Raw genomic sequence first — 144179 nt, 5'->3', positions numbered from 1 at the left:
TTTTACTTTTGTAAAGTGTTTGATTAATTAATAAAGTTGTTTAAAAAATATTAAAATAGACTATACCTTTTGGAACACTGAATGTTTTGGACTCCATAAGGTACCCCATTTCTTACTGCATTAATTGCGCTAATCAAGGCATTTCTATTCCACTGTTTTCTTTTTTCTTATTTTCAGTCATCTGCAAAAAACGACTTAAAAATTGTTAAACAATTAAAAGCGCTCCAAATACGAGATATCTCATATTAATATCCTCGTTATATCTTATAATAGGAATTTTATGGAAAAATTAAATTTCTCAAAACTCCACACAACTCATGCATTTTATTTATTTAAGACAATGAACCAACTTTCATGTGACAAATCGAATAAGCGAAACCTGTTAAATTTCTTATCTTTTTAACAAAAAAATCACGTCAATAGGAACACTAATAAAAGTTTGGTATTCCACAAATGCATAAAACCATATACACGTTCTGTGTCTAACATCGACTAAAATCAATTCAACTAATTTCGTAAATCACTTTCTTATGAATTAATATTGAGGGCTGTCGCTAAGTAGCGAGTTAAGTTGAGAGAAAATAGGGTGTCTCATAATAGACGTTCATATTTTGTTCGAAGTGTTATAACTGGAAAAAGTCTTATTAGAAAAGGAAACTGGAAAACTGGTGGCTACATACATTAAAGACATGTCAGTTGATCTGTATGAACAATTAATTGCTTTGAAAACTTGCTTCAAATGTGATATTCGGAAAATTCAGAAAATTCACTAGCATTGAGGTGATAATGACGGCATGCTTTCTATTTCTCACTTTTCCGGTTATAATTTAAACAACCGAAAAAACTTTTTCTTAATTCACACTTATAAAAATTATCTAAGGACGTCTATAGGACAAAAACGGCTTTCAGATTTCCCTTTATCTATAGAGGCCAAACATCACGTACAACTGAAATACCTACTCTCTTGATATGGATTATTTAATTAATAAATTTGTCGAAAAAAGGCGAGAAGAGTGATTAGTTGATTTCAATTATATTGCTAAATAGTGCCTAGGAGCATTTATTGTAATGAGTAATACCTAATAAATATTTTTATATTATCTAATAGCAGTGTTTATGTTTCTTTGTGAAAAATTAACCCTCTATATGAGCTTCTCTGCAGTTAGGTGACCCTCTCCTAACAAATTTTGATACAGGATTCATCTAGCCCCTAGATGCATCCTTAATTTTTTTTTGTGCGCTCAATAAATTCGTGTCAACAGTATATTGCTGCTCTAAGTATCTTCTACAAAAAGAATAATTTTTCTTCTCCAAAACAAACGAACTCTTCTACCAAAACATAATCTGATGATCCTTTTCATTACAATTTTAGATTTAGATCATTTAATTTCGCTGTGATATCCATATTTTTGCAACCACTTTCCATTCAGAGTGATTAATGCGTTTTCAATCAGGAAAATATTTATTTCATTAAGTACAAACCAAAACGTTTTTTTAAATTGGTGATGGTTTAGTGTTTTTGACATGATGCCTTTGACAATTTTGAATAAGAGCATCTGGACTGGGTAAGATGAAAGGAGATTTCTAATTAGAATTTTTCTTCGAAATCATTGTTATACCAAAATATATCCGCTGCAACAGTTTAAGGAAATGAATAAACAAAAAATTTTTATCGCGTTTATTTCTGTTTTCAAAGTGAATCTATCAAAACCAAAAACGTAATAGATTTGATTGTTACGATTGTGTCACGGGGGAGGAGGCGAAAAAAAGCGATTACAAGTCGGTGAGAGATTTTTTTAATATCAATATAATCAATAATAATTCACATTCAAAGAGCCGCATGTGACTCGTGAGCCGACCACTGATCTAGAGCAAGTTACGCTCCAGCTTGTATTCTTTAAATTTTTGCAGTTGTATAAAAAATATAGTGTGCAGCATGTGTTGCAAGAAATACTATTCTCATAAATTTGCCGATAAAAATTTGGGATAAGTGGTGTTGGTTCCTAGACCACTATATATACATAATATTTCTTCATTGTTTTGGAATAAATTATTTCAATTTTATGTGATTAAGTTATTTTTAGCTCTGCTAATATTCATTTAACCAACATCAACAATTATTGAATAATTATTTTTACGTGTTAAATTACAAAAATACATCAATTTTCATCACGATTGTGTTACAAATTTGTTGCTATATTCGCAGAAATTTTAATCCAATTATGATTTAGAAGATCGACTTGTCCTTGTTTTATAATGAATTTCGAAAACAACGCATATTATTTGTAATTGATATATTTACTTATGATAACATAAAATGCGTCTATTAGAATCAAAAATACTCGAGATTGATTATTTAAATTTGAATCATTTCAATTACAATACAATAGAGGGTTACTATGTACCTATATTTTTAGATGCCACTGAACTAGTTGGACCTGACAACACTGCATCCTTAAGTAGTGAGGTCAGGTGCTACTACCACAGAGTAATTAGTGTTTCGTAAGGAACTAGGTATGAAAGTGGATGGATATCCTTTTTCAGGTAGCTGTGTCCAGGCACAGCCTTTTATATTTTATGGATTAAAATCCTTCGCATGAAAGAATTTTGCTTATCGAAGCAAATTTGATTGTGCGGAGATTACCCATTTTTCGAAATAGCAGAACTTCTCAGAACGGCTTAATATTTTGATAGAGGTACCTTAAGATAAAACGAAGAGAAAAACAGGAAACTGAGAGAAACATGAATCAAAATGAAAGAATACAGTCTCTGTTGGAAACCATTCAAAGGATGGAGATAACTATGTCAAAAAAAAAAACAACGAAGAAAGACGACCGTCTTAAGGATGGGGAAAAGAAGCGAGAGCCCTAAAAATCAAATAATCGATGCCAGAGAAAAAAACCTCTGAAGAAGGTGACAGCGCGAATAAACAAATACAAGAAGAACTAAAAAAAATAACATCGATCAAAAAGCTGCTGTGGAAAGGAAAATCGATGCCCATTGCAAAATGGGAATTCATACAGTAAAAATAACAACAGCAAAAAAAGAGGATTCGAACAAAATGAAGATGGTCCTGGGCGAGTATAAAGAGATTTAGTGCTATACATATCTACTCAACGAAGAGAAAAAAAGGCAGCTAGTCATCAAAAGACTGGCTGTTAACACTCCCGTGTGGGACGTCGAAATCGAGCTGAGGGAAAATAGACTGAAACTCTAGAAAGTAACCGACGAGCCTTACACCGACAACATCAGAAAATTCATTGTAGAGCCCGCAGAAAAGCAGTTCTTCAAAAAACTAAGATACCTATGCTACACAAAGGTAAGTGTGGTAGAACAAAAGAAATACGACAGACCTGTACAATGCTACAGGTGCCAAGGATTTCACTATGAACAAAGCATGTGCCACAAGGAACTGCGCTCCGTGATATGCGCGGGGGCCCACAGAGCGACGGACTGCACCCTCAGCAGAGCAGAGAAGCAAAAATTCCAGAACTGCAGAGGAGAGCACTCGGCTAACTACCCGAAAAAAACGAAGAAGACAGAAACAAATAAACCAGCCGTGTAATAACACAACCAGGAGGCAGCTGCGCACTAGCTGCTAAGAAAACGCCAGGGAACGCCCTGACTACTGAGTATGCTGCGGGATATGCAGACACTCATTGCTTAGGTTAAGTTAGGTTATCTAGTGTAAAATTTATAAAAAATAAAAAAAAACAAAAACAAAAAAAGGTCCTAGGTTTACCGAGACAACCCACAAGAGGACACCTTTCAACACGGTAACTTCGCACTTCACAAGCAAGTGCGAAGGACTACTAGGATTAGATTTTTTCTTGCCAAATATGGTTGGAAAAGGTTTATCTCGAGACAGTGAGAACACACACACACATTAAGACGTCCAGACAACCAGGAAGACTACGGTGTATAGCCAACAGGCTAACTCTTAACAAAAAGATAAGACCTCCCAGAATCTCCCATTGTACTCAGGGGAGAGGAAGAAGTCTACGCGATCGTGTCTTGTTTTGTGAATTAAGGTAACCCGTATTTGTGATCACATATAAACGTAATACAAATTTGGACCGTTATTTTAAATTTGAAACAGGGCGCCAAAAGTGCTAGGCGCTAGCCTGTACTTTGGTACGTTCCAGGAACAAGTTGCACTTATACGAATATAGTAGTAGTTCGAAATGAACAAAAATGTTTATGCGTTTATTCCAGTAGAGTGTAACAACTTCACCATGCGTAATAAAATAAAATAAAAAGTTTTACATTCCAGCAAAAAATTGAAGTTGTCAGTAGTAGTTCAAATTGAGCATAAATGTTTTGTATGAAGGTTTGTTCCAGCAGACTGTCTGTAACAACTCCACCATGCGCGATATAAAAATTGCAATCTAACAGCATCAACTTCAAAATTTTAATGGTTATAAGCAAAGAACAACATTCCAGCAGGGCAGAGCAACATTATACACGTCCAATTGATCTCTGCTATAGTTCGAGAAATTTTTTCTGACAAATTCATCTTCATGTGAGGTGACATAAGTTGATCTGTGGGGTTATGTCAAATCCAAAGTTTACACTAATAAACCGGCTTCCCTGGCACAGTTAAAAGAAAATATCCGTCATGAAATGTCAGTCATCATTTTAATTTTGGATTAAATGAATTCTCAAGCCATGTATTTTATTATGTGACAAACATTTTTCTTACTCTTTACTTCTCTTAAAGTTGTTTTTTCAAATTTGAACTTTCTTTTGAGATACATTGTAAAATGATAGTGATTTTCTATGAGTGTTTCTTAAATAGAAATGTAATACTAAAATAGTGGTTAGATGACTGATATGAGTTATATCCACATTTGCTAGTGAAATAAAAACGACAAATTAATAGAAATATTTTATTACATACCACTAAACTTCAAAATAGTAGAAAGAAAGGACACATTTAATACTCTCCTAGGTATCACCAAAACTTTATCATCACTTTACCTTTTTAATTAAGACCAATGCTCTTTTGACAAACTTTACAAAAATAACGGTTTGCTCAATATTTTACGTTTCATTCTATTTCCTTGCTGATTAACTATTTGAGCAGTCTTTGAAAATAATCGTTCAGATGGAACAAAAGTTCCGACGATAGTTAAATATTTGAAGGCAATCTTATAAAGCTTAGGAAATTGAATTTTTAGATCTCGCCAAATCTCTAAAGCATTCTCATTGAGCCTTCCTACTACTGGACTACGCAAGTAGATTGATAATTCATCAGAAATTGCTTCATTTGATTGTGATGATTCCTAATTTTTGCTTACTAGCTGGGTCGATCGATCTGTCAGGACAGTTTAGGTAATTAAGCTGATCATTCACAGATGTCACTATGTTAATGAATCAAATTTAAAATCTAACTCATCCAGTAGTGTTAAAATTATGGAGTGTAGTTAAAATGATTTAGTTCTATAATAGATTAGACAAAAAAATGGCATATTTTCGATATTTCTATAAATATATCGCTATATCGAATACAATAAATATTTGACAAAACATCGAATCAATCCGATGTATCGTACCGAAAACATCGATTAAATTCATAATATCGATGTTGAGTGAATATCCCTAAACTCTATACGTAGACTATTGGTATTATGAGAAATCGATTTATCATATCTAATTTATGCGGAAACATTTACTTCCGGAGATACCGGAATTTGTCATTATCTCAGGAAGGCTAACAGATTTCGAACCATGGATAACTTTATTAGATAGATCTCATCAAGATCTATCTGTGTGTGAAAAGTCATGATGATTGACGCACGCGCAGAAGAGTTTCTGTAAAAAAGTATGCAAATGCATTATTTTCACTAAAAATAAATAGATTATATAAAAATTAGTAATTTTTGGTTAGGTTAGGTTAAGTGTTTTTAAAGACTGCAATAATGGTGATAATGGTCTATTTTTCGTTCAAATTTACGACATTCTCGTCGCCATGTATATTCTACCATTCTGTCCAGCCAATCTTCTGAAGGTACATACCTATCGCAGAAGAATACTCTCAGAGGTCTCCAGATGGCCTTAATTCTTTCGGTATGAACCCCGCTATCAGAAACAAATCTTTCTTTGTGATTAACCCACTCCTAAGTATAATCTTCATTGCTGAGGCATCGTTAAGATATCCAGCCATCTGTATATCTTCTTAGAGCGACGTGGTTTTTGATAAAAATGATCCATTTGTATACTTTTTTCACAGAAACTCTTCAATCATCATGACATTTCACACACAGATAGATCTTGATGAGTTCTATCGAACAAAGTTATCCATGGTTCGATATCTTAGCCTTCCTGAGATAATGGCCACTTCCGGTATCCTCCTAATATCAATATTCTATGTATAGAGTTCCATGATGATCGTCGTGGGGTGGCTGAGGTGACTCTTACCTACAATCTTTTGAACTTATTAGTTTCTTGGGGTTAAATGAAATTCCACTTATGTCTTTTATTCAATGAAGCTGCTATAGTTCCAAGTAATCAATATAACGTATAAAAACAAATGATTTTGTTCTCTTCCCTACTTCTGTCAAAGGTAGCGTTCCAGCAGCAATTGCTGCGTACGATGTGCTCTGATTATGGCTATAAATACTTCAGTGTGCTTCAATTGTATGTTTAATCCTACAAAAATGGTGTGAAGAAGTATGTTAAATGCAAAATTGCAGTAGTGACTGAGAACATAAGTCAAGTTATATAATTTGACAATGATTAATGAAAATTGTGATGAATACGTAATAAAGAAAGAAATTAATATTCTATTCTATCATCTGCAAAGCCATTAAAAATTAATCTTGACGATTCGAATTCTGAAGTGTATTGCCTGAGCAAAGCAAGTTCAAGACAAAAAAAAATTATTTTAATTGGCGAAATAATGTTTGAAAAGCTTCAATGATAAATTTTCTTAGAATTCCAATATAAAAATTCCATTATAACATTATTGTCTATCATAATACTTAATTATTTTACCAATGGAACGCCGCTAAAGACAATCAGTTTCTCCACCGAGCTTTTGGCTTCTTCACGTAACATTAAAACGATCTAATTTGGTTGTGATGAATATGAGATATGAGAGTTATGTTTGTCTTGAATATATTATGAAAAGATGATAATATATTGTGTACAGTACAAAAAATATTGAAATAAGTAAAAATGCATCCTGTATAGTTCTAATTTACTTTAGCAGAAGGGTGGAATTAATGAAAAAACTTATTCAAGATGTAAATTGGAATATCAACAAGTTGCGTCACTTTATGAACACACTGCATAAGTTACCTAAGTATCGAGACATAACATTTTGTAATTTGAGTTTTCTCGTAATTGCAAAGGAATAAAAATTTATTGCCAGGTATAACTGTACATACCTTATAAAATAGGGTTTCGCAATGTAGTCCAGTGAGTACAGCCCAATTAGAGCCAAAACTCACGAAAATTAGTTATGTCGCTGATTTTCTGGATTTAGGTAGTTCTGAGTGTGCTCTATCTATACAGTAAAAGTTGACATCAAAATTTTGGCCGCTATGCCATATATTTTTGTTTAAATTTTCAAAATTTCTAAATCGAAAAAAGTAAAGGGATCAAAAATTTATTTCAAAAAATTTCCTACAAAAAAAGTTTCGTGTGATTTTTTCCTAATCTCAAAATTACTTTTACAAAAAGCGAATTTAGTGTTACTGGATTTTTTCAACAGTGTATTTTTTGAGGATTACTTAAAAAAGAATTGAAATTTAGAGATTTATTTATGAAAACAAATGCCGAGCAGGAAATTACCTTCGAAGAAGCTTAAATATGATTTTTCCTAACCTCCAAACAACTCTAAAATGCCAGAAATCCTCTTTTAAAATCTTGATTGTTGTAAGTACTCTAAACTTAAGTGTGGAACATCCTTAAAAACGCTATTATTGTGAGAGCTTTATTTAAACATTTATCAAAAATATTAAAAATGTAATATAAGAAATCAATTGCAATCTAGTCGATTTCATCATCACTCTCGAGCATTTCTTCCAAGAGGAATTCCGTGCTCGACAAGGTGTGTTTACTGACTTCTCCTGCAGGACTGGTCTCTCTGTAAAAAAATTCTTCTTCCCCCAAGTCAGCAGGAATCAGATTCGTGCATGAATTGTGTAAACACGATCCGCACAGGCTTCTACAAAACAGTGCAAGTAAACAACTTACTACAATCTTTTTGGCAGTTACAAAAAATCATTTTTTAGATCTCTGAGGTTGCTGGTGGTTGCTTCATTCGGTGACAAAATGTATCGAAAACCCCATCCCCACTTTACTGGATCTAAGCTGGTATTGGAGAGCCATTCTTGAACCTGGAAATACACTCTTAAGCAATGTAATTTGGCTGCATCTGAGGTTAGAGGAAGAGACCTTAGATTGACCACATTTTTCTTAACAACAGCTTCTAAAAAACGCTTCAGTAGCTTCTCTGAGATTAGATTAACTTTTAATTTTTGTTCAAACTACTTAGAGACACCTTTCTTTCCTTTCTTGAAGCGTGTAAGAAGAGTAATTTTTTTTACAAAATGGGTAAATATCGAAGCTTTTTTACGAAAAATTTATGTTGCGTTCTTTTTGTTGTTTGAGAAAATAAATTTAATTATAATCAATTTAGTTGGCTAATCAAGATCACGGTTTAACATTGTATATTCCATCGTCAAATTATAAATATGTGGCAGCTCCTTGTTCTCCAGCATGCCTGTCCACTTAACTAAGCTGCTATCCTAACCACATTTTATAGTAAAGCCTTGTTTCACGACTTGAGACTCTGGGCTACACTTGCTATGAATATTTACATCAGACTCGTCGAGAAAGTTTCCTTCATTCGCATTTTTATCGAAGAAAATAGCTATCAAAACAATAAAAAAAATTCAATATTTCACTAATTAAAGAGTATTTACAATACTTTATGTACTAATTTTTTACCTTGAAACACTCCCATTAGGTTCCTTTTCTGCCATTTTCCTATTTTTTTCATAATTTTCATTCAACAATTAACATTAAGACTTTACACGTACACTAATAAGATGTTTTTTGCCGTCTGTCTGTTTTGCTCCGACGGCGCCCTCTCCCAGTAGGAAGAGGTTTCTTTTTTGTAATGGATATCTATATAGAGGGTGACTATGTTCATCCGATTCTTTATTACGTAAGCTTTCGTTTACCCCAGTATGATCCGTTAAAACCAAACCCTCGAAAAACGCAAAAAGATTTAAGAAAAAAATGTCGTTTTGGAGCTCTTAGGGATTTTTAAAATTTTTTAAGGGAAAACGAAGATTTTACGAACTTATTTGGAGAGGAAGTTGAAGCTCGACAACTGTTACAAAATGTATGCTTTAGTTTTCTCATTATTTTGCGAAAATGACTTGAATTCAACAACTTATAAAAAAGTAACCAAACTTGTCAACTATGAAAAATTCTAACATTAATAAAAGTAGTTTTTTCCTATCACAGAGTGAGTGAGTGGTCTCATTTTAAAGGTAATCGTCTAATTGACGACCTCAAGCAAGGGTTCGTTGCTGGGTGTAGCAGAGTCACAGACACATGTGTTTTAAGTTCACCCAGGCAACCAACAAATAACAATCCGGTTCGTGTTGTTTTCCAAGAAAATTTTACAAGTCTGAATTTTTTTGCAGATGCAGTTCAAAAGAAGAGACTCTAACGAGTAAAATTCACTTTCTTTCGTCCCGAAATGTTGAGTTTTCGAGGAGATACGGCAGTTTCTTCTTTAGTCAAGGACTCAAAGTGGCGCTAAACCTTTTTAGTAAGATGCGACCCCTAAGTTTGAGTGCATTTTACAAAGAAATAACAGCTCTTAGAGAAAAATCACAATGTAGAAAATTTCTTAAACTACATTTTTAATCCCTTCACTTTTTCCGAAATTTGGCATAGATTTCGAGCTATTTGCAAAATTCGGAATTTTGAAAATTTAAACAAAAATATATCGCTTAGCGGCCAAAATTTTGATGTTAACTTTCACTGTATCGATAAAGCACCCTGAGAACTACCTAAGTCCAGAAAATCAGCGACATAACTAATTTTCGTGGGTCAGGAGCTGTGATCAATGGACTATGTCTAAAGAACACAAATCCAAAACACAATGAAAACTGTTTACGGTTGATTGTGTCCATAATTTTTGATAATTAAAAATTAGTTAAGTTATTTTGCTCGGAACGAGACGGAACGTACGGGAGGTCCAGTGGCGGCGACCCTAGAAAACATTAAATTAGTGGAATAAATTGTGACCGACTCCTCAAAACAAAAGAAATTATAAAACAGACCGGCATTTCCTTCCAAAACAAGTGTTCTAAGAATCGTACATGAGCATTGAAGTATGACAAAAATTAGTGTGAGATAGAGCGTCAAATTTTCAACGCAGTGACTTTTAGAGCTTTACTGCGAGGACTAAAAAAGTACAATTCGATCAATTATAACGAGCAATAAAACTGTGGTCTCTTACTATGGTCCGACATCCAATAAGATTCCAAAGAGAAACATTGGAAAGGGGAGCCCGTGCCAAAATGGCAAAGATCTCAAAAACCACCAAAAAACTGACAGCCAAAATATTTTTAGACTCTGAGGGTATCCGTTTGATCGTATTGAACGAATCAATTATAACCGTTACGTCAAAAAATTATGGAAAACAGTCGCGGAAAAATCAGCTGATTTTACCGCATCCTTCATGCCTATGCTCCATGTCACACTGTTCCGCTTTTTAAGGCTATTGTACATTAATGAGACTTCACCATATAGCCCTAATCTAGCCCCGACCGACTATTTTTTGTTCGCCAAACTGAAAACCGAGCTGAAGAATGGAGCATTTTGATTCTAAACATGCATTATGAGGTATAGAAGCTTTAGCTGGATGTTCTGAAAAGTGTGTGAAAATATATTGAAAAGTAATACTGTTACCGGTTCAACTTCCGAAAAACGCCAATGAAATTTTACAGGTAACGTCAATATTTTTGAAACTCCCGCGACCTCGCCAGGTAGAAAATCGCTGTCATTTCGTGCGCAGGTAAGTAGGAGTAGAAATATCCAACCATCAAAAGCACTTTGTTGATCCTGAAACAGGGGCCTAAATCCAAAATATTGAATCCATCTTTGTGAATTTTTCTGGAGACGACGAGTCCGGCAAAAAAACGTAGATCCATTCGATGCAATCATTGTGGTTATAAAATTTTTATATCCTGGAAAGAATGATCGCCCTCCAATAGAAGAGGATGAGGAAAGTGACTAAATTTTTATGGAATAAAATTGCTTTTCATTTATTTCTATTGTTTTTATTGCTCTTTCGGGATCGGGAAATACGTCGATGCTATCGATTCGATCAGGTTAGGTTAGGTTAGGTCTGGTGCGTTAACTATCGTATTTCTATTTTCCTTTCATTTTTCGTGGCACGAATAGGCCTTTTTTGACCGAATTTTTAATTCACGTATTCCGCGCATGCGCACCATATATATATATATATATATATATATATATATATATTATTGTTGTATGTTAAAAACGATATTGGAAGTATAATGGACAAATCCAAAATAATGAAGCAACAATTTGTAAATATCTCACTCAATAAAGATCTATATCTATAAACCACAAAGTGGTAAAGCTAAAATAAGATAAAACTATATAAAGGGGTAGATATAGTTACCTTGTGATCCTTATTGCTTTCAGAGAGGTAGGTAATGTTGTTTACCCGCTAAGTGAATGGACTATAATCGACAAATATTATTATTCATATTACTATTTCATAGTAATTCTGAAATATAAACAAAATTTTAGAATTCTATTTAATATTTCCATATCATAAAAATTTCGATTTCAAGGTTTTTACGATTTGTAGTCGAACACGTGCAAACATCTTGAGTTCAAAATAAACATGGAAAAATGAAATCAGACTAGTCGACGCCGATTTTCAAGGGTTATGGTGTAGTTTCAATATTATACTGATCGATAGTCTGTCCAGACATTATATCGCATCAAAATGTGGCACAAATAAATAATCAACGTTGAATATGCATCATTATTCACTGATGTTTTACTGATAAAATTATACTTTTGAATGAATGATTTTGACTTCAGGTCCATTTTAATAAATTGTTTATGAAAAATAGTTTTCACGTTTTTTTGACTGTCAAAATAGAACATTCTTCAGCCATAAGCTTCTTTAACAATAAGTCGTATACGAGGTTTGTCAAAAAATGTGATTTTGGCTCTAGAGTAAAGTAAAGATGTTTAGAAATAAAAATAGCTTTCAAATATTCAACATTGTTTATTTACATTGAAAAAATATTTTTTTCTATATTTTCTCTGCGATTACGTTGGAGATTTAAGTATGCACATTAATGCATTGCATTTATTAATTATAAATTTGATTGAACAATTCTAAATAAACTTTTAAAAACAATTATCTCTTAATTTTTATCGTTTGTATGCATAATTTACTTTGTTGCAATAAATACTAATGAATAATCACTATTTTCAATTTACAAATGCCTCCACATATCCTCCATTTCTGTTTATACATGTAACAGTTGTATTACAAAATTCTTTTAAGACATTGCTAACCATATGGGGAGTTATATTACGAACCGCTTCTGCAATTATTCTCTTGAAATGGCTTTTGAAGGTGAACTTTTTGCTTTAAGTAACCCCACAAGAAAAAATCGAGTGGGGTAAAATCTGGAGAACGCGGAGGCCAAGGAATTTCCGAAAAACGATGAAAAACCCTTCCAATGAAAATATCTTCAATGTATCGACGTAAATCTAATCTACTGTAACATATCTGCTGACATTCAAGTAAGGGAAGGTTGTCAAGAAAATCATTTATTTTATTGTTTAAAAAGCACAAATAACGATCAGAATTCAAGGTTTCTCGGATAAAAAAAGGTCCAATTATTTGATTTATATACATTCCGCACCACACGTTAGTTTTGAACGAATATTGGTCCCGAGTTTTTAACGTAAAATGTGGATTTGTATCCACCAACGACAGTTTTGGCTAGAAACTGTCCCATTTGATGAGAATGTTGCTTCATCCGTAAAAATAATACACCTTGACATAAATGGGTTATCTACTAAGATTCCCTGTATGTCAAACAGAATACAAATCGTCTATCATTATCTCCTAGTCATAAAGTATGAGGTTTGTAAAGGTGATATTCGTATTTATTTAGAATCTTTGAAACTATACTTTTTTTATATCCATTGGCAATGAAAATGCCCTTTCTCGCAAAGGATATTTAGGATGTTCAGTTGCAGAGAGCATTACTTGCAACGCAACTTCATTATTCGCTACCATGTTTTTGCTTTTTTTGCTAAATTTATTATGTACATCTCCATAAGTCTTAAATTTATTAAATATTTTTCTGACAGTTTCATTATGAATATTTTTATCTGGATGTCGGAAATTAAAAATGTCTGCTGCTTCTCGATATGATTTATACTTATCACCCACTATTAGCACAATCTCAATTTTCTCTTCCAGTCTTAATGTTGGTGGCATATCTAACTTTTCATAAACAAATACGTCTGTCAAACAAAAAATTGTACAATACGGATTTCTAAAAACTATGAAAAACACTGTTAGACTGCCCAAAAAAGTGTTTATACCGTGGCACTTTTTGAAATACGTTTTTTCGAATATTCAATATTTAGACAGTTCGCAAAGCCTACTTTAACTATCAGTTTTAAAAAATGCCAGTGCATCCTAGATTAATTATGCATTATTGTGCAAACTTAAATTTCCAACTTAATCGCAGAGAAAGTGTAGAAAAAAATATTTTTTTAATGTAAATAAACAATTTTGAATATTTGAAAGCTATTTTTAATTCTAAACATCTTTTCTTTATAACCATTTCCGATATTGTCAAAAAGAAAGGTACTTTTCTCTAGAACAAAAATTTTTTGACAAACCTCGTATACGACTTCAATTTCTTATTTCTTAGACCTTTTGATATATTAATGCACCTAAATATTCTTGATTTTAGGTCTCTTCTGTTTTAAAATTAGTTTTTTTTGATAGTTTTTAAAAGGAAAATAAATTTTGACGTTTCAACATTTCTTTAAGTCTTTATCAAAATATGATATTGACACTGACAATTTGCTTATTTATAATGATCTATAGATCACCTTCATCATGAATATTAAAATGAGGATAAAATCCCACATCTCAAATATATAGCAGTAATCAATTAAATTCCTCAGAATTTACAAAATAGAGCTAATTTTATTTAAATTATTTAGATCTTTTTTATCATTTATAGCTTTTTCGTTCTTATGAATGTGAACCATTTCTAAAAATTCCATTTTTTGTGTATTAGATTCCGTTTAAAGAATTTTTGAATCTTTGTAATTAAATTTATGTTTTTTTGATATCTCATGGTTCGTTAATGCAGTTCTATTTTTTTATCGTATTAATGACCTCTTAGTCTATTTTCTAAATACTGAGATATTTGACCGATGTAGACAGCGTCACAATTAATACAAGGCACTTAATATATAATATCACTTCTTTTGTTTTTTGGTGTTTTAGATTTTAATTGACTTATACTTATATTATATTTATTGAAATAATTCGATAATTGTTGGGAAAGACCTGGTACATATGGTAGGGAAAAAGGTTTTATTTATTTTTATATAAAAAGTTTCGTTTCTGTTTTGTTTTTAAATTGATTGTAGTATCTGTTTATGAGATAGGAAATTGTAGGAGACTTAGTTTATATACCGTATGTTTTTGAGGAAACCGGCCATAGGATTTCCCATGTTACCATTTAAACTCCATGTTAACTTCGGGTCGCCTACCTGGGCAGCCAGACCCTTCTCGCTCCGGGAGGGCGGTCGACCACCTTTTCAGGTCTTTTCAGTCTTTCTAGCTGAATTTTATTGTTGATATATTGAATAACAATTTTTTTTGTTCATAATTTTTCATCTTCCTAATGCTATTTTATTAAAAGCTATGAAATTACATTTATTTTCGTATTTGTATGAAAAAATCCGAACAATTTTAACAAATGACAGGTCTGATTAATAGCTTAAAACTGTTTGACGTTATATACTTGACTCAATTTTCATTTTGTTAATTTTTTATGTTTCTTTTGCTTTATCTAGTTTCTTATTTTATAACAACAATTTATTTTAATATTCGACCAGAGAGATAAATGGTATTTTTTATTTTAAGGGATTGTAAATGAACAAATTTACTAATAGTATTTTATTACAAAATTTTTATTAAACGAAGAACATCAAAATAAATAGTACTTTTCAAATCAAAGCTTTTCGATAACAATTTTAAACATAATTTTTGGTTAAGAGGACCAGAAGGTGTTTCACATTTTAAATAAAAAAAAAATTAGGACGCTAGGTGCCTGAGAACGATTTTTAAACTACAAAAAAGAAAACAGTTTCAAGCTACAAATCAGACCTGTCATTTGTTAAACCGAAGGTTTTACGAACTTATCGAACTCAGTTACAAAATGTATGCTTTAGTTTTTTCAATATTTTACGAAAATGGCTGGTATTCAATTTATAAAAAAGTAACTAAACTTGTCAACTATGAAAAAATCTGAAATTACTGAAAGTACAGATCGACCAACATAGCTTTGCCTCTGAGTATAAATAAAAGTTGAGGATTAAAACATATCCGATTATGAGCAAGTATTTGGGAAAAATGGATAACCTTTAAATTGATGATTATTTAATGATTAAATGATTATTTAACAATTTTTAAGAATTTCTTGAGTACTACTGCCTATAGATTATAATACCGATTCCGGATAGATTACAATCTTCATCTTCCTGTTCTGAATCAGTGTCGCTATCCTCATCATTTGAATCACTAACCAGATTATCTACGATAATGTCCATTTCTTCGCTCTTTTGCGAGATTTCCACTGCTCTGAAGAAAATTCTATGAAAAAATCGTCGCAATGTCGCATAGTCTTTGAGTTCGGCCCTAACTGATTTGATGTGATTCAAATCCGGATGATATTGTGGTAGTCGCACAAGGTTATGATTTGCTGCTAGAAAAAGCTGATCTATTTCATACCGCTTATGTTTTGGCTTATAGTTCTTTATGACGGCATATAATTCAGATTTCAGCATAGTTTTATTAAATGAAATATTCCTCTCTGATAACCATGATTGCATCTCGGCTTTTTTGGTCAATGTCGTTGGCATTTTGTCGATTTGTTTATTATGATAAAGTGCATTATCGATAACCACAACGCTCTTTGGCGGCAAATTCGGAATCAACTGTTCTGGCACCCAGGGATTTTCGGGACTAATATATTTTTTATATAAGTCACAAAAATGTGCGTGAAACGAAACGCACTTTGGGACTTATTCGAATTGATAAATCGCTGACCGTCGAAACTTGTGTTCATACTTTAAAAAAGCGGCTTTTGGAGTTTCATATCTCATTAGATACAGATATTGTGACAATAGTGACTGATGGTCCAAACGTAATGCTGAAGGTTGGAAAACTTGTTAATACAGAACACCAAGTTTGTTTTGCACATGGTATTCATTTAGCCGTTTGTGATTTATTGTATAAAAAGACAACTGTAAATGAGACTACCAGTGATGATATTGATGACTCAGAGGATGATAATGAAGGCATAGACTCCGGATTAGCCATTGAAACTGGAAATGGTCGGGATTTGACTTATGATGATCGGAATATTAATTAATTAGTAAAGAAAGTTCGTAAAGTGGTTCTTATTATTAAAAGAGTATCCTTGAAAAATGATACAATACTTCAAAAATATGTTAAAAAAGAACATGGAAGAGAGCTTAATTTATTACTCGACTGTAAAACGCGTTGGAACAGTCTCTTTACAATGCTGGAGCGATTTGATCTTTTAAAAACTAGCGTAAAAAAGGCACTTATTGATCTTAATAATCCTGTACCATTCGAAGAGTCAAATTTTCAAGTCATCAGTGAGATAATCAAGTTTAAATTATCTGTAGAAGCACTTTGTCGTTTCGATGCCAATTTGTGCACGGCGGATGCGACACTAAGTTTCTTTTTCAAGAATTGAGTGACAATGACTCAATTTTGGCTTCTAAATTGAAGACACATTTATTGAACCGCTTGAAAGATCGTCGACGAAGTGAGTTAAGTGGAGTATTTAACTATCTACAAAATCCTCATACCGAGAAGATTGAGTTGGAGACTGATTGTGATGTAAAGGAGTTATTTTCATGTCCAAGCAAGACGACTATAAAAAAAACAGATTATTTTGTCAACTGGAAAAATTGAAAATATTGATAAATGAAAAAAATGACATGAACATTGAACCCACGCAGACAACTAGTAAAACTGATTTAACATTAAAAGAAAAGCTTCAGAACGAAATAGAAAACAGTATGAAAACTATAAATGATGAAGCATGTAAAGAAACTGATCTTTCTAAGATCATTAAGGAAGAACTGAATCTTTATGAGGCTAGTTCCACACGAGGTTATAATTTGGAGAAGGCTTATAAAAATTTATTGACGATTCCTTCAACTTCCATCGAGCCTGAGCGCGCGTTTTCCGCTGCTTCATACATGTGCAACAAATTAAGAAGTATACTTTCGAATGAGACATTGGATGCGTTGTTATTTATTACATTTCATTTTCGTGGCTAAAATAAGTAAATTATAGTTTCTGGTCTATTTGATTTAAAATATGAATCCTATTAACATTGATCTCTTTTGAAAAATTTTAAGAAGTTGATTTTTTTAAGTTTATAGTAAAATAAAATAAACAAACTAAGCAATAATTTATTAAACTATGAACCTAAAACTAAGCCCTGATGTAGTTTAAAGGAATACCTCGGACGCCATAATACTCTTGCTCGTTAATCAGAATTTCATGATCAACACAATCGAAGACTTTAGCAAAATCACAAAAAACCGAATCCGTATGAAATTCATCATTAAATAAGGTATAAAATTTATTAAGAATAGTTAACAAAGCGTCATTAGTACATTTATTAGGTAGGAAACCAAATTATTGAGCTTTTAAGATTTTACGTTCAAGAAAGAAAAGGCAATAGACGATTTTTCATTAGTCTTTCAAATATATTCCATATTCGATCTTAGATATTCGTTGATTAGAAAAATGAAATGTTAATTATCACTTCTGGAATATTTGAAAATAACTTGGTTGATAACCTATCGATGCCGCAGAAAGTCTTCTTTGAATGTTGAGTATGGTTTGTTCTAACTCAAATCTACCTACTGATCTAAGGAAGAGACTGACTTATTTTTTAAGGAGAAACGAGGAAAGAAAGAGCGTCACGGGATATTTTAGAGCTAATATTCCTAGTGAAATTCACGAAATAATTGTCAAGTTCGCCTGGATCGAGGTCAATAGTGTTTGATGAACGCGTTTTGTTTTTCAAATCACTGATAACAGAAGTTTCTTTCAAGGAATTTTAAGGTCTAGATATGCGATTGTTCTAATATTTTTCATAGTTTTCCGATACAATACTTTATAGTTATTGATATAATTGATTATGTGATTGATAAACAAGTTCTCATGAACAGCAAATTATTATTAGCATTATTACAAATAATAATAAAATGAAAAAATATCAATACATTGATGAAATAAATTTACAATAAGTGGCTCAATGCTAGTCAGAAGTTAGAGTTTGGAAACTACAAGTGCGAGAGTTCTTGGTGCACGACATACGACGCCAATAAACGACGTATTGTAGAGCCCGTGTTTGAGCTCCAAACAAATCAATTTTCAATAAATTAGAAATAATCTTCCATTTGACTAACGGCTTCAATTTAAGCAAATTCCGAAAACATTCAAATTGAAAATAATTTAATTAAAAAAATATTATGATGGGTAGACAGCCGCATGCTATAACTTAATGTGTTGGAAATTATAGTGTGACAAGTACACAACTCTACGTCATCTAACGGCTCCGGTCATAATTAAATTCAGTGGAAACTATAAAAGATAGTGAGTGGCTACATCTATTATTGGGTAACTATTGTTAAAGATGTTTCTGAAAGAAGTTAACTGTAATAGAAGTTTCTACAATGCTCTAGAATTATTGAGTGAACTCACAGTAGAGCAGTCAGTTTAATATTGAATATATGTAACGGACAATATTAGTTATTCGAGACTTTACACGAGAGAATTTTCGAAATTCAATCATATCTTTTTGCAAGAAAGACCAATTCTTAAGGCATTCTTACCACCTTACATTGGCTTATATAAAGTTATTAACAGAGTCAAAAAGATGAATACTTAACAGTTCGAGAGACTGATGATTTTTAATTTATATTTTAATAAGATTTTGAGCAAAAAGGTATTGATATTAATGAAGTCGTTAGTATTAATATTAAATAAGAAATCCCCCATTATTTGTTATTTTTCCAAATATTCAAAAAAATTGTACATTGTACCAATCCAAGAGAAAACTTAAAAATTTCAAATATAGATATATTGTTATCAATATGTGGTGAGAGAAATTTCTATGCCACCATGAAACAAGGAAAAGTAGAAAAGAGCATGAACTTATAGGCGCGTGTAACTGGAGCCTTCAATGCAGTAAGGGGTATCTTGAAGACAGATCCGTACTTATATTAAGTAAACAAATAAAATCTTAATAATCATTTAATACATAGGGTGTTTCTAAATTCATGCGACAAAATTCAGGAAGTGATTACTTGTATGAAATTAAGATGAATATTTCCTATAACGAAATTTCCTCAACACACCCCTTTCCGAGATATTACCCTTAAAAGGTGGTAACTAAAATTGACTTTTTACTTTTTCTAAAGAATTTCTTAAAAGCTAGCAGCTGGAAATTCTGAAATTTTCGTGCACTCCCAAAGAAATAATCGTAGGTATTTTTTCAATATTGCTGTTACATTATAAGGGGGTGGAATTGGCAACCCTTATTTCATTTATTATTATTATTTAATCAAAACTTTTTCTTAGGTTATATAAAATCAAAGTATATTTTGAAATATTTGTTTTATGTGAAAATATTTTCTATTCTTAAATTTTTTTCTCAAAACTAATAGACGCAAAGAAAAAAATAAACACCATAATTTATATATTTTTTTATGAGTATAATGTGATACGATTCATAATAAAAGCTGGAAATAACCGACTTTAGACAAAATACGTGAAAGTAGCCTACATGTCATGGATTGCCGAACACATTGGAAGATTTGATTTTATGGTGTCACACGCTATTCGAATAAGATTCTTCAAATCAGTAATATAGCTATGGGTGTCGTGTAGACTAATGATTTGAGGTAACCTCATAAACAGAAATCACAAGGATGTAACTCTGATTGAGGAGCCTCATGCTAGGGCTCTCCTTGACAAATCCAACGGTTGGGATTTGTTGCATCTAAATGTTGCCTAGCAGTCCAACTGAAGTTTACCAGAGCATCATCGTGCATGATCCTCTCCTCAGTTTGATACTGTGTGCGATATCTTCAAGTCGTTCATGGAGATAATTGTCGAGGGAATTGGTGTAAGAAAATTCAATTTATTGACAGAGGCAGAAAATGAAACCTCATTAAGTTATTCCCTTCAATACCAATTCATACGTTCATTGAAAAAACATTTTGAAAATGGCGCTCTATCATTTTATGGGGATTTTCGTCTATCTATAAGTGATTATTGTGTAAATAATTAGTTATAAAATATGGTGTAATTTTTTTTTACTTTGCAGCCATTGATTTTGGGTGAAAAATTTAAGGAGAAAATATATTTTTAAATAAAACTAGGCATAATTTTATATCATAAGACTTCAAAAAGTTTTGATATGAAATAAAATAAGGGTTGCTAATTACATCCCCGTATAATGTATAAGATTGAGAAAATACCCTTGATTAGTCCTTTGAGAGTGCACGAAAATTTCAGAATTTCAAGAAATTTTTTAGAAAAAGTAAAAAGTCAATTTTAGTTACCACATTTTAAGGGTGATATCTCGGAAAGGGGTGTGTTGGGGAAATTTCGTTATGAGAAAATATTCATCTTAATTTCATACAAGTAATCACCAATTTTGTCGCATGAATTTAGGAACACCCTGTATATTTTATCGATAGATCGGAACACGTTTTATATTTAATGCATTTAATGAATAAACTTGTTAAATTTAATTGTCCCTTAAAAAATATTTTATTATAAATATCTCTACAAAATTGGAAATTCGAACATTTTAGGGATAAACCAAATCACCCTTATCCCTTAATCAATATTAATTTCTTGGATCGCGGATGAACTAGAAGTTTTAGCCAAAACAAAACCCTTCTAAGTGACTAGAAGGAGAAACAACTATCAAACCACCCGGGTTTGATATCAGTTGCTATGACAACCCAAGCGTGTAATTGTTGTTAAAACGTCAAAGTTGTTGAAAACGTCTTGGAAGTGACCGAATAAGAACAATCTTCTTTTAAATTAAACCACATTAAACCGAATCCGATACAATAATATTAATGGATTCATCTGACGAATAACTTCCCGAAGCCGTTTTGAAGGCTGCAAATGAAGCTAATTCCGAGCTGTTACCTGCCAAATCCAGACTAAAGTATGAGAAGCAATACGACCATGTTGTTATATGGTGTAAGGAGAAAGGGGCCAAAACTTATAAGGAAGAGGTATTTCTGGCGTATTTTTCAGACCTAAGTAATGTTTTGAAATCTAATACATTATGGTCCCGCTATTCGATGGTAAAAAGTTTCTCTGTACTACAAATGTACTACAAACCGTTGCCGTTACCGTCATCGTCATCTTTATGCGACCTGCAACCGATGCCATCCTCACCGACGTCATCTACCTTCCAGTTGAAAGCAAATAACTCCACTGGGCCGGCAATTCTTACTAGTCTACAGAATACAACAAATTGTGTTTTCAATATTAATATTTGTAATAATTAATAGTTTTTAGTTAAAATTTTGTATATTATTATGTTTGTTGGATTAAAATAATTTTTGAAAAATGGGTTGGTATACTTTTATGTATATACGGTCGTAGAAAAAATAATGTTCCTAACTCATGCGTAAAGTGTCTTTCCCGCACTTGACAACTGCAGTCGCGTGCGGGAAAGTATCACTTTCCCCACTTGTTAGGAAAATAACTATTTTCTTTTTAGGAGGAGCCCTATCAACTTTTTCTGTAACTTCAATTTAGAATTATCATATGTTTTTCACTATGCGATTAAGAATCTAATTGACTTCTGATAACTCGTACTGGATTTTTAACTTTGGGTCTTATGCACATTTCAGAATTTCTTTTGGATTTTCCGGTCCCCACTTATACTTCAGAATTTATCATTTATTTTTGGTAATTAACTACAACGTTCTTTTTTCCCGCTATTTATAGTTCTTTTAAACAACTGACACTTTTTTTAGTTATGTTCTTTTACGATGTCTGTTTTTTGTAATGCACTGAGAGTACACTCTCGTAATTTTTTCTTTTCTTTTATATAAGACTACAAAATTGATAACGTAAGATACAACATTAATTTATGGGTTTTCTATGATTATGTTATTTTAATAATAAAATAAAAGTTTTTCATTCTATTAATTTTGCTGAAAAAGTGTTTCAATTATATAAAGAATTCTTCTGTTTTTAGTATGCTACTGTTATATTTCATTACAATAAACATTCATAATTTTCATAGTATATGCGCAAGATATTCACCTATATTTTCTATATTGAAAACATTCTTACCTATGAAATATTACATAAGAAGAAGCTATATTTATTATTGTACTATTACTAAAGCATACTAAATTGAAAACTAAACGTTAAATATTATTTTACAAGATGCGATCAATTAGCACTTTTCCGAAACTCAAATTTTATTGAGATGAATCGTTTCTAGGATTTTCTTCAAAACCAGCTACAAATATTATTCGCAATTTCAAATACTATTGTTCCATTAATATAGCACTTCAAAATTTTTGACCACCTCCCGTACATCAAGATTAACAAAAAATTTATTGATAATTTCATGGGTTTTTTTGTACATTAGTGAAGTAAGCTACATTACAATTGCTTATTGAGCTACTCGTTAAAAAAATAACTTATCAATTATAATTCTCAGAAGCTGCAATAGTAAAATAAATGCGTCATTATTGATTATGATCAATTATTTTACGCCTATATATCATGATCAACAAAATGTATTCGCAAATGACGTATTTTTTATTTTTGCATTAAATTTACAACTTCCTGCAAAAAATAACTCAACTAAGTAAATTACAAGTCTAATTGTGTCTCCTCCAAGAACTTTGCCCTTTTCAAAACAAAGGACAGAGACCTCTAGAAAAATATATGATAAAACAGCTATAGTAGTATAGTAATTCCTAAATTATCCGCTATGTCAGCTGCTATACGGAACATATTCCTATGAAACTTTTCGGGATTGTGTTATAAACTGGCTCACTCTTCTTGAACAGCTGATTCTATCGACGACGTAGGGGAGTCGAGTCGATACCACAGAAATTTTCACGTTATTTTAGTTTCGTTAGCAATCATTCGTTTGTTTGTCGTAGTCGTGTGTGGATGTTATGTGTGTAATAGAATAATTTTTTTGAACTGAATTAAAAGTTGGTGAGCTAGTAGGGTAAGTAATTTACTCATTACAATAGTAAGAATATTATAATTTAATGTAACATCTACGACCATTTTGTTATCGAGTTGTGTTTATAATTCGGATGCGATTTGCTGCTATTTTATGGAGAAACGTTTAATAGGTTAAGTATTGATAATAAGATTTCATTGATAATTCTGGAATAACTTATAATTTGATAAAAAAACCATTGAACAAAAACTGTTCATTTATATATTTGTATAAATTTTATTAATTTTCTAACTTAGTATTTCTAGTTCTAAGTATAAAAAAAATTCTACCGAAAAATCATATAGATACGATTTATTTATAAGCAAAAAGGTGAGCATTGAAAAATTATTGGTATTTAATTTGATATTAAATCATTATTCTGGTTTCTCCATTTATTGAACTTGAAAAATTATATTTCAATTTTATTTTGTATGAGCTCTATCACAAAGCCAAATCAGATCGAAAATTATCCATAGAATAAAAGTTTTCATGCCGTGCGAAATTAAATAATGAAGAGGGATTAAAATTATATTTAGGTTGAAAATTCACAAATTTCATTAGTGAATGGAATGTAATAAAAACATGTAAATAAATTGAAACCAGTGAATGTAAAAACACAAAATTTTTACAAAGTGATTTTTGTGTTGGAGAAGTTGCCGGTCAAATAGTTTTTGAAAAATAGGAGTACCAATATATGAATGTTGTTTAAATGATGTTTGAAAATTTTTTGCCTAAAATAATGTTGAAAGGAAAATTTTAATTTTTTTTCAATTTTTTGTATATATTCAAAAAATTTGTATTTTAATATGAATATCATTTGAGGCGTAGAAAATAAAACTACCACAAAGTTAGTTAAAATATTTTAAAAAGGTTAAAAGGTATGCAAAAAAAATGTGGGGGATACAATTTTCTACCAAATCTTTTAGACTCACTTTTCGCCTATTTGCGATAAATATTGAAATATTTAGTTGGAACCATTAAAATTTATTTCATATTTGTGTTTTCAAAAATTTAAAACAAAATGAAAAGTTTGAATTTTTAATCTTTATATTGAATTGATGCAAAAAATTCGGGAATGAGTAGATGACGAGTTATAGGACTTTAAAGTTACTTATATCTAAGTATATTTTCTAAATTATGCATTAGAACATTATGCATTTTTTAATGGATGATTACGTATGTAATATATGTAGAGTGTTATTAATAAATAATTCTACACTACTATCTGAGGGCCAGGGGCGGTTCATGCCCAATTTGACAATTTGTAATCTTCATAGGGACATCCTGTTCAATCTAAAGGTAGCAAAAATGAATTTTTCAATCGATTTTTCAACAAAAAGGTTGTTTAACTCTATGATGCCAAGGAAACCGTTCGCTATAAAGAGAAATTCTGAAGAAGATTATCATAAATTGTAAATATTCATTGAAAATACTTACAGGAGGTATTAGAACACAATGAAATATTTCTAATTGAACTGCATACTGTCGAATATCGGAGAAACATAAGTAGAAAATCGAAATCAAGAAAAATTTACTTGGTTAGCCGAAAAATGTTATTAAGATGATTTTTACATCATTTAGGAAGCATGAATCACGTGCATCGGCAAATGTTTAGAGGAATGTCACATAACATGGGTGGGAAATCATTTTGGAGAAATTCTAAGTATCGTTGGCCATTCAGGTTATTATTAAAAAATATGGACCTACTGAATTATTAGCCACTATTCCTGCCCATAGATTAACACAAAATCGATGTTGATTTATTCATTACTTTTCCAAGAAATGTTTGATTGTGTTTTAATAAGTATTTTCAATAAATAATTACAATTTATGATAATTTTCTTCAAAATGTCCCTTTATGGCGAACGATTTCTCGAATCATCAATTTTATCGAGTTAAACAAAGAGTACTTTTTTGATAAAAAATTGATTGAAAACTTCATTTTTACTATCTTTAGATTGTACAGGTTGTCCCTGTAAAAGTTACGGATTGGTAACCATTGGGCATACGCCGCCCCTGGCCTTCAGATAGTAGTATAGAATTATTTATTCCGTCAAACACACTAGATGGACATATGCCAGCATCCATTTAAAATTCATAATGTTTGAATGTATAATTTAAAAAATAAACTTGAATATAAGTTCTTTTTTTGCAACTTTGAATGCAAATAACTCAGAAACGAGGGGTCGCGTGAGAAAGTAAATTATTTAATACAACGAAAGTACTGAAAATAGAAAAAAATAGTGAGGTCTACAATGCTTCACAGCTACGAGACGTGAACAGTCGAATGGAACTTCCTTTTCTCATAGATGCTATTGAACAGAGTAACTATCAAGCCAATATTTCCCTTTGCATAATGAGCTTTAGAGCACCGGTCGGAAATTCGTCAGGGCCGGATACTTTCCTATTTTTTGCTATAAAGAATGCTTTATCACCTCGAATTTAAAAATGGTTAGTCCCTTTACCTCATGCACATATATCGCATCAGCTCTATGATTTTCAAAGACGTCCTCTATATATCTGGTCCACGGGTTTTTCAGTTCTTGTTCCTCCAAAAGTACTTGGTTACAATCTTTTGTAAGTGACATAGTCATTCTCTCCACTTATTTCTTTTAAATTTCTGTACATATCTAAGGAATAATATATGGAACAGAGGTCTTATATTTCCGTCCATTCTGTTTCCATTCATCTATGCTTAGCTTCTTTGATATTCCCATCCTATAACTTTTTCTTATTATTGTCAGGTATGTTCTTCGACTCTGAATCACATGGTGTTTGAATCTGGTTTTTGGAAGATTCAGTACCGAATAAGGTTTGCAAGTTTGGTATCTAATTTAACAGAGAGCCCTAATGATAAATTATTGCTTTATATAATACAGTTCTTCTATTCTTAATAATTTCTTTATTTGAATTCATCTGAATTTACATAATCTAATCTAAATATCTGGCAGTGACAGACAAAATAATCGAAAAAATATTTCAAGATATAATGTATATTCTAATAATATGTATTATACAATAATTTGGAATATTATCATCCACTTGAGAAGGGAAATATTTCATTGACGTATTTTGGCTGACAAAACTGTCTACAAAATCAGACAAATGATTGGCGTGATCATATTCTTAAGTATTAGATAACTAACAAGTGGCGTAAAAGTTATCAGCCTATCAAAAGATGCTATAATTTTTGCAAATTGGGGTAAATGTCAGTTTTGATTTTTATGAAATATACAAATACCAAACATACGTCAATAAGATATGAATCGCTATCCTCCTGCATAACACGAAATAATTGCGATTTTCTTACGTAAGAATTCCGGTCTCTATACACCAACTGAGCGTTTAGCTACTCTCCTAGATTAGTTTGTGACAACACGATATGCTATTGGGTCTGCGTGGTTCTGGAGCAGTAGTTCTGGTGAGAATATTGCGGATTCGGCTGAAGAAGATGCAGAGGATTCTGTTGATCGTACCTTCGCTCTTTAATTTAGATCAAGGGGTAGTTGACTTTATATCGTGAGACAAAAGGTCCATGTTTCTGTGGTACCGAAAATTTCGGAAAACGACCACAATGAAAGATAAACGCTGAAAGAGCACGCTCAAAAACATTGTTTTAACGCAATTGGGCGAATTGTGATTAGAGAATAAGTGGTTCCAAAAATATGGAGCAGCTGTTCATACTGCATGATCTGTAAAAGAAATTCTGAAGACTGAATTTCCGGGTAGTTTAATATCTGGTCAGAAATATCGCTTTATCAAACCGTTATAGATTTCTTTTTGTCTAATCGTGTAAAATACCGAATCTCAGTCTTTTGAAGACCTAAAAGAAAATAATTGTCGAAAATGCGGGAAATTATTGGCGGAAATTTTTGTAAGACAGCTTCATAAATTAGACCCTTATTGTCATCAATTCTGAAAGCAGCCAGTATCATTTTTCTACTTACTAAAAAATTAGGTGTATCATATAAGGAAAACAGAAAAAAAAAACTAAAGTTTTTCATTTATTGAAAAAAATCTAAGCAATTTTATACTTCGTTTATTTTCATTTTGTCTATGAGAGCTGGATGTCCGTTGGTCACACGAAAGCAGAAATCTTCTCTTTGTCCCATTCGTACTATTTTGGTAGTGATAGTGGCCGCATACTAACTGCTAATAAACTTTAATGTACAACTTGTATAATTTCACTACACAACTTACTTTGAGATGTGCAAAGACAGGGAGCACGCACACACACTTCGAGGAGAAATTTTACCAAATATGGTCTCAAATCATTTTTTGTAGAAGATAAAGTTCATGTTGTCATACAAATCACTTGATTTACACCTTGAGTTGAAAGTAAGTCAAGAATTTGGTATGAGTCCATTTACCTATTCTGCATGAACTCTGACTAGACCTCCACAGCTTTTATTACCTCCTCGTTGGACAAAAATTTACGACCTTTTAAACTTTTTTTCAGTTGAGGAAATAGATGATAGTCGGTCGGAGCCAAATATGGTGAATAAGGAGAGTGCTCTGTTAATTCAAACCCCAAATCACGAATTTTTTGCATGGCAACATGAGATTTGTGTGCAGGGGCGTTGTCCTGCAAAAACAAAACACCTTTGGATAGATTTTTGCGTTCTTTCCTGTAAAGTGGTCAGTAATGTCGAATAGTAATCTCCAGTTATTGTTCTACCCTTATCCAAAAAATCAATCATGATTACTACATGGCAATCCCATAAAACTAAAGCAAGAACTTTTCCAGCAGATTTTTGGACACGAAACTTCTTAGGTATTGGAGCACAGACCGAACGCGATGCTTCTACCCTTGCACGTTTTTGGTCAACATTCAAACACTTGAGGATCCATTTTGCAGCAATTTTTCTCATGTCCAAATTGACGTGAACTATGTCATGAACGCATTCGTATGAAATATTCAGTGCTTCAGATATCCGTTTTAGCTCAATTCGACGGTCTGATACAGAAACTGGCCTTCCCGATCGGTCATCATCTTCAATGGAAAATTTACCTCTTATGAAGCTTGCAGTCCAATTTTTAAGGGTCGCATATGAAGGACATTGATCACCAAGTGTATTAAGCATATCTTCGTAAATCTGCTTACCTCTCAACCTTCTTAAATACAGATACTTGATGATGGCTCGATACTCCAATTTTTCGATTTTCACAATTTCGGTGGACATCTTTTTTCTTTTAATTTATTGCGTAGCTCTGGTTTACTTTTTTGACGTCAAACTTTACACTGACGCTTCTAATAAGTTGTTGTTCGTTGCTATGGTAACGCAATATTTTGTTTGTGCTTGGAACTGGTCTAGGCTAACTAGATATCAATACATCCTCGTATAGTAGTAATTCGAAATGAACATAAAAGTCTACGCGACCGTGTCTTGTTTTGTGAATTAAGGTAACCCGTATTTGTGATCACATATAAACGTAATACAAATTTGGAACGTTATTTTAAATTTGAAACAGGGCGCCAAAAGTGCTAGGTGCTAGCCTGTACTTTGGTACGTTCCAGGAATAAGTTGCTCTTATACGAATATAGTAGTAGTTCGAAAATGAACAAAAATGTTTATGGGTTTATTCCAGTAGACTATAAAAACTTCGCCATGCGTAATATGAAAATTTCGCTCTAACATCATCAAGTTCAAGTAATAAATAAAAAGTTTTACGTTCCAGCAACAAATTGAACTTGACAATAGTAGTTCAAACTGAGTATAAATGTTTTGTATGAAGGTTTGTTCCAGTAGACTGTCTATAACAACTCCACCACGTACGATATGAAAATTGCAATCTAACAGCATCAAATTCAAGTGATGAACAAATAGTTTTAGGTTCCAACAATAAATTGAACGTGTTCCCTAGTAGTTCGAAATGAGCATAAATGTTTTGTATAAAGGTTTGTTCCCCAGAAGACTGTCTGTAACAACTGCACCATGTGCGAAATGAAAATTGCTTTCTAACAGCATTAAGTTTAAGTGATGAACAAAATGTTGATGTCAGCGAGAGGAATTATAGGCACTTACTTTTTTTAAGATGAAAGGAGTGAATTCAAATGCGAGCAGATGTAAAGACTTCTTAGTGCCTCAACTTCAAAACTTTAATGGTTATAACCAAAGAACATCGTTCCAGCAGGGCAGACCAACTTTACACATATCCAATTCATCTCTGCTACAGTTCGAGAAATTTTTTCTGAAAAATTCATCTCCAGGTGAGGTGACATAAGTTGATCTGTGGGGTTATGTCAAATTCAAAGTTTACACTTTGGTTTATGCATGGAACTGATCTAGGCTAACTAGATATCAATACATCCTCGTATATACATATGAGGGGCTCTACAGCTTCCTTTGCCGCATCCCGCATATCGTACGCCATACTTTTCTATCTATCCATTCGTTTTCCTGGATAGCTGTCTTTCATATTCCATTCAATTCCTACCTTCCAGGTCCTTGAGGGTCTTTCTCCATTCATCCTCATATCCGTACCAGACCAGTTGCTTAGTCTGTATTCTCTTTGAAGTCGTGTATACCCGACCTGTTCCTCGTTGTATATCTTCATTTCGTATACACTCTGTTTCGGATATCCTGCACGATCTCAAGTAGTCGATTTCCTGTCTATTCCTTAGTTGGCAGCACTCGCATAAATTCGTTAAAATGGGCTCCACTATGACTTTGTATATTGTCATTTTTGTGCTTAGGTCTAACCCTATTTATATGCAGTTTGTAGTCTCCTTGGGTGCTTCCTATCGGTAGATATTCTGTTTTTGACATGTTCATATTATAACCTTATTTTGATTATTCGTCGTCCAATTTTTCCTGCATATAATCTGCTTCGTCCTCGTCGCCAGCTATAATAACTTCGTCGTCTGCGAAAAATATAGTTGTTAAGTACTTTTCCTTTATTTCAATTCCCATTCTCGCAATTTTATTTCTCCAACTTCTCAGAGGTTCCCGAATGTATATTTTAAAATAATGTTGGTGATAAACTGCGCCTTTGTCTCAAACCTTTCGAATGCGAAAATGGTTTCGATATGGTATTTACTAGCTTGACTACACCTTTTGACTTACTATATATGTTCTGAATAGCTCGAACATAAACATCGCTGAAGCTAGATTTCGTGAAGCCTTTCAGCGGCACCATGTCGTAGGCCTCTTCGAGATCGATAAATACAAGGTGAATGGCCAAATTCCTGGCTTTACGTTTTTCTAGCATTCGCTGTAGAACGAATGTATTATCTATAGATGAGCGTTCCGTACGAAATCCGTTCTTTACTTCTATTTCAATTTTTTTTATTCAATTCTATTTTTCAAAACATTCCCGTACAATCTAACCATTGTGCTAGTTATACTAATGCCACGATAATTACCACACTTTTCTCATCTCCTTTCTTGTATATTAGGGTTGATGAGATGAAATAAAGATTCAATTTATTAAAATAACACTTTTTAATAAAAATATTTGAATAAAATTATACAAGTTGAAAAATAGTTATTAAAATATAAAACAAACACTTTAGTTTGTAACAAATTTTTAAAATTTAAGTAGACTATAACTGTTAGATATTAGATATTATAACATATAGTTACAACTAAATAGTAATCGGACTGGATAGCTAGCTCTGTAGGTCTAATGCAAGATTTGAGAAGAGGCACGCGAATTTTAAAATTTTAAAACCCAGGACGCTGCTTAAAAACTATTCAGGACGTCCCAGGACATTACAAAAACTAGGACATGTCCTGGGAAAATAGGATGGTTGGCAACCCTAAAATATTAATGTAAAATACGCCATATTTTAATCTTGGAATTTCGTTCCCGACAAAGTAGAAGGCTGCAAGATACGGTCCAATGTCCATTACTATTAACGACAGTTCTTCTAAATTTTTGAATTAACTGTGTCTCAATTCACTTTCTAGATATTGCACCGAGTAATCTTACGATGATGATTTAGAGGAAAACACTAAACAGGCATTTTCTTTCCTATTGATGAACCAGCGTAAACAATGATAAAACGTTTATTTAAACTCCTGCTTTACGTATGCTTTTAGCATTATTGTGCTGCCAAGAATTTAATTTGTTTCCTCTGGCATATATCCATGTTTCATCGACAAATATATATAAAGGAAACATGTTCTTTTGCTAGCAATATTTGTTCAATCTATTAATGCTCCGCTGTTAACTAAAATATTAAAAATTGTAAAGTACATAACAAATTATTTACTCAGCATAAAACACAGCAACTGATTTTACGATCCGAAACCTAACCTAACCTAACCTAACCTAACCTGTGCCACTTTTTGGCCGAATTTACCAATGAATTTAAAACGACCTTTATGAAACCGTAGGCCAGGTAATGAATTAAGCCTCTATAGTCATACATTATAATATATCATAATATTTACCAGAATGCATACAGTTTATTCGATATTATATAATGTAGTAATTGGATTTGCAAACCCAAAGAAGATATTGTGTACTTAACCTACTGAACAAATTGCAAAATGACTTGAATAAACCAGTTATTGCAAATTCGTATGTTAAACAGGAAATCGACATAGATTTATGACCTACAAATCTAACCGACTTCTTTCTAAGCGAACGCGTATTTGTTAGCATGCGTGGTTAAAGGCGCGCTGGTGGCGATGTACTATTACAAGATGTACACACACCAACACGTTCAGTTTTATTACATAGGTTTGGAATAAAGTAGATAATTGATTAACTATTAATACTTGACTTAGAGCAAGATAACATATAGTAGTTCTATTCTTATTTGAATGAGCAAAAAATACTGTAATAGTAGGAATTAACAAAGGATTGTGCCACAATCAGCGGCTTCCATTCCTTTAATAGAGTAGACCATAATGTATGATGTATGTGAAAAATTTTTCTAAATTTAATTTGCAAATTTCAAAAATATGTTTTTTTGCCCACAATTCGCTTTGGTCATATAGACTTAGAATGATTTGAATGTTATTTTGGATCACTATATAGATTTAGATATATTCGCATGCATATTTTTACTCTCATAATTATTGCTTGAAAGTCATTATACAGTGTGTCTAGTTAAGTTGGAACCATACGGAAAACTTTTTTATTAGTGGTTTTATGAAAAAACTTATACTTGATGAAAAGTTCTGCATAATCCAAAAGTTAAAATGCAAGCATCAGATATCAATTTTTGAAAGCAGTATACGAGGTTTGGCAAAAAATTTTAATTTTGTGCAAGAGTGAAGTATCTTTATTTTTTACAATTCAGAAAAATGTTATACTTTTTTCATAAAACCACTAAAAAAAAGTTTTCCATATGGTTCCAACTTAAGTAGACACACTGTATAAATTAATATCAAATATTAAAGAAAAACCATCAACTTATTACTTTGAAAAGCGAGAAGCGAGAAATGGAATCGTCAATATAATATTATTGACGTTACGGATGGAAAAGATAGTGAAAGTGAAGCTTTGCTATGCGGTAAGGGGTATAAGTGCCCCCCTCTTATCGAAGACAGATTCGTATCATAAAAATATAAAATTGTAACAATCGTAATAGATTTATTGGAAATTAAAATAATATCGACCATTTTATACATTTATTTCATTTTTATCAAAAGATCAAAACATGTTTTATTAGGGTGTTTAGTGTTTAACTGAATCAGTACCCGGTTGGCTCGCTCTCCTAATATTTGTTTTTAAATGCTGCATTAAATTATGAAATATTTAATCTGGCGTTTGCCGGAGTTTACTCAAAAAAAATATGTGTTTTAATTCTACATATGTAGTTGCTTCCCAACCTTCAGAATACAGCTTTCGTTTCAAATTTCGCCAAAAACCGTTCGATTGGCCTCAATTCAGGCACATTTGGAATATTCCCTTCTCAATAAACGGATTATTCAACAAATCTCCGAAAAAGTTCTTTGCATAATAAGTAGGTGCCATATTTGGCTAAAACACAAAATTGCGTGGACATATGTTTTTTTCCATTTAATTCAATGGTTTGCGTACACACTCAGTTACCATACGTCATCTCACGTGGGTAGTTGCTAAAATGTTTGAGCCTTTTGCGCACAGTACCTTTCGCGATTTTAATTGAATCGAGACTGGCGAGAGTGACGAATGTATCGAACCAGAGCTGGAAATCGGAAAGATTTCGGAAGCGTGTAGGACATGTGTGCTCACCCCTTTCGATCCCGCACCGATCCGCTCTTTGGAGCAAAATCGGACCGGAGTCGGATTGGAGTGGTGTATGACAAGTGTTTTTCGACCATAATACCTGTCTCAATACGCGACAGATATAGTAAATTATTGGTTATTCCCATTATTAAAAAGTGACTGACGGTAATTGATTTCTTCAAATCTTGATTTTGTTGATAAAATTCAATATTTTTCGTCGTTTTAGATTTTCCATAGTTGAAACTTAAATTATAACAGAGACGTGATGTTTATATTTGGAGTAATTGACACCTTCCAAATTATGAGAAACAATTAATAACATTCTCAGTCAACGCCTACTTCACTTGCTAAGCTCTCTAAAAATGTATGGATTTTCTCTTTCCACACGCATATCATAATTGATTTTGAATTTCTAACATTGTTTTGTATTGCGATAAAATGGAATCTAATATCTATACATTTTTCAGAAATAGTTCTTATTAGATCGGATATCTGATTTGTCTTAGGAAAGTTACTTAATTAACGAATTCGCAAACTAGAAAAAATATTAAGACCTACAAAATTTCTCAGTCTTTTTGGTTATTTTTTCCATTTTTAGTGATATTTTAATAACACTTTCATGGGGATGAATGAAATTATTCTCACCTTTAATCCATATAAGAAAATAGGTTAGAATCATTTCATTAGAAAACTCTTTATCAGTACACTGATGATAATTTAAAAGTTTTAAAATGCAAACTATCAAAATTGGGCAGTTCAAATCAACAACAATAATTTGAATTATTTTTAATGGTATTGGTACTTCTATTTATTCGTTGGTTGGTGGATCGACCTTAGGTGTACCTAGTAAAAAAACAATACAGCAGAAAACGATCGGGCGCCAACTAGTGATTGTAATACCAGCCATAAAATTTTAACTCCTGATAGTGGTTGTCATGAAGATTAGACAACTCGTAAAATTATACACCTCGGGATTTTAATTATGAAATGAAAGAGAAAAATAATTATTAGTTATAAGTTATTAGTTAAATCATTAACAAATATTCTCCTTGCTCATTTTTTAGAAAATCTGTATTATTTATAAAAATGTGAATTTAGGTTTGGTAACCTAACCAGATCCGGAAAAGGGCGATTGGAGCGATTGGGTACAATCGGGCCACGCGTTACCGTCAATATGAACAAATTAAACGAACGAAATTTAGGCTTCAGAAAAAAACATTTCAAGTAAGAAGGGGATTAAGATTTTTACATAAAAAATCGGAATAAAATTCACTACTTTTTTCATGCGAATGAGTATTATATTTTTTTGAAACTCGTCTCGGTATATAATTTTATGTGTCGAAACTTCGGGCTACTTTTCAGTAAGGTTAGAGAAAGTATAAAATATTTATCGAGATTTCAATTTACATACTCGACAACTATATTCAGACGTCCAGAAAATGTGACGTATTTAACGATAAGTACACGGTACAGAAATAGAAACGACTCAAGTCGAACTTCAAAATTTGGACAATAATACAACGATATTTGCGTTCGACCTCATGAAAACCTCATCACCCACACCAAATCTAGCTACGGTTATTTACTAGAAATAACAATTTCACAATCAAGTCAGCTATACGTGCCATGAAGGATTAGTATCTCGTAGGCCATTCGGAATTGTTACATTTAAAAAAAAAGTTATCATGTACAGCGATCGATATGAAGGATAAAATAGAAATATTGAAATTGCTGCTAGCTCAGAATCAATAAGACGAAGCTTGAAGTGAGATTTGGAAAGGACACATTGCACAAGATGATGTATTTAAAATTAAATATAGAGAAAAACAAAACAAAGGAAGTAGTCTTTACCTCTCTCGATCTACAATAAGCTTTTGACAGCTTGGGGTATCCCGGAACAGAGAAGTGTACCCAAGAGAAACCAGCCAAAGTCTATTTGCGAACATTCTTTAGGACAAACAACTTTGATTATCAAAACTTCATAATAAAAGATGGACCAAGACAACGATAAATAAATGGAAGAATCTCTAGTGCCCGTATCATGCTTTTCCAAGGTCATTAGGGACACACAGAGCGAAATACAATGATTGTATGATCACTTGAAGAGATTAAACGGAATAACATCTAAAGACAGAAAGTAGAAACTAAGCAGTAAGCGAATCGTTGAGTATTGATTTTACAGATGAAATGATAGAAGTTAAAATCGTTTGGACTCGTGGCTAGAATGATAAACAAGAGACCAGTTGAAGCTTTATGAGAAGCATGAACAAATAACAACAGAAGGAGGGTAGATCTAAGAAAATCTAGAATTAAGATGTAGCAGAAATATTCGTAAGAAGAATATGACTGAAAATAATTTCAAAACCATGCATAAGTTGGTAAAAACAGACAACAAGAAGGTAACGAAAAACGTAGGAAAACAAGTTAAAATTTAAGTGTATATGGTTGTCTAAATCCCCCCCTTATAAAATATAAAATATTTAATGAATATGTGAAAAAATCGATGACTCTATGTCCATTTATGTCGGTAAATGTGGATAAAATGAAATCTCCAGAACTTTGAATTGAAAGACTATCTACAGAAAAACAAATGAAAGATTCACAGTTTCTGTATGCTGCAGAAGTTCATTTATTTTATATTAGTGTAACTAGTGGGTCGACAGTTATGTTAAGCGTATTTTAGATGAGGAAGTCTTGGACGAAGTACCTGCATATGTTTATAGTTACCAGCTCAAACTACAAGGGAATTTTTGCATATATAATGATGATACTATTTACAAACATTTTTAAAAATTTACTGAAATACTGTGCTTCACCTTATTAACTAGTTTTTCAACAGTGGTGTTGTGCTAATTTTTCCGGCCGCTGTGTCGAATTAAAAGTCATATTATTAATGAGACTTACAGCGAATTGATTTCTGTTAATAATAGTAATTTTTTTTTAACTGTGTTCCTAATGTTCCTAATTTCATCACTTGAACAGCCTTTGATGCTTCTATGAGTTTTTTTCCTTTTTTAACGTCTTTTAGTGATTCCTAATAGCGAATAGTTCGACGGATTAGTTTGTCCGCATATGTTATCGTTACACTTCTGTTCTGTAACGCTTCAGACAAGATGGAAAGTTCATACAAAACGTCATACATCAATGCCAAGTTACTTATAAACTGTTTCGACATGATATATTTTTTAGACCAATATATACACTCTGATCAGTTTTTGAACGAGTTTCATCAGTTGCGGCTTGGTGAAAATGTTCAGCAAGAGATTTTAAATTTTGCCAAACTGCATTAACAGTTCTGAATGATTTTTTACTTAATGTTGTAGATTCATCAATGAAAATCGAAATATTTCCATTTGTTTTAATAATTTCTGAACAAATTCTTAATATCATATTTTTGGATATGTGATTAATTATATTTGTGCAGGTATATCTGGACCAAAACTATTTAATTCTTGCAATTGCAATAAATTATAATAATCCGAATATGGTCGGTCGTGTATGGCTAAATAATAAGCAGTTCTAAATACTAAAGACGTGCTCTTAATAGACGCCTTATTTAAATTATCTATTACATTTTCTATTGGCTGATGCTGTACAGCAATTATAGAAAAATGCAACTACTACATACATATATGTAGCGCGCACCTAATTTTGTAGCGAGAGGTTCTTAGAAATATGCGAAATTGACACAAACACTTTTTAATCGACACTTTGACTTAGGTAGCGTAGGTAGCGTGCATAGAATATTTTGCTAACAGTAGTACTTATTAATCTTATTATTACATTGTATGTAATAAAGGTTTTAATGCATACAATAGTTTTGTGTGGCACTTATTCACTAACTAAAACTTTCTATAAATGCGCTGTCGCAAAGGTGGTTTGACACTGATTAAAAAAATGGTTTTAAATACTCAAATTCTTACACTAAGGGTGGGAATTGTAAAAACTGCAAAGATGGCAATTTCCCAGCAATGCATATTTTAGATGAAAATCGGTACGTTTGTCGGCATTTTTCTCAACATCACTGTAATAAACCAATAAAGTTTAAAACATCTACCAATACTGGAAACCAACATCTGGAAATTCTAGTTCACAACAAATGTATAATAAAAATTCTTAGCATTAACCGCATGCCCATTTGGGTATGGCATTAAAATTTATGTATGAAATCTTTACTTTTTTAAAATTTTTTATTTTTTTCTTCTAATGTTCATTATAAATGATTTAATTCCGGTTGAACCGGTTCAAAAACCGGTTCACGTGTTTGTTTCGGTTCGGTTCGAATTCCGGTTCAGCAGAAAAAAAAACGTTCCGGACTCTAGTTCACGTTTCGGAAAAACAAGCCGGTTCGTTCCGGTTTTTGTTCCGGTTCGGGTTCGGTTCAAACCCTTGTTTATAATAATACATATAAAAATTCGTCGAAAATTAAAAAAAAAATCGGCAATTCTTTTTAATTTTTTCTTCAATAGGTCAGCCAATTCTCGTTATCAGAAATCATCTTTAGTTCCGGAACGCGTTCCGGAGCGTTTCGGTTCGACAACACCACTGTGTTTCAATGTTGTATATGGTCAAACGGCCAGATTCTATTTAATCTTCTCGTATCTGGAAGGTTGATGAACAGTTCTGTTATTAGTGCGTCATTTTCTACTTATGGATCAGTCACGTTAAGAATTACATTTATAACATACGGGATATTCAGGGCAGTGTTGAGAGTGTTGTGTATGTTTGGTATTACTTCTATTGAAATTGTTTTCATTGCTATAGTGTGTACGTGGAAGATCTTGGTTTGGATGCGAGCCCTCTAGCGACATGATAAGTATCTTTAATTTACGAGTAAATGTAAAGAAGATTGATAAGTGACAGTAACAAACTGTCAGTTCTCACAGTGTAATTCTCATAAAAAATATGACTGATGTCAGCATAGGAGTTATCATTACATTCATACGATGATAATTGTTTGGTATCTTGCTTGGAAAAATGAACGGGAGAGTTTCCATGACCATACTTGTTTAAGCTGGATCACTTGAATTTTCCCAGGTTTTGGAACCGTTATAATTTGGGCAACCTTCCATTGGAGAAGAAAATGACTTAGTTTAAGGGCTGCGCAGGAGATGAAATTTATGAATTTGAATCCCTTCTTAGGCATTTATTATAATATTCTTCCCGTTATAGGTTCGCGATTGGCAATTTCTTTGGGTTTGTCTTCTGTAGCCTCACTCGTTTGATTTCAACGCATGAAAGTTTTTTTATAGGTTTATCTAAGTGAGCCTCGAGAAAATCTTTTATCTCAGGGTGTATTTGGAGTCCTTTATTTGCGTGAAATTGAAACATTTCGAATAGATATTTTTCAAGTATAGAATAGATATAAGATACAGGAAAGGGATAGAAAAATCTTTGGTTGAAATATATCCATTAAGAAAACATGAAAAAAGGCAATGAGAGAAATAAAAACCGGATCCAAATACGACACCCAAAAAGAATTGAAAGAAGAAACATATGGTTGAGAAACATTCGAAAAGCAGATTTATCACTATGTTTTTCAAGCACCACCAGGCATAGAACGGCAGCTTGTTGTAAGATATGAGATCACTTGTATTGAGTCCATCCTGCACCGTCTCGAAGATCAGCTTTTTATTATAGTAGACAAAGCTTTTTAACTGTTGCCAGAACAAAAAATACTCACTTCCAATAATCGACAAATACAGATGCAACAATGGTTACGTGTTAAAAGGGATTTGATACCATATGATAGTGCAATGAAATTGAAGAAAAGTTAATGGTGTTTCCTATGGAATCCATCGTTATGTTGAAAATATAGTTTGTACGTAAAGATAAGAAAAATTTTAGAACAGGTATTAAAACATTAGCTTAGTTTGTTTATTTGGGCTACATTAAATGTTTATTGAAAATGTTGCGTAAAGTGAAATAACATTTTTGTAGAATTTACTCATTCTATTTGTACGTTTATATCCGTATCAGCTTTAAGTAACTAGGACTATTATTCCACTGAGCTCATTTATTTGACATAAAAAAGTATAAAAGCAAAAATACATCTATTTATCTCTCTTATTAAGACATGATAAGTATGTAGCCGGTGCACAAAATTTTTTATTGCGGAAAAACATAAATTGTAAATCATATATTATGTTTGGAATGGTCTGGTATTCTACAATTATATTTATCACAATCGTTGTTAAAAATAACGACTCATTCTTATCAATAACTGATAGTATTAATAGGAAGTTTTACTTCCACTCACATAGGACTGACAAACTTCGCAAAGCATACGACTCGACCAACATTAATCAAACAAAGTAAATATAAATAAAGAAGGTGTTAAGGGACTAAAAGCTTTGACTCTTGAAATCAAATGAAACATTTACACTGTAGTTACACTCCGCGCAATGAAATGTTTCATTCATTGAAGCACTTTGAAGTACAAATGTTTTTTAATTACCTTCCAGCTTAGAAAGTGAAGTGACAGTATCCAACACCCTCGCACTGAATCAAAGAGTAAGCGAACAATGACGACTCCAAATATTTCTAAAATCGGATGGAGCCTTTCCTCACGCTCATCGCGCTACAACTCAACATCGTCTATTCAGGATGTAAATTTGTATGCAACCCAAAGAATATAGTGTGTCCTCTGTTCTTAGTTGTGGTGCTGGGCAATGTTCAATGTTTATAGCTGATCTATTAGTCCAACTTCTTTTAGAAAGTTCAGGATTTGGTAATTGAACACTATGAAATGTATACTGGCCTGCATAATCCCAGGGTCATTGTGGCCAATAATTCCAAAATCTCTTTTGATAAGAATTGAATCAATATTGCTGTTTATGGTGGTTTTGGTCGATTTAATCTGTAACAACCGAGTGTTGATAAGAATTTTAATTACAGAAAAAAGAATCGATTTTCAATAAGTTTGATACGTTTTTTATATTAAGAATCGTCAAGCTTCTCAAAATAGCCATTAACTGCCTACATCACCTCTTTGCCAAACTCACCGTCGATAGTTTTTCCTTTTTCAAGATACTTAATGAAAATTATCGAACGCGCATCCCAAAAAACCGACGCCATGACCTTATCTGCCTCTGCCTTTTCGGTACATTGTTTTGATCGCTCTTTTGTTTCGGGTGTGAAGTGATGGACCTACGTTTCATCCATGGCTATGAACTGCGCGAAAATTCGGCTTTGTTGCTGTAAAACATTGCCAACACTCGATGGAAACATCTTCACGACGTCGTTTTTTTCCATTGTGAGCAAAAGTAGCACTCATCTTGCGCACAGCTTTCTCATGTCCAACTTTTTAGTTAATATGCGGTGTACCGCACTTTTTGAAATGCCTATGTCCGCTAGCTCGAGTACTTTCAGTCGACGATCATCCAGTACCACTTTGTTGATTTTCACATTTGTGGAGTCGTCACCACCTTTGGTCGATCACTGCGATCTTCGCAGGTCCTATGGCCTCGTTTAAACTCTGCTACCTAATATTATACTGTTGATCATGAAGGAGCAATCTCCCCTAGAGTAGAATCTAGTTCAGTTTTTATATTGTTTGGGCTAAGGTCTTTCAAATAAAAGTATTGTAGCACATAACGATGATCAATTTTTTTCATGTTCACAAATTCACTGAAAATGTTCACTATTATTACAGATATGTACTTTCTAATATAGTGGTATTTTATAAACAACTACCCATATTTCTAGGTCAAGCCAAGTAGTTCTGGACTTATCCTTGTATAATAATTGGTCGAAATAAAAGTTTCTTCCTAAGAAACTTTTCTACTTCTTCTAATGTGTCTCCGAAAAAAACCTGCAGTCTGCAACAATAATTTATTTTAGAACATTATCAAGATTATCAGGTTGAGTCCTGTCAATATTGAATATAAGATATCGTCCATAGAAAAAAATTCAAAAGTGTAAGGTCTGGTGACCATTGTTTTGACAATTGTTCTCCTATCTATCTACAACGATATTCCGTCTTATAGAACAGGGCTAAAGCATTTGAAAACGGTAAAAAATGAAAAAAATAGTAATAGGATGTACCACGCCCCGTGGAAAACGAAGAGAATATAAAAAATAGGAAGAATAATTGAGTAATCGGTAATTGGAAAGGGGAGAATTTTTAGGGCTAAAAAAAGGGTTTAACTATATTGACGGTAAAACTACAAGTCCTATGGAAAAAAGTGCATTTTTGCCTCTTCTGAGAAAACTTACATTTTCACACTATCAGAAGGTAGAGATTTTAACAAACAAAAAACCTACCTCCTTTTTTTAGTCTATATTTTCACAGAGAATTTTTAATTGAAAATTAGGGTATCGATATCATGTCAATAAAGGCAAAAAATAAATATATCAATTCAAACAAATTACAGTGTGTTTGGGATATAAAAAGGTAAGTTCTCACCAAATTTCGTGAAAAATTTAAGATAAAAACTTTTAGTTCTATCACGCTTTAACCCCTCAAAAACTCACTTCTCGTTCACGTTGAGTTTATTAATCTTACTACTTTTTTTTTGTTTTAAAAATGATTGGCCCCGGTCTATTATTGTTCTGGAAGAACACCATCCTATTGAAATATAATTGCCAAATTACTGTATTCAACTCCAAAATTTCGAAATTTATTGCATATACATATTAGGCCAAGCGCCGGGTACAGTTTTTTGCAAAGAGAACGGTTTTTTTGGAATATGTTCATGGGTGCCCCCTGAATGTAAATCCAAGTGGGCGTCATGGGGGAGCGCCTGCGTCAGCCTCCACCTTAAAATTCACGTTTTATCGAATATCTCGCGAACCGCGCATCGTATGTCAAAAATAGTGGAGATCATTTTTATAGATAAAAATTTTTGTCATCTTTTTTATTTGCGTTAAAAGAGGCATTTTTTGTATAACGCATATATTTTTAATTATAGCGCTCCAAACTTCCAAACTTCCAAATATTTAATTTATCACGAACGGTTAACTATATATTTAGCAAAAACCATATAAAGTTTTTGTCGTGCGATGCGCGGCTCGTAAGATATTCGATAAAACCTGTTTTTCAAGATGGCGGCTCCACCCCCCATGACCTACTTGGATTTACCTACACCCCTAAACATATTCCAAAAAAATTCGTTGTCTAGAACTTTTTTTGCTCTGGCACTTGGCCTAAGTATATCGTTATTGTTGCTTCTACGTTTTTCACTATTCATATGAAGATTCCTTGTATAGTGTATAAGATATTAAATATATCTCCGTATTTGCTTTTATTACATTTTAAATAAAAATCCTAATAATTTTGACAGTTTTACATCTTGATTTAGATGTCTACAATCAAATTTTTTATTAACACATTAAAAAATCTGAGATTGCTGCTTCGATAAAAATAAAAAGAACGTAAAGCAGACTTGAGAACTTCGTTGTATCTTAAATTGAGATATATGAAACGTAATTGCTTCGAAGATCCAATTCAGTTGAATATTAAAAATTTCCGTTCAAGGGTTAGATGACAATAATAAACTTCCTTTATACCGCCAATTAGAATATAATCACAAATGGTTTCTTAATAGGGGACCTGTCTCTGTTAGATATAACTATCTTGTTAGTTTGAAAATCATTTTATTCACAACTATGTATGCAATCCTGTCATTACTCACGTCATTGAAGGTTAGAAAGTGTCATATTACACATCTCAACTTCCCGCACTCATTCCCCGCCCTCTAAAATATTGATAAATATTATAATACCTATTTGAACAAAAAACAATAAAAACCAACAATGAACTAAAATACAACAAACTTCTTATTGAAATTAATGGTTAAATTTGAATTATTATAAGCGTTTATATAAATATAGTTCCAGTACTAGCGCTGGCGTCTCCAACAGTTAGTTATCTCTTTAGTCGACAAATTACTTCGCTGTTGAATGAATGAGGTTTGTGAACTATTTGCAACAGCTTCAGAAGACATGGCACATTGGGACAAAATATTGGCAGTTGGTGTTATTTTCCATTGAGCTATCCACATAACCTTCTGCCACGGTACTAGGGTACCATCATCTGCCTTTTTAATTGTAGTATATTTGCACCGCTGTTGGCAAGTAACTTGGCGGCCGTTCTTCTTAGAGCGTCGCCTGTGAAGCTTTTCGAGTCCTCTAAATTAAAAAAGTAGCAATTTTTTTAAGAAACAAAACTATCGTATTGTGCCCAATTTGTTGAGATTTCTTAATATTCATCCTCTAAGCTGAACCAAAAATCTGGATCAGTAATGGAAAATGATTTACTTGTACGTGTTTTGGAATCTGGAATTTCAACCGAAATTTTTTCTCCAAAAAAAGCAACATCCAACATTTTCATTTTCACTCATTCGTCCGTCCGACAAGCTTCAAATACGCCTATTATTAACGCAACCTAAAACAGTAAGAAAAATATTATACCATAATAACTATGCACTTGTATAGGCTCTAACACTTTTTTTAATACTTATTTAACCCGGCGTTACATACGTAGGGTTTAGTAAACCCCCGTTGCGAAAAACTCTATGAAAATGAAACCAAATGTAAAGCTATGCGCGTGTCCGCCTCTCAAAAATAAAAAAAACAAACCGAGAAGGGCCGTTTTTCCTTACAAGCTTCACTTCGTTTTCTTTTGGCCAAAATCTCCCTTTAGAAATAGTTAGGCAAACACAACCCAACGAAACCACCACAACCCCAGCCCTGCAGGGGAGCTATTCCTATATCAGGGCCTACTTAAACAAACCACCTCCCTCACAAAAATCCTCCTTATCGTACCAAACGAATCTCTCTCTCTCTCTCTCTCTCTCCCTCTCTCTCTTTCTCTCTCTCTCTCTCTCTCTCCAGGTATCAAAACACTGAATAAAAGCAAAAGCTGTTGAAATGCTTTGGGGTGTATTAAATCCCACCTATGTATTAGTGTAACTGATGTTGTAAAGTTATTACTTTTTTATATATTTTGAATTCTACGCAGCAAAGTGAAATATTTATCATACAATAAGTTCAAAGAAGTTAGTTACGTTAAATAATATTAATAGGTTAATGAAATTTTTGTAAGATCAAACGCCTAACAATGACCTGGACAAAGAAACATTAAAGGATGAAACTCGAAGTGATTTGGAAAATACAAATGTAAGCCTCCTCCAAAAAAAAAAAACAAAAATATGTATGTTGGAAAAGTTGGAACCAAGTGTAATAAACAACTTGAAAGTGGACGTGTTCGAACAAGACCACAAAACATTATTGAGATATTATATTATATTATGAGAGGATCGAAGACATAGAGCGCTAATATGAATATGAATATGAAAATTGAAGAGAAATGTAGTAGATGTCATCAATGTACAATGTTTCAAGAAATTCACGTAGATGGCCACTTACAGTTTTATGTTTTTACTGAGTACAACTGCTATTAATGCTCTTGTGATATACAGAGAAAACAAGATAACACATTTTTGAGAAGGATTTTTTTAAAATTATTAACTGATTCAAGGACAGATTAATGTAAGGTAAAATGTAAGGTAAAATAACCTGACGATACTTCGAACTATTCGTCAGAAAATTAAAAATTTCGACAAAAATAGCGTTGAAGTTCCATCGTCCAAGACTTCAAACGTTATAGGAAGGTGCCCAAATGCCCAAGAAGTCGAGATCGCAAAACCAAATACTCCTGTGAACACTGCCATTCATTATTATGTATGGAGCATGCAGTGCTGACGTGTGAAAATTGGGTCAATTCAGACAAAGAGTAATGCTAATGGAGTTTCACAGATCCCACGCATGTACTGGTGTAAGAATTTTCCACCTATGTAACGCTGGGTTAAAGATCATAAAATATATTAGCTTTATCGGTAGAAATTCCTTTGAAGCTTGGCTTAAAAAATCCTCTAAACTTTTTCTGAAAAATACGTTCGGTGTCTTAGGCCTGATGCCCACATTTTGTCGTTTTAGGAAGGCCAACAGTTTCCAATGTTTCGAAGTATCAGTTTTTTTTCTTCAATTTGTAGCATCGCTCGAATCTTACTGTACATTGTTCGCAAAATGGGCGGCTTCGTTTGTCTGGTTTGTGCTCCAAAATATGCTAAGAATACATTTTCTTCGCCTTTTTTTCTTCGCACCACTTCCTATATAATTCAATAGCTTACTTTTTCCTGCCACCAGCCCGTGTGCTACTGCGTTAGCAGCCTGTCGTAGTTCTGGAGTGGTAAAATCCATCAATTTTTCTCAATTTTTTATTCGCGACTATATCTAACACAAACTTTTACCCGCGGCTTCGCTCGCATCAAATCCATTGAATAAGTATCAGAAATCATTATAATAGAAATATATCAATATGATTATTTTATTCCATGGTTAGTATTATCGATTTTTAAATATTACTATATACAATGAAGTTTATATCGCTCTTCTAGCTACCCGCCGCTGAGCATGTCTTTCTAAACGACGTTGGGTCTGAAGAGGTGTTTCAGCAGATTTCAAATCACTTTGTCGCCTTGCTTGCTGTTGTCTTCTCGGCTCTGCATGAACCGAAGATTCTTGACTTCGTGCAACTTTTGCTGCACAAGTCCGTGACGAATTTTTAGATAATGTAGATTTACGCTTCCGAAGCAATTTTTAGATATACGCTTCAGTAACAGTTAAAAATAACAATGGTACTTAACCTCAAAAAATCCAAACAGCTGAAACTATAGTCAATTAAATTGGATGGATTAAATAGATATTGCTTGACCGTCGGTAATATCATACGTCGATAATATAGTATTTAGGGTTTGAACTATATTACTGTATGTTAGATGGCGCTGAAGTAGTAAAATGTGGATATTTATTGACATAATTTTTTTTATTTTTGTAAAAAATATTCCTTTTTAATAAAAAGTATACTATGTTACTTCTAGAACCTCCCAGAATATGTGTAAAAAGTTTTATGATGATTCGTCAAGTATTTTTTGCGTGAAAGCGTAACATACATATTGGTGACAGTTTTCCACCACAGTAACAATATAGGTACCTGCTATTTTCAGAACAAAACAAAGATTTATCAATTTTTAACGAAATATGATTGTTGTAAATAAAACAGTATACAAACCTCATTCCTATCTCGAGATCATAGCTAACCTGGACCCTTCGCGTCTTGGTTAACTATAGGTTCGTTCCAATCCATCAAATAACCATTCTCAGTATGGTGACGATTCTGTGCAATAGAGATTACGTGTTCCAACCGGGCGGTTATCGTTATACGATTGATTCTTATTTGTGTTCCAACCGACTTAGGTATCGTTTGTGAACCGTTTTAGGGACGGTCTTTTCGATACTTGGTTGATAGCAAGTACTGTTACAAGCTGCATAGCCGGAGGTTGCGCAGAAAATATCATTCAAACGCTTCCAACAGCCGTTTCAAGAACGGTCCAGACAAGCAGGTTGGAATAAATCTTATATCTAATCTCTCGACAGTAATGAAATTCTTCCTACCTCGGTGTGTAATATGGAACATAATTTTGGGAAATAGGGCTACTAAACGTTCAAAGTACTATTTAAGTTAGTGAAAATTTGTTTTATTTCGTATAGTGTAGTGTAGATATTTTTTATGATATTGAAGACGTGTGGTACCTTCCATTAAACTGAGCTTACTACCATACTCACCGCGGCCCAGCTTGTGGTTAAAAACAACAACTAAATTAGTTTACATATTTACACAGATAACGCAGCGGTGCTAAACATGACCACTGAATCAAAACTGATTCTGTATTGCTACAAGGCATATAATGAACTAGAGAAAAATCGGTAGAGCTGCTCTAGATCTATGGACTTGAAAAAGACTGGAAAAAGACTTGAAATTTACGACGATCTAGCTAAACGTGGAGCAACTCAACATCTTCCAGACTTGAACCTGGGTTGAGAGTCTGTTACTACTAGGTAAGAAACATTTTAAGTTGAGAGAAAGAAAATAAATAAAGGCATACTCCAGTCATTTGGAAGCCAAAATTTTATAGGTGAGACAAAAACCTCAGATTGGGCGGCGGAAATTCTGTAGCTAAAAAGACGGAAGGCAAAGACTTTCATTGACTTAATTACAGTCGGCTATCACTGATATCACCGGTAAAATCGCTGACTTGGACAGCCATTTATGTGAAATGACGGAGGGAACTACGATACATATCCTCTGTATTTGTTTGTCAATGCAATAAAATCAAAAATTTTTGGATTCGACCTAATGAAAGAGCTTTGCTATAAAGCCGTCGAAGCCCAGACACTCTTTAAATTTTGGAGAGGCTCCAGGTGCTAAGGTGACTGCAAACAGACTGCCTGGAAATTTGGAACTGTCAAGCTTTCCCATTCTTAGTATTAGCATTATGGTTACTTACAAACAATGTCGAAGACTGGCTGAGAAATGGTTTATATTTGCAAAGCTTTTGAAATTTAATAAATGATTCAAGCATCTATTGCAAAATACTGTTAGAAATATCGAGGTACGAAGAGTAACAAACTACCTTTAGAGAAGATATCAAACTGCTATCTGTTCGAGAAAACCCTAATATCTCTACCAGGCAAATATCAAATGATATTAATTAGACAGTCGTTAGTAACATTGTTCTTGTTCTTGAAGCGCACAAATCGTCATCAGGAATTACTTCATGACTGTCTTATCGACCAACTAGACACCAACACAATTCTACTAAAAAACAGTCTGTTTTCCGATGAACCTACTTTTATTTTTTAAGGATATTCCGAGGAGTGATTCGCACTCAATTTAATGAAATCGTGTCTTAATATAAAAACATAATAAATATAATTAAAAAATTTGGAATTCGCTAAGCTAACAAAAAAGTCTCTGTTAACTATAGTATTAGAGTTTAAAAAAAGCCAAAGGTAAACAGTTTAAACAAATAAACAGTTTAAACAAAATTAATTACTAAATAAAGAAAAATAAATGTTTGACAAACAAAAATGTATGCTAAAAATAAAAACTAAGTTTTTCAAAGATTATATATAATGTTCCTTTTATTTGTTATGCGTAATTAGTAAATACCGTAATTATTTTTTGTAAACAAACCATGGCTTTAATGTCTGTCAGAATAGGCTCGAAATGTATGCAATTTTTAGCAATGAATTTTTTAAAATTTAATGCCGCAAGGTAGGAAAAAATTTAAATTTAGAAAATACTTCTAAATGCTGAAAGATTCCATGGAAAATTATTTTTCTCGAACGTCCTTAAAAGGTGAGGAAAAATTGTCAATATTAGGTGGATGAGAACACATAATAAACGCCCTGAAATAGTGAATTTTCGGTATGGAAATCAAGTTATAGGTTCAATATTTTCTGAGGCTTCTATTTTTGACAAGATGTAGCGCCTCCCCATTCCTTAAGACTTGTTCGCAAGTATCTCGATTTTGTAATTCTAGTTAGACGAATAAGTAAGAAGGGAACCTGTTAATATTTGGATATTAGACCATTTTTGTACTACTTGAAATTAGCATGTACTAATTTGTATGGACCGTAGAATAAATGAAATTTCTTAAATTATTGACGTGGTTTATTTTTATGTTCCGAATAAACTCGAAAAAGAGTCAACTGATATTCATGAAAGTAGGCATATATATGTAATTTGGTCCAACTTAAATGATATGATAGTTATTATTTACATTAATGGTCTCAATAACTGATAATAAACGTTGATTGTTGTTATTGATCGTAGTTTCCATAAGTCTAGAACAGATGGTAACTATCTCATAGATGGCGCCACACTTTCATGTGATATATTTCCCTAGGCTACACACACTACATGTCTTATTTTGCCTATACCACTTAACGTCGCTTCTTTTAAATCATTCTTCATTTTGTCTTCGTTGCGTACATTACTTCGAATATTTTTTTTTACTTCTAACTTACAGTTATTCAGAGAACAGCGAAATTCATTCACATTAAAAATTCATTTACTATTTTTAGTAAAATGCAACCCAATAAATCCAACCTTAATGCCCGTAGCAAGAAGACTCGATGTGCACGTGCTGAAAGAGCTCATGAATTAGTCGAACAGAGAGCAGAAAGAAATGCAGCTCAAAGAATTCGCACAGCTGAAATTGGTGCACAAGAATCACGAGAACAGCGTGATAATCGTCGACAAGAAAATGCATTGATAACCAGGGGGGCACGTTAACAACACATAGATTCACATAGAGAATAAAACCGAGAAAATCATCGAACCAATCGCGCAGTAACACGTGGATCATTTGTTCGTCTTGCATTTAATTATGAACCAGACATCAATCACTCGGCTGATTCCAAAGTTAATGTTGTCACCACTCCACACTCCACCTGAACTTTTGAAATCCCTTCTTTCGGGCATTTCAAATGAATCAAAATTATTTTTGCGAAAATTCAATTCTTGCTTTCAAATGACGTCGTTTGGAGCATCCAAAGTTTGTGATTTGTCATCTGATGGTCGTAATTTTGAGACAAACAAAATTCAAGGCCAGGTATATTATAAAATTGGATCATTCATGCCAATGCCAAATTAATATCCAAAATTTTTTCAGATCTATTTTATGGGCATTTGTATTGTCATTAGAATTATTTCAGATCAAATCTATAGAATTTAAAATTGGAGACTTCTTTATTTAATTTACAATTATGTCAGGCCGGTTTAACAAGAATATACCAAACGGACAATGGAACTAGTGTTACATGATGCTCAAAGATTGTCGATTAACTGCGAATGGCGACCTAATATAGCTGGTTTTATACCATTTACACCTTCTACTTCCTACTGTGGAAGGCTCTTATTGGCTGGTGACGAACGCGTTTAAGATTACCCAAAACAAAAAACCGAGAGAAATGGAAAGAATTTTTAAAAAATTACTATTACAAAAGAAACTTAACTGCACGCCGCCTCACAACCGTAACGTTAGATAGACATGAGGATTGAGTAAGTAAGTAGGGAAGAGTCAAATCATTTCGAGAAACGCTCAATAACAGTTGCCGAAAAATGAAAGGCTGCAAGACCCAGTATAACAACTGCCATTCATGATTATTTACCGAGACTTATGGCTCATAGAAATCCTCGTAATACCCCCAGAAACCTGGGAAAAAGATTTTTTATTGGTAGATTGTTTTTGTAACGATCTCAACAATAAGGAGAAGAATCCGTATTAGTAGTTTAAGAACTAGAGTACTTTTAAGGAGCGTATGTGAAAAGTTGGTTTTCTAATACTAAAATGGCAAAAATGCAAAACTCAAAACACGAATTATCATATATTTATTATAAAATAGTAAATGGAGAACATTATGAGCATTTTTATTATCATTAAAATAAATAACCTTCCGTGAGCCAGGTGGAGTTAAATAAATTCGAACGAATCAAAAATCTTTATACCTTTTTTAACGTTCGCCCGAATTCTTCGAAAATTTATTGAAATGTTATTCTAAATTTCTTGTTAGGATGTTTTCCTAAAGTTTATTAATAAATATACACGCAAATGAATATTTATGCGCCTGAAAGCGTAAGGTCGAAAAATGATCCTCACGTCAGTTTTTTTGGGAAGGAAATATTATTTACCCAATTGAAAAAATCAAAACTTTTTCTTTCGAATTCCGCTGAAGCACATTTTGGGGCACTAAAAACTTGAATGTTTTACGCCGATACTTCTTAAAATTGTTGGAAACTTTATGCCCTTTACCATGATACAACTAGAGTTCCAAAAACATAAAAAGGACAGAGTATTGAATGGATAAGAAAGATGAATCAGGAAGTAAGAGTCAGAATTTTTTAAAGAAGTCTCATCAGTGAACCCTGCTGTTTAGTCCGAGTAAATATCTAACAGCTCTCTTTTGTAGTTTGAAGATTTTCTCAAATTAAGTCGCACCACACGTACCCCAGAAGGGATGCCCTTCCCTTCGGAGATGCGACTGAATAAGGGCATAATAAACTGCTAAGGAGGTGGATACGTTCAGTTCTTTGGAAATTGATCTCAGCGCAAAACATGAGGAACTTAGTTTTTTAGATAAAGCGGCAATATGTCTCCCATTTCAAGGAATTGTCCACAACAAAATTTAAGAATGTTACATCTTCAACGACGTCAATGGTGGTTTTATTTAATTAAAAATGCTGCAATGTATTTTTATATGATAAAACTTTGATTTTAAAAACGTTGAGAAAATTAGAATCGCACCAACGTAATGCAAGTCCATCAAATGAGTATTTATTTTTGATATCAGTAATTTTACTCTTCTAAAACTACGGGCATAAAGAAGAAACTGTATAAGTTAGCGTTAGTATTATGGAGATATGAAAGCGGATCATAAGAAGGAGATATGAAAGCGGATCATAAGAAGGAGATATGAAAGCGGATCATAAGAAGGAGCTATAGCATTTGATAAATTTTTGGCTACATTTAAAAAGTAATTATTGAGGTTATCAGATGAAGTAGAGATTATGCTCGATGATGAAGATTTATTTCTTAGATCATTCATAATGCACCATGTTTCTTTAGAAACATTACGAGAATTGGCGAGTCTTCTATTATAATAAATATCTTTGGCAGATTTTATTATCTTATGATAAATTTTTTTGTATAGTTTCACGTAATTTTTGAAGAAGACACTCCGAGAATTTCCTTAGGTGAGATAAAGATCGCATGCTCTTTGCAGATATACGTGAACTTTTAGTGGACCAGGGTATATTTTGCTTATTTTTAATACGTCCGAGGAGAAAAGAATTGGATGCCAGTTAGTGTTTTTTTTTGAATCTAGAATATTCCACATCATCAGAGAACATGCTCCAGTCAGTTGTTTGAAAACGGTGCTTGAAGTTTTGAGAACTTTTTTAATATTGAATTTTACCTAAAATTGTGCTGCTTCATGATCGGAGAGACCTGAATTAAAGACAGTACAGTCGATGGATTCTGGATCATACGATGACACGACACAGTCTATAGGACTAGAACTGGTCTTAGTTATTCTGGTTGGTGCCGTTATGTGTATGACCATACCAAAAGATTTAAAAATTGAATGAAGACATCCTTGATCAGCACACAAATTGGAATAATCAATATTGAGATCGCCACATAGAATTAGTTTGATTTTTAGAGGTAAGGCCTCCAGTAAGGACAGTAGTTTGTGACAGAAAGTATGCACGTCAGCGTCAGGTGTTCTGTAAATACTAATAATATAGGAGTCATAAGTCTTGTAGTAGACGATAGAATATTCGAATTCTTTCTTAGATATATCATTGAACTGTGTCATTTCGGAAAAGTCGTTGTGGATATGATCATAGTACCTCCATGAGATAAATTAGTTCTATTGAATCTGGCTGCTGTGGTATAATTTTTGACAAGAATTTTTGACAAGGCTCATTATTATTTAATCAATATTCAGTATGTTCAGTAATGGCAACAATTTCTGGAAAATTGAACTCCTCTAGTAAAAGATACAGTTTATATGATTTGTGTCTGAGGGATTGAATATTAATGAGAAAGAGGCCGAGTATGCTAACGTTCAGTCTTTTATAGGGTGCTTGCTTCTTTGATTGTGTCATTTTAATTAAAAAATTTTTACTTTTACTGGTGAAATACCAAGAAATATACCAAGAGATTTTAACAATAAATTAAAAAGAAAAGAAGTGTCAATTAAAGGCAAATAGTAGTCAAGGCAAAAATTCGGTCATAAAATGACAAGAAACTATAGGAAATATAATTACGAAAAAGATAAAGTAATAGAGAAAGAAAAAGTTATAGAAGCAATTAAAACATTTGATGCTAAAATGATGAAATACACAATAAACAGAATCACTAAATAAGATAATGAAAAAATTATATACCTATATATGAAAGTTGATACAAAAGAAATTGTAAAAACTACCGAGGTATAAAACTAACAACCATACCAAAAAAAATATAACTAGGATAATGGAGAAATGAATAGAGTTCAAGTTAGTTCAAAGACTAACAATGTGGATTTAGAAGTTGGAGAAGCACCAACGGCTCAATATGTACATTTTGACAACTACGTGAGTTAAAGTTGAAAAAATTCGTTTGTGCTTTACTTATTTGGAGAAAGCATTTGACGAAATAAATGACAATATAAAATCGAACTTTTTAACCGTGGTACAGATCTGAATGACAATAGAAATCATAAAAGCAATGTACCAAAATAGTGAAATGTGATACGCGCAAACAACATAGAATCGAGGAAATTAACCACAAAAATAGATGTTGAGTAAGGGTGCGTAAAAAGTAAAATGAAACAATTCAATATTCATTCAAGGGCCTAGAGAATGGAAGCCACGGCATTTATATTCGTAGATGATTTGCTATTATTAGCGAAATAACGTAAACTGGAAATATTGGAATAAAATGAATATGGAACTAAATATCCACGAAACTAAGAGCATGATAACAGCAACAAAACATAAACTAAATAATATTTATGTACAGGAAAAACAAATTGGACAAATAAAAATTTGTGAGTATCTATGTGCAATAATAGAAAGTAATGGTAGGAAATAAATTCAAAACTAAGAAAATATTTAATACATCATTCACACAAAAATAGAAATTGTGAAAAGAATAGTGATACCCGCTATGCAGTGAAGCTGTGAGACATGGACATTGAATTTAAATCAATTAGCACATATAAATGCAACGGAAATAAGATTTCTCGGAAAAATAGAAAAACTGTGAGGTTTAGTTTATGGCGTTAAGGTGGTAACAATCTCGAACTCAAGACGCCCTCATTATCGCCTACCAACTTTTAAGTAAATTTTAGTAAATTCGAACTGGTGTGTGTGTGTGTTTATATCTTCATACTTTTCTTGTTAATATAAAGAGCTTATGAAATTTTTCATGCAAAATTATATTCTTTAGTGCTCTTTCATTATTTCTATTACCAATTTTCTATATTCCTTAAGTAGTATTTTCTATTCACTAGGTGAACAGAACGAATAGTACTAAACACATTTCTGCCTATTATATTTTGAAAATATAAATTTAGTTTTTGTATGGGTTGCAGCAAATGCTAAATTTATATTTTGAAAACACAACCAGACAGACATCTGTTTTATTTTCTTTGTTCTGTTTCCCAAATTAATAGAAAATACGGATGTAGGCGTTGTAGGTGAAAACGCCGTTTTGAAATCGAGACTGATATTTTCGAATTGTGTGGGAGGTCAGCAACAAACTATTTTTTTTGTTATTGGAAGTTGCTATGAAACAGGAGTGACTACTGTGCCCTATAATTAAAGTCTCTTTATCGAAGAAAAATAGTGAATCAAAACATATTCACGCATAATGCACGTGATCAGGGTCGAAGACGCCAAAGCCGAGCATGTAACAGCACCGCACTTGAGAAATAATTTGCAGTTTCTTTCATCGGATTAATAATATAAATTATAAACAATTATTATTACAAAAATATACAATGTAAACGTGAAGTTTGGAATAGAGATAAAGTAAACGGTCAAAATTTAAAAATCAGGTACTAATAATATTCGAATTTTTACTTTTTTCAATGATTATATATAGCATTTTATTGCTAACACTGAATACAGAAATCAAAATATAATATGTGTATTCATATATTAAAATATAATCTTCATTTTTTACCTCTATAAACAATTTTTCTTATTTCCCATCAAATGATATTGAGCTTTCACTGTCGTCAACATCTATAATAAGGAACTCAACATGCACATCAATGACAATGTTTATATTCCACATTTTAATTTCAACCTTGAATACTTGAAAGAAGATACTCCCGAAATATTTGCCGTTTAGGAATAATGTCATCCACAGTCTGGTCATCATTTTCTTACATGTCATTTTTATAAAAATTCGCAATCATTTGTTTTTCGCTAGCGTTAAAATGAAACTTTTTAGTTCTATTCGTAGGCGGAGTATAGCTAATGTCAAAAACTTCATCATCTGTTTTCGTGTCAGACATATGAACAATCTCACTGCAGTACGATAATACGTTGCCGTCCCTGTACTACACTTAATCTAACGGCTTCTTCAGTGATGCGACGCTCGCCCCTCTTACGTGGCTTTTTATTTATGGTATATTATGGTGCCACTGTTTAGACCAATAACGATGCCACGCCGTGTTTCGCCAGGGTTGTTCACGTGCTGATCACGCACTGATTGTTGGTTTGATTTATTATTTTACTTTCATAAAATAAATAGACTTTAATTATCGAAATATTGAAAATATTCGACGAAAATCGTAACATGCTATTTCATCTACATTATACTTCTTAAATGATTGTGAATGTTGTTTACATAACTGCAATAGTTCTTTTTTTAAATAATCACCATTTCTGCCACAAATTTTTTGTCAATCGGAAAGCTTGTGTTTTTGACATTTAGCGTTGAAATACTAATTTACGATAGCATTGTGTACACTACCGGTCAAAAGTTTTTGCCGACACTATAGTCTGAGTGATACACAACAAATAAAAACAATACTATTGATTTCGTTATTTATATTTTAAGGAATATATAATAATAAGAATATAGTAGCAATAAAACTATAGTCTGTAATTGTTACATATAATATTTGATTCATCAATGTAACCTCCTCTTGCTTTTATTATTTTGATGCACAATTTTGACATCCTCTGTAACAATTTCGACAAATATTCATCATCCATTCCATTTATTTTTCAGGATATTCCAAAGATATGAAGTAAAAATAGGACATTGCTTTCAGACTTCCCCGTCCAATTTGCCCACAATATCTCAATAGGGTTGCGGCCGGGCGACTGACTGTCAACTTTTTACTTCTAGTACATACTTCCTTCCCAATTGTTTCAAATACTCTTTGCTTACCTTAGTGGGAAGCTTGGGATCGTTGTTGATAAATTTTATGCCGATCAGGCGCTGTCTACAACGTGTTACATTTTCATTTAATATTTTTTTAGCCTTCTTTCTCCTAAATCCCTTCAATTTTCACCAGTTCTCCAATCACCCTTACTACAAAACATCCCCAAACCATCACCAAATCTCCGTCGTGTTTTACAGTCGAGATTACACATGTATCTAACATCCGTTTTTTCCTATGACTCGCGCACAAACACTTTTCTCTTAGAACTAAAAACCTCAAACCTTGTCTCATCACTGCATAAAACTCTCTTCCACTCCCCATGGGTCCAATTTTTATGTGCTTTATCCCACTGCAACCTTTCATTTTATTTTAACGTTTTACTAGAGTTTTACTACCAGTCCAGCTTCTTTTAATGTCACTTTCACTGTAGAATTTCTCGAATGAACTGACTGAGAAAATATAAACATGAGCTCGTATAAAGTAAACAAATAAAGGACACTATTATTTTTGGTTTGTAAGACCCCGTTTCGACTTTCGCTTGACAATATAAAAGAGAAATTTGTTGAAGTGTAATATTTTGAAATTTAATGAATTACATTCTACAGTAAAGTTTTCATATGTACAGTTAAATGGCACTCCAATTTCCCAGAAATGTGTTTATAGACTTTATCCGTTTTATTGCACAATTTGAATTGATCAGGATCGTATTCTATCGCCAATTATCACAGAACTAATAATTCTACGTGTGACAATTACAAGTCTATAGAAATATAAATCTTAATTAAAATATACACAATCTGCATAACGCTTTCTGCCTATTAAAAATGTTAATACTTTCAAAGAAAATTGAGAGCTACTTAAAGTGATCTGAAATTTTGTATAATTCCTACCTCTACATACATATTACATAATTTATGACATGAATTGAAATAATTTTTTGAAAATTGTTGGGAGAAAATCAAATAATACTAAAAATTTCATTTTAGAAATTATCGTTCATTGATGCATTATATTGCCCATGCGAAATATAATAAGATGGCTATTAGGTAACGAAACTAGCACTGCTATAGAAAAAGTAGGCACGCGCCAAATGTTAACGACTGTCAGTGTAACTCTTGCGATGCCTACAGTGTGTGTAGATAAACCAGTGTAGCGGTTGCCTTCGTGTGGTATAAGGGCAGTTTTTTGTTTTGCCATACAAGTGATCTATTTAAAAAAAATGTAGGGATAGAGAAGGGGTATACATTGAAGATAATCATAAATTGATATACTTAATATCAAAATAAAATGTATTATAACACTAGTCTCGTTATTTAATAGCCACAACTAGTATATCTTCTATTTTAGTAGGTATTTTGAGACTGTCAAGTTATTATTTAGTTTTTAACACTATACAACTGTTTGTTTGATAGAATATAACAATTGTAGTGAATTGACAACATAACATTGACATTTCTACTCAGCGATTATTAAATATCCGATATTTGAGGTGCCTGAAATCAAAAACCGCCAAGTACATATTTTTTCGAAGCTGAGTTTGATATTGTTTCTCATAGATTTTTCCATGCTGAATTCCATACAACTGTTATGTTGTAGCAAATCTTGTCACATTCTAGTGTATTCGGAGGCCAGAGTTGAAGTTTAGTTGCAATATCCGCCAAGTCCAAGACAATCACGCCATTTTCAGTTTCAATATCTGCCAAATTCAAATCGGCCAAAAGGAGCACCTAGTTTCGTCACGTGATTACCCTTGATCCTCTGCGAGTAATTTATTCTTTATGTTTTATTTTTGACAGGGTATTTGGATTTATTGAGACAGATTTAAAAAAGAAAGGCATTATTCTTAAGCCAGAAGAGTATGAAGAAGTTCTGGGGAACATGGAACCGTTCAAGTGTAAAAAAACTGAACTTGTAACTCTTCGAGTTCAATCCATCAAAAAGAACAAGAAGAAAAGTAAAATTCTGGTCCAGGGTGAAGTCTTTTATAGGACTGAAACTTGTCAAACAAAATCTGTCACAAAACCAAAGTTTAAATGTTACATAAACCCAAAAGCCATAAACAAGGAAGTTAGCCTTAAAGCTGCAAAAATTAAGGAAGTTGCGAAACTGCTAATAAAGCTTTGAACAAGGGTGGAGAAACTACGAGACGCTAAAATTTTATCGAGATTTGGAAAATCAAGAAGCAGAAGGTCTCAACAATGAAGAAGATGAAAACATTATTGTTTGATATTGTGTGATCTAGTATAACAATAATTATTTTGTAATAATTAAAGTCAAGATTAATCAAGATTATAATTAGTATAGCTTTTACAGCTCAACCCTTTTACAGCCTAAGCTTATTTTTGTTTCAAATCCCGCCAAATCTCAATCTTAGTATCAAAATCCAAATTTTGATTTTAAATTTTTCTCAATATTTATGAAACTATTTTGAGGATCTCAATCATACATTGTCTCTGTTATAAAGTAAAAATTATTGATTTTTTGGTAAAAGAACTAATAATTGCTAATGAAGTCTGTTTGTGACATATTTTTTCACTTTTCCGAAAATTTATTGAGGTTTCTTTGATTCTAGGCGTCTCATTTATTAGATATTTAACGAACTATTGATTCTTTAAACATGTACTCTGCTCACTATAATTACTGAGGCCTTTTTATAAGTTTTTCAGCTAAATCAAACCAGAACGCATTTAATCGAATGCAGATTATAGTCCATTTTGTCCAATGCGCATATGCGCCTTCAATTTCTCGTACTAAATAATACTGTTGCACAATAAGAAACTCATCATGTTGCAACTTCCATTCAAATTATATTTGATATGTTAGTAATCTGATAATAGTTGGAGTTAACCTTGAAGACCTTCAGACAATTTCAAGCAGCTCGCTGGCGTAAATAATATGGGTTAACTATCAGTATGGTCAACTATATTAATGAAAATATGTATAAATTAATATAAACAATAGAGTCGCGACACATGCGTTTTCAACAGATTATTAATATTTATATTGGAAATAAAATACTTTCATAATGATACCAACCACAAAGAGGAAATGGAATAATTTAGTCCACCTCAATTAAATTCAAACGAACAAGTTTTTATTTTCAATCAATAATGTAGTCACCTTCGGTATGAACAATATTTATATAGTGGGGAAATTTTCCAATTCCCGACCGATGAAAATTGATTTGTTTTTGAATAAAATATCTCAAGATGGCACTTAGAACATCATCCAAATTTTTATATTTTTTGCCACTAAAAAAATATCGATCGGAATAAATGTTTGGCGAATAAAGCCACTATCCACCCCAATTCATTAATTTTTTCCAAATCTTCTACAGTATGGTCTTGCATTGCTCTATTGTAAAATAACGACTTTTGTGTTGACAATCGCCGGATACTCTTCGATGAAAGACTGGTTCACTTTATTCAATTGTTCACAATAAAGATCTGTATTAACAGATTGTCCAAGCTTCAGTATTTCAAAAGGAGCGTGTACACTCCACCAAACACTCATAAACGCCTTTTTGAAATCTAAATTTAGCTTTGCATTACTTCGTGGAGATTGATTTGGAGAGAGCTAAGTCATACAATACCATTGAAGCAATACCGTTGCATGGGATTGATCTGATGACTTAGTTCTCTTCGGCCAAATTATAAAGATACAAACACCCGCTCTGCTTATTTTCCAATCACTTGCAGTGGTATGCACAAATGTTAAATGTACTTGGATAAACATCGCCAATATTTGTTGTCGCAACTGTTGCGTGACTACCGTTGCAAAACTCAAAAAGCATACAATGGCGAATTTGACTTGGTATTTGACTGACCATAGCATAAAGTCTAATATTTAAACTTTAAATTGCCTGTGACACGGCTTCGTCGCAATAAGCTAACAAATGACAATCAAATATCGTAATGCGCAGAAGCAATATTTCGGACCTTCTATTACATAAATTACATTCATCAATTTCAAAATGAAATTGACACTTGGTAGAAATATTATCAACACGCTAAATATTGTTGTGATTCTGTTAAATATCTTGGACATATCATTTCACCACAAGGTATACCCCCTGATAATTCAAAGTTCGATGCCATAATCTCATACCTTTCAAATGTTGAGGAACTGCTCACCTTTCCTTTCTGCAAACCTGTTCTGGGTTCCGCCGATTCATAAACAAGTTTAATAAATCATCTTTTATCCTCGCTGACAAAGAAAAGAGCAAGATGAGAATGGGTTGAGTCAATCTGTAGTATACTTTGGTGTTTAGTTTTACCACAATCCTACTACGAAAACGCTGGTATCATGGGGGAATTGATAAATGTGCGTAGAATTTTATTTTTTCTCTTTAAAATCTTATTAAATTCGTAGTACTTAATAATCAAGATTCAAATTGACCTATATTTTCGGTATGAATTTTCTTGATTTAGGTCTCCTTTAAGTTTGAACCTATTGCGGTACATGCAAGTGAAACTTCCGTAGTAATAAATTTAAGATAATTTTCTTTCACTGCAATGTATTTTTTTGCACAGTCATTGACAGTTTTCGAATATCAAAAAGTTTCACTTCTGACGCTGTTGGTTATTGATTGATGCATATTTTCTTCAATTTTATCAATTTTCAATTACTCATAAATATAACTAATGATAAACTTTCTAAATACATAAAAAATCAAATTTCTGTTTTTTCAATTACCGCGTTATTTTCAGAGAACATTAAATATTTTAACGTTTTAGTTATCGTTTTTGTTATGGTTCTGAATTACATTAAATTTAAAATAACGTAACGTATCTTTGTTTTTTTTAACCTCCCTCTTTTATTACAAGCTATGTAATTTGAATACCTCCCTATACGTTTGCGCATTATATCTTGCAGAATTTATTACTCAAATGTTGCTTATTAAACTACTCACGTTAGTGATTTAATTTAACGATAAAATGTAAAATTAGTTTCATATGTACCTCATTTTCACGGTTAAAACCAGTTACTTGATTTTTTATGTACGTAGCAATTAAATTTGTGACGGGAAAACCAGATCTGTAATATTATTCTACTTTCACAAAAAGCCGTGTGTTATGTTTTTAGATAATTGATAAAATCACTATTTCGAGGTTGGTGTTTACAGTGTTTTGTTAATTTTGTTAATTTGATAAACATGTGAATAGATATTTATTTTAATTACTGCAATTCCAGCAATGCTGACACTGGAGTACAAAATATTTTTATGCACTACTAATATTGTGTATTTTTTATACGATTTATACGAGTAAGTACTGAACTAAATTGTAACAATTTGTTCAGTAGGCAAAAATAACACATTCATCAACAACAATGGATTTATCCTAAGTATGCTTCTTAGTGAGATGCAGGATGTTGAATGGGAACAAAAACGAAATAAATTTTCACTAGTAGATCGGTTATTTTAAGATAAAAATTTGGAAATTGGATATGATCAAGTTTTAGATATTAAGTTGGAATTTCTGGAACCGTAGGCGATATTAATATTGAATACATTGTTTACACCACCACTACACCAACAATTACACTGTCTGACGCGCTTTTCGATGTTAAACTAAACTCTAATAACCTGTTTTATACTAAATTTTCTCACCAATAGAAGCATACGGACTTTACAAAAAACTAACACATAAATTAACCGATTTAGAATTTGAAAACTGGTGTGAGTTTCAAAGAAACATGTTCTGGGTCATTATTAAAAAATTTAAGATGTTTGTTTTGAGTAAGAAATTGAAGAAGTTGAAACCGCAGTCCAAGAAAATTTCTTTGGAGCCAATCAACATTTATTTCCAGACGTTTGACGGAAAAGATATGGAGTTGTTGAATAAGGGTTTGGGTTTTGCTATTACAGGCAATGGCGATTGAAAGTTTCATTTTGTATCTTCCTCAAGACGCTCGGAACTTCTTCCATGAGGAGTACAAAAGTCAAATCTTGAAAAATATACCTACCTATTAAAATTAAAAAACCATCAGCCAGCAAAAGAGATCTTAATACTGCTTGATCTAGAAGACTGTTTGTAACTATTTTATCATGCGCGATATCCAAAAGTATCATCCAGTTTAAATGTTGAACAAAATTTTTCACGTTCTAGCAACAAATTGAATATTTTAAGTAGTAGGTGAAAATGTTTCAAAGATACTTTAGAACATTTGGGTAGTCACATGTCAACATATATTTTTGATGGTGATTTATAAGCTTATTTGTTGTGAGAAATGTTTAAGATAGAGAAAGAATATCCATTCGGTAGTGGAGATGAAAGTAAATGGTCTAGTGAAACTGAAGAGAATGGAAATTATATACAGGAAACATTCCAGTAATACAGAGATGAAGAATTTGAAGAACGTTCTAGAGTTAATAGAATCATTGCGATTGACATTGCGAGTCAAAGAGTGGTTGATTATCAGATCGGAGGAAATCATAAAATCGGTGCCAAAAATCAGACAAATATTTTTCTTTGGTTTGGCGGTCATGAGGCAGCAATATTTGAAGTTTCCTGTCTATTTTTCAAATTTGTTTTGCTTCTATCGAAAACATTTCTTTGTGTTTTTATACAAGATTAACCAAAAGCACTACAATTCAACTTTAAAACAAATATCGGAAAAAAATTAGTTATATTTCCGCGCTAGTGACGACTGACAGAAAAATGTTTGACTGTGACATATAAAATGACTTGTTTATTTATTATTGGTTTCAAATAGAGTTTAAACCATAGTTCGATCTTCAATTTTACCCTAGGTTGTAAAATTGGCCGTAGCTCAATTTTTCTTTCATATGCTTTCATATTCTTTAATTTTTCTTTATTCTATGGAAAATTTTTTATTACTAATTGATACTTCTTCCTTTGATATTCCGGTCTATCCTTTCTCATTTCTAGTGTGTCATTTTCAGCCTTTTTTCTCTTTCTACCAATTGGGTTATTGTTTTGAGTTGACTTATTTCCCAGATTTTCATCTTGTGTCATCATCACCAGAAATTTTATGAGAGCGGAATCATGAAGCTGAAAGAAAGGTGGCAAAGGTCATTGAGCAAAATGGAAAATATATAATTGATAAAAAAATATTCTTTGTTAAAAAACTGCCGCTCTTCAATGTGGTGTATGCTTAAGTTGAAGAATAACGCTGTACGTTTCATGTCGACTGCTGTGATCAATATAAATAAAGACTTACTTCAATTAGGAATACAGGGTGGAAAATTGAACGACATCTTCAAGATCACTGGGTTTATAATTACGCACCAAATAACAATTTATGATCAAGTTTAATACGTGTAATCATATTAGATACAACTATCCACAATACAGATCACATCTATATTTCTTGCATGACCAATAACTATATATATTTTCTTTCGTGGCCTCTGTTTTTGATTATCTAAGATTAGTAGTAAACAATTCGCGCTTTGTTTAATTATAGATATTGTATGTTTACATACATTCCTAAATATTCAATAACTAACTTTTAAATGTTTACGAACATAACATGGTTTGTATTAACCTTGTCCTCACGCCAATTCAACTCAGTTCATATTGTTCTTTTCGACCTTTGGGGTTAATAACCACCACACCAAAATTCGGGTCGAGAGTGTTTAGGAGGCGCCTCGGGAGAGACTGAAGCGAACATTATGTCAATATCCCTGCATCTTTTTGATTGTTTTCACTCACATATATTTACTATTCAACAATAAACTATCAAATCCTTTTTTTTTCTTTTTAAGTAATTACGTTTTCTCATATATATTAAGAACTCCTTGAATAAACGATAATATGCAGTTGTTTTAATCTTAAATAGAACTCATTGTAGAATGTTGTAATTAAAAATGAAACATGCAACATTCCATAATATTGTTACATTATTAGAAAAACGTGTTATTAATAAGATTCACTAAATCTTGACACATCCATCATAATTAGTTGTGTATATTAAACTGGTTATTTGGAAGCACATGACAAGACAAAAAAATTTTAATTGATTCCATACCGGATGATACGTGAATACTTAGACATTGCCTGATAATTTATTATACTGAAAGTGTTTTCAATATTTGTTTATGTTTTTTTAACGATAAATACACACCAAAATGCGTAGTGAATCTTTCTTTGTTGCCTAGCCAATTTTTAACACGAATATATGTAAAGAAAAATATAATTTTCTTTTGCGTGTTATTTTGCCGTACGTCACATAAAGTCCGTTTGTGACAGATGATCTGTCACTGTCATCGATGGGAAGCAGGGGCATAACCTCGAATGTCGTGTTGTGGGATTGTGTGCTGGAAAACAATTTCATTTTTAAGTTTATTTTAATTTGTGATTTTGGAACAGACATTGTTAATAATAACATTAAATGTCGTTTCTTTTCTTACAGGTATGAAATATTTGTTTAGTACTAAATAGGTGCATACTTTTGTTTCATGTAATTTTTAGTTTACATGTTAATAACAATAAATCGCTTTTCTTACAGAGAAACACAATTGTGTTTGATTGACTGTGTCACCAAAACCACAGATATATTGGAAATTGTCTTATATATATAAGAAAAGAAAATTTCTAAATATTTATTAGCAAGTATTTATACAACACCTACAACATATAGATAAAATAATTCAATAAATATTAAAATATACAGGGTGATTGCTAAGTGTTATAAAGTTCAGTGTCTCGTTTGTCCCTCGAGATATTAATTTGAGAATTGGACGCGTTATAGCCTCCATCAGTCTCCACAATATAAAATTATTTAAGATCTTACAGGGTATTCCAGAATGCAGTGCCATATCAAAGTTATATTTTTTTAATGAAACATCATATATTTTATTGCATATACGATAATGTAAGGTTGTGACGTGTTTCTACGGGGTATTTAAAAAGTTATAATCAATAATAGCTTCCGATGAAACTAATAGCAATGTCAACAAATCACTATTTGTCACTATTCGCGAATTTTTTCTCGTATTCCGTTCCCTGAAACGTCGAAAATCTTTGTTTCTGGCTTAGATCTCGTACCCCGATGGAATTCTTTGAAGGGCTTAATACAGAGGTCGGCAAAGTCAGGCAACAAATTTGCATTAAGAGGAAAATGCAGCATCCAAATGAATTTATTGAAATAAATTAATTAATTAATTAAAGGGTTAATTTAAGTGTTCATATTGATCCCCATCTTGATTAATGCACTTATAAATAGATATGTCCCGCGAAGCATGTCAAGCTGTCCACAAATAGTTTGAAATTGCAGTTCGGAAGTAGGGAAGGATGCGTGGTCCTCTTACAAAAACGGTGGCCACTCAACGATTCCTCGTCTACCTATCCATTCCCCAAAATGAGCATTAAGGTACATATAACACGTAGTGCGACGAAGCTCCTTCCTGCATGAAATGACATTGTCTCGTTATCCATTTGTCCACGTAAATCTCGAGCATTTCAGATATATTTGGCCCATCATATTATCCTCAAATAAGTACGGATCTCCCGCATGGATACCTGCCAAAACACACTCCCCAGGCAGGTTCAATTTTTGTTAGATAGAGATGTGAGGATTCTGATCCTTCCAGTGTTCGCAATTTTGTCGATTGACCGTTCAGCTTGAAAGTTGAATTATCTGACCACAAAATGGGACTGCATTCGAAGTACCACTCGCAAAATTCCAATCGAAAATCATTCTCATGAAATGCGCGGAGGAGACGCGGACGGTAAACTAGATAATGCATGCGTTTCAGCAATCACGCTACTGTTTTCATATTTTCGTTAGTTGCTACAGATACCGGTCATTCAGAACGCTAAGCGTCGGCAACAGAGCCCGTTTTTAAGAATTTCTAGTACGTCTTCCACGCTGTTAAACAATTTGGAAGCGACGAGTTCGGAAATTGTTGTTCAAATTCGAAACATAATTTCTGTATCATGACACAAATACAACTGTTTGAAGCACGAACGTTTCAATCTTTTTCGATACCGTTGCTGGACTTATGCCGATTTTTCGAGATCGTTGCTTGACTAATGCCGATTTTTCGAGAGCGTTTCCTGACTAATACCGACCTCTATAACCTTCAATAACTCGCTGACTTTTTTTGTTATGGTGCATCGTAGGGTGTCCTGTTCTGAATTGACTCTAGTCCTTTTCTTAGGGTTTTTATATTTTTTTTGGTATACAAAGAAATCTCACAGGTTTTCAAGTAAATTTGGCATAATTTTTGCCTAAAATCGGCCTCCATCCGTATTAAGATGGAAAAACTTCATACTTAAGATATCGATTATTTATCAAAACGGACGTAGTTGTGTGCGTTTATCGTTTTTATCTAGTTTAATAGTACCCAAAAGATGTTCATTCCTATATTCTCGTCGGTAGGTTTCTGTTTTGGGGTACAGTTTAGTAGCCAGATAAAAGTTAAATTCCTATAAACTTTCGTAAATCTGTGCGGTCAAATTGAAAATCATGGCAACTATTGTCCCGAACATACTTCAAAGACTATTTTTTATAAACATATCTGATTATGACATGAAAATGTTGTTGGAATTTCATAGACTTTGATCAGTAGTGATGAATTCATAAAACTGAGACCTCTTTATTCACATGAAATTTATATATGTATACAAAACGTGAACATAGAAGAGACGCAAAGTCAACACAATAATATAAATTCTTATCAGACTTGTCATCCTCGTTCTATTTGATTCATATAAAACAACTTGTAAAAGTAACAGTCCCATTCTCAGATATACATATATAATTACAATTTTTGTTTGAAATAAGTATTTTTACTTATTTAAATGAGTTAATAATTTGAAGACATGTTCTTGCAGATGTTTAATTATGAATGCCTTTCAATCCATATTGGATTATCGTCCGTTAATTTTTCATTTTTCTTAATTTTGGCTGTTAGAGGTTCCGTATTAGACTCATCTGCAGTTTGTTTATCTACGGGTAGCTCATAAGTTTCAGTGATAAAAACATTAAGCATTTATAAAATCGTCTACAATAATAAAAACCAGTCTTTTTAGGAAAATAATGTGATCAAAGTAATTTTCACCTACATAATTGTACTATTGTTACCGAAGCTTACACAATTTGAGTTTGAAGCTATTCATCTTGAGGACCTTTCAAAGAATTGATGAATTGCTCCATCTACTACATTTGGATATCGTTGGGCATATGCGATACTCTCACATGAAGATGATCATGTAAAATTGAATTTACTTTTACGGATCCAATACCAAATGAGTGATGAAATTTCAATACCTTTTTACTCAAATCGACCTTGGTTTTTTCATTAAAACGATCCAACAACTCTATATAGTATTCGCTATTGATTGTCTCTTTTGGAGAACAATATTCCATGCGAATCCCAAAATACTGAAGCCATAACCTTTCCCGGCTGACTGTTGTGCGTTTGGTCGCTTCGGACGTAGTTCACCGGTTACAGGCAACTCAGATGATGATCGTTTTGATTCCGGAGTGAAGTGATGGATCCATGTTTCATCCATTGTCACATATCGACGCAAAAAATCTTATTTATTAAGTGTAAACATTGCCAAACACTGCTTTGAATCATTAATACTTTGTTGTTTTTGATCGACTGTTTGATCGACTGTTAGTAAACGCGGCACCCACTTTTAACAAGCTTTCTCACTCACAATTTGTGGACTTTTTGAGTTTTCTGCAGTAACCACCTTAATCGAACGAACGTTCATCGGTGTCTGTACGACCACGTTCAAATTTAGCAAACCAATACAAATGTTTCTTTTCGATGGAGCAGAGTCCGGATAACACTTTTTGAAACCTTTGATGAGCTACATTAAAGTACAGTATTTTTTCCATCAAAAAGCATTGATAAATTAACACACGAAATTATTTTGAATCCATTGTTTTGAAAATAACAAAACTAGCTCCACTTAAATGGTTATCACTTTTTCCTGAGTAATTGAGAAGTCATGAAATTTTACACATAGTCATTTGAAAGTTGGTACCTATCGACTCCATAGACACGCATGGTGAATAATCGGTGCAATAATTTTCTCCTTCCTCTTCATACCGCTACAGGAGGAGCGTGCAAACTTCGCAGCGTGGGAATTTCTGTTCGAAATTCAGAAGTTTTGGCACCCATCTGTCTGAAATTTTGCTCCGTTATTTTTTGTTCCCTTTTACCAACACTGATTTCCAATTCTTTCACTGATTTCCAATTCTTTCACTGATTTCCAATTCTTTAGCCATATCGCCTACAGTATTGCCCGGTCTTCCAAAATGCTTGCCACCACTTCTTGGTCTTTTCGGTAAGGCGAACACTATACATAACTTGAGTCTTGGAAAGGTATTCATCCTTGAAAGGCTCGAGTAATTTTCGGGTATTTCACATTATTTTTGACCAAAACACGCGACAAACATACACTGGTACATCATCTTCGCTTATGCCTATAAGTACACTAAAAAGCGAGGTTACGTGGTCCCGGCTGTTCTCTACGCTTCGTAACGGACCAGTCTAACATCGAGTGCAGCCACTTTTGGGACAGTAAATTTGTCGTGCGTTTTTTCAAAAAATCCGGTTTATATTTGTACCAACCTCGTAATAAAAATTTATGCATAAAATCAATAAAACAGTTAAAATTTAAATTTTGGTAAAAACTATCAATCAAGATATTTGTGACACATTTCAAATTTGTGTTCACCACACAATTATTTATTTGCTGAAGGGTATAAGATATCAATTTTCCTTTTTTGGGATAGGATAATCTGTAACCTCTCTATATTAACACTTCACAATTTGTATAATAGACTCGCCAGTTTGAAGTAGTATCAAATCTCCTTTGGTCTCCTAGGGTACATTTCTACGATCCAGAAACAAAGCAACAATCGATGGAATGGCGACACTCTGGTTCCCCAAGACTTAAGAAGTTTCGTGTCCAAAAATCTGCTAGAAAGGATCTTGCTCCAGTTTTTTGGGATTGCCATGGAGTAATCATACTCTACGGGAAAACATTGAGAAAAGACGCGGAAAGCTATCCAAAGGTGTTTTGTTTTTGCAGGACAACGCCTCTACACACAAATCTCATGCTGCAATGCAAAAAATTCGTGATTTAGGGTTTGAATTACTAGAACACCCCCTTATTCGCCAGATTTGGCTTCGTTCGACTATCAACTCTTTCCTCAACTGAAAAAAGTTTAAAAGGTCGCTTAAAAAGTCTTTCAACGAGGAGGTAATAAAAGCTGGGGAGGTCTAGTTTGCAGAGCAAGAAGAAACATTTTTTTGAAAGGTCTAGAGATGTTGCAGGGTAATAAATCCAATTAAGAGGAGAATATGTTGAGTAATAAAATATTTACATTGAAATTTTGTTTGGTTCTATAGTAGGCTAAGAATTTTCAATATATCATCGTATAAAAAAACTGTTTTCATTGTTCGGTGAATATGGAGAAAAAATAATGTTTTTTTGCGCGGAAAATCAAATACAGAAGCTGAAGATGGGTTACGTAAATGTCATCCTGAAACTGCTCCGTCTCATAAATTGATTTATAAGTGAGCCTCTACTTTCGAAAGTGGCAATATGGACACGAATGTTGCTGAACGCCCGAGACTGTTATTTACAGCAATTACTCCAGAAATGTTTGATAAAATCCGTGCCATGTACTTGTACTTAGGGACCGCAAAATATAACTACCTGAGAGATAGCTAATTAAGTAAATATTTCAACCAGACCGGTGGGCAATATTTTGCATGAAAGGTTATATATGAAAAAACTATCTGAATGGTGGATGTCACAATTGTCTGGTAGTGATTCAAAGCTCTCTTTCATAAAAAATTTCAACGAATAGTCGGATTTCTACAAGCGCAATGACTGTTTATGTGGACGTGTCATGATAGATAAAAAATGGGTGCACCATTATACTCCCTAGAAACTAAAAACCGTTTATTCGACAAATAAGGTTATGGTCTCAGTTTCTGTTTCTTCCAAAACATATTTTCGTATATAAGAAATAACCTTTTTTTGTTTATATTTAGGCACGATATTTAACAGTGATATTGTTATTGTAATGTTTTCAAAAACATTAAAGTATTTCTAGGTTATTCTTCATCATATCAAAACAATAATTAATTGTTTATTGTAAATGTAAAATTATGAAAAATTGTAAACAAACTGGTGCGTTTTTACACCAGTGGTGAAAAATCCATTACTGAGTTAAAATTCGTGTGGGTATTGAAAATGTTAAATCGTATTAAAGAAAACGCTCGTTACCTAGTGCTATATCTTAATTTTTGTAAATCATTACAAGAATCGCAGTCCTCAAAGATTCCTTACGGACGGGGCCACCTTTGCGCGATAAGGTATATTTACTCCTCTCATGCACGCTACTGGTGTGAAAAGAATCCAGAAGTCGAAGCAGTGAATTTAATGTTTGGCAGCAACTAATAGGTTATCACATTCTACCTGAAAATCCAAACGGTTATTACGAACTCGTCTACTGACGTAAACTGTGAAGCAGGTCCTGTTCTATTGTGTTGATACAATTTAAAATTTGAATTGTTGATGGTGTGTTACGGTTGTTTCTATAGGATCAATTTCAAAGAAGGCTTTTTTGTTTGCTTACATTCTAGAAACCGAATTATCGCGAAATCCGTTGTGTATAAATAGCTACTTGTTTATCAATGAGTAATAATTTAATGTTATCCTGAACACCTAGAATGAATTGAAATATATAAGTGTTTAGTGATAAGATACTTAATAATTAAGGGAATAATTCAGTGAATACTGCAACGTTTAGTGTATAAATGAATTAAGTAAGAAACACCTTATGTATAAAGCAACAACGCCGTATTGAACTGTTTAAATAAATAATAAAAAAATTACATGGTGATATGGATTTTTAAAAAAGGCACTTATTCGAGATAGAAGATTTAACTCTAAACAAGCGAAAATTTCTATTTTTTATACACGATGCAGCTCCACTGCACTTTGATAAATCATGCCGCATATGGTTGAGGAACCATTTTCCTCAATGGATGGATATAGAAGCTCTCGGCCATGCGATTTTAATTGTTTGGACTACATAGTTTGATCTCGTTGCTGATCACCAACCGTTTAAAGATTATTTGAATTTTTAGAAAAACAAAAACTGATAGATTTGTGTATTTGTGAACACGGGCGACATTTTAAACACTTACTCTTACTTTTTTGTTCTTGGTTTTTATTTTACTTTGCTCAATTCATCACTTTATCATTATAACTTTATACCGGCATTATTATTTCTTAATTTTCGAATCAAAATATTCCGAAAATAGAGTTTTATCAAGAGTATCTTTTCTAAGAAGAAATGTAAACTTAGTTGTTATCAGTGGAAACAACATGGCGGATTTTCGGTGCCAATGTACTCGGTGGTACGTGGCAGAACTAATTTTCGCGGTTCATTTAAATTTGCAACGCAGAATATCTACTATATTCTATGTTATTCATTTACATTCAGTTCCGCATTCCCAGTTTCCTGAATTCACGATAAAAACAGCTTAGAACTGGGACATGTTTATTTACAAAATAATATTTACATATATTTTCAACTAAAACAAGGAAAATTAATAGACACGATTACAATATCACTTTTAAAATGAAAACTGATGAAATATAGATTTTTCTAATAAAGTTAAAAGTTTAATATGTGAATAAATACAGAATATATATATCAAGGTACGTTAAAAGGTTTAAGTCGATTTGTCCACCAACATAAGTCAAAAGTTAGCAATATTTATATCAGAGATACATAAAATATCACAACCTTATTAGTAAAATGGGAAAACTACATCAATTTATCACAGTTGAAATAAAAGGTTATAAAGACTTCTTTTTTCATTAAAAAGAGCAAAAGTTTTGTCCTGTATAGTCATCGTTGTGCTGTACCTTATCTAAGAATATTTCTTAACTGTAATTAATGATTTCTTTCATTACATTATTTAAACTTTTCTCTTTACACTCAAATGTTCCATTTTCACACATTTTTTTCAATGTCTTCAACTGCTTCTTGTAAATCTACAAACTGTTTTTTTTTTAATATTTTGGTTATTGTAGGTATTCCGATAAACTTGATACATTATAATATCTCTAGGTGTTAAATTGTTCTTACTAGTTCCAGCTACAGTCAAAAAACCCGATTATTGTTTGTCCAAACTACTAATTTTCTCTGTAACAATGGAGTCTGAAAATTCACTTTATCTCATCCTCGCTTTCTGATTGAAGTGATTCTGAAAGGTTTTTCGGTGTGGCAGGCAGAAGCATGTTCAATGTTTCAGGTAGAAACGAAGACAAGTTTCTTTTTTTATAATTCTTGATGCACTGAGAAAAGGATCTGAGCTCAAAAGAAGCCTGTTCAGAACATCGTCCTTCTGCTGCTTCTTCAGATAACTGACCTATTGGTACCAAAGCATTTTTTATTATGTCTGTGCACTAGTACTTTGTGCAGAGTGGTTGTCATTGGATGCCATGGGTATAGTTTTATGTATAAACGAGCAGTTTCTTCTGCGTATTTTTCATATTTTTCTACATCTATAATATATCCACTCGAGATTGTTTCCAAAATGACTTTTAATCTATATATTAATTCGAAATCTATACCTGTGATGTCTGAGGCTAATTTCGGATCCTCAAAGAATCTCCTGCTCGTATTTGCATCATTTGTATTTCCGAAGTTTGTTTTCAGCATGTCAACTAATAAGTCAGTTTCATTGGGAAACCTGGCCTGTTTTTCAGTTTTCCTGTTTTTCTCCATTTGTTTTTCTTCATCTCTTTTTCTCTCCCGATATTTTTTTACGCGCAGCTTGTATGCTAAATGGAAAATGATTTAAAAAAATCTAATTCTAGCATGTAAAATAGACAGGCCGAATTCAGTAGCACTCTTTGTGATTTTCCTTTTGTCCTCTAAATTATTAAAATCTTTGGAATTTTTCCCACAAATGTAGCAACGACTTGTGAATGTTGTTCCAGTAGCCGCGTTGGAGACCTTCCTGTCAACCATAGTCATTACAAAATGGAAATGCACCAAAAAATTTTTTCCGTCAATATCAACCTCAGTCGCGGTTAAATTGCTAATGGAATTTTTAACGTAATTAATCTCTTTATTAGTAATGTAAGTTATTTCTTTGACGAAGCGAAATCGTATTGGAAGACAAAATCGGAGAGACGAAGGTGAAGGGCTTTCCCACAACACCTTTTCATTGTTCTTGCCGAAAACTAGTCGCTCAGATACAAAGCAGCTTTGAAAAATATTTGCGTCTGAGTCAGCCTCATTATCCAATTTTTGTTTGTATTGTGCTTGCTGGGATCCGTCACAGCCCCATTTACAAATCAACTTAAAAGTGTTCCGCTCTTGATCTTTTAATGTTAATAAGACCTCTTCCAAGAATTCCGATAAGCGCCGAACGGTAATATCTATTAATGGTTGTAGCGGTTGTTGGTTTCGGCGTAGGTGTTTGTTATCGTGAACGTTTCTGGGGAAGGATAACACTGTTTTTTTTTTCGCTTTTTGAATTAAGCTATAACACGGAAAAAAGTTCTTGTTAGTTTTCCTTATAATTTCATATTGTCCTCGAGTTAAGTCTGCATCTATAAACATTTTTAATGCTTGCATGGGGCTTAGACGCGAAGGATTTCTACATTTAGAGCTATCGTAAGCCTTTTTGTATTTTGTTGCACGTGTTGGAGAGCTCGTAATATCTTAGAGTACGTTTGAAGCATCACGTTTTCCCGATTTACACAATTCAACTTGAGCTGCGTGTAGTATTACACCGTCTTCTAAATTAGAGCGGAGCTTTTTCTTTCTTTCTTTCTTTTACTCCTTTCGCCAAACGATTTTCGAGGGCGACCTGGACGGTGTAGTGTTGAGCCTGGAATCTCAAATGAACCTTCCATCCAAAGATGATTGTTTTTTAAAAAAACGTTTTCCTTTTTATGGGCTTTGACGCATCTTTGTTTTATCTCGGATTTAAAATGTGCAAAATCCTTTTTCCTATTTCATATTTATTTAATTGGTCTTCAGTAAGGTCACCACAATTGAACAGATGATCTCTTAAGGAACTTAGTTTTCCGTCCAAATTGAGCAAATTTTCATTTTTCATAACATCCAATAGGTATTTACGAGTCACTATGTTCACTCCAAAGGTACCCCCGCTGTACCTGCAATAAACAGAGGTTGCTTTTTTAGACACGAATACTTTTTTAGCAAATATAACTTTTTTGACCGTTACAATCAAAGTACTACGGGTTACCGCATCCGCGCTTTTCCGCGGCTAATTCTTTTACTAAGTGCTTAAAGGTTAAAGTTATCATACAAATTACAAAAATTGCCTACCCGGATACTACAACAAATATCATTTCAAACAAAAATTTCTATGAAAAAATACCACTATTTCAGACATCATTTCTCGATTGCCAAAAGTATATGAAATGAAAACAAATTTTACTTTTAAATTACATTGAGGTTGTTATATACCTGTATTTTCCGAATCCATTGCTATTTTGCACTAGGCAAACACAGAAAACTTAGTTTAATTCGCAAACTTAACGCTTTCTCAAAATTGCTGAGAACAGACACGCTACACAAGCTTAAATGATCAAGTTCTGACTTGCTTTTTGTATGACGCGCAAGGGCTTGGAATGTCCCTTAACCACAGGTAGTCATTGTAGAAGCTTTCTTTTAACTTTATTATTTTGACTTTTGATTGCGTAGATAATTAAAATACCCGTATGTGGCGTCCTTTATGAGAGTCATCATAAGATTTATCAGCTCACAATACATATTTCATTATAATGTTGCGAGTAGTTTCGACAAAATCTTGATCCGATCATGTTACGACAATTTAATATGGATATAACAAAAATTAATAATTCCGAAATATTCAAAACCTTACTAATTTATGCATACTAGAGAAAAAACATCATACTATTCGTATTTTTAACTTCTACCATTTTATTCAATTTAATTACTATTCTTTTTTCCTCGTGTTGAACCTTGACATGATACTTAAAGTTTTGTTTAACAATATTTTAAAAGAAAAGTTTACAGTATCTATATACATGCTCTATATATTTTATTTATATTCGCTATATAATACAACATCAATAGCTTTTGTTTAGGCCAAGTTGTTTGTATTTCACTTAGTTACATATTTTCTGAACGCATCATTTATCTTGTTTTTTATTCCTAAAGTATCATTTATGTTGAGCCAAAAAGAGAAATTACAATATACAGTCCCTGGTCAAATTAATAGACGCACTAGTTAAATAACTTAATTCAGAACTTTGAAAAACTATTTATTAACATAAAATATAAATAAATAAAGTGGTTTCATTAATCTAACTACTGATCTCGTTGGATGTTAAGTCTATATATGACAATCTATGCAAGTTTATGCTCTCTTAAATACTAATTCTATTGTATACAAAAGCTATAATTAATTATATTTATGGTCGTTACATCACACCAATAAAATAAGTAATTTGATATGTTAATGGAACTTCATCTGTCTAAGGGACATATGGAACCCTTAAGTAAGACGTTGTGGACGGTCAGTCTTCAATACGAATACAATAGTAAGTGGAAGTTAAATATGTAGATTTATGATTCTTCACAGTCACATTAATATAAGACGGAAATTAGGTAATCCGAGACGATACGTTAATGAAGCATAAAATAAGAGACATATTGTATAACTTAATATATGATTAACAGATCTTAAAAGGTTCCCATTAGTAGTGGCGACATAATTCATTGTATTTTCTTAATAACTTGATGTTTCTTAAGGGTTTTATGCCGTAATTGTATATTAAAACTATAATATTGATTTCTTATTTGAAATATATGTTCTACACTACTGTAATAATACATAAACAAGTACAAACCTGTATCGGAATCGGTCAGTTACGGACGTGCTTCTGTGGCCTTACGGACTGTGATTGTTGATAGTGTTTTACTACTCAGATATAAGTTTATTTTGTATGTAGTGTTTTCAAAAAAATAATTGGACTATTTAAATTATGGGTAGAAAAGGTGATATTCCACAAAGTAAAAAAGCTGGAGTGAAGGCCCTTGTGAATGCGTCAATATTTACAAACCGGGAAATTGAAGATTTCTGAAAGAATTGGATTCTAAGGCTTGTCGCCCCGCCAGGAAGTTAACAGCTACAATGAAAGCAAACCTCCTGAAGTGGGCCAAACAATGATAAGACAAAGACGTGGACATATTTTAATAATTGCATAAAAGCTTTAGACGTTCTGAAAAGTGTGTGGACATGAATGAAAATATATTGAAAAATTATCATATTTTTTTTATTTATGACCTTTTTTTAAGCAAAAGAAACTTGGCGCGTTTACGTGGAATGTGACGTAATTTTTTTTTATAGGTGTATCTACTCTCATGGCGGATTGTTATATTTCGCAGTTTTATTTCATTGAAAAATTTATCAATTGTACTTTTATCATAAATAAATGCGTTCTCTAAATTCGTGATTGTTATTAGATAAATACTTATTCATAGAAATTTTTTATTACTTTTATCAAGCCTGTTGTAGATGAAATTAAAATTGTGATCAATACACTTGACGTGATAAGTACAATAAATTTCCGTGATTGCAAAATTTTTCTGTGAACAAACTATACTTATCTTTAACAGACAAAACAAACATTGGATAAATACAATATTTTTAGTAAAGTAATGATATTAAATTGTCATGTATTTAAGAAAAAAAAAAGACGAAATAGCATCAAACTTTATGTTGAAAAAAAATCTAAAAAATTGTCAAATGAGAAAAATAATCTGATATTAGTTATAGGTACATAAAGAAGAAGAACAAGATCAATGCGAAAGTTATAGAACAATATGTTGGTGCATATAACTCTTTAAAAAAATAAAAAGAAATAAAATGAAAATATATACATATACATTTAACTTTTGACTTGAAATTGGACTTTCAAACGGTTAAAAAAATATGAACTGAAAAATACTTGCAGAAAGTAGAATACTTAGAGGTTTTAATGAGGCTGGCTATAACCAAAAAAATACTTTTGTAACTTTACTTCACGAGGACATATTCTTCTCCGAAAAGACATCAAGTCTCTCTTCACGAAAACAATAATCAATTTAAATCCTGCCGAGACATTATGGGTTACAACTGCCAAAAGAATAGGTTCACGTAAAAATGTATATAGAACTTTTTAAAAGCTTTGTTTTTTGGTATAAACTTTTTTCTTTGAAATCAATATTTTCTGAGATATTAAGTAAAATTGTTATAATTTTGAAATGGGCAAGAATGGGTGACAAATGAAGCTTTATCGGTAAAAATTCTTTTAGGGATTATATAAACAAGGATGAGCTTGAGCAAAATCATCTCTCATTTCATTTACTCATAGTGCGGTCACCGTTTTTTGTACATCTCATAGTTAAAATAAAATTACAGCAGTTTTATATATCTATTGAAAGAAATGACTGATTTAAAATTGTTAATAACTCAAAAGTTATCCCGATCTTTATCTGTTTTTGTTCTCGAGTTATTGCAAATTATGTAGTGCAATCTCCTTAATTGAGTTAATTGAGAAAATAATGTTCCTTCATTCTTAATTGATTCCCAAAGTGGTCCTGATGCACCACCAGGGGGGGACTACGGGACCTGACGAGGATCTACGTTGGGTGTGAAAAAAAAATGGGAGTCCAAAATCGTAAACGGAGATCCATGAAAATTTATTTGATTTCGGAAGAACTAAAATGTTGACTTGATATTAATATAGGCAGATAATAATTTAAGAAGCTCAGAGTTACTTGTAGAAACTTGCATATTCCTTATTCAGTACAACGCGTCGAGACTTGCTGTGGCCGCACCGGCAGCCGTTCCGTCCGCAACGCTTGTTCTGACTTTCAAATTAATACGACTTGTGGTGTATGTGCTTGCAATCTTGCATGAACTTGTTCCATTTTTCACCAATATAAAAATATGAATGTCAAGGATAAACGTTACTCATTTGTTTTCATAATTTCATAAAGAAAAGTGAATCGATATTAGTAGTAAACTGAAATTTATGGCTTGTAGAAGACAGAATGCCTTGATGAAGATATTCAGATATACGTTCAACAATTTATTGCCCTGCATGATGATTTTAAAATCAGATTTGAAGATATTCTGTCGATGGAAATAACTCTATGGAACATAAATCAATTTGATGAAAGAGAAGTGAAGAATGTGATATTACAAGAGAAACTACTCGAGCTTAGAACTAATGGGGAGCTGACAGTGGCATTTGAAAGAGTGTATCGAAAATTTTGGCCTCATGTAGAAATACCCGAAAAATAACCTAGACTGTGGGAATCATGCAAAAGCTTATGATCGCGTTTCCCTCATTATATCTTGTCGAAAAAAGTTTTAGTGCCGTTAGAAAATTATTAAGAAAAAAAGGAGCAGATTGCATAGCAGAGAACGGAGAGATTTGCGGTTATTCATTATAAAACTCAAGCTAAATATTGATAATTTTCTGTCAATCCATCCATTACATCCCTCTCTTGAAAATTATATTTTCTTTGTAAATTACCATTGTAGAATTTGCAAGTTATAAGTGTTTAATTTGGATTTTATGACGATTAATTAATAATATAAAAATGTAATGATTTATATATTTGAATAAATACCACAATATAACACAAGAAAATATAATATATTTCTATTCCGACTGGGGGTTTTCTAAATAAAATTTGTGAAATTGATTGGTTCTTGTACTGTAAATTGAAAATTTGAAATTGATTGGTTCTTGTACTGCAAATTGAAAATTTGTTTAGTTGATTTTATTATCAAATAATTAACCCTATCAAACAATCAAGTCTAACCTTTTTTTTTTCGATAGCTGTTAATTCGTCGATGAAACTCAGCCACCACACAAGTTTCCATAGATAGATCTAATCACTTCTTTTCGAGATTTGGAAATTGGTAGTAATGTAGCTACAGAGGGACCCCCAAATATAGATTTTGAAAGTGGTCTATGCAACAAAAAAGTTTGGGAACCAATGATTTAGCCCTTACATCATTCAATTTATCATGACCACATTGATACCAGTGCTTTTTTTAATTGATGAAATAAACAACTATGATGAGGAGGCTATTGTATGTAAATTTATTTAAATCGGCTATAAATAGCTTACGAGCTACTTCGATGATTTCATTTCTTGATTTCTTAGCATTTACCACTTGTGATATATTAAAAACAATAAATATACACATACAGTAACATGATAACGTACGCATTTTTACACTTTTATGCATCTTCAATAGATACAATTCTAAACAACCCAAAGTTTGAAATTAGTATAAAATAATATTATCAATTAGTTTTTTCTTCTGAAACAAACACTATATAAAAAGTATTAAAAATAGTAAAAGAGAGAAAAATCAATGGTTTGATGAAGATTGCGAAAAAGCTATAAATGAAAAGAAAATGGCAAGAGTAACATGGCTAGCGACAAAAAAAAATGGAAAATATAGAATAGAGAGAGAGAGAGAGAAGTCGTATATAAGTCCATAGCAAAGATTGAACAAGTATGCAGCATGCCCATAATTGAATATTATTATTAGAATAGAAGTCGTTTACAGAGTAGAAGGCATTTACCTTCAAATTATTGCGAAATGCAGGAAAAGATGGTATCGATTTGATTTCAATTGGCAAGTGATTGTGCATTTTTGTTGCATTGTAAAATATTGAACCCTTAATTAATTCTGAACGAGGAGTAGGTAGGTACAACGTCTTAAATAAAGAAGCGCAAAGTTAAACAAAAGTAATAAAAAAGTGTGGATCAATAAAATAATCGAAAAATTAGAAAAGAATAATAGAAACATTGTCTGACACGTACTTCGATAACCAAGTTATCGTCTTCAGAGACTGAAATTAAATCTAATAACATGACTTACCTGTTTTATACTAAATTTTCCCACATATAAACCTTCTCCCGCGAAAAGTATTTCCAGAGGGTAAAAATTCCTTGGCGGGAATCTTCACATTCATTCCTTGACTACTAAACTATAGAGTGAGCTATGAGGAATTGGCCCTTTGCCACTATTTAAGTTACTCTTACATCTAGCAATTTCCATGCTTTCAAATGTATCCAACAATTTATTATTGGATATATTTTTTACAATTTTACATTAATAATATTTGTGTCATAATTGTGACTGGGAGTGTGATCAACATTATCTGATTTTCCGTTCCATTCATTTTTCAAATGAGCTAAGTGCTCTTTAAAATGGACAATAACGAATCTCTTAGTCTGCGCAATATACTTTCCGTCACATTCACTACAGCTAATTCCATATATACCATTCTATTTCAAATTTGGTATTTTATCCTTAGGATTGCCCAACAATTGTTTTAATGTATTGTTGGCTTTATAAACCAATTTGAAACCTACTCTGCTAAATATTCTTTCCAATTCTTTTGTATAAAGAGAATTTTTCTTGTTTTTTATTTTGGGTTTGGAAAAAAGTGGTTTCACATAGAGATTTCTTAAACCTATGACGATTGATTAACGCCTTCTTCATATTCAATACGAAGAAAGCTAACGAAGACGAATTCATGTTGGAATTCAACTCAAACTATCCATCTATGAAGTTCACATATGGAAAATTTTGGATAGTTACCATTTTTACCTTTAGTCTCTGAAGACGATAACTTGGTTATCGAAACACGCGTCAGACAGTCTTGTGTGGGTGTTGGTGTAGTGGTGATGTAAACAGTGTATTCAGTACTAAGTATATGGAATTGAAAAGAAAGCGAAATGAACTAAGTATAAGAATATAGTGATAGGGAAATATATGTTCGAGAAAGTTAACAATTTAAATACTTGGAAGTAACAGTTAACAACCAAAATGAACGAGGAGACGAAATCACTCAAAGGATCCACGCATACCACCGAGTACACCATAAATTCCGGCCTTGAAAAACTTAACACCCCCGAAAGAAAAATGATACGAAGAATATATGGACAATATAGAGAAATTAGAGAAATCGTTAATGAAGAAACTATCACCAGATTTATAAAATTGCAGTGAATATGCTGGCTAGAATACATAATACGATTGAAAAATAATAGTGAAGTCATAAGAATAACAGAATAGAAGCCCTCAGGAAACCGTCCCAGAGGAAGGTCGAAAAGCCAATGAGAAAGTCAATTAACAAATGTTCTGAACAAAATAGGAGTCCGTGAATGACGAATTAATACCCAGGACAGAGAAAATAGCGGAAAAAGTAAGAAACTTTACTTTAAAAAAAAAGGATAATGAATAGATCTTGGATTGACTCACCACAAGTAACGAGTCAAAACGAGTGTGGAGTGGAGTTCGTTTCCTCGGGAGGGCTTTAGAAAAAATGTTATTGTTGCACAAGGTGGTATTTTAAAAAAGTTAATGAAGAAGGTATTTTCGCGTTGACAGTAATCTCTAGCTATCGTCTCTTGTGTTTAGGTAGTCTGGAAGTTTCTCCATTCAACAGCATCGCGTATAATCCTGCACAGTTTTGATTCTATTGAAATCGACTGCGTGTCCGGTGTGGACACGACGTTGGGCAAGGGTGGAGACGTATTTCCGTTAGGACAAAGGAACACTTGTTGTCTGTCACGAATTTCGATATTTCCTCCACCCTTACGGAACATCGTGTCCATACCGGACACTTAATAGAACCAGAACTATGGCCCTACTTTGCCCTCTCAAGTCCATTAATAGAGAAGCGACCAGATTGTCTGAACACAAGGAACGATAGCCAGAGATTTTAATACCTAAGTTACATTGTTGGAAAACCTCATTAATTTTCATTAATAGAACTGATATTTACCTATACTCGTTAATCGAACTTTAAACTAAATGTTTATCCTCACGCCAGCTATCTCAGCTTTTGCATTTTAACGTACTTAATTGAAATTTTATTGGGAAAGAAAGATATCAAAGTAAAATTAATATAAGCTATGTATTGTCAAGTGCAAAAATATTTAACTTTACGTGGTAATTATAGTACTTATTTTAATTAATTATTACGATTAATATGAACAAACAAACATCGAAACAAAGTGAAGAAAAGATTGTGATAAAAAACTATGGAAGGTAGAAGTAAGAATAATGATCTGTGTATATGAACAACCATATTATTTGTTTACACCACCGCTATCCAGAAGGTTTTTAGACTATTATGTATCGTACACAGTTGGGCACTTTTTAACTTTTTTCCAATATAGAGATAGATTTACACTAATGCAGTCCAGTACAGACAAGATTATGTTTAGGACGCTGTTTTCTGTAAAGAGAATTATTTACATCAAATTAGTGTGTCAATGTAGGTACAATGTGTACAATTCAAGATTCTAAGGATAACATCTTTTCCTGATAGAAAATTATATCACGAAAGGTGTAAATTCGCATTCAAAATGTTTATTAATTTCTCATATTACACAGTAGCTGGAGGTAGGATATGAAATTTTTATTGTTGATTTTATTCTTATTACAAAAGTTAGACTTGTAAAAATAAAAAAAATTATCTAATAGAGAGTTCGACGACCGATTTATCATCTTCGCGAAAGGTACTTATTGTACCGATAATACTGTAGCAATTAATTTTAATTTTTATCGCACGCTATAAAAATGAAATTTCCTATCAAATTATTTGCTAGACAAATGATTATATACATGCCCAAACACTCGTTATCAAAATTTTGTAGCGATAACAATGTTTTAATAAATTTTTAATAGTAAAAACACAGATTTAAGAGATGAATTCAGCGAAAAAAAATTGCCAAACAGTAATTTTTTCAAGAAGATGATATGGCCAAATATATCGACAGTTTTGATGAAAAACAAATTTAGCCTTTGAAGAAAAGCTTGAATCTTTTTGCGCCATAATGTAAAAAAAATAGATTATCCTAAGTTTATTGAACATCCACCATTACATGTTGTTTCCTTCAAAGTAATTCCTTGGAAGTAATACAGCGTTAATTCGGATATTGTTAGGGCAGAGATAGCTGAAGCAAAAATCTATTTTTTAATATTGAGTTTACTAAAATCCTGTGTAGAGATCGCTCGAAATTATGGAGAAGAAAAACTATCAATTCCAAATCCAATACAGTGAAGAATAAGGAAGACCAAGATATTGAAAAGAGGGAGGTAAAAGCGATTAGTACATACGAGCTGCAGTGCTGTAGAGCTCTCAAAATTAAGAACTGAATAATAGATAACTACATGGTTTAATAAATTCAAAGTAATACAAATTTTTGCTTTGCTTTAAGTACAGTCAACTAGTTGAATATTTCACTTTACTCCCGAGTAGATACACATAGATTTAACAGTAGTTATGAATACAGTGAAGCAACTGAAAAAAATTGGAGAGAGAGAGAGAAAAATGCCTAATTGTCAAAAAATTGTTACAATTTGTAGATAAAAGCTTGTAAAAACTAAAAAACAAAAATAAAAATAACTAAATAAAGATACGAACACAATAAAATTTCAATATACAAGCCGAACCAAGCCGTGGATCCAGGAGAGATAATGCTGAGCTAATAAAAAATGGAAGAAAGCCACTCTTCGAATCATTAGCTTAAATTTTTACAAACTATATAGATGGTGAAAATATACCCGAAGACCGGTAAACTGCTTATATCACATCTATACATAAAAAGGGCCACAAACTAAAATGAAATGAAATGAAACTTAGAACTGGAAGATCCTGTACATTCAAAATATAGAAAACTATGAAACACAAAAAAATGTATATGACTTGATATCACCTAGTTGTGAATAAAATCAAAAGTTATGAATTGATTTTATTGACATAAAGCTAATTTCATTTGAGAAGAAACATTAGGAATTATGAGAGCTTTAACAAAAAACTTTCGAAAACTTTTATAAAAAATTGTTTACTTCAATGGTACATCTCGAGAACCAAAATGAACTGAAAAAAGTAATTTATAGATATTTGAACTCAGTACCATGTATATTATAATTAACTATGAAACCTTAGACCACACAAAAAACTTTTGAAAGATTGTTAAAAAATTGACGTCAAAAAATATTATTTTATCAGTCTGTGTTATTAATTATAAAATTTTTATTTCAGTTCTCCTCCTCAGCACCACTTAACTGTTAAACAAATTGAATCCACGCCAGTATGGATCCTATTAGGTGAGTACAACTGATTGTTTATTTTTATCAAAGTTTGGTAGCTGTGATTTAAATCTGTCAGTATAAAATTAATTAGTCAATATCCACAATAGTAGTACTCACATTTTATTTTGTATTTGGTCTAATGTGGAATTTGGCATTAAATATGTTTGTCCCACGTAAACTTCCTGTTAAACTGTATTTTTATTAATTAGAAATATGTTTGATTCTACTGATGGACCATTACAATGCTCTAGTGGTTTCAGTTACAGAGCGTTTATAATGTACATGTTACAAGGTCTTAAAGACCAATAATTTGATTGATACATAATACCTCTTTTCAAATATTTTGATAAAACCTTTTCAGTGCTTGTATTAAATATTGTTCAATATTAATGACATATAGAAAAATCTATGATAATAATTGTTCGAACTGAGCTCTCCATTTACATTCTGATAATAAAATATCTTATTTTGCTCCTATGTTAGATAGCCTTACATTCTGAAACGATACGTTGATTTCAATACTGCAGGTTCTTTTTTATATAAGAAGCACAGAAGTCCGAATGGTGCCTGTCCTGTGGATATTGATCTTGAACTTCTGTAGGTGGTAGTGTTCGGGAAATACCTGTTTTGGTAGCTGATTCCACAGGCTTGCACTTCTCAACAGAAAGCTGTTCCGATAAATTGACGTTCTGGGCGTCTGTATGCGAACTCGGTGTTCATGAGCCACGTAAGCTTGTCGAGTAGCCATTGCAAATACTGATATAGGTGGAATTATATAAGACAGCTTCTATACTCCGAGCTGTCCAGGATTCTGGTCAACTCTGGAACGCCTATGAGTCGAATTGATCTCTTCTGTTTTGATTCGAGCCACCAGAGGGTATGCCTGGGAGCCGAGCTTCAAATTTGCAGGCAATACTCCGAAGATGGACGAATTTTGATTTTATAGAGGGTTGAAAGCTGTTGCTTTTTGGTCTTGAAGAGGGCTCCAAGTTTATGTGAAGCTGCGTTAGCTAATTCAGCCAAGTGACTATGTCAGGACATATTCTTCAGCACCCAACAAGTGAATGGGTCTTTACTGCAGTGACGATTTAAAATTCCCTCTCAAAAAATACAGGTACAGTGATCTAGTTTGTAATTCCATTGAACCTCGTTGTCCAATTCCTCTATCTCAATATTACTGAACCAAATATCGTTTTTATGCATTGTAATCGTGAGGAGGAATCCCATTCTGTTGGAATGCTATTTCTAAATTACCGAATTAATATAGATTATCTTGAAAATATTCGGTTCTATTGCATTTTACGCTTTTATAACCCTCGCACACACAAAAAAATTATTTCAAGAGAAACGTCCATGTTTTTCCAAATAAATAAAACTATTTTTTGCTGTCAACTTTGCTGATATGGGGTCGGGCGTAACCAAGTGCAGCATATTTCAGATATTGTTTTCAATTGGTGATAACTCTTGACTCGTATTGAAAAAGCGTCAGGGAAAAATGTAAATTTGTAAAGTAAGCAAAGAAGAATTCATTAGGAGACCGGCGACAATAATAATCATCAATTTAGTTTATTCAAAACTATTATATTGAATTGTGAAACAAGAAACTGAATACTAGGCGTCCTTAGTGCCGAAGGGGTTTCAAGGCGGTGTCCTGCACGTACCAGCTGTGCTGACAGCAAAAATTAGTTGCTTTTCACTAATTGCGAAACTATCAGCGTTGCATGGAATAAATATTCTTTCCTCTCATTTGAATAGGTGTAATTATTTGATGCAATCTCATTAAATATAACTGACCATTTCCTAAAAAAAATAATTTTTGTCCTACGAAAACAAGTTTTTTAAACATAACTCTGAGAGACGTTGTTTTTATTACGACGGATTCGTAACGCGGAATGTTTTATTATATAGCACTTTAAAATTCTTAATAAAAATATGCTGGATATACCTTTTCAAAGATTCAACTTCTCATGAAATTAAGTGTGTGTTGCGTTAATCGCATTCTCACATACTTTGCTGAAACTTCACTAAAACAAAGTTTCACTCCAGTCTTCAGTCATAAAGAACGCCTTTAATGGGATCGCATTATGGAGTTTCTTCAACTATGTGCGTGTCAGGATACCTGCAGAGGATGGTAGCTTCTTATTTCACCGACAGAATCCCCATGTACGATATAGAGAGCGGCTCCAATAAGTAGAAAATCACTGTTCCTTTAAATAAGTCCTCCAAACGGGGCATTGTGCTGCATTGTAAATTGTCAAATTGTCAAATTATTATATATGAAGGTACACTAAGTAACATATTAAATAGAAAAAATCGAAATAATTAAATGTATAGATCAAAATACTGAAAAAGTGTGTTTTAACAAGGTATAAGGGGTTGAAATAATATGCTGAATAACTGTTCGATATATCTAAAGGCATCTTTAAAAATGAGACGAAAATATGGAGGTGTCTTCTTAAATACCACACATTGTTATTGTTGTGCAATTAACAAAATCGAAACTGTTTTAGAAATAAGATAACTTTCACAATACTAATTAGTTGAATACACATATCAATTTCCCGTTTATCTACGCCTTCCATTATCCGACTAGTTCGAGCGATGGTTCATTATAATTTCGTACAAAGTATTGATTGATGTCATTGAGCTCATTCAATCAATTTCCAAGTTATAAATAGAAAATACGAAAATTGCCAGTTTTCTTTTCAACTCATGTTTAAATGGTATTTTCCTAGAAGCAAAGAGATTCAAATTATAATTTCCAATTTAGTAATATTGGTTACTTTGTTTATTTTAAAGATAATTTTTTGTCATCAACACTCAATATGATTTCGCGTATGTGGCCTCCAAAACTAACGGGCACACAGAGTTCCAATTTCCACACACTTTTTACATTACAGTAGAGCAGCGATTATTCCTACTAATGTTAGAGGTGGTTCGGATAATTAAAAGTTCTTATAGTCGAAATTCTCATTTTTTTTTTATATATAAGGGAAAAAAAGATTTAAACAACAACTTTGTGTAAAAGTATGAAGTACATACATATAAATTCTTTACATGTACGTAATGAATCAAACAATAATATGTATTTACGTGCATCCAAAAAAATACAAAATTAATGCTGTGACATAAAGAATGTCTTAATACTTGTCTGCTTCAATGTCGACTTTCTCTTCATAGCAGCTAGATCTTTAATTCTCTTCAGTTGTAATAACTGCGTGTGATACGATTCTTCTTGACGTTCGAGCCATCGGAAGGCCAAATCCAGTGCTTGGAATGGTTCACCATGAGATGGTCCCGAGTCATCTTCTTCTGGTTCCTCATCTGCATCTATCCTCTGTGAGGTCTTCACCACGTAGTAATTTTTCAACAATTTCATCGTCGGTCAGCAATTGGAAGCCTTGATCATTACATATAAAAAATTTTAACCAACCAGAACTTGCGATAAATATTTTGTCACTATCAAGCTTCGTGTTTAATTCCAATGCTTTTTCACATTAAATGGGTTTTCCAGAACATGTTTTAACACAAATGCGGTATACATCTCACAAAGAACGGCTTGAAACTAGAAGTAAGCTATCCACAACCAGTTAAATAAACGGAAAGGGTTTCACAGAATTTCTTAATTAGATATAAGCAACCCATTTAGTTATCCAGACTAGAAAAATTTGTGGCTGTGTATTTTTATAATATTTCATATCGAAAATAGAATTTCTGGTACGTCTTCCACACTATTGACCGATTTGGTAGCGGCGAGTTCGGAAATTATTGTTGAAATTAGGTAAACATAGTTTCTTAATCCACGTTCGTAGGCAGATACGATGTAACAAGAAAACTCTTTTTTAAAGCGTGAACTTGTATCAGTTATTTATTCTTAAAACGCGTTTTCTTAACAAGCACGTGTAATGATGACACAGACACAACTGAATCACGAACAAGCTTCGTTTTAATTTTTTTGGCAGCTTAGCCAGACTTACGAGCGTTGCTGGACTTGTCGACTTGTCGATTATTTGAGAGCGCTGCCTCACTTGGGTAGACCTCTGCATTTAGATTCCTTTGTAAAAAATCTTGGCATTGTAATAGTCACGAACAAGAGTAAAGATATCATCAAAACTGTTGAAATTCGATATGGAAAATGATTCGGAACAAGCAACGATGGGTGACTACTGAAGACATATTTGACGTCGCAGAATAGAAGAAAGTGAAATTTCATCGTATTTAATCAATGTTGATCCAAAGACAATATAATGAGAGAATTTTAAATAATCTATATAGATTATTAAAGTTTTCAAAAATTACTTTGCACATATGAAAAAAATTATTTTGTTGCCGACAACTCGCTTTTTTTATGAATAGATTAAATGAAAGTTTCTAAGGGATTATTGACGCGAATTTTAATTTGAGTGTTTTTTTTACCATCGAAAACCAGTAAATATAAAATATGAATTTTCCTCGTTTACATTTAATTTGTCGCAACAATAAAACTACGTGCTATATCTTTAATATTACAATTTTCAAATTTTATACTGCAAAAATGGTTATAAACAGCTAATTGAAATTTTATTATGGGATAAAAGTGAATTTTTATCGATAGCGTAGTTATTAAATTTTATAATATACAGGGTCGGGCAAAATGGGTAGAACACCGGATTTGGGGTTAAAAAAATCGAATTCATTGTTATGGTTTGGTATTCATTTGTTGCAAAATGAACAATAATTGAAAGTTAAATATTTATTCACAGTAGTTGTACAAAGTGAAAATTTACGGCTGCCTGACAATATCCTAATCTGTCAACAAATGACAACTGAATTTTGAATCATTCTGCAGACTTGAGAATATGAGACATTCTGTCAGTATATGTATCATTAAACAAATCGGCGGCTTCTTGTAATGCAAACAACAATAAAGTAATTCTTACACGTGTACTTACTTACGATATGATTAATAATGTGATAATTTCAAATATCTTAAAAAATCAAATTTGATAAAGCAATTAAAAAAACTGGAGGTTCAAACTTAATTGTTTAAATGTGTATTTTTACAAAAACAATGTATATGTTATTTGAAAATCTAGCGCTGCGCACAATTTCGGGGAATCCCCGGGTTGAAATAAAAAACGCTAAACCGAAACAGCATTAAGCGGAGTCTTACTGTACTAACATTTGAATTTGATGTTGTTTACTAAACCGTAACCTTTACATCAGCGACGTACTAAACCTGTTATCAGTAAATTCAGTAATACCATATCTACTCACAAAATGTGATACATTGAAAATATAACCATATCTAAAAAAAATCTGTAATCACATAGTGTACGTAAACATTTATTCGAAATGATTTTTCATAAATATCATAATCAAGTCACGAATTCGGTGAAATGTATGATTTCAATAACAATTAATGCTTTATAGTAAAACTTTTGCATATTTGCAGCCTCTCACCTTTTATATGCCACCACGTGTTTATTAATACGAAATATTTAGACCTGGGTCGAAACCTTCAAAAATGGCAAAAACTGAAAAAAATTATAATAGGATGAAACTCATTGGAAAAGAAGGGAATATAGTAAAAATGGAAGGAAAAATAAATTACGGGCAGGATCTGAGTCCGGGAAATGGAAAGGGGTGAATTTTTAAGGATAAAAAATGCTTTATCTCCATTTCCGGTAAAACTACAAGTCCTATGGAAAAAAGTTTAATAACAAAGTTGTTGATAATAAGATTTAAGATCTACAACTTTTGTATTTCCAATTTTTTCACATAACCTCAAAATTAATGTTAAAAATTCAAATAACTAAGTTTTTGATTTTTTATTTTTGTCGTTTAAAAAAAAATTCTGATGTAAAGCAAAAAATAAAAAAAAACTGGGTTCAAAAATTTTTTTAATCATGTACAATTTCATCAAAAAATTGTGATTGTTGCAATATTTTTCAGGTAAAAAGTTTATCTTTTAAATTCTCATTACATTCATGTCATAGAATATCTCATAAAATATAAATATATATCTGTAAATCGTTCTATTGAATTTAGATACTATATTCTGAATACGTTATTCATCATAATATTTTTAAAAACATTAATCTTGTTATTTATAAATATTATCTTGAATTCTAATCAATAATCCATTAGATCTTGTCTCTTCGATGGTATTTCTTTATCGTTAGATTGGACAAACCAATTCTAGTTGATCTTCGAAATTTATAATCTTCGAAAGACCATCACCTTCTTTGTCTTTGAGCATTTTGAACCATGTTTTCGGCAGTCACATTTTTAACTGATTACGTCCAATTTCACAGCTACAGCAAATAGTTTTAAGCAGTACTTCCGGAATTAATTCCTTTGCTGTGAATTTTGGCATAATGTAACGTTGATATTGTTTCTAGCCCCAATCTATTGCCGTCAGTTCGTTTCCCGATCAAGATTGATAATATGCCTTTTAACAATGTTGTTCTGATGCTATTTCTGTGGGTAGAAGGTATACCAAACTAAAAGAAGAATTTTCGCCAACTGATATTTTTGAAATCTCAATTGATTCAGTGCTATTTTTCCATTTTTACATTTTTAAATAGACTTAATGAACCGTAATCCAATTTTTATATCTTCTTTACTTGTATCTCTTTCATAAAAAAAACATGGCCACTTATCTACGAAACACCTTTCAATGGGCTAAAATTTTCCGTAGGTCACTCAGGTATACATCTACAAATATTATTTAAAGAAGATTGACAACTTTCTTAAAATATTGTGATATCTTAAACATCAACCTTAATAACTTAATTGTTTGTGAATTTTAGTATTTTATTTCGATTTATAATTTTTTCGTTTATCAGTGTAACATGTACTCATAACCTCACGTTTTTTGATTTGAAAATTTTACATAATCATAAGAAAAAATTTTCGAATTTGAGTTTTTTTCAATTTTATACATTTTCTGAAAACATTTATTACAGTAAAGTATATTTTTCTTAAACCATGAGAAAGTAGAGATTTCAACGAACAAAAAGCGCACTGACTTTATAAAAAAGCTGATATTATGACGCGTGAATTTTCGATTGAAATTTAGAATGTTTTCTTGATATTATGTCAAAATAAGTTGAAAAAATAAATATTTTAAATCAAATAAATTACAGTGTATTTGGTACATGAAAAGCTATGTTTTCGTAAAATTTCGTAGAAAAAAGAATTTTTGGGAAAAAGATAAGAATAAAAAATCAAAAACTTGGTTATTTAAATTTTTCACCTAAATTTTGGGGTTATAGGAAAAAATTGTCAATACAAAATTTGTAGATCTTATTATTACCTACAACCGGAAATCGAGATACACCATTTTTTACCCTTAAAAACTAACCCTCTCCCAATTCCCGAACTAAGATCGCCCGTAATTTATTTTTCCTGCCATTTTTATCATATTCCTATCCTTTTCCAATGGGTTACATGCTATGTCACTTTTTTTGGTTTCTCAAATTATCGAACCTGGTCTAATTGAGAAATGTTTCAGCCTATTCTAATTACTTCAACTTTCATTAAATTGGAACTATATTATGTAAGTTGATGATAATTTGCAGTTCGTGCAATAAAGTGGTTGTTTGCTCGATATTCATAGTTTTAATCAAACAGGAAATATGAGAGATATGTCTTAAATAATGAATATGGAGTAATTATTAAAATATTCAGCAATATTAACGTTTATTGATAACGACCTTAATCAAAATTACATGTAAGAAAAAACTGTTCGCACACCTGTTTACCTCGAAGGTGTATTATTCAATGATGTAGTATTTAACGATATTATACTTTCATTGAACATAGCTTCTAACTGAGAAAACATAATTTCAATAAACCGTGAAGTTGTAACCTCCGTGTCATGTGCGAGTATATCTTTTCCTGAATTTGTAATTTTTTTGTTGATAATTTTTTCAACAAAAAATGCAAACATCTGAGATTGACTTCAACATTTCTTCCAAGTTTACGCCTAGATATTCAACGTTGATTCATTTGATATGTGGATATCATCACTGAAAACAAAATGCATGAAAGCATCAAAAATACTACTAAGGTGTAAATTAGATGAATAAGGGAAACTTATTCAGAAGAAGTTGAAATTTGAGTATTTAGGAATAGACATATCAGGGTATATGACATTGAAATAGAGGTTATAGAACCCACAACCTGACATAGTTAAAAGAAAAAATTTACTTGAAACAACTAAAATTAGAGTACTGCATTGAATAACTGGATGCTAATTACATAAAAGGAATGGATCGAGCGTATCAGTAAGATGGATGGTAGAAGAATATGAAGGTTATCTAAAAATTTGCAATTTAATTTAAAAACAAGACATTTTTAATGTGATAATTTTGATTTTTCAATTTTCTCTAAATTTTTAAACCCTTCCAAATAATAAGATATTCTCTTCATAATAGCCATTTGCTTATACGATAATATTATTGTATGATGGAAATTTCTCCTTCACAAGAGAAATGGCGTTCTCCTCATGGTGAAGCAATTTCTTTCTCCTCAATTACGATCCCTTTTTTGCAATTTCTCATTGTCTTAACCTTTTTTCAAGAGTGTAGTAGTAGATCCAGGTTTCATCTATAGTGGTCCAAAATGAGCAATCAGTTGAGCTGACGATAGTTTAATATACGTGCGGTTTTTGGTATTAGGCACAGTAAAGCCTTTAGTAAGGAACTACTGAAAGATTTTGTGTCCAAGCTGATTCATAAAAATTATAAGATGAATGTGAGGAGATCACAAGAAATCTGAAAAGGTCGCAACAAAATAAGCCATAAGCCGATAAGTTGTTTCTAAATCTGTCTCTATCTTTACCCTACTTACAAGAACCCTCACACCGTTTATCAAATCTATTCTGATATTGATTTTACTGTTGCTGTTTGTTAGACTCGTTAAAACGGATGGACCCATTTAGCTAATTTTGGTCTTGTCACAAATTAAATTTCTGAACGCAACCATAATATTTGACATTTGACAACCAACTAATATGTTGATCCATCCTCTATGTCGATCGGTACCTCAGAGTGCATCCTTCTATCTTTGTGAGTGACGATTACCGCTGCGTGCTGATCTCTTGTGATAGTGACAATTTATTGTTAAGTGCGCGAGAATTTTTCTCATATTGATTAATTACAATTTACGATGCCGAGAGAAAAAGATCTGACTTAGGACCGTAGTCAATCGAACGTGCGAAGAGCTACCTCACCTGCTAAGTGCACTGTGACCAGCGAGAGACAGATAAAGAAAATAGTCATTTTCTTATGTCAGAATAGCGAACAATCATAAAGAGGAAAACACAAAGGAGATGACGGTTTCTGGTATGTCTGACCTTTGAACAATGGACAATTGAACTTAGCGTATTCGAGAGTCGAAAATCGTTATCTTTGTTTATTTACGATCCACAAAACAAAAAATATAGTTTATTAGAAAGCTTAAAATTGATTAATAGACTGTATCATAACTGTGTGTGTCTGTCAATATCAAAATTAAACCTTATAAATAGCCAGAATTTGCGGATAATTCTGTTTTGTAAGAAAGCAACATCATGTGTAATTAATCGAAAATAATAATAAAACTTCATTCATATCAAGCATTTTTTTATTTGTCTTAATAAAAAAAATTCCTTGTATTATACAGAAGTTTACGTCTTTTATTTTTTTATTCTTTTAGTCTTTTATTTATTTCTTTATTATCGATTGAGGCAATACGAAGTTTGCCGGATCAGTTAGTACATTATAAAAATATTTTATAATAAAACAAGATATTATAATATTATAAAAAAGGTACGTGATTACGTGGGACAAACATCTTCATCTTCCAAAAATTGATATAAATAGATACGAGAAGTTGGAAATTAGAGAAATATATAGAGAAGTAGATATATATTTTGATAAATACTGAAATATGTCGAAATGTCAAACTTTTACTTGTTATTTTTAACATAATCAAGAGACCTAAAATCAAGATAAATCATCTGGAGAAACAAATAGAATTCCAGAAATTTAGTGAACTCGAGTAATGACAACGATCTGTCCAGATCTGCCTATTACAAAAGCTGTCTCTTCCAGATTATCTAAAGGCAAAAGCACGTTTGGTTTAGGTTCTGTGGGTATTTTTTCAACCAAATGTTTAGGTTTTCTAACGAATATTACTCATATTAAAACGCTTTGATATCCTTCGCTAATTACAATTGATGTATGAAAACAAGTATTCGAAGAGAGTTCTGATTCGTACCGACGCGAGTGTCCACCATTTGTTCATTTTGATCTCATATGATCGATGCCTGTACGCTGTCTGATTAGCTAAATTTCCAAAAAAAATCACTCTCAAGATATCACATTAGGACTTAAACATGCGAAAGATTAGCATAAAGATAGTGCCAAAAATTCTTACCCAAAAACAAAAAGCGATCTGTAAGGATTTGTTGTGATGGCAGAAACTACAATGTTAGCAGTAGGTAGAAATGGGTGAGAAATGTGAGAAATTCTTCGTTAGTATTGTAGCGGATGGTTTTTCCTATGAAATCCGAATTTGTAAAGAAAAACTTTATTGATTGTGCAGACTACCACCCTATAGTCCCGACCTGCGACTTTATTTTCCAATATAAAGTCATAACTCAAGGAAACCCATAGAGAGGAAGTCGAAGTAGCTGTAACCGTGGTTAATAGTAGACGCTCGTGGTGGTAACGTTGGAATCGTTGTATTGAGACTGATCATACAATAATATGGAAAAATTTACTTTCTCGCTTTTTATTGATAATTTTCCGAATCACCACAAGTGATATAAATGTATTCCGAGATTTTACAGCGTATTTTCCTACAAGTTTGTCGTTCTTCCTTTTCTCATGTATTGTATGTACTAATAAACTTTTTTTTGTTTCAGTGCCAGTTGCTTCAGTTTAAAGTAAGTATATATGGTATTTTAGGTAAATATAACTAATATGATGGTTATAAAAAATCACATGACAATAATTAGTATACTGAAACTAATATAGAAATAGGAGCATTTTTTAATATATAATTTTTAGAAACTTATGTCAAAATTGAAAGTAGATTCAATGTATTGAATAAGATTTTGATTTTCTTCGTGGAACCTTCGGTAGATTAAAGACACAAAAAAAAAACGCTAGAACTTTCAAAACACGCTTACCTGCTATTTATTTTTCAACGGATCCGCATGATTAAAAGTAACTGTAGTTGAACTATTGAAATCATTCAAAATTAAAAACTCTCCATGTACACTTTTTCGTTGAAACAACTCTCTCAGAAAAATAACTGCATAAGGGCTCGTCATTCAGTAGTAGTCACTCAATAGAATCTACTCGTCGATTATTTTTGTTGAAAAAGTAATCTCTTAAAGCATAATGTGGTGTTTACTCACCTCACTAACTTACTCCAACAGTTTCATTAATGTTTTTACATTTACTGACATTTGTCATATAATTTATCGTATGTATCTCTTAATATTTTGGATAACAAGCTTTCTTGTGCCATTTCAGCTTGTCTGTAATTTTATCGGGAATTTTAAAATATTATTTCATCATTGATTTTTGACTTTGACCTATTAAAAATTTTGAAATTCATCTCTGGTAACCCGCAATGGCCATAGAAAACCATCTGAAAATTTCAAAGAGTATAGTAAAATAGATTTTAGATATAGCATCAATCCTAAAACTTTGGAAAACTATTTATAATAATCACTCTCCCTTTTTATTATCTTTGGAATAAGTTGATATTTGACAGATTTGCAATATGAAATGTTGAGGTTATTAATATTTCAGATTATTTTGAATTGTAATTTTCAGGACTCTCTAATGGTCTCCAAAGTCTCTCTACTTATGGAATTTCATGAAAACTTTCCGATTCCATCTTATTTTGTATGTATGGATTTGGGGTCTCGTATACAATATTTACAGCTGATCCATCAATCCCTCTTATTTTAAGAAGTCTAGATTGTGGGATGGCTTTAATTGCCAAAAATCCTCATTTTCTATTTCATACCCACCCAGATGTAATGTTCCTTAGTGTTCCACACGAGAGAATGTGGATAGAGGTTTCGTCCTCTGTGTAACAAAATCTGCACTCCGCATTATCTGCTAGGTCTAGCGTCTTCAGTGGCGCCTTTGTTGAGGCGATAGCACCCCGATAGAACATCTGTTAGTATTCGTAGATTGTTCTTACATAGGTTGATACATTCAGCAGCTCTATTCTGGTTATAGTTTCCCAGAAGAATCTTTACCTGTCTCAGTCCCTTAGGTAGTCCCAATAATTGGTTTTGCTCCTATCTACCTTCTTTTACCATTGCTCTGTAGCCGATACCACAGAAGGGTACGAATCTCATGAAGGGCTTGTCTGTCTTCGTTTTAACGAGCTTATCAGCTATTTCCCTTCACTCCGGTGTGTTCCGGAATCCATTGTAGGGTTATTTTATTGTTCTTATCTAGCTCGTTTAATTTTTCTAGGCAATCTCAAACGAGTTTATCATTTTATTATATTGAAGATTAGAGCTTTAATGGCACTATCGGACAGGATGATGATCTCCTGTTAGTGATAGTTCATCTCTGGATTTAACTGCACACATTTTTCAATTGCATAGATTTCTGCTTGAAAAATACTTGGTGTGCTGCCCAGGCTTTTAGAGTGTTTGGTTCTGGGCCCGTACACTCCTATTCCAGTTCCGTCTGCTGCTTTTGATCCGTCTGTATACTATTTAATGACATTTCTGTTAATTTCTTGAGGTGAAGTTTCTCTCAAAGCTAAACTTTATCGATGTAATGTCCTGAGGTATGTCACGAGGTTGGTCATTATTTGGGAACGAGTTTTCTTTGATAATTCCGTCCCTGAATGATGTTTTCTCTGCCACGCTTTCCAGTACTATGTGGAGAGGTGGGAGATTTATAATCATTTCTAGTGCAGCTGATGGGTAAGAATTCATGGCCCTTTTATCTTATGTTAACAATTCGTCTCTGAACTTTATAGAAATTTTCCGCTTTCAGATTATTTTAACAAATTTAAGTGTGTTTTCAAAAATTTATTCTATCTATCTGAATTTAAAAACAATTGCAAAACCTTCAGATGCCAATAAAGTGGGTATGGAGTATTATTATACTTAATAAAAGTTCAAGGTCTCAACGATTTCTCTCTCTCTCTTTCTCTCTAAATCTTCCTTTCTCTTTTACATTATGACATCATCTATTGTGATGTGATTAATAAAAATGTAATTATTATGGTCATAAAAGTGAATTGGGAATGATTTTATGTATAGTACAAATTTTGTGAAATTTTTAATTACAGCATTTTAACGTTAAAGATCAATACGTTTTTGAAGTGCTCTTATTTATTGTTACAAAAAAAACTTTATTGCATATTAATATTGCATTGTTTTGTCTAGTTTTGATTTGATTTCATTATTTTGGTTATTGTGAATATTTATCAAAAAATATTTAATTTGAATTACAATTTGAATTTGTATGAAAACGTGATTCTTATTTTTAATCACCGTTGCATAACATGTACAACCCCAATTCTTGAAATATGAAAATTTATTGTCCAAATTAAAATACTCTCCATAAAGTGTAAAAGTAGATGGACGTTATACAGCGAGATTGAGGTCACATTTGAATAATGTTGCTATTCTTTCAAATTACACAATATAGAGATAAATAGTACGAGGTTGTAGCTATGATAATCATATGATACATACATATCTAAGGTATTTCTATTTAGAATTCTAAGAGTGCATTTTTTCCTTTTATGCTAACTCCGTTGTCTAACCTCTACAATTGTTCAATTGCAGTCCGCTCCATTATCAAATTTCATCTGTATGATCTGATAATATGTACTATCGTGCGGTTTTTCTGTAAACTAAACAGTATCATTGAAGTAGATTTAATACTACGTTTCATTCTACAGAGTAATGATATTTTGAATGAGTTTGGAAAATTTACTAAGATGTAGGTCTCATTCAACAAGTGACCAAGACCTATCCTAACGCAGAGTTTTCAAATAAACATCTTAAAAATGCTGTTTTTTCAATATATGGTCTTCGCATAACGTACCTGGCAGTTGAAAATGTGGCGTTTATTAATGCGCATCTCATTTTCACAAGTGAAAATAGAGATTTCCAAATAATTTCAAGAGCTTTATTTTTTCACCAAGTTTTAAACTCTATAAAACATGAATAATACGCAGATCAATTTATTGCTGTGCTATATTACGACGTTATGCAGTCGTTACAGAGAGACACTGAGATGACAGGAAGATAGGAAATACCGAAAAAATTGAGGAATCTTATTTAAATGATATTGACCAATACAAGCTATAGAATTTTAGTGGGACACCATTTATCGGATATATGTATAGTGAGAAAAGAAATAAACAGGGCAACAGACACCCTCTCTACAAACCTATTTAATATTATAATAGAAATGATAATAAGACAAAGTGACATACAAACAACATGTTCCATCTTTTACCATAAACCACAGTGCATTGTACGAGGATGTATTGATATCTAGTTAGCCTAAACCAGTTTAATGCATAAACAAAAATTTGCGTTACCATAGCAACGAACAATAACTAATTAGAAGTGTCAGTGTAAAGTTTGACGTCAATAAAGTAAACCAGAGTTACGCAATAAATTAAATGAAAAAAGATGTCCACCGAAATTGTGGAAATCGAAACATTGGAGTATCGAGCCCTCATCAAATACCCGTATTTAAATGGGTTACGAGGTAAGCAGATTTACGAAGATATGCTTAATATCCTTGGTGATCAATGTCCTTCGTAAGCAACCGTTAAAAATTGAACTGCAAGGTTCAAAAGAAGTAAAAGAAGCACTGAATATTTCATACGAACGCCTTCATCATATAGTTCATGTCAATTTGGACATGAGAAAAACTGCTGTAAAATGGATCCCCAAATGTTTGAATGTTGACCAAAAGCGTGCAAGGGTAGAAGCATCGCGTTCGATCTGTGCTCGATTTGAAAACGATGTAGACTTCTTGAACCGAATTGTTACTATGGATAAGACTTGGGTACATTTCTACGATCCAGAAACAAAGCATCGATGGACTGGCGACACTCTGGTTCCCCAAGACCTAAGACCCAAAAGTTCTTGCTTCAGTTTTTTGGGATTGCCATGATTGATTTTTTAGATAAGGGTAGAACAATAACTGGAGATATTCGACATTACTGACTACTCTACGACAAAACATTGAAGAGAAAAGACGCGGAAAGCTATCCAAAGGTGTTTTGTTTTTGCAGAACAACGTCCCTGCACAGAAATCTCATGTTGCCATGCAAAAAATTCGTAATTTAGGGTTTGAATTACTAGAACATTCCCCATATTCACCAGATTTGGCTCCGTCCGACTATCACCTCTTTTCTCAACTGAAAAAAAGTTTGAAAGTTCGTAAATTTTCTTCTAAAGAGGAGGTAATATAAATGCTGTGGAGGTCTGGTTTGCATAGCAAGAAGAAACATTTTTTTTGAAAGGTCTAGAGACGCCGCAGGTTTGCTGTAATAAATGTATCCAATTAAGAGGAGAATATGTTGAGTAATGAAATATTTTGACATTGAAATTTTGTTTGGTTCTATAGTAGGCTAAGAATTTTTAATATATCCTCGTATATATTGATGACATAATTTTAATAATAACAGCGAAGAGAGAAATGGAAAAGGTTTTACTAAATTTGTGGTCGAAAAAAAAATAAGGTTTGGCTCACAAAGAAATGTAGATGCGCTCTGAAGTCACATATGAAAGCAACAACACTAAATGGATAACAGTTGGGAAAGGATATAAAGGTAATAAATTTTATTATCTACGAGTAATCATAACATCTACAAACCTAGAGGAAAATGATAAAGATATGGGAATTCTAAAAAGTAAAAGAGCGGTAGAATCGCTATCAAAAATACTAATAGCAAAAATTTAGTCAAAGTCAGATCTTTTTAAACAATTGTAAAACCAGAAGTTATTTATGCATCAGGAACATGAACGCTGACGAAAAAAGTTGAGAATTAATTGGATATATGGAAGAGAAAAGAATCCTCTGGAAAATATAAGACGAAGTTAAAATAGCAGAAGGTATTCGGAGAAGACCTACAAACAGGGAACTAAGAATGATATACATAAGCCTAAAATTACACAAATAGTTGGAGCGCAAAGAGAAAGATGGTTTGGACACATTGCCAGACTGCTACAGCAGAGATTGTGCTAAGGAAGCTGGAGAGAGTTGAAGAGAGGAAAAGTGCGATCAAAGGAAAAATGACTACAAGTCAGTAAATATTTATTTCAAGTGTCAATTTGAATATTGTATTTTGTGACACATGAATTCAATAACTCATAAATTTCAAGACAGAAAAATTCTTGATTACTTGATTCTCCGATGAAAATAATGATAAATAGTTTAATACTACATTGTAGAATGAACTTTATCGGTGAGATCACTCTCTTTAAGTATAATTAGATATTCTTCTTTCAGTAACTTATCATTTTAATGCTTGATATGTTTTCTTTTTCTTGATAATGATTTGTCTTTGAATTTAAATATGCTCCAGGTTGACATGTACTACCACTTGTCGTTACTGTACTGTCACAAATGAAAGCTAATTACAGCTTTTTTTAAACTCTTCTCCTCATTTTGCTTCGCTTTGTTTGTTTATTCCTATCGAGTAGATCTTGCAAATACTCCTCTGGGTACGATCATATTGGACAGTTCGGAAGCACATCTGCCTTGATAGTATCAGTGGAACAGAGTCAGGTCAGCGACCTTGCGTCTATGCTCTAAGCTGTCCAAGTTTCTGCTCTACTCTGGATCGCCTATAAGTCGAATTGATCTCTTCTGTATTGAGTAAAGCATCTTCGGTATATGCTTGGGAGCCGAGCTCCAAATGTGCGAGCAATACTCCAAAGATAGACGAATTTGGGCCTTGTAAGGATTAGAAGCTGTTACGGACTATATAGTTTTTAAGTCTTAAAGTAGGCTTCAAATTTATGTTCCAAGTTGGAATTTCTGGAACCGTTGGTGATTTTCATACTGAACAAACTATTTACACTACCAAGTTATCGTCTTCAGAAACTGAAGGTAAACGAAAATCTAATAACTTGTTCCTTACATATTTTAAATTAGCTATGTGCTCTTTAAACCAGACAATAACGAATCTCTTAGTCTGCTCAATATACTTCCCGTCACAATTACCACAGCCAATTTCATATATACCACTCTTTTCCAAATTTGGTATTTTATCCTTAGGATTACCCAATAATTGTTTTAATGTATTGTTGGATTTCTAAAATAATTTAAAACCCACTGTGTTAAATATTCCTTCCAATCCCTTTACGTTGGATAATTCGGCCACGTGACTATGTGAAGACATCTTGGTCCTAACCTCAACACCCAACAGGCGAATTTCTGGATTTTGTGATATTTAATTTCAAGGAGGGATCAAATTCTGAGCTCCAGTGCCAGCCTGAGTGAATCCGCAATCTCGCGAAATTTGATTTGAGATTTGAGGTACTTAATTTTCTCAAATCCATTTCAAACTTTGAACTATTAATTAAAATCGATGTATTTTTTGTCCCTTAAATTCTATTTTGATTGAAAAAGCTCATTTGGCCACAATAATTAGAAAAATAAAATATTCTTTCCAAAAAGACATACATTTGAGGCTTGTTACATTTGATACTCTTATATCATATTTATTATTATTATTTTTCCCCAGACACTTTTCTTTTCCTCTAATTTGAATTACTACGAAAAATGGATTCGCAATACACAATAATAGCATATAATAAAGGTTTTTCATGTCAGCTAGTTTTTGCTGTAAATCAATATGTTCTTAGGTTCTTAGGTTTTAAATTTAAATTTAGTTTCAACGTTACTCCGAGCTTGCACAACCAACATCGAAGGAACTCATCCATTCGAGATGGCAGACGTTAATAACGAAGTAGACTGATAATTTTTATATAGAATGCGTAATTAATAAGTAATTGCATTACTCATTATTTGATATTTTAGTTTTGATAGAAAATTAATTCTGTTCATATTAAGACCAGAAATATTGTGTTTGATAATAGAAAATCATCATGGTGTTATTTGTGGTTAAGTTAATAGGCGTTAAACAATCTCTAATCAACCATAAAATATATAAAAAATTCTATTGATTTTAGTTTTAAATTGTCAATGATGCGTAACAAGCACGCGAACGAACATCCATTAGTAAAGGAAATTATCTAAATTGAAACTGTTACACATGATTGAGTGTCTAGCAAAGACGTACTGATTGAAAACGAAAGATGGATACTGTTCCATTTTTCATCTCAAGCCGTTGGATTGTGCGATAATCCTCAACATATCAAGGAAAATTGAGCATAACTAAGCCTGTTTATCGCAACCAATAGAATGTATGATTATGTAATAAAGTAACGTAATTAGCTAATATATCGTTTAAAAAAAATTGTCGAAAGAAAGTTTTTTTAATAATATATACGAGGATTGTTCATAAAATAAGATTCCCAAGGTGCTGCAGACGCTCTGAAAGCTGGAGCTTCCATTTGATTTTCACGCCAGATGCGAATTATGCGCTATGATCCGTTTTTTGTGTGCAAAAAACTCCTCAGGTAGACATTAATTCCCAACTATGTAAAATGTATGGGAAAATTGTATGAGTGTCCAACATGTACGCAAATGGTGCAGAGAATTCAAAGACGGACCAACAGACGTCAATGACGAACAACCTTCTGGCCTGCTTTCGTTTTCGGACGAAGTGGAAGAAGCAATACTGAAAGATCGAATTGTGACAGTTTGAGACATCAGCCTCAATCCTATATTCACAACTTTTTGAGAGACCTATTAGAATATGCAAAGTTTTATGCAATGACAACAAACAACAACGTGTGGAGCGGCCCCAGTGATTACTATCTCTTAAAGACTCTTACAGCGGACGCATTTCACAACCGACGAAGAGATGAAAGAAGAGGTTTCAAGCTATCGTCTCGGCACCGCAGCAGACTTCTACCACTTAGGCATAGAGAAGATGGTAGACCGAATGCAAATATGTATTGATCTAAACGGCGATTATATGAAAAATAGAGAGAAGTCTAAGTTTTCCAAACATGTATTATTCAATGCCTATCAACATATTTTCCTTGTTGAAAAATGTGAACTTCATTTTATGGACAAGTCCCATAAGTGCACCATTACTACATTTTTTTAACAGTACAATCTCTATTGATTAAATTATAAATACAAACAACAAGACCGCATAACTTTTTATTTAATTTTTACAACATTAGGATCGTTTAAATAGTCGGTTTCTCTGACAATAATTATGTTTGAATGTCATAAATTATTCCTTATTATCAGTAATGAGTTGTTTATTTCAATCAGGTAATTTAAAACTTTAATACAAGATCTAACAATTATAATGAACTGGTTTCTTTGCCGTTCTTGTGGTAACACTGGATCAATCGTATTCTACCGTATAATGAGGTAACTCTACTCTATACATCAATTTTTTTCGCAGTTGTGTGCGATTGTTGGTTTTTCTCAGCTCAGATGCGTCTTTTATATTTACGTAATAATGGTGCTCGTCAGAAAAATAGAGAAACCTAGAGCAACGCTTCGCGGTAAAATTTTGTGCGAATTCAGGCAATTCGGTGACTGAAATTTACGGTAAAAAATTGCAAATGTTTAATTATGATAACCGTGCACAAGTCCTTTTCATCGGCATAAAATTCAAGGAGAGCCGTAAAAGACGTGCCCTAATCTGTCAAAATCGTTGTTTCTGTGATGTGATGGCTGTGAACTAAATATCAACCGTGAAATTGTCTGTTCGGTGGAGTAAAAGCAACTCGAATTTTAATCCCGGAAGAACTGATCCTATGTTTCTCTATCGCATTGCTTTTTTCAATATGATTCAGTATGACTCTGAACCGAAGCATTAGAGTCAACTGTGACTAAATTCAAATGATCCAAGACCAAAAAAGCTCGTGTGAGCAAGTCGATAGTGAGAACAAGGCTCTTTTCCTTCTTTGACAGTCGAGGGGTGGTCCATAAGCCGTTCGTTCCACTTTTAAAAAAGGATCAAAAGAGTGCGCCCCCAAAATGCGAACAATCGAGTGCCGCTTCACTACAATGTATCCAGAGCCAATGCTTGTTGAGTGTGACGCAGTTGTAACTTCCAGACAAATTTCAATGCAAAAGTAGGCACCCTATTCTCTGGATCTAGTGGCGAATTCTTTCTCTTCCACAAAAACAAAAACCCCGTAAAAGAAACATATTTTGATTCGATTAAAGATAGCTAAACAAGTCTAATATGATTACGATCGGACAATACAGTAAAAGACTTCCAGAATTACTACAACACCTGAAAAAATTGCTATTGAATAATGTTATAACAAAATCATTTTAGAGCATCAGTCTTATCATTCAACTATCAGATCTAGATTGTTTACTAAACAGGAAAGGATGAGGGGCTAAGGTGATCGTAGAAGAAAGATCACTTATAAGTTATATATACATATATATATATATATATATATATATATATATATATATATATATATATCCAAAGAAAAGCAAAAGGGTTTTTAGCTAAAAATCGCCCTAAATTTGATCGATGAAACATTGTAACAAATGGTAAAAAACCCTTGGATGTCAAATAGAGTTTTGTTGAAAATGCTTGTATATCCTATCGAAAAACTGCCCTACATGAAGTTTATGTTCGCAGACTGAAATTTTGTTAAACCATAATGTGAAAAGTAAATTCCAACCCTCAATTTACAAGTAATATAGTGTTTTCCATTATAACCAAGTTTATGTTGAATGGTACAGTTAATTACTAAAATTGTATGTATTCGAGGGACTAATTCTAGATATATGCAGAAACATTGAATACAGAGGTAATAAGAATTGCAGGTTGCTGTTAGAAATTATTGAATGAAGTTTTCCAAGACAGATGGATTGGGAGAATCAACACAATTTATCGTCTTCTGTTATTTTTTGGGGATATTAAAAAAAAATGTTGACCATTATAAAAGCTGCCAATCGGGATGAATTGGGAAATAGAAAACAGTCTGTAAAATATTAAATCAACAATTGAGTAATGCCATGTCCAATTTTTCAATAGACTTATACGTATATTATTCTCAAAAATTTCTATTCAAGATTTATTTATTTATTCAACAACAGAAATAGAAATACTATTTATCGAAGAAAAATAGTAATCCAAAATATATTTGGGTGATTCCGTTCTAACTGTGATTTTTTGTATTCAAAATTTCAAGATTTTAAAATTTAACTTTTCTAACTTTTTTATGCATATTATTCATCTATTTTACTGTAAAAATAAAACTCTAAGAGGAATTTACTACAACTTCAAAGTATCACGAGCAAGACACAAATGTCGGATTTTGAGTTCCACGGTACTGACTCATTTATCCACGGTACTGACATGGTAACTTAAGATATTAAACAACAAGTGCATCAATTTTCCTCAGTTTGATCATAAACATTAGAATTTATAAGGTAATTAGTTTAAATCATTTGTTACGACAAAAAAAATTAATAATTTATCGGTAAATTCTAGGAATGGACATGACACGGTACTGACATTCAAGTGATGTAGTATAAGTTTTCTTTAAGTGGCAAGTTATATTGTATAAAAATAATGTTTAAATATCTTAAGAATTATTCAATTAACACAAAATTTTTATTAATTGATTATTAATTAATGACTAGTACAAAAAAACAATACAGGACATTGAATATCACAGTTATAATGGAATCACCCATTTACGCATAGTGCACATTCAAAACGCTGCAATGCGGCGCTTGCCCCTCAGACGCGGCTTTTTATTTGTGTACATTATGGTATTTTATGGTGTCACTGATTTGCACTAATAACGATGTCGCGTTACTCTCAGGATGTTCACGTGCTGATCACGCACTGATGAATGTTTTGGTTCACATTTTTCTTCTATAAATAGAATATAAATTTAGTGAGTTACTTTATTTTACAAACACATTGTATACCTGAATTGATATTCTCAAATATTTATCTACCTCTATAAAATAAATAAATAAGGTAAGAATTATGCGATTGTAAAATGCTAATTTTTGGATATCTTCCAATGTAATCCAAGTTATTTTTCCCTTGGATATGTTACAGTAGATGAATTTGGATATAAACGTATACGAATTATGTGAGGTATTTTCTTCCAAGAAAACAAAAACAATTTTCCGGTCAATAAAGTCATGGTCATAGTATTTTGAAATTCCAAATTTTTATTTAGAAAAGGAAAATGATTATTGGTTAATATCATGATGATTTGCCAACTGATTTTGATGCCGAACTTGAAAAAGAATTAAGGCATTTGTTGAAGAAAACAATTTTGTTCCATCACGAAAATGCACCTATTTATGCGGTCACTGTTGATGCAGAAAAATTACGAAGTCAATTACGATTTCCATGCTTTACCTTCCTCCCATTAATTGTTAATTGTCTTGACGATAACAGACAAATGAAGAGGTTACGGCAAATATGATTACCTGCTTTGCGGAACTTTCCAAAGATTATTTTGTGGATAGTTTGTAGAAATTAAAAACTCGTCGAGCTAAATGTTAGAGTTAAAAAGAGATTTTGATAACAAACGAACTATTTTTTTTTTGTAATACAGCAGCTTTTCCATTGTAAAGTCATTCGTTTTTGGGTTTCATTCTGAAATTTGGAATATTTTTCTGAGAAAGATCCGTTTATAACAATAGTATTGTGGTAAATATATCTGTATTTGTGTAATGAATTTTGGTGGCTTTTTCAGTATTCAAGAAAATCGAAAAGCGATTAAAGAAGAGGAACAACAGTATGCAAAGTTTCAAGAAATTATTGTTAGTTGCAAATCGCTTAGCAAATATGAAGGAAAGACGTTCAAAACATTGCTACCACAGGTAATACATATAATACAATCTACATTATACGCTGCATTAGTATCATTTAGAAAGTTGATGGTAGTTAGTGTCTTGGTTCGAAAAAAATATAATAATAATTGTATAAAATTGAGGTTTGTAATTTAATTTAATTAATATGTTTGAATAAAGTAAATAGATAATTATTATAGAAGTGTTTCATACATATAACATCACTCAATAAGTCGTATGACTGACACATAGATGGCGCTGTCATTGTCAAAACCATATAGCGTTTATAAATACTAACTTTCAAAAAACTATGTCTAAAATTTCATGACATTTCGTTTAGTTCGTTTAGCCAGAAAAAAATTACAGCCATTTAGTGAAGCTACTTATGTTATTTTTGAAAACAATTTTCTGTATTAATTTATCATTGCTTCTTGATAAAAAATACTGTACAAGTTCAGCAATGGCTTCAAAAGTGTCATCTGGACACTGCTCTATCGAAATGAACCATTTGTTATTGATTTGCTGACTTTGAATGTGATCGTACAGACAATGATGGTGGAAGTTCTGATCGTCAAATTGAGGTGATTACTCCAGAAACCATCAAAAAAAGTTCACAAATGTGTTATATGTAATCGTTAATTAAAATTGCCTGAGATAGCTGAGGTCGTAAAAATATCAGAAGGCAGCATGTTTACAATTATGCATGAACATTTGACCGTGAGAAAGCTTTTCTATAAATGGGTGCCACGTTTATTAACAGTCGATCAAAAACAACAACGTGTTGATGATTCAGAGCAGTATTTGGCCATGTTTACAAGTAATAAATCAGATTTTTCGCGTCAATATGTGACAATGGATGAAACATGATTACATCACTTCAATCCGGAATCTAAACGATTATCACTTGAGTGGACTGCAGCCGGTAAACCACGTCCGAAGCATCCAAAGACACAACAGTCAGCTGGGAATGTTAGTATTTTTGAATGCGCATGGAATATTATTCGTCTCCAAAAGGAAAGACAATAAATATCGAATACTACATTGAGTTGTTGGATCGTTAGAATCCAAAAATCAAGGAAAAACGGCCTCATATGTCGAAGAAAAAACCACTGTTTCACCAAGAAAATGCACCGAGTCGATGGCAACAATGGTTAAATTGAATGAATTACACTTCGAATTGCTTCTTCGTCCACCGTATAGTCCAGATCTGACCCCCCAGCGACTACTGGCTATTCGATGACCTCAAAAAAATGCTCGCCGGAAAGAAATTCAGCTCAAATGCAGAAGGAATTGGTGAAACTGAAATCTAATTTGAGACAAAAGAAAAATCCTTCTACGATCACGGCATCGAGAAGTTAGAGAAGCGTTGGAATGATTGTTTTTTTCTGGAAGGAGATTACATTGATGAATAAATTCGATTTCAAAATAACTTAATCCCATGAATCGATCTGATTCACAATTCATTATCATGAGCCGTCAAGAGAGCCTATTTTGAAATGTATTCTGAAACCCAGAAGTTTTTTCAGCTTTAACAGGTGGGCTGAAAAGTTTGTGGTCATACAATTTTGAAATACCATTTTTATAGTACGATTTGTCTTTAGCCTCAACATAGGCGCGAAATGTATGTCCCATTGAGATTGAAGATGGGGGCTTTTGAAGCCTTATTCATATAATTTTGCCAACATTTTCTTTGATCTGTGACGTGGCGCATTGTCTTGACAAAACAGCACTATAAATGGGGCCGTTGTTCCGCGACATCGTTTTTCATCCTCTCCAATAAAACTACATAATAGTCGTTGTTTATGGTTTTTCTTTTTTGAAAATAGTCGATCAATAATATACCATGAGTAATATAAAATGAAAATGCCATAATATTTCCAACCGCTTTGGAGTCGGATTCATTAATTCATTTGAACAGGGTTTTCGCATACCCAAATCTTCATTCACAATATGTCAGAAACGTTCCTTTGCTATATTTAGTGTCTCAGATATCTCAATCAGCTTCACATTATGGTTATCCAAAATTATATTGTGGATTTTTTTATGTTTTCGTCGATGATATCCTCTTTGGGGCGTTCATTGCATCCATCGTCGTCAGTATTTATTTAGACTAGCTTATTTTTCATTGATTTTGTTGGAACGGAGTCCGATTAATGTGTATCAAGCCATGCCTTGGCTTCAATGACATTTTTTCCTACCAAAAAGCTCTATTAACACACGAAACTTTTTATATCCATTTTTTTCAAACTAACAAAAGTTGATTCTCTCAAAATACTACAACTCACAAACTAAAGATACCGCAGCTGTCAAATTTATCCACATGTTTTTTGAAGGTTAGGGTAATTGAAAACTATATGGAATTGATACTAGTAGTGCCATCTATGTATCAGCCTACGCCCAACAAATAAGACGATGAGGTACACTCGCCTCTAGTTCTTGAAATTTAAATATTAGAAATGAGTTTGTTTGGAAAACGGTTATTCAAAAGTGGCGGTTGGATATCACCACTAATGCGGCGTATTTGGTGAACGGACTAATTCTAGAGAAAACAAGAAAAAAAATTTTTAAATATATACGAGGGTGTTTTGTAATGGAGAAGGAGAAAATTTAGTAACGAACAGCAAGAGTATCACAACTAAAATATAAACATAGTCGCCATTAACATTCAGATATTTGTCATCTGCTGATGTCACAGTCACAGTTGTTTGCATCATCAATTGCTTGTACGTACCAACGACCTGAAAAATCTATTTTGTCCCTATTTGCTAGATCGAGGTTGGACATATATGATACAGGTCTTATCTAAAAGATATCTGAAATATTTCACAAATCATGAACTTTTGTACCAATCATCAGACTTTTCTCTAATCAATTTTTTTGAAATTTATCTCAATAGAATGTTGAGATATTGAATTATTCAGATTATAACAAAGGAACAAAATAAAAAAGCCACTTTTCCATTTTACAGTTCATAGACTTTGACATGCAAATATTTTTTATAAAATGCTTAAAAAAATTTTGATTTTAATCAAGAATGATGGTTTTAGGTTATGGCAGCAATAATGGCTGGTTCATTACACATTGCTGTGGGACTCTCGTTATCTTTTTCTGGAATATTAGTGCCAGCGTTAGACAAGGATCTACAAAATGGTACAGATAGTGATGGTCAACTTTACGCAACTAAAGATGAATCTGCTTGGATCGGTAAAATACTTTAGAATCAATCATTATATCATTCCATTTTTTCAATTAGCATTTAAACAAATATTTTGTAATCAATAATTACTTTCAAATTCATTTTAATAATAATAATTTTAAATAACATGATTTTTTACACCATTGTTTGAAACTATATTGCAACGTCTCGAAAAAAAAAACTAATAGACTTCTAGAATTTCTTATTTCTTAGATCTTTTATATATGTTTATATTTGTAAATGGTCTTGATTTTTTGATTTTTGTTTTAAAATTAGTTTTTTTTAATAATTTTTAAACAACAGATAAAAATTTGACGTTTCGACTACTTTCAGTCTTAATTAAAATATGATATGACACCGACAATTAGAGTATTTTAATTAATCCATAAATCACCTACACCACGAATATCAAAACAAAAATAAAATCAAATTAGAAATCTGTTTTAACAAAAGTAACTAATTTTTTCTTAGTTTTTACATCCCAAAAATATGTAGCAGCCATCTATCAAATTATTTGTACTTGAATTAAAATTTACAAAAAATTTACTTTCTTATGAGTGTATTCCATTTCTAAAAATTCTCTTTTTTATTAGATTCCGCTTCAAGAATTCTTGATACTTTATACTGCAAGGGATTTCTTAAAAAGAATAAAAATTCTGACTCTTTCTTATTCATCTTTGAATCCGTTTGCCTAATTTTTAAGCACGCTTTTCCAATTTCAGAAAGATCGTTGCACGGGTATCCACTTAGGAACGCGGATCACGACCTTTACCTACCTACTCCACGCTCAGAATTAGTTTAAAGCTCAATATTTTAAAATGCAAAGAAATGCACCATTAATAACAAATGCTTTCATTTCATTGAGGTTTTCAATGTTCAAAGGTTGGATTAAATTGAAATTGTTACTTTAAATCGCTTCTTCTCTTTTCCTTTCACTTTTTCAAGTGTTGGATGAGAGCTATTGTCCCTCTTTTACCCATTTAATCCACTGTTAGCAGATTACTCGAAGTTTAATAATAACGCTTGTTTGAAAATAACCGAGAGAATAACTGTCGTTATTTACTTTGTATCATATGTTCAGTATTTATTTTATATTTATGACGTCACGCAATATGGCAGGCCTTACTGAAATGTTTAAACTACCTACAAAATTTTTGAATTTTAAATAATTTTCTTCTCCATAAATATGGATTAAATAATAAAAAAAATTATAATAAACCTTTTATATAAATTATCCAAAACTATTTTTTTCTCAAATCCTATAAGTACCCTATTTAAATAATTAGATAATAAGTGTTTAGTAATAAGTGTTAGTGAATAATTTAATGTGTGTATAAATTCAGAAAAATTCTTTATCAAATGAATTGAATAGCGGAAATGAATCAGAAAGACATTGCCAAATAAAAAATCATATCATATCAAAGTTTATTTACCTCAGTCAAAGTATAAATTTCTCTGTCATTAAAACAAAAAATAAAAAGAATATTTAGTTTATTAGAGATATTATGGATTTAGATTTTTATAAATATATAATTTTTTGTGTTTTATAGCATGGTTTAGGACTTGAACACCAGTTCCCACTCAATCACCAGTTGAATTATGACATTACTATATAATTATTGTTTATTAAAGTGATATATACTAATACACTTATGCATTTGAAAGACAAAACCATAATAATTGTTATATTAGATAATTATTTTATTCTTTTTTCAGCTAGTGTCGTTGTAATAATTGTACCAGTGGGATCTATCACAGCTGGTTTCGCTATGGATGCATGGGGACGATTATGGGCTGTAAGGCTTGCTATTATACCAACGGTTTTGGGATGGTGTCTGATTGCTAGTGCAAATTCAGTTGGTATGATCATCGCAGGAAGACTTTTAACTGGATTTGCTACAGGTAATATTCATGAAATATAACCAAATGGATATTATTGTTCTTAAAGCATCATGGTCACCACTGAAAGTTTGTAGCATTATGAACGAGTTAGAGGAGGATACGCCACTATGCTTTTCATTATTCCTACACTAGGAAAGTTCCTTAAATGTGTGTTCTGAATCAAATATTTCTCAGTGATTAGTCAAGCTCTTACACTCCAGAAGATATTTTATTAGCCTAAAATATATATAAAGGTGTTTATTATTATTCAATTATATCTCTTAAGACCTAACCTAACCAAGTAATCGTCTTCAGAGACTGAAGGTGAATAACTTGGTTATTTAAAAGCGCGTCAGACAGTGTAATTGTGGGAGGTGCTGTAAACAGTGTATTCAGTATAATGATTTATTGTTCTTGCTATGTTCATTTGTTAAAAAAACTCTTAGACATCCAAAATCTTAACATCTCACTATAATTTCGTCGTTCGCTCTACTATACACAAGTACTGTGTATTTTCTACGTTCATCTGCAGTCCTCATTTTCCGTATTTTTTTTAGTTTTCGTGCCTTGCACTCTAAGTAGTCCTTGTCATTTGTACATATTACCTGATCCACATTTGCAAACTGGAGAGTATACAACCAGGTGTCATCGTCTATTTGAAGCCTCATTCCATTGTATGTTTTCTTCCAAGACAACCTATATAATAGTTGATATCATTCTACAGTATAATGTAATTCATACTTCGTAACTTCCGTATCCATTATGAGGGATTAAAGAGTAAACGTATTTTTTATTTATTTTGCGTCAGGCGAATTATGCATCATACATCATTAAAAAATTACAACATTCTTCGCATAATCCAGCAATCATGATGTATACACTCTAATGGCGATACTTTATCTGTTTCTCCTTGAAAAATAAATTTCACATTGTGAAAGCTGAAAGCTGGGAAAAAACTTGTAGAAATAGTTAAAAAGACACTCTCTGGGTTTGATCTGGGTTCCTGATCACACAGAAATCAAGGAAGCGAATGTAATTACCTAAAAGGAGTACAAATTGTCAAGAATAATATTCTCTAGACGGTCAATGTTCCTGATCACGCGGGGATCAAATAGGCGAATGTAATTACCAAAAAGGAATACAAATAGTTAAGAATAACAATTTGTGCTTTGGTTTGGGTTCTTGGTCACACAGAAAGCAAAAAGGCGAATGTAATTAACAAAAAGGAGTAAAAACAGTCTAGAATAATATTCTAATGGCTTTGGTCCGAGTTCCTGATTATGTAGGGATCAAAAAGGCGAATTTAATTACCAAAAAGGAGTACAAATAGTCAAGAATAATATTCTCTGTGCTTTGGTCTGGGTTTTTGGTCATACAGAAATCAAGGAAGCGAATGTAATTACCTAAAAGGAGTACAAATTGTCAAGAATAATATTCTCTAGACAAGGGGTGCTCAAACTTGAACTGCTGGCGATCTACCTCAATATTTTTAGACTACTCACGATCGACTCTGAGAGGCTGCAAGTATGTGTGATACAGGGTTGTCGTACATACACGATACACCCTATCTACCTAGGTAGGGTGTACCGTAGCATATATAGATATTAGCTTTCTGCACAATATAGGTACATTATTTTCGTCAAGGTTTGGGTTAGGTTTAGTTAGGTTCTTCTCTACAATATCAATGAAAAAACTCATAGTTATTCAAAATTGCGAGTTTATTGGTTGTTACAAAACAAAAGAGTTACATATGGTGTTAAACCTACCTAAAGAGTGGCTTTGGATGTTGAAGCGTGGCACTGCATGCCCTCAGCATACTTTTCATAAGATGGTACGTAACCACTGAGTGCTAATCGCAAGCATGATGACATATGATCGTCAGTTAGTCGATTGCGATATTTTGACTTAATTATCTTCATTTCAGAAAATGCAGACTCGCACAAGTAAGCTGACCCAAACAATGCCGTCAGTTGAAGGGCGATTTGCCTTAGATTCGGATATTTATCTTCAGATATAAAACACCAGAAATTTGTATCAGATGCTGTAGCTTTGAGATGTATATCTGATATAATCTGCACCAACTCATTTTCAACAACATGAGTTCATATTAAACTGACTTGCTATTTCAGTAGCTAATTCCTCAATGTTTTTACATGAAAAAGGATAACTCATAAATGATGCTATATTTTCCAATTTACTGCAATCATAAAAACGCATTTCGAATTGTCCCAAAATATTTGATAATTCAGCCTCATACGTATCATAATTAAACTGAGGAATCCTTGCTTTCAAAGACGGAAAATGTTTCAGATCCTTTCTTTTCAGTTGATCTATCATAAGTTGCAATTTACTTTTGAATGCGTTTACTGCGCTAATCATCTCAATAATAGTTTTTCCTTTACCTTGAAGCTCCAAGTTAACGATGTTTAAGTGCATTGTGATGTCAGTCAAAAATGCCAAATCAGTCAGCCATTTTTCGTTTTTCAAAATCTGCGTGTCATCACCTCTTTCGTCTAGAAAAGCTGTTATTTCGGGCAATAATTTCCTCCGTGTTTAAAACTTTGGAACACAAAACTTGTTGATGTATAATGCAATGGAATGAAAAAAATGAAGGGAATTCTTCATTAGCTCGACACAATGCCACAAAACCGTTTTTGTTTCCAGTCATTGCTGGTGCTCCATCGGTTGTAATGCACACTAATTTATATATTGGTAGCTCGTAGTTTTTTACAAAATTAAAGAAAACTTCATATATATCTTCGTCACGGGTCTTCCCCTTCAAAGGAATGATTGTCAAAAATTCTTCCTTAGCCGACATGTCATTGAATACCATCCGAATAAAAATACACAGCTGGGCAGTGTCTGTCATATCGGTGGATTCGTCGAACTGAAAAGAAAAGTATATACATTCCATGATATCATGTTTTAGTTTATCTGCGATGTCCTGACTCATGACTTCAATACGCCTTGTGACAGTCGGACGAGATAACTGAAGTTCTCTAATAGCAGATATGATTTCTTTTTTATTTTTAAAATCTCCAAATAAAGTCTCACCCGCTTCAATAAATGCTTCCTTCACCACCGATCCATCTTCGAATGGTTTCTTGTGTTTCGCCAATATATGAGAGCTTTTGATTGTTTGGCTGGTTTTGTGAACATGGTTTGTTCTTTTTTCAAACAAGATATAAAATCACTTACTTTTCGTTTTCTTAATTCACTCTGTGGCGGAAAATCAAGCTATCGTCTTCAGTGACTGAAATGGAGCTTTCAGTCTCTGTGAAATTGCTTTATATTAGGAATGTGGGAATGAAAAGAGGACTTAATCTTCTATTTATATAATAAACTAAGTTACAAAGCATTGAGAAAACTGAGCAGCATCTAGTTGATTACCCAGTAGGAATAGACTTCTAAACACATTAAAACTTTTTATTTTATTTTTTAGCTTGGGGTAGTATACCTGCAACCGTTTACATAACAGAAATTGCTAGAGCCGATATGAGAGGATCACTGGTTGTAACAGCTCCAACTTTTGCTTCATTAGGTAAGTAGTAACACTTGATTAAAAATACAAAGACTCATTGGGCCTTATCAATTTATAACCGAATGAACAAATGTAATGTCTCTTGCCGTAATCTATTTATATTTTAAATGCATTTAATTATATATGAAGGCCTCGATCGATTGATGTAATTTATGTATTTCAGGTATGTTAATATGTTTTCTGAAAGGATGGTTTTTGAATTGGAGAACTGTGGCTTGGCTTTGCAACATATATGCACTAATGCCTATTTTATTTCTTTTTCTTATTCCTGAAAGTCCCCCATGGTTAGTTTCAAAAGGAAAAATAGAACAAGCTGCAAAGAGTTTACAATGGCTCAACAAATATCAACCTCAACCAGAAAACAGAGTAAGTTTCCAATTTGTAAAACCTTTAATTGGCTATAGAGAGTTCCACTGGGATTTAGTAGAAAAACTTGATGGAACAATGTAACCATTGTATGGACGGACGTTTGTGGTTAGAAAACCTTTGATGAGAGAAAGGTTGATGAATTGAAAATAATTATAATCAAATATAAATTCTTTTTAGGGTATATGACATGAGATTGAATGATTGAAATTTGTGTGATTGAAATTTTGAAGATGATTAATAAGTTCTGCTCCAAAAATATTCATCAGCATTCTGTATATGTACTTCCTTCCGAATAGTTACAAGATTATTCTTTGAAATGCTCCAATGGAAAATTTATATAAACATCAAAATTTATAATGTTATGGAACTGAAACAAAAATATAGTCCCAGTGAAAACAGATTAAATTCCGTATTCACATTACCTTCACTCACTATTTTTTTTTTCAGGCAGTGTATGTTTATTATAATGTCACTTCATCAGAGCTCTATACATTCGGCACTTTTTTATTCTAGTTGAGAAATCTGTATTAGGGGCGTTTTAATTTTCTACCGACAACCTGAGTGTCAAATTTTTTGATTTAAAAAAAATGAAAGAGTATTTCTTTTATAAAATGTAAATTAAAACATTGTGCAGTTATTCATTTTATACCTTTCATTTATTAAAAGTTTTATCAGAATAGTAAGAAAAAATAAACACCTCACTGACAAAAAAAAATATTTATTGGTTATTATGTAAAATAAAATTGTCAGTTTTTCTTTAACTTTTGCCTAACTAGAATACAAGCATTTATTATTATCTAACACGATTTATAAGATTTTTTATTACAAATACATAACAAATTACAACTAATACCACTAGTCACATTTTTGCTTGTTAGGATAACAAACTTTGAAATATTTGGCAAATAATTCAAATAAACATACTTTATGTTAATACCTTGTATGGCCAATATGTGATAATATAATACATTATTTTAGTATATATGTTTTTAATAAACTGTATCATATGCTACATTGACGTTTAATTACAAGAATGACAAAATTGTGACAGAGTGTGATAGATATTAATAAGCTAACATTTGAACTTAATCTTTCAATATTTTTAAGTTTTTAAAACGAAAAGAAAACATAGTGCTTCTTTTATAATGCCACATAATATATTATTTCTTTATAGAACCATTCTTTGGTGCACGGAAAATCAGACTAATTTTCTCTAATCACTTATTCTACTTTTCAAATACTTCTATTGGTTTATCAAATTCGTAATAAACACGCCTTCCTTTTTTGACTTTATTAGGACTTGGAATTATTTTTATCATGTTTTCAAACATGACATCTGTTTTAACTATTTTAAATATTTTTCCAGTGTCATCAACAGTTTAATAAACCATGACCTGAACATCTCCATCTTCATCCACACAACTTTTTGCAACTCCTAAGTAGGTGTACTCGACTTTGTTTCGTGACGACAGCTCCGGTTTAATATGCAGCTTTTTTCTGATTAAAGAGGCTGATCATCTTCGTCTTCTGAACTAGAAGTATAAACAGTCTTATAAAATCTCTTTGTAGGTGCTCTAATTACATTGGTTATATCAGCCAGTGGTTCTTTTAAATCTGAGCTTGGCTGTCATTAAGGTTCAGGCAATGGGCGATAAGTCTTCAAATTCACAAAATTTCTGGCAAAAAACAAGTCAATGATCGGTAACTCAGCATTCCAGATTGCTGAGCAACTAGTTGTTGGACTTTCATAGTTACCTTTCAACGGAATAATTTCACTTGGAAATTCCATTAAAATCTGGGTAATATAATATTTGCCAACATTGTAAAGCGTTAATAATAGATCCTCCCATACCGTCAGCTGCTCCCTTGCTGTGACCGGATTCAAAAAATTCCAGGTTGAACTTTCAAATTTGTATTATCTTATTGAAAAAAGACAAAAGTTATTTTTTTGTTTGTACTGTGATGCTGGTTCATCAGAAAAAAATGGACTGTCTTAATTTGGGGTAATTCTTTTTGAATCTAATCAAGTACGTACCGGATGTAGGTGAGCCCAAATAGCTGTAGGGCTATGATTAAGATCAGAAGATACAGTACAAAAAAAGTGATATGTTTGTCCTTTGGAGAAGTCCAATACACTACTGCGGTATGCACTAATTTCTTCGTGGTACTTACAGGCTTAGTTTTCACTATAGTCAATAAAGCAATTTCGTTTTCAGCCAATTCATTTATACATTGGCGATATGATTTAAATTTATTCCTAATATTAAATATATGATTTAAAAACTTTTAATTCTTCTACTAATCAAAATTGCAATTTAACTTGCTCAGTTTTCTGTTTTTACTGATTTTAACTTTTTTCCGTTCTTCTCAATAATATCCGTTATTATAATTCCATTCTAATCCAAAATTCGTTTCTGCATCTTTTTTTAAATGAAAAGTTATAGTCTTTTTTTCCAGCAGTAGTTCGTGACATATCATCCCTATGAATTTTCTCTATCAATAAAATATTTATTAGTTTTGATGTATAGTTTGTTTATTTTCTTTTTATTCTCAAAGTCACAGTTTAAGTCTTAGTCCCGACCGGTTAATTGTTGTGCCTTCAAAGATTTTTTTCAAGCGTTTCGTTTTACTTTTTTTGTAATGTTCATTAATGGCATTCAAGATACTATATTGTGTTTTTTTTCTTCGGTGCTTTTAATTTTATCTTTATATATTATTATTATAGCTTTGGTTATGTTATAAGTTACCTTTTTTATTTTGTGACGTTGAAGTATTTTTTTATAATTTCCTATTTTATTCTTCTTTTACATTGTCTTGAAGTTTCAAATTTTATCTATAATTTTTCGATCTGTTTCGTCTAACTTTTTTTCTACCTCTAGTTCTAGCAGTGGATGAGATTGGAGTTGGTGAAATATTTTCATTTGTACATAGAAATTTTGATTAGTTAGAAAAAGTAAGCCCTACTTTAATATCCCAATCTATTACTACTATGGATATATTTTAGACTGACTATTCTCGAAGAATATTTTGACATTATTTATAGGAGTCTACCTAATAACCACTAGCAGCCAGATTATTCTATGTTTCGCTGGATAGATTGAATGTTATCTACTATATATCACGCCATGTAGCATACAAACGTCGCATAGAAACGATTCAATTGAAATCATAATAAAAAATTTAACTTCATTATTATAGGAAGCTATTTATTCATAAGTTACTTGGAGCAATGTATGGATGTGATAATAATACTAATTTTTTAGCACGAATCCCTTGCAGAACTACAATTACACGCTCTTCAAAAAGAACATCAAGCCAAGCTTGAAGAACAGGCTAAAAGAGGAGATTCTGGAGGAATGGCAAAACTCAAAGAATTTTTCAAACCTACTGGTTACAAGCCTCTTCTTATTCTTACTGGTCTCTTCTTTTTCCAACAATTTGCCGGAATTTACATCACTTTATTCTACTCTGTAACATTCTTCCATGTAAGTATTGTTATTATATATTAAATTTATTTCAACATTCTACACTACACATATTTTTTATATGAGTTTTGAATTAAATTCTGGAAAATTCTCTCAAATAGCAAATAATTGAGATGTGATTAAAGTAAAGGCGACTAAAACTCGCGTAAGCCGAAAAAAAGAAAACACGGAAGAACATCTGGTAGTAACCGCAAAACAGAGTCAGGTCAACGACTTTTCTTCTATGTTCTAAGCTGTCCAAGCTTTTGGTCAGCTCTGGATTGCCTATAAGTCTTCTATATTGAGTCAGTCGAGCATCCTAAAGATATGATTGGTAGCCGAGCTACAAATGTGTGAGCCTTGTAGAGGATTAGTAGCTGTTGCGGAGTATATAGCTTTTTAGTCTTAAAGAGGGCTCTAAGTTTTTGTGAAGCTTCCTTAGCTAATTTTGTCACGTTACTATGTCAGAACATATTGCTTCCAACCTCAACAACCAATAACGGAATTTGCGGAGATGTTGATATTTTATATCCAGACAGGACCAAATCTTAAGCCTCATAACGTTGACCAAATAAATCACTCAGTTTTCTTTTATATTTTATATTTGTTTTTATTTGTCAGTATTCAAATTAGTATTTTCTATTAAATATATTAAAAAATAAGGATAAATTTCTTTCGTCTCTTATTTTTTGAACTTTTTGATATGTTTATGCTTCTAAATGTTCTTGATTTTGGGTCTCATCTGATGTAAAATTAGTTTCTTTTATAATTTTTTAAAGACAGATGAATATTTGAGATTTCTACTCCTTTTAGTCTTTATAAAAATATTTTTATAAAGACATCTGCCTTCAAAAAATTATAAAAGAAACTAATTTTGAATCAGAAGAAGCATAATATCAAGAACATTTAGAAACAAAAATAAGGTTATAACATATTTTTTTGTCAGACTACATCAAAAACTATTAGCATTAAATTTAACAAAAAATTAGTATTTGACCAATTGGTCAATTACTTGAGAATGAAGTTTGATACTTTATCTTCTACATTATATGTTGTCCTTTCAATAGTTTAGTATTTGTCCTATACTTTTATGGTCTATAAATAAGATACCAGATCAAACACTTGAGTTTTTTAACAGGTTTCAAATATTATAAATATTAATGTAATAAGGTACTCGCATTTTTTACAAAGTATTTCAAATTTTCAACTAATATGTCTCCTTGATGATAACGAGGTTATCGTTGCCGGCAACGTAACGTTTGCTGTTATAATACACTTTTTCTTTAGTAGCTACTTATAAATAAAACATATATATATATATATATATATATATATATATATATATATATATATATATATATATAAATAAAGTGACCTTTTATAGGTTAAGTTCTTATTACATAATCACAATAAAATATTGAAATAAGTTGAATTTCAATCTCACTTACATTTAAACTAATACTGGCAAGAAAATGATTACATCTCATAGGATCGTCAAAATGACCAACACTATCAAACAAATTTTGTTGTATATTCGAATTTCTTGACATCATAAAAAAACCTTTATCAGTTGCTCTAGTCGTGGTATTCTTACATCCTAGCACAAAACACGATTTGTATACTATTTTTCAGATCAATCAAAGCTTAATAATAACGCTTATTCTAAAATTTTAGAATAAACGCGAGAATAATTCATATTTACTTTGTATCATATGTTCAGTGTTTATTTTATATCTAAGACGTCATGCAATTAGGTGGCCTTACTGAAATGTTTAAACTAGCTACAAAATTTTTGAATTTTGAATAATTTTTTACTCTATAAATATAGATCAAAAAATTATAATAAAAGTTGTATATACACTATTTTTTTTCTCAAACCCTGCAAGTACTTTATTTTGTTTCTGTTTGTTTCATTATGACTATAAAAGTAATTGTCTGTATGAATAATCGCTCTACAATATAAATATAATCTGTGATTTGTTGAAAACTGGCCCATATGGTGCTTATTTACTAATAAATTGAAAATATATGTGAAAAAATTAGGGAATTTGAGTAAGGAATCGCTTTTTTTCAGTACCAATAATTTAATGAAGCCTAAATTAAAATCTAGTGAAGAGCTTCAAGAGGCTATCGATGCTATAAGCAGGATGTTTAATGTACCAAAATCAACACTTATTTTTGTGGAAAAAATAGAATACATGCAGAGATTAATCCCAATTTTGATTAGGAAAAACTATAGGTTGGTTGGTTGTTCCATTCGGCAGATAGAGGTTTTCCCGATACAAAAACCCAGTTATTAGATAGTGTTCAACTTCTGGCAAGAGAGCTAAAACGGAATAATATTTATTGTTTTAAGGATGGAAGGGATTACATATTTTAAGGGATTTTTGTCACGACATCCTGAACTATCTCTTCGAATATTTTAAAATCTCACTGCAGCTAGAGCTCGTGGCATAGATATAGGTATTCAGCTGCTCCTTGGAAAAAATGGTCAAACACTTACAGTCAAAGACTAAATAACTTCTGTCAATTAATGGAATCAAACTGGTCAAATACTATATAACGCAAACAATTTTCTTTATAATACTGTTTTATGAGGTTATAAATAATCTATGGGATGAATAACTGTAATTGAATAACATATATGTTTGATAACTTTTCTGATTTATTTGGATGTATAGGTATCTAGAAAAAAAATATGACTGGATAAAACAGTGGCAATGAAAAATCCTTAACAGTTCAAATACTGGTACGTTCACTCTACTAATTCCGATTTTTCTTTTTTTTTTTAGGAAGTTGGTAGCACTCTTAACCCATACCTAGCATCAACGTTTTTATGTCTAATTAGAATGTTAATGGCTTGCTTCAATTCATATTTGTTGAAAACTTTCAACAGACGATCCTTGTTAATAACCAGTGGATTTGGTATGGCACTTTGCACTGGATTGTCAGGATTATTTACTTATTTAATAAAACAAGGTATATCGGTTTTTTTTTCATTTTTTTCCAGGAACTTTTTACATTATATTTATATCTATCATGAGAGATTATTTCTAGTTCATAAAGCAAATAATATTAAAGTTATTCATAGTAAAGGAACATTCAAAGGTGGCAATTAATATTTTTGGCCTTTACAAAACTTTATCTTGTACCACTGACATTTCCAATGTAATTAGGCCATACAAAAACTATTGTTGTGTCTGAAACCGTTCATGTTACGCTTGAACTGATTATTATCAGTAAGATAATACATAAATATTTGGATATAAAAAATCAAATTCTGTTGGATCACGAATAACCCAATCATTGCTCCAAAGAAAGCTGACGTCGACTGGTGCATTAAAATGCTGAAAAAATGTGCCAATGGCTCAATAACATCGTATTATATAACATTTCTACAGTGTGGATCTTTAAAGTTAAGTTAAATGCAACAGAGGTAATTTGTGGAAGATGTGGGACTATTTAGGAAAGCTACCCAGAATTGGTTGTGGATCTTATTTTCCCTCCTTGATACACTTAGACACTTTAGAACCACTTTACTAGTAGAATTTTTATATATACATTCCCATGCATATCCGCACTAAGCATACAGTTAAATAGTGCAAAATTACCTAGAGGAAGTGAAAATTGCAGCACTAGCACATATTCTCGATCTAAACTTCTTTGAACACTTATGATGATGTATGGTTGGAGCCTCACCGACTTCAAATGGAAATCTAAATGTGCTTTCATGAAGATATGTGGAAATATGGGATTAATCTGATCAAGATGCAATTATAAACCGGATTTTAAATTTGCTACCAGTAATCTGTGCAAGGGAAGGCAATACAAAGTGTTAAATAAAGAATTAAGAAGTGTAATAATTTATATATGATTGTATGATTAATGAGTTGATCAAACCCTAAAAATGTATTAAGGGTATTCTAGAATAATCTTTTTGTCACAAGTTTGAATAAAATTAGACTGTAACTTTTAAAAATTTTATAGTGTATATAAAAACTATTTTTTTAGGTTCCTTAACCATGACTTGGTTACCTTTAGCAGCTCTTCTTCTGTTTGTTGTGGCATCTATGATTGGTTTTCTACCAATACCTTGGACAATGATGGCGGAACTTTTTCCTCTAGAAATAAGAGGAGTTGCCAATAGCATTGCTTACAGCATTGGTAACTTACTGATGTTTGCTTCAATACAAAGTTTCTGGGGATTGGTATCTGTTTTCCAAGGTTTTGCAGGAGTGCAATGGTTCTTTGCGGTTATTTCGATATTAGCGTCATTGTACACTTACATATTTGTACCAGAAACTCACAGAAAAAAATTGAATGATATTACAGATTACTTCGTTCACAACAGTATTTATTTGTTGGCGAAAAAAGAACCAAAAAATTCAAATAAAATAGTGAATGGTACCAGAGTTGGCAAAAAGGATATTATTAAAGCCAACGTCGGACAAAACGACAAACTAATGGAAAATGTTTAGTTTCCTTAAATTTCATTTTGTAATCGTACGTTGTTACGGGTAAGATTCAGTTATTCCACATAATTTTTACTCTATGTGATTTGTCAAATTATAGATTTCGAAAGATTCTGATACTTAAAATTGAAATTCTATTTGGAACTGACATTATCTTCAAGTAAAATTTGAGTTTTTATCATTTATGTTTTGTCTTAGAATTCTATATATTTGGTCACTTATACTTACTTTATTTATCCTTAATATAAAAGCTGATTACATATAGGGTGTCTCAAAATTAGACTGCCATTGCGTTAGAAGGAATTCCTTTAATGAAATAAAAATAAGTTGATTTATTGATATAGTATTCCGCTGTTTCCAGATGAATAAAGTATTTCTTCCACAAATGAATGAAATTTTATAATTTTTTAAAGTTAATATATTTAATCTTAACTATAATAACAATTTATGGAAGAATAACAAAAGGAATAACATTTAAGAACACAATTTAGTTAGACTGAATTTTTGCTATAAAACATATTGAAAGAGCATTATTTTCTCGTGTACATAAAGGGATTCCTGTGACTTCTAGTAGTACACAGTAACTTTACATATAGCCTCAGTTTGTAATGAATTATTTATTGAAAAATATTATATTTATAAATATTTGATTTTATGTAATATGCAAAACAATTATTCTAATTTTTTTGTCCAGAATCAATATATTCAGAGTGAGGGCGAGCACAGTTCACATGAACCGAGGGAAAGAAAACAGTTCCATCTTCACTTTATTATAACCACTTACAAATGTTTGAAATTTCATTACGACTGTGTAACTCTGTCACTTATTATTAATTATTAAGTATTTATATCAGTTTATGCTAATATTTCAACATACTTAATTGGTTTCTCAAAATTTAAATTCATGCGTTGTAACATTCAACACTGTTATATTTCAACATACATGGCATTTTTTTATTAATTCATATTATAATTTTATTTTAGTTAACATAATTAATTGTAAACAGGGTTTGAAAAAGTGGCTTTGACCCTTTTTTGATAAAACAGTAGTTATCCATAACTTCACAATTAATTTATTACTTTATTACCAACAAAATAATTTAGACATGTATATAAAATACATTTTGTGCAAGAAATTCACGGTGGTAGTTGAATTTCGCGATACCCTTATAAAATGAAACAATGCATTGTCGATAATACATAATTAGTTAAATCAGATATGTGACTGTTGAATTGTATTAAATAAAGATCTATTTAAAAAACTGCTCACTGCAAACAAGTCTACAAATTTATTTTTTAATTTTTAAACTGCCTTGTTCTTATCTAATTGTTTTTTGTCATTATGATCACAAAAGTTGTTTCAAACTCTAAATATTTTGATTATGAAACGGCGATGATCTTGATTTAACAAAATTTGTACTAAAATTTTGTATTTGTCAAAAACAACCGAATTATTCGCCTTCATAATTAATTTATTCTAATATAGAAAAAATTCAAAATACTCTGATATATCTAAGGGGCCATGGTATAACTACTTATATTCACAAGACAATTTGTATCCAAGGATGGGATAGCCGAGTAGAATCATATCGTTTTCTACTCAGATTAGATACTTTGAACTATAAAGCTCCAACGCTGACAAAATCTGAAAATTAAACCTTCGGACCACCAGATATTTATCAATCAGCAACCATAAATGGTATGTACGTCTCGAGTGAATTTTAAATCTTGTAATCATCGCGGCACATAACCAAAATAGAAATTATTTTCCTTTGAAAACAGATTACAGTTTCATTAATAATACATACTTAATTGCCATTGTAGGAACAGGTCTTTAAATAATCTATTTGTAAATAATATAAAAAGCTTTTGTTTCAAATCATCTGTCTTATATATTTTCTATCCTCAAAATGACTAGAAACATGTATAAAGAATTTCAATTTTTTGTGTATTTTTGGTCAGGTCATGAATGAAAATAGCAGGTCTTGTATACAATAATTTTTAATACGAATCACATATTAATAATGGTTATTATTATAATCGAGAAAACGCACGATTTTCACTATCCTATAGGTACATTGCCAATTAGTCGTTCTACCCCCCTTTAGAGATCCAGAATTGAGCTGTTGTATGGTTAAAAAATCCCATACATAGTGTTTTATGAATTTTATGTACATATTAGTACAATTTCATGTTGACGACCGACGCTGGCTTAGAGCCTCAAATGAGGTCTGGAGCTTCCATTAATGCAGCATCAAATATAAGAGCATCAAGTTTCAAAACACTATAATATACCACTTCTGTCCTCTATTCAATAATTGCTTCATTGAATTCTTAGCTTGAATGGGTGATTTATTCTGATTCATGAATATATATATTATATTATTAAAGTTATTGATAAAATATAATATATATAAAATATCTACCTCGTAGATATCATTGTACTATTTATTTTATTTTTATAATAATACCCGATTTAAAAAGCTAAATAGTGTTTAGTTTTGACGTTGCATTAATATAATATGTGACGCTCTAAACTAACGTTGAGCGTCAAGATGAAATTGCACTTAAGTTTCTCACATCGTTAATAATAGTTAAATATTAAGTATGAATTGTTCTCTTGTGATAACTTGTATAAAAAAATTACAATTTGAACTCTGAATGAAAAAATTGGACACAATTGAAGATAAACACGGAATACAAAGTACTTATAGACATGTGTTCCTCATAATCATATAAAGGATGTAAGAATTATAGACAAACCTAGGTTTAACTGGTTTAATTGGCTAACTGTGGGCCCAATTAATCGTAGTCGGTTAAATCCTGGAATTAAGTTACTAATCTTAGTGAAATTCAGATAGAATTTTGTTTGTTGAATTCAGTTTAATTTTTTTCTTTTGTACTTAATATGTGATTATTTCGAAATACATCGTTTCATATCTTCATACCTAATGCTCAATTATTTCTAATCAAATCTTATGAAACCTTATTCATTGAGAAAGAAATTTTCAGTGGGTTTTATCTAACAGCTCCATAAATATGTTTATGTCCTTAGAAAAGAACTTATAGTGTATGTCGAAAGACACACAGATAAATAACTAGACTGTGCAGAAGTTACAACATATGAAAATTACACAATAATAAAACTAATAAAATGTGGCAACATTACTTGTAGTTTTTTTATTTTTTATTTAGATAGAGAAGATGAAGTTTATCTCAAAACAATCAAATTAACGTGAACAAAATATATGGAATAATAACAAAAGTAAACATTAATATTCTATTGGAGCCTCACTTTTAAACTTCTTTACCATTCATTTGTTAATGTAACAAAATTAAAAATTGGATTCAGACATATTTGCACTTGTTACCTTAAGAGTATTTTCTATTTGATTGCAGTAATATTACTAGTTAATACTTGTATAAAATATTTTTTTTAATGATATAAACAGTACATTACTATTATTAGTACTAATGTATCAATGTTTTAAGCATTTTCTACTTCCCCATTTGTCCTATAACGTGCCCTTCGTATTCCTACTCTGTACTACATCTGTCAGTAGAATTATTGGTAAGGAGGTTTAGAGAGAAGATTATCGTTATATCGTATATATCGTATTAAATATGTTTTGAAACATAAAAATTATGATCCTTTAACTTTCCATTAGACATGGAAAGTTTTATAAGAACATGTAATAGAGAAAATACTTTCATCTTCATAGGTAACTATTTGTAAATATATTTTCATCTGTGGAATTTTCAGTATACAAAACTTATCGCTAAAAGATGTTGATGTCTTGGGTTTATATAGCAGAATAAGGTCTAGTTGGAGCCCACAAATCCATACTTCCTAGTGTTTTTAAAGATTTTCAAATTTTACCTAGATTTGTTAATGGCTACTGATTACTATCTTCATCAGAAAGAAGCCTTAAGACTATACACTAAGATTTTGTCTCATCTTCTGTAGTTTCATCTCCATTGCGGAAATGGAGAAGAGTGGAGTTATTAAAAAATAATGTATAGCAGTAACTGGACAAAAATAGTATTGAAAAGAAAAATCGCATGAATGGCGTATAATTAGAGAAGAAATGACTCACAGAGCTTAAAACGACATCTAGAAAGAGCCTTACCTAACCTATCCTTACATAACTCAACTCATCCTAACTTAAAAAATCATTTACAATCCCACACTTTATACAAGTGTAAACTTTCTATATTCTATTTCATTTTTCGTGCACCAACATCGCCATTGGTACTCAACTACTTGGTAGAGGCATTATTCCCTTTTTACATTAGGCCTACGGAACTTTGCACTTATTGGTCGCCATGAATTTTCAATTCTTCAACGAGTGTTTACTCCTTCCCGAGACACGAACTTTCGATCATGACACACTGTCTCATGGTGATAACCATATTCTGTCAAGCAGTTGCAGCACGCCACTTATATGTGCCTTTTTTGTACTTTCTTTCACATGTTTCGGGATTAGTAGGACAATTATTTTGTCTCGACAATTATCCAAACAATTTTTTTAGAAAAAAATTATTGTATTTAAGTTTTGATAAGCCCTGACTACATTATAATGGTTAAAAACCCTAACACCATTGTCACTTAGACAAATATATATTTCAACAATTAAAGGATTTACTGATTCTTTTCGCTTTGAATCAAGTAATTTTATTGATTGCTAATTTTTATCCGTACATGTTTACATAAATCAGTCCAAAGAATTCTGAGCTCAATTATTTTTTTAAGTACATATTTTGTCATTAGTTTGTTATAATAAAAAATTGATCTCTTGGTACAAATTATAGTTTCAAGCAAAAACAAAATATTATAGCTGAATATGAATATTTTCCATTCTTTGTTCCACATTTTTTCTGCTAAAAAATTATTGTCACTAAATTGACACTAAAATTGTCACTTGAATAAAGCTCTGGCAGTGGTATATTACTGCTTAGAGATGTAGTAAGTACTGATGAAAAGTACTTAAGCCTTAAGTACTAGTGAAAGTTAAAGTGAAATTCCAGGTACCAAAACCTGTAACTAATATATTTCTATTCGGCATTACTCGAAGACATTGAATTTAGGTACCGAGAATTGAGAAGTGTTTGTGTACATAAGTACCTACTTGGTAGTTGAATATCGAGTTTAAGTACTTGAATCTGTGTCCTAAATACTGATATATAAATATCGATATTAAGAAACATTTTGTTATTAACATATTTCTTTAAAAGTACTCATGCGAAATGAGAAAATCCTATTAGATACTGAGAGTAGGTACTGGTAGAAGTTACAGACAGGCCACATATACTGATATCAGATTGTAATTGTTAATAGGAGGTAAAATATTAATATTAATAACGTTAGCTTCTAAGGAGACTCAAAATTAACGTCACTTAATACCACTCTCACCATTAATACATGTAATCCTTATATTTAACAAAACTGCACAATAATTATTATCAATCGAATTGCCTGGATCATCTTTTCACATTTAATTAAATTATTTGTTGAAACTTGATTTTGACATCCAAAATTAAGACATATTTGCCGTAGTCCGTAATTCGGTACTTTTTTTATTACTTACGTATTTTGTACAGGTTTTAAGTACTTTTCGAGTAGTTTTAAAAATTATAAGTAGAAAATACTTGAAACAAAGTTAAGTACTTAAGTAAAAGCTTTAGACTGAATACTTAAAAGTTCAAGTTTTGCGTGATAACTACAGTAAAATACTTGAGTACTTAGAAGTATTTTAGTTTTTGAGTATTTTCGGTAATCAGTACCACAATTTTTATATAACTACTACAGAAGAACTATATATATATATATATATATATATATATATATATATATATATATATATATATAAAATGTACATGAAACAACAATTTTGATATGAATAATTTAAGTCATGCGATAATTAAGAATGTTTCCATTTTCAAAATTCCTTTCTTGGTTTGATATTCCATAACTTACTTGGCTGTCGTTGCTGCTACTTATTTGGGTAATATTTTTTCATAAGGATTTCAATAAGTTTTTATTTCCGTCAACCCATATCCTAGAACTTATTGAAATAAGCTCTCGGGTTTTAGATGCAAATTTTCATATCAACAGGAATTAGAACAAATTGTTTGTTTTGTAATGCCCATAATATTCCTTCTCATTTGTCAAGAATAATGTATTAGGTAACATTAACTTATTTTTTTATACCAAGGATTATATGTACTACTAAGATCAGTTATACTTTGATCCCAATTTTTCCCAATGACAATATTAATTCTCAAGAATAATTTCTTATATTCGGTAGCATTTACTTATTTTTTTATAATGTCAAGGAATATATTCACACTACTAAGACCAGTTTTATCTTTAGAACATTCAGTGTTGTATGATAGCATTTTCATGTTTTATCAAACGAACAGAATTAAATGCTTTAATCCCAAGTTTTCCCAATGACAATGTAATTTGTCAAGAATAATATCTTATATTCGGTAGCATTTACTCATTTTTTTTTATAATGTCAAGGAATATATTCACTACTAAGACCAGTTTTATCTTTAGAACATTCAGTGTTGTATGATAGCATTTTCATGTTTTATCAAACGAACAGAATTAAATGCTTTAATCCCAATTTTTCCCAGTGACAATGTAATTTGTCAAGAATAATATCTTATATTCGGAAGCATTTACTTATTTTTTTATAATGTCAAGGAATATATTCACACTACCAAGACCAGTTTTATCTTCAGAACATTCAGTGTTGTATGATAGCATTTTCATGTTTTATCAAACGAACAGAATTATATACTTTGATCCCTATTTTTCCCAATGACAATGTAATTTGTCCAAGAATAATAATAATTATATTCAGTAGCGTTCACTTATTTTTTTAATGTATATATATATATATATATATATATATATATATATATATATATATACTACTAAGACCAGTTTTATTTTCAAAAGATTCAGTGAAATACCCAGTGTTGTACGATGGCATTTTCATGTTGTATTAAAAGAACAAAATGCCCAATTACAATGTAACCAAAAGACTAATACATATAACGACTACTTGTCGTATTTTAATATTATAGTATTTTTAATTTCCAATGTATCACATTGTATATTAGATAATTACATTTTAATAAGCAGTATTCTACAATTTAGCATATAAAGTTCTAATATATTTATGACATATTAAGATACCAATGTTTGTGATAAATTCATATAAAATAAATTTTAAAAATTAAATATTTTTGTGTTTTATTGATATATCTGCTTTACTATATAATTTGAAAATATTCGTTTATTCATTCAGTGTTGAAGTCTGATTAACAACTTTGTTTTCTGCAATTGTTTAAAAAGAAACTAAAAACACATTAAAATATAAGTTAAGAATAAAATAAGCTTAAAACAATAATCAATGAAAAATACCAGTATTATTGTGAAAAAGGTGTGGGGCGCTTTATTCCGCATTTGTCGTTATTACTTTAAGCTTATTTTAAAAATTGTTTTTAACTTATAAACTCCTGGAGAAAATTAACGCACCACTCTTATCTTTCTCGATATTCTTTATTTACTGATAACTTACTGTACGACAAGTAGATCATGGATCTTGTTTGACAGTGGCATTATTAAGTTAACTATAGTATCACAATCTTTTTTTGACAGTAATTCGAATTAAACCTCGTTTTAGACTAAAACTGTGTTGAAATTTTCTTTAAAAGTGCTGATTAAAGCAAAGTTTCTGTTAAAAGAAATCTGTCGATTGCAATTATTTTCATTACATGCATGTTTTTGAAAGTTCATTTGGAGTATATAAAGTAAAAAAATCAACCACCACTCTCCTGAATGAAGAATATTCAATGCTATATGTTGCTGGTTTGTTAGGAAGACATTATTCCAGCATCAGTCACATAGTGACATAAAGAAACGGTTCGTACCATCGAATATCAGGATAAGGGCGAAATATTGCACTAATCAAATTGATGATCGTTTTTTAAACAACGTACTCCCAGAAACAGGAGAGTGACCAGTAATCTGCCTCGGGAGAAACTAATTTTTCAATTCTATTTAAATCCACTTTTTCTTGAATTTCATTTAAATCAACAAAAATTATCACTGAACACTATTTACACCAACACTCACAATTACACTGTCTGACGCGCGTTTCGATAACCAAGTTATCGTCTTCAGAGACTGAAGGTAAACTTAAACCTAATGACTTGACTTACATGTTTTATACTCAATTTTTCCCACCAATAAACCTTCTCCCGTGAAAATTAATTCCAGCGGAAAAAAAACTCATTGGCGGGAATATTCATATTTATTCTTTGACTACTAAACTATAGAGTGGGCTGTAAGAAATTGGTCCTTTGTCCCTATTTAAACTACTCTTACATCTAGCAATTTCATGGCTTCAAATGCATCCAACAATTTATTATTGGATATATTTGTAAACATTTTTACATTAATAATATTTATGTCATGAATGTGACTGGCTGCTTGATCGGCAATACCTGATTTTCCGGTCCGTCCATATTTCAAATGTGCTCGTCAAAGATTCCAGAAATTCCAACTTATTAAAATTACCAAAACTTTGGAAACAATCCTGTATGTTTGTAAACTTTAATTAAAATATATATTTAAAAAATCTCATTGATTCTACCATAAAAAATACTCGATTGATTTAAGGTAAGATTCCATGCTTTGGAGCGTTTTAATTTGTGCTAGGTAGCGGTAGCTGAAGTGAAATTTTTTCAATCAAACGTCAATTTGTAACTTTTCTCAGAAGAAAAATAATTGATTCATTTATGAAGTTAAGAAAAATAAATTTTAGATTATAATGACAATTTTGATATACATAGAAAAGTGGGTGGGTGAATGCTACATCTCGTAATTTTTTGAAAAGGAACTACGACCTTATTTACCACTCAATGTAACACTTTTTAAGTACACTAAAAGCAACCAAAACCGCCTGTGTTTTGATAATATACTTGTCATAAACTTAGAAGGCACCGAAAACAAAAAATTCTTGACAACGGACGTTCAACATGCTCCCGATGGTTGCCGTTATCAATAAGTAGCCATGCGTCACGTCCGCTAAATGCCCTATGCGCTACGTCCTCTGAATGCGATTGATTGCTTATATCTAAGAGTGGTTTTTAATAATAAAATATTTGTTGTTTGTATATATTATGCTTCGCAATTATTGTTCTATCAACTTTTGTCGTTTAAAAAGAGATATGTAGAACCTTATATTAATATTAAAATATATTTGATATGTAGTTTCTTAGTTTTTTTTTTATAATATATTTATTTTTCACTTTTTTGTTTTCAATAGTATATGTCTATTATGTATAAATTAATCTGTAAATTTATATTAATTAATTAATTAATACCACATTTTTCAATATAGTTATTTTCTGTAGAAAATAGTGAGGTCTGGAATAATGATACTATTTTTGAGCAATCATTAATAAAAAATGATTATTGTTAATGATAATCAAATACTGTTTATTCATTTATTGACGTTGAGATGTTTTGTTTCAGAATTGATTAAAAATTTAGCCAAAAGGTTGAGTGATACAGTATGACCAAAAGGCAATAATTTATGAAAATTATCACATTTGTTATTAACTAAATGATACTGTCAAATTTTTGACCTGGTCAATACACAACAATAATTTGGTATTATTTATAATTTGTTTATTATAAACCTAATCATTTACCACTTATTCACAAATAAGTTATTTGTTTAAAAAAATTTAAGCCAATCCATTAAATCGACAAAGGCTTAAACTCGTCAATAAAAGAATGATAACTAGGGTAGCACATGTATAAGAAATGGGAATATTATGAAAGGTACATTATTTTAAGTTTATTTTGCTGATATTTTGGTTTTCGAAAGCTATATCGAAATCCGATATTAATTAACATGTTCATTCTTTGTTGTAATTTTTTTTTCGATAATATATAGGTAGTTTTTATTGGCAATGGGATATTTATGTATAGTTAAAGTTTTATTTGTATGTTAATGTCATTTAGATATTCAAAAATATTCTATATACAGGTGTTCTGGGACTTGAGGCATCGAGACATCGATTTTTTAACTAAAAGATGATCTTTGTTAAACTCGATAAAAGTTATATTTTGGGAGATTTTCAGATCATTGTAAATGTCAAGGAAACCGTTCGCCATAATGCGACGTTCTAAGGAAAATTAGCAAAAATTGTAATTATTCATGGAAAATACTTTATTGAACTGCATACTGTCGAATATCGAGTTACTTACATAAGGAAAAAATTTAAATGTAAAAATTCAGTTGCTTAGTCTACAACTTATCAAATAAAAACCAAAAAAAAAACTATAATAAATGTTTGAAGTGCGTACCTTGCGCTTCTACTCACTTCCGGAGGATATTTCTTTAAACTTGGAACCAAATGGACCCAATGGAAGGTTATTCTATCGATAATTTCGTTCCTTGTGTTTACCGGTGTTGCATGTACCAAGTTTTTAAGATATCCGAATAAAAAAAAAGAATCATGCAGGGGAACGTTGTGTCATGCAAATGGACCTTCCCGAAAAATACACCTATTAAGAAAAATGTTATTAAGATGATTTTTTACGTGATTGAGGAAGTGGAGAGGGTCTTCATCGTGCATGAATCACATGTCTCTGTTTAGAGGAATATCACATAACACTGGTGGGAAATTCCAAGGATCGATCATCATTTAGGTTATTATCAAAAAAATATGGGCCTACTAAATTATTACCCACACTAACACAAAATCGATGTTGATTCTTTGTTGAATTAATAAAACCATCTCAGGTGAAAGCAACTTCATCAGTAAACAGTACTTTTCCAAGAAATGTATTATCAACTCGTTGTTTATCTAGAAACCAACGAGCGTAGGCCAGTCTCGCTGGATAATCCTCTACTCCGATGGCATGCACTTTCTGGATGTGAAAAGGGTGGAGAAGTTTCTCCTGGACAATCCTATGAATAATTGTCGTTGATATGTTAAATTGTAGTGATATTTTGCGTATGCTAGTTGTGGGATCACCATTAACTGCATCTAATGAATTTCACTCTAAAGCTGGTGTTCGCATAGTTCGTTATTGAACTAGTTTTCATAATTTATGTAGACAAATTCGTAAGCTGCGGTCAACCATAACAAAAATTCCGCAGGTATAATTCTGCCCGGAAAGGGTACAGTTCACAACCTGATATGTTTTCAAAAGATTGACAGCAAACTGACATTAACAAATCAAGTGGTTTCCAATTTTTAATTGAATATCACGTAGTAGTTTATTCAACAGTAGCCTAGTAGATCACAAATAATTATTAATATCTTTCAAGTTTTTCCATATTCTAGTAATATGATATTTGACAATGTGTAGTATGTATATTTATTTATTTGTTGTTGTTGTTGAATGCGATGCTTGAACAAAAATGGTTAAAATCTCGGTCTAGCTTATGATACGTACCCAGGATCAAGGTTTCCGGAAAGCCCTTTAGTGTGACCTATTCGTAAACTAATTTATTTTTAGTGTTATCGCAAAACTATCTCTAGCGGCAACTCATAAACACCAAGTCCTTTTCCTCCAGGTTAGATAAAATCCGTTGTGTCATTCTGAAGTCATTAAAATTCATTTTCGAAAATATTTAGATACCCGCCATCATTTTACCTTTTTGAAAAAGAAATGAATTTATTCGAATATTAGTATAGTGTCTATTTATTCTTCAAAATAAATTTAAAATTAAAGAAGGCGTTCGAATCTTTTTTTAAAAAAAAATTGAAAGGGGAGAAATTTTTTTTGACCATTTAATTCTTTACTTTTCGATGTAGAGGCGAGTGCCTTGCATAATTGTCACCTGATATGTAAGTGTGGTGCAGTGCCTACAATAACAGTCGAGATGCCATGAGGAGTTTGCACCACTTTGGTCAGGCACTAATTGCTGAACTGCTTTTATATTATATGCATAATAATCTTCCTTATTCATTATACCCTCATTATTTGTTTATTATTAAGAGCACCAAAAAAACTTTTTGCTCAATACATTTCCCAAACTCAATTAGAACTGTTTAATGAACAAATGATAAAAGAAAAAACATAAAGGTAGTGAATTGTAATTTTTACTCTAATAATTATTAGATACTTTTTCTAAATTTCCCTGGACTGGACTACGATTGTTAAAGTTGCATTAAAATTTTGGTGATCGAACATTGATTGTCTAGACATGATTTTTAAAAGCAATGTCAAAGGTTACGTGCATATTACTGACCTACGTTAATTAAAAGAATTGAGTTTTTGCAATGTCTAATTATTCATATATTAAACGAACATTTTTTGATTACGATACGAGCCACATTCAATGGACAAACAGACGACTAAAAAACTACGTCGATTATATTATATCACTTATATGTGTTATATTGTCTTTTGATCGCGCTATTATCACTAACATTTTACCAAAATTTTAAACCAGTTATTAACTAATTGAAGCGAATAATCAAACTTTATACCTATGTCCCATTATGATTGCGACGAAATATGATTTGTTTTTATTGGTTAGGTTTATTTTTCTTGTAACTTCAGCTGTCGAAAACACACTTGTCAATGACAAGAGCATCCTTCAAAAACATAGAAAAAAATGATTTCTTTATATAATAACATGTACATACGAGGATAGTCCCAGATGTACCTAATTTGACCTAGAGTTGGGGGTAGTTGCTTTCAAAATATTATTGTTTTAGAAAGTAAACAATCTATATAGCATAAGTTGCAAGTTTGGAGACTTCACGATGTTTAATATTTGTTTGGCAGCGAACAATAATGAACATTTTCAGTGATTTTGTAAACATGGAACAAATTGGTCATCGTTATGTGATACAATACTTTTATTTGGAAGGCCTTAACCTAACCAATATCAAAGCTGAACTAGATTCTACTCTGGGTGAGACTGCTCTTTTCGTTATGAATAGTAAAATATTGGTAGCAGAGGCTGTACAAACTGCGAAAATTAATATCGCAGTGGTCGACCAAATGGGGTGACGACACAAAGTGAGCTAGCAAACATAGTAAGCATTTCAAAAAGTGCACTACATCGCATATTAACTGAAAATTTTGGACATGAGAAACCTGTATGTAGAATGGATATCGCATTTGGTCACGAAAACAGCGTCGTGAAGATGTTTCCATCGAGTAGTAGGCAATGTTTCATATAAATAAAACCAAAGTCTTGGGCCGTTTCATAACCATATATGAAAGGTCCATCACTTCACCCTGGAAACAAAAGAACAATCAAAACAATGGATTAAAAAGGGATAATCGGCTTCAAAAAAGGCAAAGACCGTTCCATCTGCAGGCAAGGTCATGGCGTCGTTTTTTTGGGATGCGTGTGGAATAATTTTCGTTGACTATCTTCGGTTTCTCATTGTTTGTCACTAGGTAGCATCTTTGCTCAAATTTTTTTAGATAGAGTCTCTCGATACCGAACCAATGTCAAGGACAGCATAGATAGGATCACCTCCAAGCTGCCTGCGACTTGTATATCATGTTTTCATGAGTGCTTTAATACCAGGCCATTCTTACTGAAAATATTCGAGTGATTGGCTTTCAGTTAATTTTTGTTCTCGAATCCACTATCATTATTAATTCAAATAATATCTATTCTGACTATTCTTTTTGGTTACTTACAATTAAAAAATTCGCCTTTATCAATTTTACTTTGCAACTAACTTTTTAGCTTCAATTATGTTTTAGATCAAGCGATCAGATTCAATTTGAAGTTTGCACACTCGTCAAAGACTAAGCATAATGCAAAATTCGGTCAAAATATCTGATTAGTCTGATTAAACTCTCCAGGATTCATCTTTTGCTGGAGGGTGAGAGGGAAAGAGCTAGTGGGAGAACTACGCAAGCGCGCAGTCCCAGATTTACAAAATCAAGATTCAACCATCAACACATCTGTAAATATTAGCAACGGGCTTAAAATATCAAATTGGTCCAAAAAGCAAAAAATAAAATACACTTTTAGAGTTAGTTATACTAAAAAGTAAAAAATTAATTATAGTTTAAAACAATGTCTCTCGGCGCGAGAGACAAAAGCACATTTTTACCGTAAGCAAACGGTAAATATTGAAAAAAAAATCTTAATTTGATGGTTGTTAAGAGATTTAACAAATTTTTGTGTTAATTTATAGCAAGTTTAAATGAAATTTTGTATGGGGAAAATTACATTTTGGTTAATTTAATTGATTTTTTCCTGATTATGCATAACATTTCTTTCATTTCGGCACATCTACAGCTATACAGGTATTAAATGCAAAAAACTTGAGCTCATTACATGGTTCCTGTAAGGAAATATCGCTGCTACAAACTAAATAATCAGAGTAAAAAATAATACTGGCATTAGAATAAAATTACTGATGAGACAATTAATGTCACTATTGTAAACGCTTTACATGCTTTCTATGACATTCTCAAATTAACTCTGTGTTTTGATCGAGTTAGGTAAATGGGAAAATGGAAAATAAAGGAATGGGAAAAGCTATCTTAGAGAACGTACTACATTTATAATTCAATCATCGACTTAAGAGACCCACCTAGAAACAGTACAGGGGAAGAAAGAAATAATTACAAGGGAATCTTACTAAGTGAACAATTTTCGGATTATCCGCGAACTAGGACTCAAACTCAGATCTTTTAGTTACAAAACGCAAATAATTTAGTTTGAAAATGTTAATTGTTTCATCAGAAATTTTATTATATTTATGATTTTTTTACTTTTTAGTTTGATTATTGCTAAAAGCGTATTTATTAGTTTTTTAAAACTAAAATTTATTTATATATTACCTATTTGAAATACATGTGAATGTATGTATGTCAGTTGTCATAATTATGTTTTTAAAGAAGTTCCAACCATTACAGTGAGTGAAATATGCAACAATGTAGCAACTGTAAGAAAAAATTCAGTATATTACCAGTACAGAGCGGCATTGAAGAATTGCAACTATTTTAAACTCTTATCAGGAATTACGTTTTCTCACATATTTTGTAACGATGAGAAACACGTTAGTTTGTCATTCAACAGCGGCGCAGATAGTCAGACTTGTATTTTAGTTACGAAAAATTGGTAGGAAAAATTTAGGGCAGTTTTGACTTTTTATACTTAATCAGATTCTCGGGTTTCAACATAAATATTAGTGATATTAATAGAAAACGAAAAAGGTTACAAAGTTTTAGTTGTGTAGTTTGGCGATTTATCCTTTGTAATTTGCAACCTATTGATAATTGAGTAAAAAAATTTTATCATAAAGTAAAATACATACCATTCCGTTCAAATTTCATTTATCCAATTTTTTGTTTAACGAACCTCTCGGGTTCACTTTTAATCTACAGAACTATTTCTTACTATCAACTGACTGTATTTCGTTAGAAAATCATGTAAGGTGCCTTAGTCACTGAATGTCATAGCAGGGAATCGAGCTCTTCTATAAAAATATCATCGTTTAAGCTGGAGAAAAATATGAAAGATTATATAAATATCATCCACATCTTGTTTTTCCTCGGTCAGCTTTTCTTATCTTTTTTTCGGCCTCTTCTTTATCTACCTTAATCTGTCATCTGGGGTTTAATGTTTTCATGTTGCTTGTTGTGTATATTGGAGAGCAAGTTTCACTGCATAAACAATTGCCTTGAAAATTTTTTCCTCCAGTAGAAATCCAACGAAATCAATTAAGTTAAAGTCATTTTATTTAAGACAAACAATCAATACAACATTATACTGAAAACAGATCCCATGGGCTGTTTCACTTTATCACGTTGCTATTGAATATCTCAAAATGTCACGATTTGAATTGATAGCATCAAACATACCATAAAATACCGTTTACAGTAAAATGTACTTTGCGATGATAGAAATTATCGCTAAGATGGAAATCGGACGGCGAAAGAATTAGCGTTGATTTTAAAGGATTTGGCTGTGAACATGAGTAGAAATTATGATTAAAATCATGTGGAAACTAACAAGTTAAGTTGTTACAAGGAAATATTATAAAGAAGTGGAAGTTATTATTGACCCATTCAAAAGTGTTGTATTTCAACAAAGCACCAGCTGCCCGCAATCCTATACGAGAAAACTGCAATTAGATCCCTGTCAAAGAAAACAAAGTTCGACAGCATTAAATTTCATAGAAATAACGAAAATTATAAATTTATCGAATGAAAATACCCTTGAAGAGCTGCAATGGAAATTATATCACCTAGCCGCAGTAGAATTAGATTGGCGAGGAGGGAAAAACAACAACAGCAACGTTTTTCCTGTACGATTATTTTAAAAATTGATGTCAAAGAGGGGCCCATATATTAAAATAAGCATTTTTACGAATAAATCGTCACTAGAAATCAGAAAATGATGACAATGAAAATTGGAAAAAATCGTCTGTATTTCGAAGCGATTGGCTTGAATACCAAATTTAAAAAAATGCTCCAATAGATCGACCGCGGTTAGTCTATTGGCCAAAAGTGGTATACAAGAGCAAGATAAAAATTACAGGTCACAACAATGCCAACTCAATAAAACTCTACTGGAATATTGACGAAGAACATCAATCAAATTAAAACAGCAAGCGTATTGGAAATACAGTTATATAAACTAACACGTCTGGATGTTCACTTAACTTTTCTTACTGTTCTTTTGTCAATTACACCTTTAACTAAATAAATAAATAAATTTTATTTACTCTGTATTTTTTCTTTAAGTAGTAAAAAATTAGCCAGAAAGACAAAGCTACATCTATACAAAACAATAATAAGACCAACATTAAGCTACAAAGGCCAAACATGGATTCTTAACGAAGCAGAAGAAGAGAAGTTAGATGTATGGGAGAGAAAAATACTTGCAAGGATACTAGGCGATAAAAAGGAGGGATATTTATGGCCGAGGAAAACAAATAATGAAATAAAAGATCTATTTGGAGAAGCAAAACTAAGCAAAATAATAAGATCCAAAAGAATAGAGTGGCTGAATCACATGCAGAGAATTCCAGATTTCTCTGATGGAATGAGTGAGTGCCGTAAAAGATTAATACAAATTAGGGTGCTAGAACACTGCATTAAGTGCAAACAAATGTTTAGATATCTATCTGTGTCAATGTGTATTTTAGATGATATAAAATCCCATCCATATCAAATAAGGTTGATTTAAGAGTTATCATGTGATCAACGTGAAAACTTTGCTGACACTTTAATGACAAAATGTTCTAAAATTTTTAAATGTTATGTTTTGTTATTAATGAAAACGTAACCTGCATAATTGAAGATACTGGTCGTATAATAATTATCATTAGATGCGAAAATTCCACACATAATATATTTAAAAGATTAATGTATGGGCTGGAATAATAAGTGACAGGATAGTTGGTCCTTTTTCCATTGAAGGATATTCACATGTATGCAGCGTAAGATATTCTGTTATTCAAATCTTGATCTGACAATAACAATATTTCGCTGAATCAAGACTAAGCTTCACCTCATAATATGGAAGGCGTAGTTTAAACTAATGGCTCCTGTGATCATCTTACATGAATTTTACAGACTTTTTCCTTTAGGATCACATGAAAATAGTTTATAAAACAAAACTTATCGATATTTAGATATTTAAAAATAGGATAACAACACGTTCTTAATTTAGGCCCTGTTAAGGAGTTAGTTAAGTAGTTAAGGCCCTCAATCAAAGTCTCAATAATGTATTGTATTAATATATATTAATATAGATATTCCGAATGTAGCTATAATCCTGAAATTATGTCAATTGAACAGAGGAAACATATAAATATTCATCTATTCTCAAGGAATAGAAGAACTAAAAAAATTAGGTGTCCTACAAATAGATGAATATAAGATAGTCTTCTGATTTATTTTCTTATTAATAATGAGCACGTAAACATTGGAAAATTCACCCAATTTTGGTTAACAACTACTCACTACATTATTTCACATATTAGATTACCATAAGATATTTTTCTTCTCTAAATACTTTCTTTTCGATTTATCATTTTTGGATGTAATTTTTTTCTTTGTCTCTTCTTTTTAGATTTCGTTATCAATATAATTGCAAATTTTTCTTACTTTATAAATTTTATAAAACTTTATTTATTCATTCAAAAATTGAAAATACTCAGCTTGGGGGGTATAGATATTAATTAACGAGACTAATAGTAGTGCACATGCGCCGAATACCAGTAACCTTCAGCTATTACCTTTAAACACTCTGTTACAAACGAGGCGTCTCTAGATAATATAAGCAAATCGGCATAGCCGTAACATGTAAACATTTGACTTTTAATCTTCAATTGAAACGTCAATGCGTGCAATGAAAAATGTTTTGTCCCATCTCTCAGACGGGAGCATCGATTTATAGTAACAATGAGTTTTTATGATTTTCACTGGGTTCCTGAATGTCAAAATATAAATCACCATTACAACCTTCACGTAATTGTTGCACTTTGTGAAATAATAAGGAATAAACGACTTAAGCTCTGAAAGGAGAAGTCTTGGATTCTCCACCAACGAAATCATCTGGTTGAGTACAGTCTGTCAAGAAGGTTCTAGTTAATTTCAGTCAGTAGAGTTTAACCAATCGCTTCATTCACTCTATGTTATACTATGCGATTTATAATTGTTTTTTAAAGTGAAATAAATTAGAAAGAACAATTTTAAACTTTTCTCAGCTCAAGACGAATATTTTTGATCATGGGTACACTAACTGCTGTAGCTGAACACTTGCCAAACGCATCGAAAAAATTTCTGCGGTGGCAACGCTGCTAAATAGTTGATCAGATGAATAAGACCTTTCGTGAAAGCAGAACATTCTAGACTGTTCAAGTGTTTTTCTTGTATTTTGAGGTGTATTCATGTCAAAGAAATAACTAATCTAGAAACGATTAAAGGAGCAAAATCAATATAAAAGTGCTGCAGATATACAATGCTGTATTTTGGATATAAGTCAACAGAACTTTGATGTAACGGAAATTGAATCAAGTTCAATCATCGAACATTTCAGATTCGACTGGTCAACCGACGATTCTGTGACTGCGAGGCAGGGTGTATTTCGGATTTTGTAATATGCACTAATTCTACAAATGATGAAGATTTTAAAAACTGATATGACATTGGAAAAATGAGTACTATTGTCTTGACCTTACTTAAATTCTATGTAGTGGAGGGACTCATATGTAGATTGTAGGTATTGAAGCCGTTTAGCAAAATGAGCTGGACATTCGCATTGGACATGCTCTGTTGTTTCCTTAGCTTATCACAGAATCTGCAGTTGTCGTCCTATGCTATGCCCATCTTCTTAAGGTGGTATTTGATTGGGAAGTAACTTGTCAGGAGACCAACCACCTTTTCATGTTGTTTCTGGTCATCACGAGAAGTTCCTCAGACTTCTTAGTTGACATGATTATGAATATTTTGCATTATCTTAGGCTTGGAATGTTTGTCCAGTAGAATTCCATTTGTTTCTTCAGCCATTCGTTCGCTTCGTTATTGATGAGGCATCTTAC

General features: G+C 31.9%; 2 protein-coding genes and 1 long non-coding RNA gene across 4 annotated transcripts; 1 reads left to right on the top strand and 2 right to left on the bottom strand.

Moving 5' to 3' along the window:
• Window positions 1–15774: 15774 nt before the first annotated feature.
• LOC130895263 (uncharacterized) lies at window positions 15775–16209 on the bottom strand. Its single transcript, XM_057802486.1, has one exon. The coding sequence runs from the start codon at window positions 16207–16209 to the stop codon at window positions 15775–15777; it is 435 nt and encodes a 144-aa protein (XP_057658469.1).
• A 7239-nt stretch (window positions 16210–23448) lies between these two features.
• Window positions 23449–127769, top strand: LOC130895994 (facilitated trehalose transporter Tret1-like). 2 transcript variants are annotated; one of them, XM_057803701.1, is made up of 12 exons: window positions 23449–23630; window positions 84695–84759; window positions 95642–95662; window positions 107582–107708; window positions 110726–110882; window positions 112591–112776; window positions 116198–116296; window positions 116460–116662; window positions 119929–120150; window positions 122922–123108; window positions 124141–124646; window positions 125296–127769. In XM_057803701.1, exons 2-11 carry the CDS (start codon window positions 84746–84748, stop codon window positions 124605–124607), a joined length of 1683 nt encoding a protein of 560 aa, XP_057659684.1. In that variant the 5' UTR covers window positions 23449–23630; window positions 84695–84745; the 3' UTR covers window positions 124608–124646; window positions 125296–127769. The 2 variants fall into 2 exon arrangements, with proteins under 2 accessions (XP_057659684.1, XP_057659683.1); XM_057803700.1 differs by having other exon boundaries at window positions 124141–127769.
• Window positions 57458–63907, bottom strand: LOC130895995 (uncharacterized). Its single transcript, XR_009059509.1, has 2 exons — window positions 63780–63907; window positions 57458–63610 (listed from the first exon to the last, which is right to left on the bottom strand). It is a non-coding gene; the product is annotated as an uncharacterized LOC130895995 (long non-coding RNA).
• Window positions 127770–144179: the final 16410 nt, after the last annotated feature.

Source organism: Diorhabda carinulata, chromosome 6 (genome assembly GCF_026250575.1).
Source record: "Diorhabda carinulata isolate Delta chromosome 6, icDioCari1.1, whole genome shotgun sequence".
In the NCBI taxonomy this organism is placed as follows: Eukaryota; Metazoa; Arthropoda; class Insecta; order Coleoptera; family Chrysomelidae; genus Diorhabda; species Diorhabda carinulata.
This window is presented reverse-complemented; position numbering and strand designations above follow the sequence as displayed.

Excerpts from the sequence above, each read along its gene's own strand:
- LOC130895994 (XM_057803701.1), top strand. Across the intron at positions 95,663-107,581 it reads GCCAGTTGCTTCAGTTTAAA|TATTCAAGAAAATCGAAAAG; the intron begins GTAAGTATATAT and ends TGGCTTTTTCAG. Across the intron at positions 116,297-116,459 it reads TCCAACTTTTGCTTCATTAG|GTATGTTAATATGTTTTCTG; the intron begins GTAAGTAGTAAC and ends TATGTATTTCAG.
- LOC130895263 (XM_057802486.1), bottom strand. The coding sequence starts at position 16,209 with ATGCCAACGACATTGACCAAAAAAGCCGAGATGCAATCATGGTTATCA.